General features: G+C 43.6%; 1 protein-coding gene across 2 annotated transcripts; it reads left to right on the top strand.

Annotated features, from left to right (window-relative positions):
* The first annotated feature begins 39,654 nt into the window (after positions 1 to 39,654).
* FAM124A (family with sequence similarity 124 member A) lies at positions 39,655 to 114,307 on the top strand. 2 transcript variants are annotated; one of them, XM_065423834.1, is made up of 5 exons: positions 39,655 to 39,713; positions 51,661 to 51,692; positions 101,649 to 102,388; positions 108,560 to 108,628; positions 113,471 to 114,307. In XM_065423834.1, exons 1-5 carry the CDS (start codon positions 39,655 to 39,657, stop codon positions 114,305 to 114,307), a joined length of 1,737 nt encoding a protein of 578 aa, XP_065279906.1. The 2 variants fall into 2 exon arrangements, with proteins under 2 accessions (XP_065279906.1, XP_065279907.1); XM_065423835.1 differs by lacking the exon at positions 108,560 to 108,628.
* Positions 114,308 to 144,179: the final 29,872 nt, after the last annotated feature.

The following is a 144,179-nucleotide window of genomic DNA, read 5'->3' on the forward strand; positions in this document are numbered from 1 at the left end:
GTACGCGGGTTTGGCTTCTAACACTTTCATAACATGTGGGAATGTTTTCAAACTGCAGTGCCCTCCTTTCCCAAAGCAAGCAATGCGTTGGGTTTCACATTTAAAAGGAGGGGCTGCGGTTTTCGGGGGGATGTGCAGCACACACCTACCCCCAACCCACCGCATGGCTATTCTCCGGGCTGATCCCTTCACCCCTCCCCCCCGCTGCATGGCTATTCTCTGGGATGATCCCTTTTAGCCAAGCGCAAACAGCCCAGCATTAACGGGGTCCTTTTACTGTTCCCTTACAAAAATTCCCCTATTTCAACCAGGTGACCATGAACAATATCACTCTACTGAGGTTAACACAGAAAGATATAGACCGAATGTTGCTTGAATGCGACCAAAACCCCGGACCATTCACTGCCATGCTTTGTGCTGCAATGATTCCAGAATACTTGCTACTGGCTTGGCATGGTAAAGTGTCCTACCGTGGAGGAGGAAATAAGGCAGCCCTCCCCAGAAACCTTCTGCAAAGGCTTTCAGAGTACCTCCAGGAGAGCTTCATGGAGATGTCCCTGGAGGAGTCCCGCTCCATCCCCAGACATGTGAACAGGCCTTTCCAGTAGCTGTACTGGCCATGAATGCATCCCAGTTCTTTAGGGCAAATCAAACATTAAACACTATTACTTTTAAACCCTGTACTGTAGTTACAAATGTGCACTCACCAGAGGTGCCTTCTCCAGCTTCAGGGTCGGGGATCCCACCTTGGGAGGGTATTGGCTCCAGGGTGATGAAAAGGTCCTGGCTGCCGGGGAAAACGGATTCACCACTTGCCTGCTGCACATTCTCCTCCTCCTCCTCTTCCTCATCCACAAAATCCTCCTCCCTGTTGCAAGAGACTTCCCCCTTGCAGGTGTCCACGGACAGTGGTGGGATAGTGGTAGGGTCCCCACCTAGAATACCATGCAGCTGATCATAGAAGCAGCATGTATGGGGCTCTGACACAGAGCGACCATTTGCCTCCTTTGTCTTTTGGTAGGCTTGCCTGAGCTCCTTAACTTTCACGCGGCACTGCTGTGTGTCCTTGTTGTAGCCTCTGTCCAACATGCCCTGTGAGATTTTGGCAAATATATTTGCATTTCTTCTTTTTGATCAGAGTTTGGCCTGCACAGATGCTTCTCCCCATACAGCAATCAGATCCAGTGTCTCCCTTTCGGTCCATGCTGGAGCTCGTTTGCGATTCTGGGGGGACTGCATGGTCACCAGTACTGCCGCCACGCTGACCAAACAGGAAATGAAATTCAAAAGTTCCCGGGGCTTTTCCTGTGTACCTGGCTAGTGCATCGGAGTTGAAAGTGCGGTCACAATGGAGCACTCTGGGATAGCTCCCGGAGGCCAATACCGTCGATTTGCGTCCGCACTACCCCAAATTTGACCCAGCAAGGTTGATTTTAGTGCTACTCCCCTCACCGGGAAGGAGTACAGAAATTGATTTTAAGAGCCCTTTAGGTCGACGGAACTGGGTTGGTTGTGTGGACGCAGTCATTTTTAAATCGACCTAATGCAGCTAAATTCAACCTAACTCCTTAGTGTAGACCAGGCCTGAGAGACTATCCTGTAGGTTCCCTTCTCAGACAGATTCTATGGGTTCAATACACACACACACATACACACACAACCAGTCACCCACCCCCTGGAATTAAACAAAACAGAACAATCTCTACAATGCATCACTTTATTAATAAAAATTGGTAAAACAACTCCCAAACGTTTGCGATTTAGGCAAGATAGTTGTCATGACTTTTTTGTTGTTTCATTCAGCTGGGGTGCCATTTGAGTAGAGTGTGTGTGTATATGCGGGGGGGAGGGGGGGATTTGCCTCCCCCCATGCTTCAGACCATGTGTTAATTTTAAGAACAATACATATATCTAAAAATGTATAGTTTGTGTTCCTGCTCTTGTATTTTACAATTAGGGTGACCAGACAGCAAGTGTGAAAAATTGGGACAGGCAGTGGGGGGTAATAGGTGCCTATATAAGACAAAGGCACAAATATAGGGACTCTCCCTATAAAATCGGGACATCTGGTCACCCTATTTACGATTTTCCCAGCCTGTGCCTACTAATTTCACAATGTACCAGCTCAAGCTTCCGCCTATTAGTGGCAGGAAACAGGCTTGAATGCTCTACAAAGCATTCCCTCAGGACAGTATTAATGACAAACAACTCACAGTTGCTGGCAATTGTTTTTCCATCACCCTCATCCTGGTAAGTCAAAAATGTAACTTTTTAAAACTGTATCATTGGCAAATAATTTTATTCTGGTGAAGAAGCTTTGGTGATGAAATCGGTCACAGACGTTTAGCCAATATATTAATAAATGGTTCACAGATAGTTTATCAGTCTTTGTGGCTGGTTATGATTCCTAATGTATCACATTCAGTAAAGAAGTTCGTCTTCGGTTTTCAGTCAGTTGCAGATGGAAATTAAGTTGACTTAGCTGCTTGGCAAAAAATAAAAGAACACTTTTTACTGATTATATTAGTGGCAGCTCAGCATGTGAAGTAAGTGAGGGTCTCTTCATTCACTTAGAATTTTCATGTCACAGACTTCCCTAATTAAAACGCTTTGACCAACTATTTTGCATTGTGTTTTATTCGTAATGTGCTCTGAGTGTAGTAAAGCACTAATTTAATTGTTTCTAACGTTTAAGTCACCAATTAATATTTCTGCATAAGGAAACATTTAGTGCATTCAAATAAAAGCACCACTTGTGCCAGAAGGACACATCACTATGGTAAAGATATCTTCGAGTTTCATACAGGAGGTGTGCAAGCGCCCAGGTAAAGCTCTTAACTACAGCACAGCATTAGTGTGAAATGTAAGTTCTGCAGAGGAGAGGTGCCCCTGGGGCAGGGAATCAGTATTTTGTTTACAAACAGAGGCAGGGTGATTAAGATAAGAAAGGGCTGGTGATTAAATTAAGGATATGGAAGAGGAGTCCCTCTGTGGAGGGGGGAAGGAGGGGTTGTTTTAGAGAGAACAGGGGACTCAGAAAAAATACAGCAAAGCACTGAGCTTAGGTTACATTCAGAAAAGGGGGAGATTTGGGGGCAGAGGTGAAAAGAAGCGGTCAAACCCAGGGAAGGGCTAGCAGGGTATAGAGAAATTCCCACTCTACCTGTGCTACTTATGTGGCCCCATCACCATAGTATCTGAGGCTGTGCCACACAATGTCTAACCTATTTCTCCTCCCAGCCCCTCGGTGAGGTAGAGCAATGCTGTTATCCCTATTGTACAGATGGGGCACTGAGGCAAACACAGACTAAAGGCCAGATTTTCAAAAGTATTTAGACACCTACTGAGATTTTCAAATGCACTTAGAAGGTTTGGTGCTTTGTAAACCACACTAGATATCTAGCTGCATTTTGGGGTGCCTAAAAACCTTTGAAATTCTGTCCTTACAGCACTGGCTTGGGGTCAGACAGGAAGTCCTGGGGGAGAGTAGAACCCCAGTCTTTCAGGACTAGCTCCCTATCCAGCAGACCAGCCTCTCATTTGTTACTGCATGCTGCAAAAAAAGAGAACTTTGATAGATGGGAGCAAAACCAAGTTCTCTGAGACTCCAGCAAATGGTCCCAGGGTGGATGTCCTGGTTGACAGCATGAAAAGCAGTACAGAGGTTCGGCAAGCTGGAGAATGAGAATCAGATGAGAGGAGATCACTTAACTCCCAAAGGGTGGCAGGTTCTGTGCCATGCTGGGTTGTACAGCAATGCTGTGTGTGATTTTACATTTTAACTGAAAACCATTTTGTTCAGTCATTTTTTGTTCTGAGTTTGAGAAAAGGAAGGAATGAGAAAGTGTCATGTAAGTATCAGATGTGATTATACATCAAAATCTTAGGGTTTCAGCTGTATTCAGGCCAATTCCAGAACAAAGAACAGAAACTGCATCCACGGAATCCATAAAGTTGGCGATTATTGTCATGATTTGCATAATTCACTGGGCACCATCTGTGTGCTCAGCACTGTTCAGAATATGCCAGAAAATCCAATCCCTGCGCCAATGCATATAAGATATGTAACTCTGGATAAGATGGCTCAGATATTTAAGTATGAAGTGTATAGTTATTGACCACACATGTTATCACATGTTCACTGTGATGTTTATGTCTGAGTGAGGCACTGATGGCAATAGAAGTTTTAGTTGATTAAGGACTAGAAGATTTGACCCTCCAACTTTCTTTCTAAAAGAAGAGCTGCCCAGAGCTTCTGTTCCTGTCTATTTTACTTTCCTGCCTGCAGTGGCCCTGATATACCTCGGAAGTCTGTTTTTTTCTCAACTTTAAAATATAGAATTTTTTTGGTGTTTGGTTTTAAATATACTCTTGTGAGAACTGCAACTCAATTGCTGTAGTGTTGTGTTTAAGAGCCTTCTGGAAAATAACTAGCCTTTAAACAGAAGTAAAAGCAGTGTTGCCAACTCTCATGATTTTGTCATGAGTCTCATGATAACTGTTTTCCTCAAAGCCTCAGCTCCTGGAGTCAAGTGGATACGTGATGATTTCAGCCTTCATTCTTAAAGCAAAATGAGTTTCTAGTCTTTGTGGCTGTGGAGAAAGCTTCAAAATGTGACCCCAGTGCACCGTAAAGGCTCAAAAAGCAGAAGGCAAATAAAAAGAACCCCAAATCTGTTATTTTTACATAATCTCGTGATATTAAAGCCAATCTCATGATTTTTGGTGAGCCTGATTCATGTTTTTTGAACATTTGGCATTGGCAATACTGTGAAAGTGACTTGAAAGTGTCAGTTTCACTCCTGTTTAAGGTTAGTTCTTGTCTATTATTTGTAGTAAGGTGACACCTTTAGAGCCCCAGGCAGGTGCAGTATAAACTCATAGGGCCTTGCCCTAGTAGGATGTTTCCAAAGTTAAATGATCTATTCCAAGCTTAGTGAACTGCAAAAAAGTGATAGAAAGTAATCTAGATTTTTCTACAATTGTTTCAATTGTTGTATTCAAGAGTTAGTAACAAAGAATATACATTAAAATGTAACCAGTGTTAATTAAGTGACTTGACACAAGATGTGAGACTATGTTAGTATTAGAGCTGAGTGGGTCTAATATTTATTAAATCCTCTTTTTTATATATATAGGAATTAGATACAGTGCTCCTATCAGCTAATTTCTAAGTTATCTGCAAAAGCCCTGGGATTTTCAGGTTCCTAAGTAGCTCTTGGAATCACAGTTAAAATCTGAAATAGTGCCCCTTTTGCTTAATCTTAGGCAAGCGGCAGATTGCCTACAGGCTCTGGTGTGATGAGGATTTGTGGATCGTGAGGCTGATTGAAAGTTGGACATTGGGTGGAGAATGGTATTGGTCAGTTGAGAGTGATATTATTTGGTTTAGAAATAAGTGGTGCAAAACTTCCACTTGAGGAAATTCTTTGTACGTCTAATTTGAATGGTATTTGCAATCTAATGAAAAACAAAAATAAATACTGTATCAGGTCCTGTCTTAGGACAAAATTTTAAACCAGGCAACAAACATGCTCTATAATAATAACGTATGTTGTATGATTTGTAGGGTCTTGGGTACATATTATGCTCATATTAATTTTATTCTTTGCAGCATACAGTGAAGCTTGTACCACCATTGAAAAATAATATTTTATCGTTTTTTAAACAAAAGGGCCCTGCAAATGAAAACTGTGAAAGCTGAAGAGCCATCCTTGAAAAGGAATTGTGGAAAAGCTTCTGCAAGTAACAGTGTCCTGCCATCAACACTGAAAACATAGTGGATGATGATCTTAGTGGCAATACAACATCAATGGCCACCATGTGCATACCTCAAGAAGCCCTGTGTGCCCTGCTATCACCAGAAGGCTGTTGTAGGCACGTTTGTTACCTGCTCATGATGGGAATAATGACAGCTGTAGATATTTCATTGTGCAAAGGTGATCAACCGATACAGACTAAATAGAATTTATATCCTCTTACAAATGGTCTATGTTTCAGCTAATGTTGGTTTTCATTGTACCTGTTCATTGACTACTCAGCCGTAATGGATTTTGTTGGGGTTTTGTTTGTTTGTTTTCCATATTGTCACTTTGCTACTCAAAGCACAGTTAGACCAGGAGAACAGATTGGCAACATTCATTGAGCGTGGTTTTAAGAAATGGGAAGACTGTCAAAGTTTGTTAAAACAACATGTACTTAGTTCCAGGCATAAAACAGCATCCCTTTCATGGCAAGAGTACAAGAAAACTTGAAACCAATTGTTTGGCATGTGTTGTACACATGCTCGTTTCCAGTCATTGTACTGCCATGGCTGAAAATCAACAGCATGTTGAAATACTTTTAATGGTATCCATACTCTGTACAAGACATAGAACTCCAGCAATAAAGGAAATTACATTGAAATTCTGGAGCTGGTTGTTTCTACTCAACCCAGCCATTTCAATTGAGTGAGAAGTGAGTAGCTTTGGACGTTATACATCTCATGAATACCAGATTGATGTAATACATTCTGCTGCAGAAGTCCTGAGGGAAAGCATTGCTGAAGAGGTCAAACAAGTCAAGTATTTCTCTGTCCTTGTTGACTAAACTAAAGATGCATTAAAAAAAAAAAAAAAAAAAAAAAAAAAAAGAACAGCTGTATCCCCTAGTGTGCTACCATCGAAAATGAATCATTTAGGAAAGAGCTCCGGGGTGCTTCCACATGGAAAACTTAACTGCTGAATCTGTTTCTAGCCTGATTATTCAAGAACTACAGTGTTTGAAGCTTGATATCAGTTACATGGTTGCCCCATGCTATGAGGCAGCTTTTGTGCTGAGTGGGCATTTACAAGGAGTCCAAGACTGAATTTGAGAAAAATTACACATTTCATTTATGTACACATCATGCTTACAGGCTTAATCTCGTTACTGCAGACACAAGTTCTAGCATTACCCAGTGTCAGGAAGACTTTACCTTTGATCAGGAGCTCTACATCTTCCTCAGAAGTAGTTACAAGTGCCATGAGCTGTTAAAGCTTAGCAAGAGCTTGACCAGAAGGTACTTGAGCTTGGTGAATTATGTGAAACTCATTGGTCTTGCCAGTATGATTCCCTAGGAAAATTGCATGCAAGATATGGCACTGTAGTGCAAACACTGGAAGCTAATTCAATTCAGACAGCTGATAGAGCATCAGCTAGCACTGCAAATGGCCTCTTTGGGAGACTGCAGAGCTATTCCTGTTTGCTGAGGCTCTTCATCTTGGAAAAAGTATGCGAGATTTTGAATTGTGCTTCAGAAGCCCCGTAAAAATGAAAATCTGACTTTATCTTGTGCCCTAGAACTAGTAGCAAGCAGTATTGCTGCTCTCCAAGAAATGAGATCATCTGGAAGCAAATGGAAGCAGCTATGTAATGAAGCTGAAAATATGACCAAGGAACTTGAAATTGCCATTCCCAGTCAGACAGTAGCAAAGGTTGACCTAAGCAATGCAAACACAGCAAGATCACAAAGAACAAACAAAATATCCTCTAAGCTAGCACAGTTCTTTGTTTCTGGCTCACTGAGTCAGTCATAGGCATATCCTGTTCCCAAAAGCAGCCAAGAATATATAAAAACTGATTTTTTACTATCCTTGCTGCATAGAATTCTTGCTGAGCTTGACAGACAATTCACCTCCAAGTCTAGTTTGCTTTCTGCACTAAGTGCTGTAATCCAAACAGTGACAGTTTTCTTGATTATAACAAATTAAAGATAATTGCAGATCACTATGCATCAACAGACACCCATTTTCACAATCTTGATGTAGAAATTGAAGCTTCCAAAATGCACTTTGCACCACAAAACTTGACATCAAATTCTAGAATGTCCTGAACAAATTATCAAGGGGTTATCAGTCTGTGTTGCCAATTGTCAACATTTGTCTTGAGTCTCCCAGTTACTCCAGCATCAAATGAGAGGTACTTTTCTGTGCTACAGAGAGTTAAAGACTGCTTAAGATCCACAATGGCAGAAGGGCACTTAAGCAATTTGGTGCTCTTAGCCTCTGAGTGTGAAGCTGCATAACTGGATGTCAACAAGGCCATTGATTACTTGGCCAAGATGTTGTCCCCTACTATAGCTGATATCAGAAGTTTCTTGCTTCTATGTACTTTTATATTTTTCCCCTTCAAGCAGTGTCACACTTAGTTGTTTCCTGTAGAAAAATATTCCAGCTCCAACATAGTTAATATTTTAAATTAGAATGAGGAAAGTCATGAAACCACCTGGAATTATTTTTGGACTTGAAGCATCCAGGGATCACACCGCAGCCTGCAGTAAATGTTTATGCCTCATAATGGGGGATTATGGGTAGTGGGTGGGATGGGGTCCCCGAGATGCGACCTGGACTATGGGACCACTAAGCCCTCCCTCCCAGCAACCTGTGTTGTCTCTCACACTGTGGTGCTGATGTCAAGCTACAAACAAGTACTGCACTTACACAGACATCCACAGCTGTGTTCCATGAATGATCTCAGAGCCACTCATGAACCATCAATAGGGAGGCTCCAGCCAATTCCCACCCAGCTCCCCAGCCTTACACCCCAGGACTGTACTGCTCAAGTCCCCCTTGGGCAGTGCAAATTCATTAAGTAGTTTGCAACTCCCTCAGTGTGGAATGGGCACACACTAGCCTTTGTAAACTGAGCTGAGATTTCCCGAGCACTTCAACCAAAACACACTGTTTTAGGTAAAATATCAAACAAGTTTATTAACTACAGAAAGATAGATTTTAAGTGATTATAAGTGGTAGGCATAAAGGTCAGAGATAGTTACCTTAAGAAAATAAAAACTAAACATGCTTTCTAAATCCTAAACGTTTAGTCTAAGCAAGAGTTGAACCAAACAGCTTTTCTCACCCTGACAGATGGTACAAGCAGGATCAAAACACAGGCTGGGACTGCCCTCCAGCCTGGGACCACCCTCCCCAGTTCAAAATCTTTGTCCTCCAGATATTCTTCCAGGTGTTGAGTTGGGGGAGGAGAGCGTGGGACCAAGTGATGATGTCACTTCCCCTCTTTTATATTTTCTTCCAGTTTGCTGGAAAGGTCTTTGCTGTGATGTGGGGCTCAGGCAGCCCCCATTGGTCAAGCAGTCTCCATTGCATATGTGCTCTCTCTGAGAAGTCTCTGGGATGGCCATTGGGAGAGTGGATACCCTTTAATGGGCCATCAGCACATGTCTGGCTGGTCCTTTCTTGCAATTGAAAGGTTGGCTGTGGGCATCTAACAACATATTTCAGTAACACATATAGCAATACTTCATAACTGCACATATAATGACAGCACATACAATCCAACAGATATTAATGTTTAACAGATCAAGACTTTTAAAATGATACCTCACAAGTACAAAACATATCATACTTATACAACAGTGGTGAATATGGGGTTCCAGGGTGCTACTTTGAGTTACAGAGTGTCACGGGGGAAGGTGGAAGGTAGATTTTGTAAAAATAGTAGCAATGTATCATGCGGTGTGACTGCACTGCTACTTGTGTAAAGGCTAAAAAATTGATACATCAAGGCTGTAGGGTCAATAATATTTTATTGGATTTGTCTCCTGTGTGTTCTGAACTCTGTTTTTATAAGCTTAAAAATTTAGTAAGCCTGTAAATTAATCGCAGTTAACTCATGCGATTAACTCAAAAAAATTAATCGCGATTAATCGCACTGTTAAACAGTAGAATACCAACTGAAATGTATTAAATATTTTTGGACGTTTTTCTACATTTTCAAATATATTGATTTCTATTGCAACACCGAATACAAAATGTACAGTGCTCACTTTATATTATTATTGTTATTACAAGTATTTGCACTGTAAAAATGATAAACAAAAGACATTGGATTTTTCAATTAACCTCATACAAGTACTGTTGTGCAATCTCTTTATCCTGAAAGTGTAACTTACAAATGCAGATTTTTTTTGGTACATAACTGCTCTCAAAAACAAAACAATGTAAAACTTTAGAGTCCACTCAGTTAGACTACAAGTCCATTCAGTCCTACTTCTTGTTCAGCCAATTGCTAAGACAAACAAGTTTGTTTACATTTACAGGAGATGCTGCTGCCTGCTTCTTATTTACAATGTCACCTGAAAGTGCAAACAGGCGTTTGCATGGGACTTTTGTAGCCGGCGTTGCAGGGTATTTACGTGCTAGATATGCTAAACATTCGTATGCCCCTTCGTGCTTCGGCCACCATTCCAGAGGATGAGCATCACCAGCATGGAAGCATGTTAAAAAATAATGCGTTAATTAAATTTGTTACTGAACTCCTTAGGGGAGAACTGTATGTCTTTGGCTCTGTTTTACCCGCATTCTGCCATATATTTCGTGTTATAGCAGTCTCGGATGATGACCCAACACATGTTCATTTTAAGAACACTTTCACTGCAGATTTGACAAAATGCAAAGAAGATACCAGTGTGAGATTTCTAAAAATAGCTACAGCACTCGACCCAAGGTATAAGAATCTGAAGTGCCGTCCAAAATCTGAGTGGGATGAGGTGTGGCGCATGCTTTCAGAAGTCTTAAAAGAGCAACACTCAGATGCGGAAACTATAGAACCTGAACCACCAAAAGAGAAAATCAACCTTCTGCTGGTGGCATCTGACTCAGATGATGAAAATGAACATGCATCGATCTGCTCTGCTTTGGATCATTATCAAGCAGAACCCATCATCAGCATAGACGCATGTCCTATGGAACGGTGGTTGAAATATGAAGGGACATATGAATCTTTGCGCATTTGGCACGTAAATACCTTGCAACGCTGGCTACACCAGTGCCATGCAAATTCCTGTTCTCGCTTTCAGGTGAAATTGTAAACAAGAAGCGGGTAGCATTATCTCCTGTAAATTGTAATCAAATTTGATAGTCTGAGCAATTGGCTGAAGTAGGACTGAGTGGACTTGTGGGCTCTAAAGTTTTACATTGTTTTATTTTTTCAGTTCAGTTATTTTTTGTACATAATTCTACATTTGTAAGTTCAAATTTCATGATAAAGAGATTACACTACAGTACTTGTATTAGGTGAATTGAAAAATACTATTTCTTTTGTTTTTTACAGTGCAAATATTTGTAATCAAAAATAAATATTAAGTGAGCACTATACCCTTTGTATTCTGTGTTGTAATTGAAATCAATATATTTGAAAATGTAGAAAACATCCAAAAATATTTAAATAAATGGTATTCCGTTGTTTAACAACACAATTAATCTTGATTAATTTTTTTAATCGCTTGACAGCCCTAAAAGTTAGGTTTCATTTTGTAGTGGGTCTGCATGCCACAGGTGTCGAGTGCTTGCCAGTCTGTCTTGTGTTGATAATTTTGTTGTAGTAAACCAATACAAATTGTTCAAAATATAGGAAATAACCAAAACAAAGGCTCCCAAAATGGATTTTTTTGAAGGATAAAATGTAAAAATCAGTCTAAGAGCTTCCAGGGGCCTGAGCTGCCCCTGCACTCCCACTGAAAGTTGCCTGCCCCATTGAAATCTGAAATGTCTCCCCTGTATTCAGCTCCAGGAAGCTGGTATGTGGATGAAAAGATCAGCCAGTGGTTTTCTCAGCTCAGTTCTTTAACAGTGTCAGATTTGCAGACGGGCAAAGGATGTCAAATATTAGATGCTGGGCCTTGCTGGATTCTAACCCCTCAGTGACCATCTGGGATAATGGAGGAAGCATAGGCCTTCTTGTCAAACATGGTGTTATCACATGGTCAGAGGAAAGAAGGCAGACCAATCAGATTTCTTCTTTTCCTTAAGTATGAAGGTGATAGCCTGGCTGGTTCCTCCCCCTCAGAACTGCTTGCAGGAGTTTCTTAGCGAGTCAGAATGGGGCATTCCCCATTGGTGTCAGAGTGGCATTTGATAAGGTTGTTTTAGGCAAAGATCCCTGCCTTTCCAGCCTGCAAAATCCTCAAAGTTGTTTGAGATGCAGTCATCCTGAGACCACGCATTTGGAATAGTTGCCATCAGTTTCTCCTGGCCTTGAAGACTGCCAACTTGCAGGAAACAATTTAAAAATTCCAAAAATAATTAACAAAAAATAAGAAGCTAGTACAAGCCTGGAAGTGAGATCATAGTGTAAGCAGGGGAATGGTCCCGCTATTGTGGGGAACTTTCCTGGCTTAAACACTATCCCAGTGAAATGGGCTAGCGAAAGGATCTGAGTCCTCGCTCCCACTTCCTTTACCCAGAGGCCTGCCTGACCTCAAGGGCTCCGCCTTCCACTCTCCCATGTTGTAGAGTCCTCGTAACCCCAACAAGGCTGGGCCCAGGATACCTGGGGGGCTCGACCCCCAATCTTGTTGTGGTCACTTAGGGCAGGGGCTAGGGTGTCCCCACTCCGGGGTGCTCTCTCTGCACTAGATACTTCCCTGCCCCACTGATCATTACATACAGTTCAAAGCAAATACAATTTATTAAACAGCAATCAGTTTAAAAAAATAAGGAAAAAATGGGAAAGGTTAAAAGAAAACACGTCACCCCACTCTGTGGCATGGGGACATCACAACCAGCATCTCTGGAATGTAAGGGAAGTTCAGTTTGTTCCTCACAAGTCCCAGGCCTCCTGCCCAGGCCCTGGCTGTGCTGCAGGGATGCTGTGGGTCGGACACTTGCTCTGGCGGTGGCCACATGCTCTCAGGCTCTAGGTGGCAGGACCCTTCTTCCCAGCATCGCCCCCACCCCATCAGGGTTACAATCCCCCTCCAAGTCTGGCCTGCCAGGCATCTTAGCTGGGGGTGTCTCCCTGTGCTGGGCCCACTGGCCAGGGTCCCCCTCACTCTCCCCAGCTGCTCACCATACCCGGCTCTGGATTGCTCCATTCTGCCTCAGCTCCTGCTCCACTCTGCCTCAGCACTGCTGCTGCTCTGTCTCTAGGTCCCTGGGCTGCTTCTCTGGTCCCTCTGGAGCTGCTTGCTACAGCTCTCCTCCCAGCGCAGGTCTGCTCTGTGGGCTGCTTCTGTGACTCAGTTCCCAGCTTGGGCCCCAGTTCTCTCCTTTGTCCAGCCCAACTCTGTCTGACCCAGGCAATTCCAGCTCACGTGGAGGACAGGACCCCCAGCCTCCTGACTCCCTGATTAGCCTGCCCACCCTGTCAGTCAGGCTGACCTGGTGCATTGGCCTCTCCCCATTGTTCCTGGGGACTGTCAGTCTCAGGGTCCTGATTTCCCCTCGACCCTTCCCCTTACTTTTGGTACTGGGAGCTAGCCAACCCCCCAAAAACCCCACTGAGTTTTAGTAAGGGGCCAACAGTCCCCTTACAATAGGAAAGCCATCCCTTCCACTTGCCCAGCTATAGACACAAAAGAAAGTCCCTCGCTTTCCCAGGTTAAGCAGCTGTCCTATTTTTTAGGCAGATGTTTAACTTCCTTATTTTTATTTTGGTGCTAAGAGACTATCAGCAGTTCAACTTGAACAAGATTTTTAACATAATAATAATAGTAATTAATAATTCTGAGTGAAAAGTTACCTTTTTAACTCTATCAGAGTAATCAGTTTTTTACTGTTCAAAATCATGACGTGAGATAAATTGGCCTGCATATAAAATTAAATCTTACATGTCAAATGTGGGAATAATCTGCTGCTGTGCAGGCTAAAAAATATTATGGAATTCCATGTTTTCTAAAACGCTTCTTTACTTTAAGGCTCTGATCCTACAAGGTGCTCACAGACTATTGTAAGATTCTGCATGCTCTGTACTTATTGCATTTCAAGTGGGCAGCACTCATCAGGATCAAGTCCTTATTGGAAAATATGATTGCAAATGTGGAGGCTTCTTGTGTGTAAAGATGGTAGGATTGGACCTGTGATTCCCAAATAAAAATAAAACCCCATTTCTTAGTCTCCAGGTATAATAATGCTGATATTCCAAAGCCAATAAGGGGATTTTGACATGCAACTCCCCTTAAAAGCTATGTGTCTAAATCCTCTTGTTGGCTTTGAAATAGCAACCTAAAAGCAGACAAAATTAAGATGGCAGTGAATTCATGGGAGCTGTGGCAGCTCAGAACTTAAAACATGTAATTTGGCTCTCCAAACCACAAAGTTCAGATCCAGGTACAAATATCTGCAACATTTGGGGATGTTAGGTCCATACCAAAATACCAGATCCAATCTTCCTTGCAACATAGTGACACTCCTACATATTATGGTGTGTATTATATTTGGTGGCTGCTTTTTTTTCCCTCTGAGGACACACCACGTGCTCAGTCCAGCTCCTATCCTCACTGAGAACCCATTGGCTTCAACATTGGCCCCATTAAAATAAGGAAAGGAATAGTAAAAGCTTTAAAAGCACTGCAGCTCTTATACTTTACATCCCTTCCTTCCTCCTTCTCCTCAACTGATACTGTTAGCTAGATGGCTGTTTGAACCAGTATAATCTAGCTTAAACTTCGGGAGAGCTGCCTTGTTGAATTATAAGGCCTATTCACTCACCTGCACTTTTGGTGGTGATCTTGTCAGACCTTGCAAACTAAATATGACCAGAACTGGTCTAGTCTAGGATGGGAAACTTTCAATGAAAGCTCAGTGTTGCCGGGAGTAGTACTGATGTCTGAATTCTTCCATCTGAGTCTATACACTATACCATATAGTTCTGCTATAGGGCACTGTGATTGTTGGAAGTGCCCTTCTACTTTTTATTCCATTCAGGTTCACACTTTACATTACATGATTAACAACTGTCACTTGTGATTAGTTCTCTCTCTCAGCCTCTCCCAGGGGAGAATTGTGTTTGTGTGGTGGGGTGTTTTGCTTTGAAAGGAATTTTGAAAGGAAAGGCCCTGACCACTTCTGCCCATTAAAGAGCCAATAGAACTTTTCATTAAAATGGGTGTGTTAGCCCTTCTGTCTTGGCCAGATTCCAATAGGAGTAGATACATTTGGCTTAAGTCCTGCACATTTCCCCTACAGTTTGACTGGAGATGACATTTTCATCTTTATTTGTGGTATAGTGTTGGTGCTCATTGTGAAACTACATCTGTGTCCCATCTCAGAGATGATTTCATTTCAGTGGAGGATGGGATAAATACAAACCATGAGGTTTATCTGCAGGAAAATGCTTTGGAAGGAGCTATATACATTTTATTATTCAACATCATTTATTTAAATGCTCCTAGTCTCTGGGTTTAACAGGCGTTACACTACATATCAATAACAATAGCTATAGTGATGCTCAAAATACATGTCTTTGTGACTATTGCTGGCAGCATGTCTCAGAGGGTAGCATGGAGCAAAGGGTTATCACATTTATCCATGCAGTACCTAGCCTTTCCTCCCCATTGTTTCCTAAAATAACTCTACTGCCCTTGTCAGCTTCATCTGTGTGACAAGTCTGACAAGCAAACTTTGTCTTGCCCTCAGTAAATCACAAAGGGTTAAGGGACAAACCTTACTTTCTTCATTGGAGGAATTTGTGTCCTCTTGGTAGAAACATTCATAAAACCTTTTAAGGCTTTATTGGTCTCTCTGGGGTTAGTCTTTTCCCTCTTGGGTCTTTTGTTCCAAAGATGGCTGTGGAATTATTGTGAGGTCTGGCTAGCAGCCTGCCTCATCCATCAACCCATTGATAAAGTCTCCGGTGGCAGAGGCAATAAATATTTGAGATTCCTTCGTGATAGCTAAATAAAGAATGGATTTTGCTAGCAGCAGTTCTTCAAATTAATGCATAAGAGGCAAATATGTCACTGACCTATCTGTCCTGATCTTTACTCAGAATATCTACTTCTAGTTCCAACTAAACTGATACACTATTTTTCCCTCCTGCGAAGGATGCCTGCTGTAGCAACTGCCAGAGCAGCCCCTGTCCTCCATGGAGAGAGAGTTTGGCAGGAGCCACATCAACACTTGGGGCAGGGATCAGCCATGAGGGCTTCTTGGAACCTGGGCCAGACTGGCCTTCTCCTACCCCCACAGAGGAGAAGAATAGCAGGAGCTGTACCAGTCCCACCCTGGACAGGGACCTGTGTACATGAGCCGTGTAAACACTTTTCACTAACACAGGTACCCTCTGATTGGCTATCCCTCTGTTCCCTCCCGCCAAAAAATCTATGTTGTGGAATGGCCAGGGAGGAAGCAGGGCACACTGGGAAGCAAAGGAAGAGCAGGTTAGCTTAGGCATGTGAACAATAAGGATTGAGCAGAACTGAAATGTTTTGTGGGTGCTGGGGAGGGTCGGGTGGAAACCAAACATATACCTTAAATAGGGTGACCATACGTCCCATTTTGGCCAGGAGAGTCCCTTCTTTGAGCCCTGTACTGACCATCCTGACTTTTTTGGCAAAAGTGGGCATTTGTGCCACTTGCTCTTGCCAACTGATGCGGTTTTTGCCAAAAAAAGGGGGGTGCGCAGCCCTAGCAGGGCACAGAGGAATGTGCGGGGGGCAAGCGGCGATGCCAGCCCTGCAAGGGCAGACAGGGTTTGGGCCAGCAGCGATGCCAGTCCCACTTGGGAAGAGGAGCAGCAGAGCTCGGGCTTGGTGCAGTGCCAGCCCCGTGCAGGTAGCAGGCTGGGCTCGGACGAGAGCCCTGTGCATGAGGGAGGCAGATCTCGGGCCATGACTTGGGTCATCTCTGTGCAGGGGCAGGAGGGGGGCAGGGCACGGGCCATGTGCAGGGGAGGGGAGGGGAAGGAAGGAGGGGCATGGAATGGGCCAGCCCCATGCACAGGAGGGCAGTGGGGGCGGGAGGGATAGGGCTCAGGCTAACAGCTCGGCCAGATCCGTGCTGTGTCCCATTTTCCTTTGGGAAATATGGTCACCCTAACCTTGAGCACTTTGATGTTTGTTTATCTTATCTATTTAGATAATAAGAACTTTGGGGAAGGGACTCCATCTTCCTGTGAGTATGTATAATGCCTTCACAATGGGTCTTGGTCCTAATTGGGGAATGTGGATGCTACCACAATATAACTAACAAATAAAAATAATTCTCCTTCATATAAATTCCTTGAGCATGCCATCTAGTGTGTCCCATTAAGCATCTACAGAAGTGGTTACCAGCTGGGGCTATTTACTGTATCAAAGTAAGAACTTGATTGTGCCAGGCACTACCCAATGCTTCCCATTCACTTTTGCATAGGGTGACCAGATGTCCCATTTTTAAAGGGCCAGTCCCGTTTTTTGGGACTTTTTCTTACCTAGGCGCCTATTACTCCCGACCCCCTGTCCCGTTTTTTCACAGTTGCTATTTGGTAACCCTACCTTTGCATGCTCTTCTCCATAACAGAACTTTAGCTATTCCAAACCCAGGTTCACAATCTTGACTGGGATTGAGTTTTTCAATAGCATTGTAGCCCGGAGTGCACACAACTGAAAGGAATCAATATGGTGAAAATCTTCAATGTGTCTAACTGAATGAATGTTGCCAGCACTCAGTACATTGTTTGCATGGAAAGCATTTCTATGAGGAAAGAGAGTGACTATTTAACAGAGTCAGCCAAAATATTTGGGAGTTTTTAAGTTTGCCCAACTGCAGTCCTAACAATACAAAGTAAATCCCCTCTGCATTTTTTTAAAAAAGGGCAAGGAAAGACAGAAAGGAATAAAAAAAATCTACACCACTGCTACTTGAAAAATTCTCCTCTTCTATGAGTGACTATACAGCAACAGCACCCTTTACAACCAGGAATTGAGCAATTTTCACTTACAGGAGGATGCTGGACACGTTGTAACATCTCACACAACTGACGACAGCGTCCAGGAGGCCCACCATGTAGGATCTCATTATCGAGCAACTTCGGCAAAAAATATTTCATTCTAAAGTCTGCCGCAGTAGCTACATAGAACTGCAGTCAGGTTTTTTTCCCTCACCCGCAAATAGCCTCATGGATACAAGGTTGGACTGTGCTAGCCTACCAGAGGAAGTGGGGGAGCATCTAGACTCAAAGAAACTGTTCAAGATTCTGCATCTACATATCTGAAGACACTGAATCAGGCCTCACTGAGGTGGTGGAGGGGAAGCACTGAATGGAAATTTCAGGGATTGATTTTTTTATATATATATATATATATATATATATATATATATATATATATATATATATATATATATATATATATATATATATATACACACACACACACACACACACACACACACACACACACACACACATTTTAATTCTACGGTGGCTGAGCCTTCAAGAGCCGCTATGTCTGTCAGAGACAGCCAAGTCAGCCAGATTCAAGCCTTCATGATTGTCAAGCACCTACGTAAGTCACAGAGTTACATGGATGAGATTCTGGGCAGGTGAAAAAGCAGGAAACAGATTTAGGTGCGAGCAGACAGACTGGGCAAAATGTTTGCAATGAATCACAAAGCCACATGACACTTGCCTGTTTTAGTTACCATGTTACTAAAATCTGCAAATCTTTCGAGTGAACCTGGGTTGGGTTTAAGGGCACACAAAGCTTTATACGTTCACATTGAAACCACACAGAACTTGTCATTTCAACCCGAAATTGGGTGAAACAGAGGTTCAAATATGTTTTGTTTTGAAAGTTTTCAGCAAAACACAGGGAGTGTGAAACTAGCTTAACTGAAACTGAAGAAAATGTTTTCATGACTCCAGTGAACCGAAACAGCTGACTCTCACAGAACTGATACTCTGGGCACCAGCACAAACCCACAGAGCCCAGAAAAAATGGAAACGCTTGAGGGAATCAGTGCTCCCTTTGTGACCTTTTCTAGAACTGTTACTAACAAAACCATCTCCAGGAGAGCATGATGATATCTGAAAGTGAGTAGGCAAAGGCAGCAGACAAAATTACAGTCAGAACCAGCAGCATGTAAAGATCGCAAAAGATCTGATTCAAAATGGAGTAGGCAAAGCCTACATCAAGGAGCCTCTACCACTTACCACTATAGCTAAGTGGGTACTGCAAAAATGTCCACAAATATTTATTCTAGTAAGCCAATGGAGCTGCCTCACTGTACCTGAAAGTTGAATATGGCCTATCATCCATAATCTTTCTTGTATGCAAAGAATTCCAATTACCTGAAAGTACCAGGTTTACTAGGTGTTGACTAATTTTATACTTTCTCTTTAAACCAGTTCAGTCCACTTTATTGATTTTGATATTTCGCATGACAGCTCTGGCAACTATCATTTAAAGCAAGCATTGCTGTTCTCCATTTTTTTGCATAGTGAACATGGTCTCTCAGTAAAGCAAATATTAAGACTTCCAGTACAATGTGCCTTTACAACATTCTTTTCGATAAAGATCATGAAATTGCCTGGCTCTGAATCCACGTGCTTAAAGTACTTTTTTCATACTAAGAAGTAAAAACTGTTTCTGCAAGGTAATAAACCCTCTTTGTTTACAGAGTTCACTGCATGTAACACAGCCTATAATTAGCATGTAACAGGCATTACTGTTTCCAGGAAAGTCTCCATTTGGTGCATCGCTTCTGCACTTCCTTCAAGAAGAGATTAACCAGATTACATTTCTAAACCACGTGAGAGATAAGAGATGCTCAAGGGCTTTTGACAGAATGATCTTGACCAGGAAAATCATTGTACTCATCACCATCAGTGACGAGGGCAGCTTTCAGTGATTAAGTTTAAAAACATAGATCAATTCATCTAGATCCTTTTCTTTTTTTATACCCACCCATGTCTTACACGGTGTGTCACATTTTATAGCTTATTTAGTACAGTTGATTACCACCACCTGATTAAAATTTCATGCCTGATCTTAATAAATAGAAAAAATAATGCCCTACCATACACAGTATTCCGTTTTCTCTTGACCTCTGTGGTCTCGTCTCCTTCCCTTTCCCAACCTTGGAATTCTTTTTAGGCTGGTTTGTTTTTGTAGTCTCTCCTTCTCCTACTCTCCCCCTCTCCTCCCCAACCCACTGAATTATGTAACAGCAACCTAACTCGTAGGAAGCCTTCCAGATCAACCTCCCTCCCTACTCTCTGAGGTCAGCAAGCCACTCTTTCTGATATTATGAGGGGGGGAGGCATACCAGCAGGGTCGATGAGAGGGGGGAAGCCGGTACAAATTACTGGAGTTGGCAGTCCGGAAGGGGGCCCGGAGCCCGGCTTCCCCTCCTCTCGTCGGCCCTGTTTAGCCGGTCCGCCCTTGCTGGGGGGCCCGAAAAATTTTTTTCGCCGGGCCTGAACCCGCTCTCGGCGGCCCTGCATACCAGTACCTGGTTAGATAGCTATGCTAGTAACAGAAACCTGTCACTCTGTTTCTTCTACACCAAACCTTCACTGGCATCCTGAGTCAGAAAAGCAAAGCATCCCTATTCAGGATAGCCCTTAAGCACATGTTTAATTTGAAAGCATGTGGTGAAGGTCCACTGACCTTAACCCATGCTTACGTTCTTTCCCAATTGGGTGCCTACCAGCAGCAGCACTAACAGCACAGCCCTGAAGGGCTCGAAGTGTATGTCTACACAGTGAGCTGGGGTATAATTCCCAGCTCAGGGAGACATACCCCAGCTAGGTCTGATCAAACAAGTGTATTAAAAATAGAGTGTAGCTACAGCGGCAGTGCAAGGGGTTAGCTATCCTGAGAACATACTCATCTAAGACTCTCTCTTCCTTGCCCTTGGAAGATGATGCACTATATATGACTATTTACAAGAGTTTCAGCCATTCGAATTCCAGCTAGTAGCTACCTTTGCACCTTTACATTTCACCACTAGATGGGAGCCTTGACCTCCAGAGTTACTGCATGAGACTTCTAATAATTTAAGATTACGTAGATGTTTCTTGGAGAACGGGTGGACTCTATCTAATCGGACATTAATATAGGCATTGGCTGTACTAGGACATTCATTGTTGCCCCCCAATTCTTACAAAGCATTGCACTTTCCAACCTTCAAGATACATTCCCAAATTAATTATAGTAAAGTTACAAATATGTACTATAAATTAGGGCTGTCAAGTGGTTAAAAAAATTAATCGTGATTAATCATGCGATTAATCGCACTGTTAAACAATAATAGGATACAATTTATTTAAAAAATTTTGGATGTTTTCTACATTTTCAAATATATTGATTTCAATTACAACACAGAATACAAAGTATACAGTGCTCACTTTATATTTACTTTTGATTACAAGTATTTGCACTGTAAAAAAACAAAAGAAATAGTATTTTTCAATTCACCTAACACAAATCCTGTAGTGCAATCTCTTTATCATGAAAGTTGAACTTACAAATGTAGAATTATGTACAAAAAAACCTGCATTCAAAAATAAAACAATGTAAAATTTTAGCACCTACAAGTTCACTCAGTCCTACTTCTTGTTCAGTCAATCGCTCAGACAACCAAGTTTGTTTACATTTGCAGGAGATAATGTCACCCGCTTCTTGTTTATGTCACCCAAAAGTGAGAACAGGCATTCTCATGGCACTGTTGTAGCCGGCGTCGCAAGATATTTACGTGCCAGATGCACTAAAAATTCGTATATTCCTTCATGCTTCAACCATCATTCCAGGGGACATGTGTCCATGCTGATGACGGGTTCTGCTTGATAAAAATCCAAAGCAGTGCAGAACGACGCATGTTCATTTTCATTATCTGAGTCAGATGCCACCAGCAGAAGCTTGATTTTCTTTTTTTGGTGGTTTGGGTTCTGTAGTTTCCGCATTGGAGTGTTGCTCTTTTAAGACTTCTGAAAGCATGCTCCACATCTCATCTCTCTCAGATTTTGGAAAAAGAACAGGAGTACTTGTGGCACCTTAGAGACTAACAAATTTATTTGAGCATAAGCTTTCGTGGGCTACAGCCTACTTCATCGGAAGGCACTTCTGATTCTTAAACCTTGGATTGAGTGCTGTAGCTATCTTTAGAAATCTCACATTGGTACCTTCTTTGCATTTTGTCAAATCTTCAGTGAAAGTGTTCTTAAAATGAACAACATGTGCTGGGTTATCATCCAAGACTGCTGTAACATGAAATATATGGCAGAATGCGGTAAAACAGAGCAGGGAACATACAATTCTCCCCCAAGGAGTTCAGTCACGAATTTAATTAACGCATTTTTTTTTTAACAAACATCATCAGCATGGAAGCATGTCCTCTGGAATGGTGGCCAAAGCATGAAGGGGCATACGAATGTTTAGCATATCTGGCACGTAAATACCTTGCAATGCTGGCTACAAATGTGCCACACAAACGTCTGTTCTTTCAGGTGATATTGTAAGAAGCAGGCAGCAGCATCTCCTGTAAATGTAAACAAACTTGTTTGTCTTAGCAATTGGCTGAACAAGAAGTAGGACTGAGTGGACTTGTAGACTCTGAAGTTTTACTTTGTTTTGGTTTTGAGTGCAGTTATTAACAAAAAAAATCTACATTTGTATGTTGCACTTTCACGATAAAGAGATTGCACTACAGTACTTGTATGAGGTGAACTGAAAAATATTCTCTCTTTTGTTTATCATTTTTACAGTGCAAATATTTATAATCAAAAATAATATACATTTTTATTTCAATTACAACACAAAATACAATATATATGAAAATGTAGAAAAACATCCACAATATTTAATAATTTCAATTGGTATTCTATTGTTTAACACTGCGATTAAAATTGTGATTAATTTTTTTAATTGCAATTAATTTTTTTGAGTTAATCGCGTGAGTTAACTGCGATTAATCGACAGCCCTACTACAAATATAGAGCTAGACTGGGTGTGGTCCTGCATAGATGGAGGGGAGAGGATGCAAGGAACAGGAACGTCCCCATTCCTGTGTCCCAGCACAGGGATCAGGCACGGTGATCATACTTTACACTCAGGGATCACAAAGACTATGCCAGACTGCTGCCCTTAGCAGCATTAAACTCTCCAAAGGAAGCAGCAGGGAGCTCACCCCATGACCTATCCAATGTGGCACAATAGCTGTGCTGTCTGGATCGCCTGACATTTTTCTGATCATGAACTGATAGTGTTTTTCTACTATGTATTCATTATTAGAAATTATTCACCCATCACTTCCTGTCAATAATTCTCCATAGCTTGTTCGTGAGCAATTAACTGCATGTGTTAAATATTCAAAATGCAAGCTGTTTTGATTGAACATATAGGTCACATAGTACAAACCCAAGTCTAAGAGTTACTCAGCCAGTCAGGAGGTACACTGATAGGGTGTGTACCCCCTGACTGGGTGAGTAACTCTTAGACTTGGGTTTCTGCTATGAACACTTGTGATTATGAACTTGGAATTTTCTTTCTGTGAATACCAGCTTTGGTTCTGATCCTGTTTTATTCAAGTCAGTGGCAGCTTTGTCTTTCCATGGGTGCTGGACGAGACCCTTCAAATCTCATGGTTTTGGCAAGCTGTATATTCATTTGTTAGAATTTTCACAAAATCGAAACCAGAACTGCAGAGAACACAGTCAAAACAAATTAGTTTCAAAATTCAAAGAACTATTCACTGAAAATATTTTGCAATGTTCATCTGTCCCTAGTCCTTACACATATAAGGCTAAAAGAAAGAATGTTTGTTGCCTGTTTGAGAGCTAATGTATGGATTAGAAACTCAGTTGTTTAATATAATCTCACTCTTTATTGCTGTTATTTTTCTCACATCCAACACTACAGCTATTATCTATGTAGTGCCACTAATCTGCAGAGTGTTGTACAATAGACAATCTGTGTGTGCCAAACAAAGGATGGAATCTCAGAGTGCACGAAGTACAGAACAATGGGACAGGTCCTCAGCTGGTGTGAATCCATTAAATCAATAGAGCTCTGCCATTTTACGCTGAGGATGAGGATTTGGTCCAATATAGTACAGAACGATACAAGTTAGTGAAAGAAGAATTTGTTCCATGTATCTGTTCTTACCTTATCTTTATCTTAGGGGTTTATACTGCCACCCATCACTGTAGTATTTGAGTGCCTTGCATGTAAAATGGAGAACAATAATGAAGTTTTATGGACTTCATGAAGTCTGTGGCATTTCTCCCTTTTTGGGACAAAAACTCTGCTTGGGATAGGTTTTTTAATTTATATATTGCTATTTTAGATTTTATTTTATTTTACTTTTGTGTGTTTCAGTTGTTTGTTTCAGGTGGGTTTTTTGTTGTCATTCAGCGGGGGGGGGGGAAGTACTAGGTTAAAGCACAGTAGGGAACATTACAAAGATTACTCATTAGAGTAAATACTACTGGAATCAGTAATTTATACATATACATTATTCGTTACAGTATATACAGAGAGAAAGACCGACATAAAACTCAAAAATGGCTAAAAATAACCCCCCCAAATGAAAATAAATCCTGAGAAACAGAAGCCCTAATTATGAGCCAAATTGTAAAGCCTTCACTCCTGCTGAGGAGCAAGTAGTTGCACAAAGAGTCCCATGGACTTCAGTGCGAACAGCTCACCAATGTGGGAGTAAGAGATTCACAATCTGCCCGCAAACATATTACAGATAGGGGGGGAGGGATAGCTCAGTGGTTTGAGCATTGGCCTGCTAAACCCAGGGTTGTGAGTTCAATCCTTGAGGGGGCCACTTAGGGATCTGGGGCAAAATCAGTACTTGGTCCTGCTAGTGAAGGCAGGGGGCTGGACTTGATGACCTTTCAAGGTCCCTTCCAGTTCTAGGAGATGGGATATCTCCATTAATTATTATTATTATTATTATACAAAGTGCCTACAGCAGACATGCAGTGTTGTACCCGTACAAGGTGAGTGAGGTAGTATCTTTTCCTGGCCAACTTCTGTTGGTGTGTAAGATCAAAAACTTGTCTCTTTCACCAACAGAAATTGGTCCAATAAAAGATATGACCTCACTCATCTGGTTTCTACAGCAGACATGCAAGTCCCATTTTTAATGTAGTCTGACCAGCCTGTGTTGTTCATGGTGGCTCTGATAGTTTTGTACTGGTTACAGTGTCCTACACAATTAGGTTAACAGAATGAAGCCAATGGGGTGTGCAGAGGCAGGCAGACTTCCTTTCGCCAGGAGTCACAACTGTAATGACGTTCGCCCTTGTCAAAGAAAACAAAATTGCCAATGACAACGATGGCTACAAGGGTCTTTCCAGAAATAAAAACTGTCAGTCTTGCATTGCAGTCTCATGCCCTCGGGCAATTGTCCTTCAAATTCCTCCTAGTTTCTCAGTATTTCCATGGACTTTTCTGAGTGCTGACAGAGACGTTTTCACAGCAAGTGAACTAATAGTCCTAATGCAAAAGGTGAAATGCTGTGCTCCACAGGCCTGATTCTCTTCTCACTCATGCTGGTGACTTACCAGGAGGAATTTCAAAGAAGTCAACAGAGTTATGTGAAAATATGGGAGATCAGAATCAGACCTCATTTCTGTCGGTTGCAATAGCTCAGATTGCCCGTACTTCTTTGGAAAGGTCCTTTCTACATTAAAGAGCTCATGGCACTTTTCCTAAGTGCGGGCGTTTTCTCCACTGTCCTTGGCCAGAAGTTTCCCCTGCCTCCACTTTTGTGCAGATTATCATCCACTGGCTGGGTACCAGCCTCTGACCCCAGAGGTGGCTGCATTTCAGTTGAACTGTGCTTTGGGATCCTTTGGAATGAAAGGCACTATATCTTTGACTCTTGTTCTGGCCATATCACAGCCTCCCTCTTTGACTCAATGAGTTTCTTGCTCTCAACTTCAGAGTCCTATATACCTCTGTTCTTCTCTACTTATCCGATCTTGTCTCTAATCAAGTTCTCTCTTTCTGCTCCCCATTACTAGAGCCCTGCAATTCTGCAGATATCTGCTTTATATCTGCAGATATCCACAGACCATGTTTGCTGATCGGATTCGGATACAAATTATGTATCCATGCAGGACTCTACCAATTACCTCCATTCTGCCAATGATGCCAGCCGTGAGAACCCATTTGTCTACTCCCACAAATGTCTTCTTTTGGCAATCTATGGGGTGAGCCATGTGACACTCCCAAGCAGTGATGAGCTCCCAAAACCCTAATAACCGGTTCCCTACCGGGTCCTTGGCGGCACTTTGGCGGCGGGGGGGGGGGGTGTCTTCACTTGCTCTGGGTTTTTGGCGGCGGGTCCTTCAGACCCAGAGCGAGTGAAGGACCCGCCGCCGAAGTGCCACTGAAGACCCGGTAGGGAACCGCCCGGTGAGTACAAGCCCCACGTGCCTATCCCCCCCCATCCGACCCCCACCCACATCCTGCCCCCGACTGCCCCCCCTCAGAACCCGCAAACCATCAACCCCCCCCCACGCCTTGTCCTCTGACCACCCCCTCCTGAGACCCCACACCCCTAACTGCCCCCCAGGATCCCATCCCCTACCCAACTCGCTCTGCTCCCTGTCCGCTGACTGCCCCGACCCCATCCACCACCACCCCGATAGACCCCTGGAACTCCCACGCCTACCCAACCCCCCCATTCCCCATCCCCTGACCACCACCCCAGAACCTCCACCCCTTCCAACCGCTCCCTGCCCCTTATCCAACCCCTCCTCCCAGCCCAGCCCCCTTACCATGCTGCTCAGGGCAGCGTGTATGGATGCCGCGCGGACCGCTGGAGCTCGCAGCCCCACCTCCACCCCCTTACCATGCCGCTCAAAGCGGCAGGAGGCACGCTGAGGCACTGCGAGAGGAGGGAAGGCGGGGGAGAGGCTGGGGGAGCCTCCCCAGCCTGGAGCTCAGGCCGGACAGGACGGTCCCGCAGGCTGGAGTTTGCCCACCCCTTTAACCACCGGTTCTAAACCAGCTTCTAAATTTAATAACCAGTTCGCATGACCCGGTGCGAACCAGATCCAGCTCACCACTGCTCCCAGGAGTGCCAGGTGTGAGGTGGGTTTGCTTGTGGATTTGGGGAGTGCTGCTAATTAGGAAGCAAGAGGCTTCATTTTATTTGGGTAGTTGAATTGCAGCTACTGATAGACTGTTCCTGGCTTTTTTTTTTTTTTTTAACCACACACACACACACAGATCTGACCTAGTTCCTCCTTAGCAAGGAAAGGTGTGAGATTGGGAGGGCTTGGAAGACACAACGTAGATAAGGCAGGACACTCCTATTAATAAGTTGGCTCTTCTCTGTGCTGAAAGTGGCAGATTCTGCTCTTTCCCTACCTCCCATTTTGGGCTAAATTCTCCAGTGAGCTAAAGCTACATTGTGCTGCATTAGCCCATTAACATGTCAGCAGCACAAAGTGGCCTGAAAACAGCCAGACATGCTGGTGGAGAATTCGCCTGGTGATAGGAACTTGTCACCTCCTACACCAGTCCCAGCACAAAGGGTCACGGCTGAGGGGGAGTGGAGCTGAGCTCCTGATCCTCATTTGTCACAAAGACTGAATTTACATCAGTGACAGAACTTAACGTAGGCCTGCTCCTGCTCTTCATGCAGCCGCCTCCCTCCTCTATGTCTGAGCAGCTTGAGAGTCATGCAGAATTGGAACTGTCATTTTTAGCATTTGAAGAGACGCCTTCTTACAAAAGAAATCTTAAATTACCAGGAATTTTTAATCCAAGCTACCAGGGACTGGACTAGTATCAGAGGGGTAGCCGTGTTAGTCTGGATCTGTAAAAAGCGACAAAGAGTCCTGTGGCACCTTACAGACGTATTGGAGCATAAGCTTTCGTGGGTGAATACCCACTTCGTCAGACGCATGTGGTGGAAATTTCCAGAGGCAGGTATAAATATACAGGCAAGAATCAGTCTAGAGATAACGAGGTTAGTTCAATCAGGGAGGATGAGGCCCTCTTCTAGCAGTTGAGATGTGAACACCAGGGACTGGACTGTGTCTTGAGTCCTAGCAATGTTTTTTGTGGTTAAATGGGAGTTCAGACAATAAGACAAAGATAAACAGCAACGGCATCTCTTCATGTAGGTGATTTTCTATAGCTTTACCTCTCAATCTGCTTTTTCATACATCTCAGTATTTGTTTCCACTGATAATCATTGAAAAAACAGATGTTACAAGGAGGCTAAGTGGGAGGTGGTACAAAGCCTGTGAAATAAGAGTTATGTGAGTGTGAGCTCAAATTCTGCGTTGGCTTGCAGCTCCTGTATCTACGATGACAGATCTGGTTGATGATCTCAGTAGAATAATGCATAGTAATATTGCAGACATTCCCAAATCAGCTTTCCACTGAACACTTGATGCTCTCATCATTGTTGATTATTTTATCTATCCTTGTGAGAAAACGAGGGGCATAACCTGCCTCACCCTCTGCAAGCAGCACATGTGCCCTACGCATGAGTGGCTGTAGGATGAGCATGTTCCTGTTACACAGGAGACCACAGAGAGCCCTTGCAGAGGGGTAGACACTGCAGAGCTCAGCTCCATAGGATCCCATCTGCAGCAGTGCAGAGAAGTACTTTGGGGGCAGATTGAGCGAGGGGGAGGGCATATGCCTGCTATGGGAGCCCCTGCACAAAGGCTATTTACTAGAACTTTGTGCAGAGGAGAGGATTGGGGCCCCTAGTAAATTTCTCAGATGCAACAAAACAGAAACTACCGAACTGTTCTGTCTAAAAATTAGTTCAGAAATAATGCAGAACATAAAACCAGAACTGCGTGAGAATGAAAAGGCTAAATATCAGTATCTCTGACTAAATAAATACACTGTTACTGACAATTGAGAGTAGAGAGAATTCCTGATCTCTTTATTTACTAGATTAATAGCAGGATTAATAGTTCTTCAAATGTACTAAGAATATATAACTATAATAATAAACTTAGCAGTTAAACAGCACTTGGTATCTTCAAAACATTGTGTAAATTTTAGGTAGTTAATATCAGAGTCCTTGCTGTACAGAACAGCAAAACTCTTTGTGTATGACTCATCTTTATCCTAAAGAGACAAATTCTCAGAGTAGCTTACTTTATATACCTTTGCCTCTCAAGTCAGGCTACTAAATGTGGTGGTATTTTGGGGATGTGGTCATCTGTTCACCACAATGAAAACTCCAATTCATGGCACATGAACCACTGTCCAGATTCTGGACTTTAAATCATAGCTGACCTTTGGAGGCTGGATTGAACCAGCCACATAGAGGTGGAAGGATCCCCAGCCCTTTTCCAGTCCTCTGAGCCATCTAATACCCTTCTTGAAGCTATTACCGTTGCAAAACTATCCTGTAAACCTCCAACATTACCGTGCTTCAGCATTCTTGTATACATAGCAAATGTTTAAACATATGGTGTTATATTATGGCTGCACTTTTTTTAAGCTACATTGTGGGTGGGGAAAGTGAGTGAGGGTTCCTTGTTCCTCAGTGCCCAAAGCTTTGCCAAAAAGGAAGAGTGGAAGCAATCACTCCAACAATAAACATTTTCTTAGCAGTCTTCATGGGGGTGATCTCACAATACAGCAACCGCAGTAACTAAAACAGTTACTTAAAAGAACTATTTCACCATGGAGAAATGTTTTATCCCACAAGAAATATTAATCTAGGATTGATAAATTAAAGTAGTCATATTAACTACAATAAGTTATCAGGTATTCAGAAGATTCTTCCAGGGCTAGGAATTTGAGGGAGCATGCGGGGAGCAGTTCAGTTTAGGAGCTGTAGCTGTTTGGGGTAGCTGTTGCTCCTTCAGAGTGTAAAATAAAGTTGTGTGTACCCCTTTTTCCATTGAACTCACCCCATTTTCATGCATCATACAACCTTCCTTTTATCCTTCAAATTACCCTTTGTGACAACGTTCCTCCTCTATCTTGGTGGGTCCTGCGCTTATTGGCAGATTTTCTGTCTCAGAGATTCACCATGTGGGTTGGGGAACAGCCCAGAGACCTTCCCCTCTGGAAAAACCCACAGTCCAGGTCAATTGGGAGGTTTGGGGGGAACCCGGGCCCACCCTCTACTCCGGGTTCCAGCCCAGGGCCCTGTGGACTGCAGCTGTCTATAGTGCCTCCTGTAACAGCTGCAACTCCCTGGGCTACTTCCCCATGGCCTCCTCCAAACACCTTCCTTATTCTCACCACAGGACCTTCCTCCTGGTGTCTGATAACGCTTGTGCTCCTCAGTCCTCCAGCAGCACACCCTCTCAGCTCCTTGCGCCTCTTGCTCCCAGCTCCTCACACACACACCACAAACTAAAGTGAGCTCCTTTTAAAACCCAGGTGCCCTGATTAGCCTGCCTTATTTGATTCTAGCAGCTTCTTCTTAATTGGCTCCAGGTGTCCTAATTAGCCTGCCTGCCTTAACTGGTTCTAGCAGGTTCCTGATTACTCTAGTGCAGCCCCTTCTCTGGTCACTCAGGAAACAGAAAACTACTCATCCAGTGACCAGTATATTTGCCCTCTACCAGACTCCTGTACCCCACTGGTCTGGGTCTGTCACACCTTTAAAACCCTTCTCTTCCTTGAAACTTTTCAGTAAGCACTTCAAGAGTTCTCCACTACCGCAGGCTTGTACTGCAACCTGGCATATGACCTGGCTGAATTGTTCTGCCTGTATCTACACTTAAACTGTAAGCTCCCTGGGGCAGGAACTGTGGCTTTACAGCATCAACCACAGTCACTCAAACAGTACATAGGAGCAGCTCTGTTATAAATAGATTATAGAGTCTTGAGTTAGATGCAGAAGATTATTATTATTATTTATAAGCTGCAGTGCCCATGATGTGCTGAGTGCTCTCCAAATATTAGCTCATTTCTGAATGTCAGGCAGGTAGAAAGAAGTCAAGGAGAAAGAACAACAACAGGCAATTTATACACAGGTCACTTTGATTCACTGCAAGCAGCATGGCCAGGGCCAGCTCCAGGCACCAGCCTAGCAAGCAGGTGCCTGGGGCGGCCAATGAAGAGGGGGGCGGCACGTCCCGCCGGTTTGGTGGCAATTCGGCGGCGGGGCCGTCACTCCCTCTCGGAGCGTAGGACCTGCCGCCGATCGCGATTGCAGCGTGTGTGTGCGCGCGCACGCGCGCGCTTGGGGCAGCAAAAATGCTAGAGCTGGCACTGAGCATGGCAGAGTCTTTAAGTGAAACCTGTGCTTAATTTGTGCCAGGGCTTGCTAGTACTGAGCCGCAGCATCTCTAGGCTTGGCAGTTCATAGCCCCCCGGCACCTCTGGACTTGCTGCATCAGTTATGAATGTAAAAAAATTGCTTGAGCCCCGACACCTAATTGCTTGAGTCCCGTCACCTCATTCATTACAAATTAAGCACTGAGTGCAACATAAATGTATACAGGGTAGGGCTCTGGCAGAAGAGCTGAGGGAGGTCAGACCATGATAGTCTTAAAACTGTCAGCTCTAAAAAGTCATCCGTGGGAGTCGAGGGAGAAAGAAGAGGAAAACTGACTCTGTGAAAGTGAAAGCAAAACAGATGCTGAAACCAGAGATGCAGTTTGACACTAGCTTGTGGAGCTGATAAATTGCAGTGAGTATCCTACATATCTATATATCAAAATCACTCCACTTTTCTTGGTTTTATTTTTGAAGATTTTATTATTCTTACAGCCAATATTTTCAAAACTGGATGCTGACAGTTAAGCTTCTAAATTCATAGTTAGGCAGTAAAAGGCAATGCCCGTTCCCAGCAGTGGGATTTGCTCAGCACCTCTGAAAATCAAGCAACTTTTATTTGGGAGTATAAATTTTGAAAATTTTGGTCTAATCATACAGCAAGATTTATTGGATAAATCTTAGCTGAATAACTTTGAACCTCATATACAGAACAAGTTGAAAGAATGGGGGCCAAATTCTGATTATGTTTGAGTCTCTTTAGTTGACAATAAGTACTTTATCCTGAAGGCTGGTAATACTTTGCGTCTTCTTTTGGTAACTTTGTGTTATAAGTTTGGTGAGTTTTTACACAGTTTGTATTTTGTTTTTCTTTTCAGTTTTGCTCTTCTTTCTGTGTAGCTTTTATAGCTGTACTAGTAACAGGAAAAAATGTTGAAATGTAACAACTTATTGGAAAGTCCTCCAAACCCTTATTAGTGTGAGCAGCCCATACATACCAATGCAAGCAGTCTCAGTAATGTAAATGGGACCACATAACTTACTAAGGATCTGGTCCTCCATTACAATAAATAAATACATTTGAAACAAAATGTACATTTTAAAAGCCTCGGTACACAATAATAAATATTACATCTTCAGATTAGCCATAAATTGTTAATGAGCCCTATTATTTAATTGTCTGCATGCTCGTATTTCTGTTCTGCTCTGGAAACATGTGTGTAACTCCCATTTCATGAAAGTCACACACTTGCATTGAACATAAATAGCATCTTTCAGTTCCTGAAGAGAAAAACAAGGACATGAAGATCCCATTCTTGAATTTCTAGGTACAGAATGGCTGCTGAATTCATTTCTCATGCTCCCTCATGATATGTGTTGTTTTTGTACGTGCTGTCATGCTAGGATGATCACTTCATGGTGTGTAGCAGCCCTATTCTAATACTGCTTGATCCCTTTATAAATTAAGAGACAAGAAGCTGTAGCCTATCATGTAATTCGATTACTGGGATTTGGATTAAGAGCATCCTGTACATGTTGTTGTCTTTCTTTTTAGCTGCTACATATTAGATGCTTTAAGTGTAGCTTTTGCAATCCTTTTTCTCAAGACATCCTTTCACTGCCTGTCTCTGTGTTCTTGAAGGTCTGTCAGGGACATACTACTTGTGGGCTAGATGGGCCAAGGCCTGGGGAAGGATCCAACAGTCAACAAAGTGCAGACAGTTGATTTTTCATAAATTAGTTCCATTTTCGTTTCAATTTATCTCATGAAAATTGTGAATGACGGATAACATAGACTTGAATTAATTCTTCTATTTGAATTGTAATTGCTAGAACATCCTTTACCCATTAATTTGTGGCAGTGACTATCTTCCCAATGGATCTGTGATAGTCGCTGTCATGGTTACAGGGCTAACTGTAGTCCTGCAAGCTGGATTCTTGCACCTGCATAGGGGGTCTGTGTGGATGTAAAGCCCAGTCCAGCTGGCTCATTTTACAGGATTGGGGCCTAAATGCACACTGGATTTTTTAAAAGTACACAGTGCTGAGTTATCTCAGATTTCCAAGCATGAATAGCATATTTCATTGCCTAACCTAGTAAAACTCTAACTTTACACATTGAAAGATAGGGGTTCAATCCTCTTCCCCTTTAAATCCATGACAAAACTCCCATTGACTTCAGTGGTACAGGATCAGAATCTAAATACTCAAGATTTTATAACAGCTGTTATTGACTGCTAGATTTTCTCAATAACATTTTAATATACTATAATTTAAGTACTACAAGTCATTTGCTTATAAAGATATATATCTAATGCAGTACACCATTCACTGTGTGTGGATGTGGGTATGCTGGGATTTTCAAAGAAGCCTAAGGACAATGGGAGTTGGGAACCAAACTCCCTTAAACTCCATAGTAAATCCCAGCCTTAGTACACTGAATGAACAACTTTTTATTGCATACATATTTGTTAACAAATATTATAAGAGGTTGGGTGTATGGCTTGAGACTCACCACCAATGAAATGTGACCTCATCTTAACCCTTTAAAAAAGCCCTCTCTTTGTGAGAAACTGCCACAACTATTTTGGCAATATTCACCTGTATGAAATCCATCATTTTAGGGCTGATCTAGCATGAAGATTGAACGGTATGCCAAACTGTAACCCACCTCTGCCTTCCAAAAATGCAACTGTCCTGGATTTTGTATCCAAAATCCAACATGCATGTCCTGAGTTTGGTACTGCACTTTAACAGGGCCTTATCCTGCTGACTTCATCAACACCCATTGAGAAAACCAGCATCTTGAGAACAAAGCAACTAGCAAAAGGGATTTGCATGAAGAGCTGATGTTAATTTCCTGTATTAAGTGCTAGCTGGACTTATTTTGTACAAAACCACTCAAAAAGAATAGTTTATTTTTCAGGGTTCTTGCAAGATTGCCTCTCATATTGGTGCTTTGTCTCTGATGGTTTTTATAAGCATTGTTGTTACACAACGGAAGGGTTAGAAAGTGGGGAAATTTACGCAGGAATAGTTGCACTAACATTAGTCTAATCTTTATAAGTACCAACATGATCTTCCAAATATAGGGGGAAATTTTTTATTAACTTTCCTTTTCAACATATCACAAAAGAGTTCATGTGAGGTACCAGTAACAGTAAATAAGAAACAGCTAAGTGAAAGAGATGGCTTAGCACCTCATTCACTAGAATCTCTGACATGCTTGGAATTTATTACAGGGTAGAGTTCTTTTCATCCTAATTACCTGAAAGACCAGAATTAAACAGGGTTAAATGAGGCAAATATATAAATAAAGAGAGCTTCTAGTTTGTGGTAGCTTTACTTACTACCTTAATTATATATTTCCTTTAAGCTTGTGGGGGTTTTCCCCTGGGATAGATGGAGCAAACTAATCTTAAATGCAGCATAAAATCTATTCCAGATCCTCTCAAATGCCAATGCTTATACATTACTAATTAGAATAGTAAAAGTCAGAGATGGAAACAATCTATTAGTTGCTCATCTAAAAGTCTACTTAAAGAAATTACACCAATTTAACGACATCTGTTTTTAAATTGGTTTAGTAAAAGCAGTACAATTCCTTTGTGCAGACCCCCTTAAATGAGTTTTAGCCACTCTTAAACTGATTTAGTTCAAATTTGGTTTGAAATCAAACTTATAACCAATTTAAAGTGAACTGATTTAAATGCAGTTGCACTGATGTAATTAAATTAATTTATAAATCGATTTAGTTAACTAGGTATGATTTCTGTGTGTAGACTGGATCAAAGAGAGGCAGCGAGGACTAGTGACTTGAACACCAGAATCCTTGTCCTACAAAGTGCTGAATATTTACTGAGAGAGGCTCAATGCCCTCAACTGATATTGACATCACTGGGAGTTATACATTCAATGCCTCACAGTATTGGGGCCCAAGTTAGGAGCCAAGAAATGAATTCTAATCCTGGTTTTGCCACTAACTCATTCTGTAGCCTTGGGCAAATCACTTAATCACATCAACTGTAACATGGGATAATACTGTGACGCTCTGTACCTCGGGGGTACACCCAGCACTCCCATGTTCATCCTTGTAAAATGATTGTGTGGTATCCAATGCAAAGTTTGTCATGTCGGGTGTCTTCAGAAGGCTCATGATGCACTGAGCATTGTTGTTCTAGTGATGTTACAGTAATTGTTGTTATAGTAATGTTATAGGTTATAATTTCATGTATATAGTTATGAGGCTGAAAATGTATCCTCATGGCTTAAAGCAAGCCCAGGCAAAAACTCTCCAAAAGCAGAGGGGTAGTTCATACCTCATCAGGGCATATATGGGACAAACCCAGCCCAGCCTCACAGGAACAAAGGACACTGACCTAGGCAACAACAAAGGATCTGTTGGATTATCGAGTGAGTCACCCCCCTTCCTTTGGTTAGTTTGGGACTGTGATGAGGTAATGCTCACCTGACTCTGAAGGAAGGGGGGGGCAAAGCCAAGGGGGAAGAAAGAACATGATAAAAGGGAGAGACGTTTGCCATGCTCTTCCTCTCTCTTCCACCTACATCTACAGACACCACACCAAGCGAATGAAGTGCTGATCAAAGGGGAGAGCCTGGCTGAAGAGCAACCAGCCAGCCTGTGGTTAGAAGCATCTAAGTTTGGAAGGGCATTGAAAGTATTAAGATCAGCTTAGAATGCGTTTTGCTTTTATTTCATTTGACCAAATCTGACTTGTTATGCTTTGACCTATAATCACTTAAAATCTATCGTTGTAGTTAATAAATCTGTTTGTTTATTCTACCTGAAGCAATGCGTTTGGTTTGAAGCATGTCAGAGACTCCCCTTGGGATAACCAGCCTGGTACATATCAATTTCTTTGTTAAATTGATGAACTCCTATAAGCTTGCAGCGTCCAGCGGGCATAACTGGACACTGCAAGACGGAGGTTCCTAGGGTTGTGTCTGGAACCAGAGATATTGGCTAGTGTTGTTCAGTTGTACAATCCAAGGAGCAGCTTACATGCCAGAGGCTGTGCGTGAACAGCCCAGGAGTGGGGGTTCTCACAGCACAGCAGGGTAGGGCTGGCTCCCAGAGTCAAGGACTGGAGTGACCTAGCAGATCACCGATCCAGATAACACCAGAGGAGAAGGTCACAAATACCTCTTATCTCACAGGGTGTTTTGAAGATTAACTGGTTTAGGACCAGATTCTGCCACCATTGTTCACGCTGCCTAGTAGAGTTCTCTGTCTGCAGTCCTTTAAACGTAACTTTGTACATGTAACTAACCTTATTGATTTCAGTTGTGTTATTCTACAGGAGTAAGGGGGAGGGGGGGCAGAATCTGTCCCTTAATATTTTAATGTATAAAGGGCTATATATGTGACATCCCCCTGATAGTGCAGGATTGTTCCTTATAGGACTAGTTTTTACTAACTCAATGGGAGAGAGGGGGAGGGATGAGACTTCAGTGAACAGAGCTTATACAGTATATAAGCCATACTTTTTTATTTGAATAATAGGAAAGCTCTTGTATACCAGGGAAAAAAGGCTATTTTAAACCAATATTAACATACATTAAAATTCATGAAAATATTCAAAACTGCTACAGCCTACAATCCTTATATACCAATGGTATTTGGGGGTAATGGATCTGTATGATTCATAGACTCATTGGCCACATGCCTAGACCATCTCTGTACTACCATACAGAACCACAGGGGAATAGTGCCCCGGGGCTGAGGAGTCTCCGCCCCTCCCATGGCCCCTCTGCACACTGATGTACCTCATACAGTGAAACTGGAGTAGTCTCATTGCTTTTAGGGCAGCGATCCCCAAACTTTTGAGGATTGTGTTCCCCCTCACCCCTGTCAATGCCCCCCTGTCCTCCTGGAGCTGGGGATGGGAGTGGGGATGCGGCTCGGGAGGGGGGAACACAGACAGGGGTAAGGGAGCCAAGGCTGGGGCCACAGTTAGGGTGGGTCTGGGGCCGGGAGCGGAGCCACCCCAAGGCTGGGGATGGGACCAGAGCAGAGCTGGGGACATGGAGGGGCTGGGGGGCACTCCCTTCCCACCTCCCATGAGGGCAGGCCTGGGCCCCACCGTGCCCCCACGGACATTCCTCCATGTCCCCCTTGTTTTCTGCACACTCTCTAGGGCATTTTTTAAAACAAAACCCTAGGGGGCCATGCCCCAGAGTTTGGGGACCTTTGGTTTAGGGTCTTTAGGCTGTTTTAGGAATCATCCACTGTTGCACTACTTCTAAACAAGTTCCACTTCCAGGAACAGATATGGTGCAAACAGACCACAAGGCATTTTTTTTTAATATGGTGTCACCTACCTGTGTCTACAACAGACTTGTTTAGAACAGGTCTAGACAGCAGGATGTTAACCTATGCCTTGCCTGTACTTACTCTACAGTAGTGCTGCCAACACTGCTGCCACCAGTGAAGGTGAACTGGTTATGGTACAATAATGGGAAATTTCCCAAAATCTATGGCAAAGTAGACACAGCTATGGAAATCAGAGATGGAAAATACATATGGTATTAAAGCATCTAGTCCACCTTTTGCCAATATAGGCTTGTTTCCCACAGTATATTAGTTAATGTCTTGTCCAATCTAGTTTTAAATGTCACAAATGCTGAGACTTTCACCACTTTCTTTGGTCATAGTTGGGTAATAATACGGATTGTAGGAAATGAGAATTATTTGTATGGTTCTTTTGAGTCAGTAGGAATTGTGTGCTGATTGCAGAATGGGATGATATAATTTAAAAAGTAATGGTATTTAACTTTGCTGGAATATCAAGCACAAGTTGAAACTGGGTGAGAAGGAAGAAAGCTCCATAGTTCTTCATAGAGAGCCAGAGAGAGGAAGGAAGGGGGGTAGCTCAGTGGTTTGAGCATTGGCCTACTAAATCCAGGGTTGTGAGTTCAATCCTTGAGGGGGCCATTTAGGGAAGTGGGGTACAAATCTGTCTGGGGATTGGTCCTGCTTTGAACAGCAGGTTAGATTAGATGACCTCCTGAAGTCCTTTCCAACCCCAATATTGAGTGAGGTAATATGTGGAAGCTACACACAGGGCAGGCTCTGGCTTTTTTGCCACCCCAGGCAAAAAAGCCTCCTGCCACCCCCCCGCCCCCCGGCGGGGAGCGCAGCAGGGGAGGGCGGCGAGCCCAGCCGCGGCCCCGCTCTCCCCGACCGGCCGGAGCGCCGGGAAGAGGGCGGAGAGCCCGGCCAGGGCCCCCTCTCCCCGACCGGCCGGAGCGCCGGGAGGAGGGCGGAGAGCCCGGCCGCGGCTCCGCTCTCCCCGGCCGGCCGGAGCGCCGGGGGAGGGTGGCGAGCCCGCTGCGGCTCCGCTCTCCCCGGCAGCCGGAGCGCCGCTCTCGGGCTGGAGCGGTGCCGGGCGCCCCAACAGCCCCAGTATGTTTAAAAAAAAACCCAACCCTGAGCGCCGCCCCCCTCCAGGTGCCGCCCCAAGCACATGCTTGGTAGGCTGGTGCCTGGAGCCAGCCCTGGCTACACATCTCTTCAGGTCTGGGGAAGGAAATCAGAGTGTGACTTTCAATGGGTGTTGGGCATGCAACTCTCTTCAGCCTGGTCTACTAGAAAAGGTATATGTTGGTTAATAGTTGATTTTTTTTTTAACCAAAATCATTATACTGCTATACACCGGAAACTGTATGCAGTTATAAAGGGGCATAAGGGGCCTTATTCCCACATAATTTATTTCATTCCCTGAACCAGAATCAGCTCTACCAGCCAATGTAAGCACCTTTATAGCTACCTAACTGCGCCCACGACAGGGGAGTGGGTTGCCCCTTTAACTACGAGTATGGTTAAATTGGCAAAACTTCCAAGTGTAGACAAGCCCTTAGGCCCCTTTGGAAAGCCCAAGCAATAATCCTTTCCATTTCATCCCAGCAGATCTCAAAGTAGGTCTCAGACTATATATTACCATGGCCCCTGAAAGGTAGCCCCTTGTAACCAGCAAAGGGAGGGGAGAAGGCAGATTTCAGCCAGAGCCAGGGCTGGCTCCAGGGTTTTGGCCGCCCCAAGCAGCCAAAAAAAAAAAAAAAAAGCCACAATTGTGATCTGTGGTGGGAGGTCCTTCGCTCCGAGCCGGAGTGAGGGACCGTCTGCCGAATTGCCACCGAATAGCTGGACCTGCTGCCCCTCTCCAGAGTGGCCACCCCAAGCACCTGCTTGCCAAACTGGTGCCTGGAGCCGGCCCTGGCCAGAGCCACTGGAACCAAGCAGGGTTAGTTCCTTGGAGTTTGTGTCATGTGCTCACAAGCACGTGTGACTCCCACATGTGTTTGTAATAACTACTAGGGCCCGACTGGGGAGCTTTTCTCGATGAAGATGTCACCTATGGGACAGACCCACTTCCAAAGCGTGGGGGGAGGGCTGCGCCCCCTTCTCAGCGAGAGAGTCGCTGCTGCGGCGCGGGCAGGCCACTGGTGGGGGCGGGGGAGATGCAGGAGCCGCGCACACAGGCGGGGAGGAGGCCGGGCCAGAGGAGCGGCGCTGACACCCAGAGTCCCGCGGCGGAGCTGGCTGGGGGCGGGGAGGCTCCGCACACGCTCTCGCTGCCAAGGGAGAGGGGAGCCCGGCGGCCTGCGCTGGCTCCTCACCCCCAGCGCTGGGGGAGCGCGCGGCGGGAGGTGGCCGCAGCCAGCCGGGGGAGGAGGCAGGGGCCGCCGGCCGCGGAGCTGGAGCCCTGACGCCTGCTATGGAGAGGAAGCCGGGCGGCGAGGATGACTGCGTGGACTCGGGAGCCGAGACAGGAGGGTGAGTCCCGGGCAGGGGAACAGGCAGCGCAGGGGCTGGGGGCGGGAGAGGAGGCAAAAGGGGGGCGCTGGGGCCCGGATCCGGGTGGAGGGGCCGGGGGGCCCCCTGCTCTGCAGCGAGGAGCGCGGGCGTGGGGTCCAGGGGAGCGGGGCAGGTTCGCTGAAGCGCGGAGCCGGGATAGCCTGGCCGGGAGCGGTCCCCAGAAATGAGCCCGCTTGGCTCGCATGGGGGGGCGGTACTTTCCCCCTTCCCTCCCCTGGGGAGCCAGGCGCTACCCCCAGCTCTAGGGACACCTGCCTGCGGCGCTAGAAAGTGTCTGGGCATCTCGTCTCGGTCTCTCCCGGGAGAGCGCGGTGACTGTCTGTAGCAGCTACACAGAAGTGAAGGCAGCTTGTCCAGCCCGGGATGGCTTCCCCCTTCTACCCCCAGTTCGCTTGCCCGGTTGGCGGCAGCACGAGTGGGGAGATTGGCTGGCTCAACTCCTGCCTCTTGCTGGTTTGATCTCGCAGCGAGACGGACAGAGATGCTGCTGCACGTGTTGCTTTTCTCTGCTTCCTCTTCTCTTTTGCTCCTGCTCCAAGAGGCAGCAGCGGGTTCGCAGCTCCCCCCCCCCCCCCCACAAAAAAAATCTGTTCTGTGTCTTGCCTGATGAGTTAAGTTAAAGCTTTGTACTATCAGTGTTACGTTGCTGAATGGGAAAACGCTGAGCTGAATCTGGACTGGGTCATAAATACTCAGGGTATTTGCTCCCTAGGTTTGGCTTTAGGTCAGAGCACACGAAAGATGTACCTATAATAACAGCCACAAATAATCATTGCATGTTGGTGCAGCTGGCCTGCCCCAGAGTGCCCCTTTGATTTCAACTCGGTTTTCTTGGCTGTTTCAGAAAGACCCATACAAACAAGGGAGTGTGCAAGCCCACAGCAAGGGCTCTCAGGGGACATGCACCGGAGCTGAAATTTACTGCTGTGCACAAGACTGGGACAGCTGCAGCCAAGAGACTGTCTCCTCTCCTTCCAGCTGCTGCCTCCTCCTGCCCAGCTCCACAAAGGCCTGGGGGGAAGGGGGTGTCTCTTAGCCTGCTCCCGCCTGTTGATCCTCCTGTTTAGTGCCATGGAGAAGCAAGAAATATTTCTATCTCAGTATCAGAGTACCTCACAATCTTAATGAATTGACTCTCTTAACATCCAACTAAGGCAGGAAAGTCTTATTGTCATCCTCATTTTACAGATGGGGGACCAATACATAGCAAATGACTTGGCCAAGGTCACACAGGAAGACTGTGGCAGAGCCAGGAACAGAACCCAAATCTCCTGAGGATCAGTCCAGTGTTTTGACCACAAGACACTACTTTTTTCCAAGTCCCCTTCTGTTCTCACTCCCATCTACAGTTGTTGCAACCTTCTGCCCTTCCCTATGGCAGAGACAGGGTATTTCCCCTGCAGCCCTATATCAGATGCTGCTGCCTTCTCCTGTCACCTGGCTTCCTGTGGGGAGGGAGGCTGAGTCCTCAAGTAGGACTTCTATGGAGGGGGCCATGGACAAGAGACTTGCAGCGCTCTTACCTCTTGGTCTCCTCTCTCTCCTTTTTCCTGTCTTTAGGGGGAGGGAGGGAGAGCGTGGAGGGGTGCCTTTAGCCCTTGCTGCCTCTTGGCTCTGCTCATCCTCTGGCTCCAGCAGGATCAGAGGAGGCTGCCACCTCTCCATCTCATCCCAGCTGCTCTAGATCTTTTCTGGATCCTACAAAGGGGCTTGAAGATCTTCTCCTGCCATCCTTCCCTCCCAGGTCAGTACTTCCTCACTTCTTGCCTGGACTTTTTCTCTCTAGCTTGGGTCCACAGAGAGGCATAGGGTTGGGCATGTGTACAACAGGTTCTTCCTTTCCAGCTATGAAGGAGTCAAGAGCATTCCTGTTTCTCACCTTGGTCCCTGGCTGCATGCAGAAGTCTGGGGAGTAAAGGGGGCTTTCTCTCTTCCCTCTCCCACAGTAGTCATGGGTTCAAATTGCTTCTGAATCCCATGGTGAGATTCAGGGAAAGAGGAGGCACCCTGACCTAAACTAAATAATAATAAGTAATTAAACAGTAATAAGTCTCCAGGACCTAATGGTAATCACCCAAGAGTTCCGAAGGAACTCAAATGTGAAATTGCAGGACTCCTAACTGTCATCTGTAACCTATCACTTAAATCAGCTACTGTACCAAATGACTGAAGGATAGCTAATATGATGCCAATTTTTAAAAAGGGCTCCAGAGAAGTGACCCTAGCAACTACAGGCCAGTAAGTCTCACTTCAGAACCGGGCAAATTGATTGAAACCGTCGTAAAGAACAAAATTGTCAGACACATAGACGAACATAATTTGTTGGGAAATAGTCAAAATGGTTTTTGTAAAGGGAAATCATGCCTCACCAATCTACTAGAATTCTTTGAGGGAGTCAACACGCATGCGGACAAAGGAGATCCAGTGGGTATAGTGTATTTAGATTTTCAGAAAGCCTTTGACAAGGTCCCTCACCAAAGACTCTTAAGCAAAATAAGCAGTCATGGGATAAGAGGGAAGGTTCTCTCATGGATTGGTAACTGGTTAAAAGATAGGAAACAAAGGGTAGGAATAAATGGTCAGTTTTCAGAATGGAGAGAGGTAAATAGTGGTGTCCCCTGAGGATCTGTACTGGGCCCAGTCCTATTTAACATATTCATAAATGATCTGGAAAAAGGGGTAAACCGTGAGATGGCAAATGTTGCCAATGATACAAAACTACTCAAGATAATTAAGTCCCAGGCAGACTGCAAAGAGCTACAAAAGGATCTCTCAAAACTGCGTGACTGGGCAACAAAATGGCAGATGAAATTTAGTGTTGATAAATGCAAAGTAATGCACATTGGAAAACATAATCCTAACTATACATATACAATGATGGGGTCTAAATTAGCTGTTACCACTCAAGAAAGAGATCTTGGAGTCATTGTGGATAGTTCTCTGAAACATCCACTCAATGTGCACGGCAGTCAAAAAAGCGAACAGAATGTTGGGAATCATCAAGAAAGGGATAGCTAACAAGACAGAAAATATCATCTTGCCTCTATATAAATCCATGGTATGCCCACACCTTGAATACTGCGTGCAGATGTGGTCGCCCCATCTCAAAAAAGATATATTGGAATTGGAAAAGGTTCAGAAAAGGGCAACAAAAATGATTAGGGGTATAGAACGGCTTCCGTATGAGGAGAGATTAGTAAGACTGGGACTTTTCAGCTTGGAAAAGAGGCGACTAAGGAGGGGATATGATGGAGGTCTATAAAATCATGAGTGGTATAGAGAAAGTAAATAAGGAAGTGTTATTTACTCCTCATAATACAAGAACAAGGGGCCACCAAATGCAATTAATAGGTAGCAAGTTTTAAAACAAACACAAGAAAGTATCTTTTCACACAACACACTGTCAACCTCTGGAACTCCTTGCCAGAGGGTGTTGTGAAGGCCAATACTATAACGGGGTTCAAAAGTGAGCTAGATAGATTGATAGAAGATAGGTCCATCAATGGCTATTAGCCAGGATGGGCTGGGATGGTGTCCCTAGCCTCTTTTTGCCAGAAGCTGGGATTGGGTGACAGGGCATGGATCACTTGATGATGATCTGTCTGTTCATTCCCTCTGGGGCACCTGCTATTGGCCACTGTCAGAGGACAGGATACTAGGCTTGATGGACCTTTGGTCTGACCCAGTATGGCCATTCTTATGTTTTTATGACCTCAAACTGGTGCTCGTGGATTATACCCTCTGCAACGTATAAGAGCCATGTCATTATGCTAGTGTATGAGACAGGAAGTGTGACAAAACAGTGAAACTGATTCTGCCACCAGTGCTGTCAGCTGCTGAGTAAACAATTTCAAAATAATATTACAGGTTTTAAAAAAAAGATTCAGCTGAAAATGGGATTAGGTTTATCATTTCCTTTTAGATTCATCGTAATCAAATGAGCAAAATGAAATACCTTTGTTATAAATTGCACATTTCTGTAATCATGAGAGATTGTGGGCTATTTTTCCTTTTACCTTAAATAGCTACAATATTGTGGACATGACTAATCCCTGAAGGTTAATGTTTTTTATTTGTCTTCAGCATAAAGGGAAAAAAACACACTCCCCCCCCTCCCCCTCTATTTGTGGGGCAACAGGCTTTTCATTTCACCATATGGGAATCTGGAATGTGAATAAAGGGAAAACAACATAATCAGCTAATTCATAGCTGGGTCAAAGTTCAGAAAATCCTTGACATGTCAAGTCACTTTTAATTTACCATGCTCTTCCAAAACAGAAAAACCTGTCTTTTGTTGGAAGGGGCACTTGGAAGGATTTGCCCCAGATGGTGACATTAGCCTTTAGACCTTAGTGATCAGCGTGGCAGCTGCTTATGTCTGGTGTTGATGAGCTGTTAATATTGATGATTTTGTGTTGTGTCCCTGTCACACTTCTGACACTGGAACATGTAGCTTGAGCAGAATGCGCTGTTTTGCGGAATTTTAACCATGACGTATGGTAATTATCAACTAGAATGCTTTACACTGAAATGTCTTCAAAGAAATAGGTCATTGCATTTTCATTATTTTACTGTGTTTAGCAGATGTTAGTCTATGATAAACATGTGAAAGAGGCATATGCAACTATATTTGTATTTTTGTTTACTCACCAAATCAACTGCTCATATTTAGGCTTGGATGGATGATTTTTTTATCGGTAAATGTTGATTTTTTTCCCCCCCATACACACACAAACCGATGGAAAAAATATTTCCACTGATAATAGAAATTTACACAAGTTCTCAAGCAGTTCCTACTTTGCCAATTAGTTTGATTGAAAGCTATTTACTTTGTATATTTTGACATGTGATTTGACAATTTGTGTTTTAATGGTTATAAAGTTTTAACTTTTTTAATCTCAACGGCTGTCATTAAATAATTATTGGCTGACTCCACCCATGATTTCCCTCAACTGTGAAAATTTAAATTGATAAATTGAAAAATATTTAAAAATAACATCAATATTATGTGTCAAAATTATATTAAGTTGAATTCTATCAAGGCTACTCATATTGTTTGCTTATTACTCTTAAAGCAGAAATAGGGTTTTCTGTATCTTCATAATAGTATTGCAAAAACTCAGCTGGTTTCCTTGTTATGTAGCTATTTCAGTGATGAAAAAGAATCAATTGACACCTATTTTTAAGTTCAGCAATCATACTATGAAAGTATTCTTAGAACAGCTGTCAAAATAATTCAGTAGCAGTTTTATTATTATATATTGAGTGGTCTCTTTCTATCATTCAGTGAACAATAGTGTGTTGACACATTAGCAAATCCAGGCTTTGTGAACCATTTTCATCTCTATTCAAGCATGAGCTTTATATATATGTATTGCTAAAAGTGTTATATAGCAACTAACTACCACTATAATTCATGAAATATCTCCATAAAATGTATTTTCTTGAGCTGATGTTGCTGTTAGCCACAATAGTAGGCAAACCCCTATTCTACAGCAGAGTTTGAGTCCAGTTTTAAATTATCATATTACAAATCCACTTGAATATTTGTGGATATTCAAGATATCTTTGTGCTATTGTATGTTCTTCAGTTGATCAAGTTGGAAAGCAGATCAAAAATAGTGTATTTTAAGTTACTGAATCCAATAAGGCTGGATTGGGCTGAGTTGCCAAGTACCTAAATAAAGAGAATAGGACATATAAACCAATTAGTTTGTATTGGCTGTTTATTAATGAGATTTGAAAGAGTTCCAGCATCACCTTTGGCTAAACTAATGTATCTTTCTCAGAACAATGTAATTCTGGATTTTCAAAATCACTGCCTTTTTTCAGTTACCGAACATTTCTCTGCCCCCAAAACTAAGGGCCGCCGCTTACAGCTGCAATCTGTGGCAGAACACCCATTGATATTGAGGAAACCTGCATGTTTAGAGAGAGAGAGAGAGAGAGATACATGGCCTTATTTTTTCTTATATATAGCCTCTCCTTTAATTAGAAAGAAGGAAGGGAGGGAAAGCAACAACTAAGGGGGATGACATATGTGTATGCAAATGAAAAATTAATACTAAACAGTCTGAAAGAGTGACTTGCAATAATATGTTTTCTTTGTCTTAGTTTTACTAAAATTAATCCATATGGATTTTATGATTCATGACCTTTTATATGAACCATAAGGCATAGTTTTCTGTGCAACACAATTTTGTTTTGGTATTTTGATCCAAAAATATAATCTTTTAAAATAATTTTAGAATTTGTTGTGCATCTACTTTTTAATGCCCAGAACCTAATTCTTGCTGTCTTTGAAATCAATGATAAAACTTCAATTGAATTCAGTGAGTGCAGGATTGAGGTCTGTAGTAAGGTTTTTAATGCATGTGAAAAGCTTTAAAGAGTTAACAACTTGGGATACTAATTTCCTAATGTATTCAAAGCTCTAATTTTCCCCTTCTTTAATTAGAAGCTATTTGAAACTGTGACTTTAAGGAGCTTTTTCACTTACATTTCAAAATATTATTAATCCTTTTAGTGAAAGTTAGGAAAAAACACCCATATAGAACATAAGAAGAAAGGCAGTTATAACTTATTGTATGGACAAAATATAAATGTTCCATTTATATATGTCTTCATGGTTACATTTCAAATTTGAATCCATTGCTTGTTAAATTGTAAAGCACTTGCCTAATTTTGGGAGGTGGGAAAACAGTGATGTTTCTTTAGTAACAAGCAATTGCTGGATCATACTTGTGCAATGCTTGTGTCAACATGGAGAAACACAAGCTATGTGGTGTCTTTTTTTTTTTTTTTTTATCTTATATGCATCATATATCAGATATTTTTAAAAGTATATCTGACAAATTATGAACACTTTTCACCTGGCTGCATTGTTACTTGTTAGTTTTTTGTGTATTAAATGTTTCCTTAAACATCCCTCATCATCATTGTGTTCTCAAAGTTGATGACTACGTGGTATATGTGAACTTAACCATGCTACCGTTCTGTAGTGGTGCTGCTCGTGGCTCTGTCACTGGCTCACTACATAACTATGGATAAATCATTTAATCCCTCTGTGCCTTGGTTTACCCCACTGTAAAATGGGTGTAAAATACTTACCTGTCTTGTTGTGGTGGGTGGGGAGCTATAAAGTAGTATGAGATTCTAAAATAAAAGATGCCGTGTAAGTGCGAACTATTTTTGTTAGTAGGATGTAAAGCAGCAAACAGAAAAAAGACTAGACATCTAAAATATTAAACTATTTTGAAACAGAATTAAAATCTATTTTATGTTAATCTTCAGACAGACAGGCCTTGATGCTTAAAATAAAATAAATAGTTTCATGAGTTTTTATTTATTTTTGGTGCCACACAGCTCAGCTTACAGATACTCACTTATGAATTTGTACATTTGTGTGTTAAGATACATCTACACAGGAAAAAAAACAACAACAACCCACAGCAGAGAGTCTCAGCCTGGGTCAACTGAGTTGAGCTCTCAGGTTCTGTTACAGGGCTAAAAATAGCATTGTAAACATTTGGGCTGAAACCCAGTTCACCCATTCAATGATGATTCTCCCTTTACAATTACATTTTGAGACCTGCAAGTTTTTAATCCATTTAATTAGTGCCCTATTAATTGTATATTCTAGTTTTTTAATCACAATGTCCTGTGATCCTAAGTATTTTGTATCAACAGTAATGGTCCAGCAAGCTCATTAGGCAGCTCTTTTAAAACTCTTGAATGCAAGTGTTCTGGAGTTGCTGATTTAAAAATATCTAACTTTAGTAGCTCCTATTTAACATCCTCCATAAATACTAGTGGAATGGAAAGAGTATTCTTATCACCATATGATAAGACTATATCATCTGTTTTCCCCAAATACAGAACAGAAATATTTATTGCACACTTCTGCCTTTTCTGCATTATTATTAAGTCTACCATTTTCATCTAGTCATGGACCAATACCATTGTCAGGATTCTTTTTGTTCCTAATATATTTTAAAAAACTCTTTCTTATTGTCCTTAACTGTGCTGGCCATAGATTTCTCTTTGTGTCCCTTTGCTTCATCTATCAATTTTCTACAATTCCAACTTGATTTATATTCATTACTATCAACTTTCACCTTCTTCCATTTGTTATATATTTATAGCTGCCTTCACTTCCCCTCTTAACCAGGTCATTTTTTAAAACCAGTATGGCCTTCTTCCCTGATTGTGGCATTTTTTGGCATCTCTAGGATGTTCATAAATGATTCCCAATTATCATTCATATTTTTCTGATTAAATTCTTCCTTCTAGCTCAGGAGTAGGCAACATATGGCATGTGTGCCGAAGGCGGCACGCAAGCTGATTTTCAGTGGCACTCACACTGCCCGGGTCCTGGCCATCCAGCTCTGCATTTTAATTTAATTTTAAATGAAGCTTCTTGAACATTTTAAAAACCTTATTTACTTTACATACAACAATTGTTTAGTTATATATTATAGACTTATAGAAAGAGACCTTCTAAAAACGTTAAAATGTATTACTGGCACGCAAAACCTTAAATTAGAGTGAATAAATGAAGACTCGGCACACCACTTCTGAAAGGTTGCGAACCCCTGTTCTAGCTGATTTGGTTCATTCTTCGGATGTCAGTCTCCCTTCATATATTGCGTCCATTTATGTGTAACTCTCAGGAGAAGAAACCATTGCTGCTGTAACCTATTTTTAAGGACTATTTTTACCTTTAGGTTTTTTTGTAACTTTCACATCATATATATCACTCTTGTCATGGCACTGTACAGAATGCATCTGTGATTTGAGTATTCAAATATATAAAATGGACCTTTTGCACTACATTGGTTTTGAAATGATTTCTGCCACCAGACATCACCAATGTAGTGCAAAAGTTCCAATGTGCTCTTTCATATCTCAGTAGAGAAACCTGCTAGTATATTATTATAGATATGGTCCTTGACTTTAAAGCAACTTTTACCTAGACTTTAATGACTAAATTTTGCTAGCAGGGAGATCTGTACTGACATCTACTATAACTGAGCCAGAACAGTGTATGCATTATTGGTTAGTGGTTCATTCCTTTGGTGTACTACCCTTTAAAGAACAAGGTACAAAATCCTAGGCAGGTAAGCATCGTGCCTTCAGCCACCTGAGAAATACAGCAGAAGCGGTGTGGCACATACTGGTGTGGTTATTGCTATTCCACTGTATTTAAAAGATTATAAATGGCAGCTTAAAGCACAGGAATAATATTGCTACCAGAGGCTCTCCAAAACCATTAAAATGTTAGTAAACATCCCTTTGTAGTAGTTAAATTGAGACACAGATGGTCATACTCTGAACTCGCTCTGTCTGGTAGAAATCCAAACTAACTCCATTAAAATGCAGTATTATCACTTACACTAATGCAGTGATCTTGGTTACTCTGGCGGAAATCCAGTGGAGTTAGTTCGGATTTATACCAATGTAACTGAAATCATAATCTGATCCACAGGAATTGAGCGACTTGCTCAAGGTCACACAGCAAGCTGGTGTCAGAGTCAGCAATAGAACCTATTTCTCCTGACTCATAAGCCTGTAGTTAAATCACTATACCATGCTCGTCCCCTATGTGCCTATTTAAGGAAGAAAAGAAGTCTTTTAGGCATAACTGTGATGTGAAAGAATAGTTCCTAGGTAAAAGGGGGTAGGGAAAAATCTCAGTAGAATAGGTGTTATCATGCCAGTGCTGGGCAAGCAAAGAAAGCAGGCAGCAGGTGGGCTGTCAGCTCTTCTATAACTTTTTTCCTGGTATAAAGAAGCCCTGGAGAAGGAGACTTTTTAGACATGGGAGGGAGGAGGGGCAGTTAAACCTAGAAATAGAAACAATGACTGGACAGCGAGTGGAACAACCCTTCACACTCACACCACACCTTGCTTCAGAGCCTTTGTTACTCCACTACCTCCCCCTAAGATACCTGGAGGGTCTGAAAATGATTCTGTATAAGAGATGCATCCTCCTTACCCATTCTTGACTGAATTTCCCCTTCCATTTCACCTTTAAAAGGTAACATCCTTCATTTAAAAAATGCAGAAGTAATGCTGCTACAAAGCCCTGCCTCTGTCCCTGGTACTGCCCAAGACTGTGGCCCTGATACTTCACCATTAAAGTCAATGATAGCATTGCCACTGACTTCAATGAGCATAGGATAAAGCCCTATAACAGCTGCTACTGCTCCACTAGTCCCTTCTTGAATCCCTCCCCCAATCTATGTTCAGAACACAGACCACGGAACACTTTCCTGAGGGAATTGGTAGAAGCCCCGTTACTTGGAACATTTAAAATGGGGATGAGAACATGAACTAGCAGGAACAAAACGACATTCTAGGAAGCTGGGGCTAAATGACTTAGGATATTTTTACTTCTATATTTAACTTGTTTAAATTTAAGACCTGTCAAAGTGATTGTTCATTTTGTATAGTACCTAGAATGCTTAAAATATTTGCAAGAGCACCAGAACTCAAGTACTCCAGCTAGCTATCATTATTGGAAAAAGACAGCAACATACTGTTTTGAGGGTTTTTTGTTTATTCCATGAGCAAGTTATCAGTGCTTGTCATATGTCTTTTGATTAACTTTTTTAAAGCTTTTTCTCTGCAAACATGAGGGCTAGGAATTTACTTATTTTGAAAAATAAAGCTGAGAGTCTCGTATACTCACTTGCCTCCAAAATCTGGAGTTTTAAGAAAAGCATAAAATATCACAAAATTGAGAGTTGTCAACACATTGTGAATAACCTGTGATTTCTATTAAAAATCTCTTTTGACAAACTTTCAGCCCCCGCTCACAATAAAAAGGGCTTATATTTTGATTTGTAAAATGAAATCTCAGATTAATTGATAACCATAAAAGTTTATTAGCTCCTTCAGGAATGAATAAAATTTTCAAAGATTCAGAGTTATATAGTGAACAGCTGCAAAATTAACTACCTAGCCTTCTTCAAAATACTGAACAGCACTAGTTCTTGTTGTGGACAATAAATTGAATAAAACTAATGAGGAACTTCTAGACTGAGTCTTTGAGATATGACATAAAGAAGGGAAAAAAGAGACAGAAAAGACTTCTCCAAAAGGTAAAAACCTCATTCTTCGATGAATCATATCTCTAAGATCAATTTTACGGTTTCCTTCAAACTTTGTGCAAAGGACAATTCAATTTCTCCTCTGTCTACAGAATGCACATTAGAAATTTCAGGTGCAAAGCATTTTTGGAGATGTTAGACATTGGATGGGGAGGAGGGTCAAATTCCAGCAGTATTGGAAAACTAGTTACAGCCTCAAAAAGAGTTTCTTCCGTAGTTGTGTAGTCTCTATGGATATTTTTAACATTCCTGCAGAATGTCCGCTATCCTGAGGGCACATTCAGAATAATTTCCATAGTGAGCTATTTTACTATAAAAATAACTGTGTGTAGGTTTTAAGCAGTTTGACAGTTTAAAGCAGTGGTTCTTAACCTGGGGTGCACGCACCCCTTGGGGGTGCCAGATGCCCTTTCTCGAGGGGCGAGACATGTCAGATTTTTGTAAAGGTAAATCATCGAAAACACAAATTAAGCACAGGCACGTAAGTACAACTACTTTGTTTCATCAAACCTATGTATTTATTAACATTATACATTTTTTTAACAATTATTGTAATATACAAACAAAGAAAATACCTAGGTTTAAAGAACTGACCTACTTCAATGATTTTTGAGAAGGGGTGCGAGAACATATTTTGAGAACCAAAGGGGTGCAGGCTGCAGTAAAGATTAAGAACCACTGGTTTAAAGCAAATTAAATTAAGTCAGTAGTTTCCTTTGCCAAATTTGTGTATGATCTTTAAAGATTTAAACATTGTACAGCCCTGCTGAACTAAGATTTTTGTCTTGCAGATCTGAGTACAGCCGCATGTCCTCTACAAGCAGTGAGTATAATTTTAAGACCTTTTTAAAAATAAAATCTCACCCTTTTCTTTTTCATTTGCTATCTGTTAATGTCTGCTTAATGCAATAAAGAAATCTCCAGGTTTTCAAATTACATTACAGTGATATGTCTTGGATCCATCTACATTATTCTCCATCACGAGCAGCAATGAGTTTAAAAATCAAAGGAATAATATAAAAGGAGAAATAAAAAGACAAATAAAAGTTTTGATTAACAGACCTTTTATACAAACCCTGTATACAATTTAAAAAGCCTCTTGGCTATTATGTTTACTGAAAGCAGTTCTTCAGTGTATGGGCGGGATTTGCAAAAACACTTGACACTAGATTAACTCTGCTCCCGTTAAGATCAATATTAAAACTCCCTAAATCTTGGTCCTGCTTTACACAGCAGCACGAAACACACTTTTATATGCCCAGTTTGCACTGACTCAACTGATCCTTGTGTGATCTGGACGGGTGTAGAGAGGGCTCATGCAAATGATCATTTAAATATTTCCTCTCACCATCTCTTTCCACCACCAAGCAGATCTTCATCCCTAGCCTCTCACTGGGCCTGTGAAGTTCACTGCAGTAGGCTCTGGGGCTTCAGTAACCCATGCAGAGCTGTTGTAAGTGAAAAAGAGGGACTGAGATGAGTCCCCAAAATACAATTGGAAGAGGAAAAAGTAGTCCTCAAAGATCACAGGAGGGAGTGGCCCTGATCACTATGTGGGTGGTGTCCTAGATTGGTCCTGTATTCCACTGCAAAGTGACAGCTCTATTTCAAAGCTGTTAGCAGGGAGATAGAAGAGTTCCCAGGGAATTACGTATGCTATCTGCATGGTAAGGACCCCATCCATGCTGTGCTTGGAACTCCGTTTGGAAACAGTAGCTCAATGAACGGATTGGTTGGCCAGTGTGGATAGGGCCAGACTGAGTTACAACCATGCTTGAAGAGATAAACGTTACCCTATCTTCTTATGATTTTAGAGTGAGAACACAATTCTGAAACATGGTTTGGCTATTCAATGTGAATAGGGCCTCAGAGTTTGTAATGATTAATGTCATTTCAGCAAAGGCCACAGGAATTAGAAATGAGTGAGTGCCTATTATAAAGTGGTGCCAAGAAAACATAAGGGGAGAAAATTCTGTAAGGCATTTCTTCGTTTGAGTTTTAAAGAAGTGAGAAAGTGAACTGAATGTTTTCCAGCCTTTCCAAATATTTCTTATGAACAGATTAGATTTCAGGTTAACTAAGTGATAAAAGATGAAACACAGTATCTGGTTTCTTTTTTCCTGTGATGTGATGTGGCAAATTTTTCTGCTTTCGCTAAAAGGAACTTCACATGGTTGCTTTTCAGTCTTCTACAATAATGACTTTATCTTCCCCAAAATATTCGGTCATTTATTGGAAGAACTGTATCTACTACTCTCTGAATCCCAGAAATGGTTGTTCAAGCAAAACTGCAAATAAAGCCCTCTATCAATGTAAGATGGCATCTCTCCAGCTAATTCCCTCCTGATTTCTCCTCATAGATGCAAGCTGTTACTCAAAGTGAACACTACAGAAATTCACAAAGATGACTTTCCCACCCTGCAGCCCTAATTCTCTTATAATCAGAAGAAAGCTGTCAAATGTCCTCCATACACATGATTCTGGGTGAAACGGGGTTTCTCTGGACAGTTCCACACATGTGTCCAGCTCTCAGACTAATTCCACAGGGTATCACCTAGCCAGAAGGAATAATTTGAGGTTTTATCTATCTCCTATTGAAGTCAGTGGGAGTATTTTCATTGAATTCCAATTCACTGAGAGTTGTATCAGGCCCTTAAAGAATAAATGTATCTACATGTCTGAATCCTGAGCTGATGTGACTGACAAAGGGCTAGCTGTCTCGTCTGTCTGTCTGCTGGATGTATGTCTCCCGCTAGCAGTTCAGGCCTTTAGCCTAAGAATGTTCTTATTATTTGAATATATTCCTGGTTTCCTACTGGCAGGGCTCATTCTCTATATGATTGGCGGGGTGGGGGGGCAACATTCAATAAATCAGCTCTTCGCATTTTTATTAAAAGAATTTTTATCTGATGTGTTGTTCCTGTTCATTTCCCTCCAGTAACCCAGTTTTTGGCCGTGTATTAGAGTGTATACTACCAGGCCCAGTCAGTATCCTGGGCAGTGACCCAGATTATGGGCCCAATAATAATAATTTGACAAATGAACTCACTGATGAGGTTTAAAGCAAAGTATTTCTCGTCTAGACATTGACTTGTAATCAATTATTTGTTTGTATTACTGCTGTGTTGAGTAAAAACAATAGGAGCAAACTCATCTTGGTAATTCTTACTCGTAATAGATTTGTACATACAAGTGATTTTAGTTATATGCCAGCTGCAGTTTGTCACGTTAAATGTGGTGACCTAGATGTTTTGCTGACCAAGGCAGTCCAGGATGTGGTGGGGATTACAATAGTATTTTAACACCAGTCCTTTGTCAGTACTGGGAAGTATTATCATTCCAGCAGAGACAGAAAAGTTCAAGAGACAGGACAGCCTTTTTACATACAAACTTAAAAATGTGTTGTCTCTTTTCTGCTTCCAAGACAAATGAGGCTGGTGTAGCACCACAAATCATGGGATTTAGTTTTGTATTTCATAGGCGTTGTGTGGTCAGGCTGTTCAGAAAGCACAAGAGGAATAATAATATTTGAGTAGATCAGACTGTGAACTCTTCAGGGCAGGAGCTACTTTTCTATTCTCTATAGAGCACCTACTATGAGCAGGCACCAAATCTGATTGGGATCTCTAGTTGCCACTGAATTACAAATAATAAATTGTAATAGCTTGGTTTAAAACTCTTTAGAAAAAAGAGTAGAGGTTAGCTCTTGGCTTTACAAGTCCACATGAAAACTCATTGCTCCACATCCTGATATTAAATCACTTGACAGCAATGATTTCCATGACCCCAGTAAAGCGTAAAAACAATGGAGTAATGTTTACTTTTATATTGCTGCTTTCATCCCAAAGGACTTCACAAATTATGTGCATACTATAGAGATCCCCTAAATTGAACTGCCAAGGTTGAGGCTAGCAACTAGCCAACACATAGCAGACTGCAAAACAGTTTGGAGAAGGGAAGAGAAGAAATTTGGGGCAGAGATACTAGGGCAAACCCCTACTCTTACTAAAGATTCTCTGTCAATTTTAATTTTTGTCTAATCTGTAAATGTGTCTTCTGAAAGACCCCTTTCCTGTGAATGGTAGTTTTCTAACCCAGAAGGATAAAAAGCTTTGTTGGTCCTGCCAGGATTGTAATCTGTGGTTCTGTGGAGTGTTGGATTTCAAATTTGAATCTTAAACTCGTAAGCCATTCTTTCTGGCAAATTTCTGAATCAAGTCAGCTGGGCAAGAGTTTAAGGCAGAGATACCAAAGAAGAAACTAGGAAAGAATGTGTCAGGTGACTTCATTGCATTCAGTTTAGTTGCTCATTGTGAAGACTGTTAAACTCTGCTGCAGAGAAGACTGCAAAAGTTTTGTAGGCTACTCTGCCAATACAAAAGCATAAGAAAGCCATAGGCCTGAGAGGAAGTGTAAAAATATGATTAGGAAGACCATAAAAGAACAGCTAGCCACAGACTCAAAAAGTTATTGCAAAAAAAATAAGTACAGCAGAAGCAGGAATCCTGCTAAACAACCAGTGGGGCCACTGGACATTCGAGATGCTAAAGGAGCACCCAAGGACAATAAGGCCATTGTGGAGAAACTAAATGAATTCTTTGCATCAGTCTTCATGGCTGAGGATGGGAGGGAGATTCCCAAAATTGAGCCATTCTTTTTAGGTGACAACTCTGAGGAACTCTCCCAGATTGAGGTGTCATTAGAGTAGGTTTTGGAGCAAATTGATAAACTAAACAGTGATAAGTGACCAGGACTAGATGATATTCACCCAAGAATTCTGAAGGAACTCAAATGTGAAATTGCAGAACTACTAACTGTAGTCTGTAACCTATCATTTAAATCAGCTTCTGTACCAAATGACTGGAGGATAGCTAATGTGACGCCAATTTTTAAAAAGGGCTCCAGAGGTGATCCCAGCATTACAGGCCAGTAAGCCAGACTTCAGTACTGGGCAGACTGGTTGAAACTACAGTAAAGAACCAAATTGTCAGACACAGATATGAACATACTTTGTTGGGGTAGAGTCAACATGGTTTTTCTAAAGGGAAATCATGCCTCACCAATCTATTAGAATTCTTTGGGGGTGTCAACAAGCATGTGGAAAAGGGGGATCCAGTGGATATAGTGTACTTAGGTTTTCAGAAGGCCTTTGACGAGGTCCCTCACCAAAGGCTCTTAAGCAAAGTAAGTTGTCATGGGATAAGCGGGAAAGTCCTCTCATGGATTAGTAACTGGTTAAAAGATAGGAAACAAAGGGTAGGAATAAATGGTCAGTTTTCAGAATGGAGAGAGGTATAAATAGTGGTGTCCCCCTGGGGTCTGTATGGGGTCCAGTCCTATTCAATATATTCATAAATGATCTGGAGAAAGGGGCAAACAGTGAGGTGGCAAAACTTGCAGATGAATCCAAACTACTCAAGATAGTTAAGTCTCATGCAGACAACGAAGAACTACAAAAGGATCTCACAAAACTGGGTGACTGGGCAACAAAGTGGCGGATGACATTTAATGTTGATAAATGCAAAGTAATGCACATTGGAAAACATAATCCCAACTATACATCTAAAATGATGGGGTCTAAATTAGCTGTTACCACTCAAGAAAGAGATCTTGGAGTCATTGTGGATAGTTCTCTGAAAACATCCACTCAGTGTGCAGCAGCAGTCAAAAAAGCGAACAGAATGTTGGGAATCATTAAAAAAGGTCTAGATAATAAGACAGAAAATATCATATTGCCTCTATATAAATCCCTAATACGCCCACATCTTGAATACTGCATGCAGATATGGCCACCCCATCTCAAAAAAGATATATTGGAATTGGAAAAGGTTCAGAAAAGGGCAACAAAAATGATTAGGGGTATGGAACGGCTTCCATATGAGGACAGATTAATAAGACTGGGATTTTTCAGCTTGGAAAAGAGACGACTAAGGGTAGGGTGACCAGATGTCCCGGTTTTATAGGGACAGTCCTGATTTTTGGGTCTTTTTCTTATATAGGCTCCTATTACCCCCCCACCCCCTGTCCTGATTTTTCACATTTGCTGTCTGGTCACCCTAACTAAGGGGGAAAAGGATAGAGGTCTATAAAATCATGACTGGTGTGGAGAAAGTAAATAAGGAAGTGTTATTTACTCCTCATAACACAAGAACTAGGGGTCACCAAATGAAATTAATAGGCAGCAGGTTTAAAACAAAAGGAAGTAATTTTTTTCACACGACGCACAAAGACAAAAGATAGCTACAGACAGGGGGAGTACTAGAAAACAGTGAGACAGTGTTGGTTACTATGGTAGGCAGTGGTCTCAGCCTACCAACCATTGTGAAGGTTTTGTCAAGTTATGCTTTTGAGACGCTGCCAGCAGCCTCTATGTCTGCCTTTTGATTCAGTAGAGTTTTGGAGGATCTTCTCCATATCTCCAGCTCTGCATGTTCTTCGCATTTGTGATAACAGAGCTGGGTGACATTTTTCAGCTGAAAATTTTTTTTTGCTGAGAAAATGCAGATTTGGGTCAACCAAAACATTTTGTGACTTTGTGTCAATTTAAGTAAATTTTGTTGATCAAAACAAAAAGAGGAGAAAAAAAAGTCAAAACAGATCATTTTGATTTTTCAGGCTAGATTCACAAGGGGATTTCAGCACCATTCACAGCATTGAGGTAGAGCTGCTGCTCCCCCTCATTGCCCTAACCACTGGGCTATTGGGTCTCATCTGGGTTATAGGAGACCCAGGTTTGAATCTTCCTCAGGCATGTGGACTTGAACCCAGGTCTTTCTCCACTCAGAGGACTGCCCTAATCACCAGGCTATTGGCTAATGTGGGGTGGGGCTTTCTAAGGGTATGTCTACACCATGAAATTAGGTCGATTTTATAGAAGTCGATTTTTAGAAATTGATTTTATACAGTCTATTGTGTATGTTCCCACTAAGCGCATTAAGTTGGCGGAGTGTGTCCTCGCTACCGTGGCTAGCATTGACTTACGGAAGGGTGCACTGTGGGTAGCTATCCCACAGTTCCCGCAGTCTCTGCTGCCCATTGGAATTCTGGGTTAAGCTCACAATGCCTGATGGGGCAAAAACATTGTTGCCGGTGGTTTTGGGTACATGTCGTCAGTCGCCCCTCCCTCCCTCACTCCCTCCATGAAAGCAACGGCAGACAATCGTTTTGCGCCTTTTTTCCTGGGTTACCCGTGCAGATGCCATACCATGACAAGCATGGAGCCCGGTCAGCTCACCGCTGCTGTTGTCAGCATTTGTAAACACCTCGCGCATTATCCTGGAGTATGTGCAGAACCGGGCTAAGAGACGCCAGCACGAGGATGATTGTGATGAGGACATGGACACAGACATTCCTGAAAGCACGGGCTGTGGCAAGTGGGACATCATGGAGGCAGTGGGGCTGGTTGATACAGTGGAATGCCGATTCTGGGCCCGGCAAACCAGCACAGACTGGTGGGAACACATAGTGTTGCAGGTATGGGATGATTCACAGTGGCTGTGAAACTTTTTGCATGCGTAAGGCCACTTTTATTGAACTTTGTGAGTTGCTTTCTCCTGCCCTGAAGCGCAGGAATACCAAGATGAGAGCTGCCCTGACAGTTGAGAAATGAGTGGCGATAGCCCTGTGGAAGCTTGCAACGCCTGACTGCTACCGGTCAGTCGGGAATCAATTTGAAGTGGGCAAGTCTACTGTGGGGACTGCTGTGATCCAAGTAGCCAATGCAATCACTGATGTTCTGTTATCAAGGGTAGTGACTCTGGGAAATGTGCAGGTCATAGTGGATGGCTTTGCTGCAATGGGGTTCCCTAACTGTGGTGGGGCGATATACAGAATGCATATCCCTATTTTGGCACCGGACCACCTTGCCAACCAGTACGTAAACCGCAAGGGATATTTCTCAATGGTGCTGCAAGCACTGGTGGATCACAAGGGACATTTCACTAACATCAACGTGGGATGGCCGGGAAAGGTGCATGACGCTTGCATCTTTAGGAACTCCGGGCTGTTCAAGCAGTTGCAAGAAGGGACTTATTTCCTAGACCAGAAAATTACCGTTGGGGATGTTGAAATGCCAATAGTTATCCTTGGGGACCCAGCCTACCCCTTGCTCCCATGGCTCATGAAGCCATACACAGACAGCCTGGACAGTAGTAAGGAGCAGTTCAACCATAGGCTGAGCAAGTGCAGAATGGTGGTAGAATGTGCCTTTGGACGTTTAAAAGCTCCCTGGCGCTGTTTGCTGACTAGATTAGACCTCAGCGCAACCAATATTCCCATTGTTATTTCTGCTTGCTGTGTGCTCCATAATATCTGAGAGAGTAAGGGGGAGACGTTTATGGTGGGGTGGGAGGTTGAGGCAAATCGCCTGGCGTCCGATTTTGAGCAGCCAGACACCAGGGCGATTAGAAGAGTACAGCTAGGCGAGCTGCGCATCAGAGAGGCTTTGAAAACCAGTTTCACGACTGGCCAGGCTACCGTGTGACAGTTGTGTGTGTTTCTCCTTGATGCAAACCTGCCCCCTTTGTTGGTTTTTAATTCCCTGTAAGCCTTCCCCTTTGAAATAAAGTCACTATTGTTTTGAAACCATGCATTCTTTATTAATTTAAAAAAAAAAAAGTGAGAACTGACAAGGTATCCCAGGTGGGGTGGGGTGCAGGAGGAGGGAAGGACAAGGCCACATAGCTTATTATAGCCCCATTACAAATCAAAACTGTTTGAATGACAGCCGTCTGTTGCTTGGGCCATCCTCTGGAGTGGAGTGGCTGGGTGCCCGTAGCCTCCCCCACCGCGTACTTGGGTGTCTGGGTGAGGAGGATATGGAACTTGGGGAGGAGGGCAGGCGGTTATACAATGGATACAGCGGGGATCTGTGCTCTTGTTGGCTTTCCTGCAGCTCCAACAGACGCTTCATCATGTCCGTTTGCTCCCCCATTAGCCTCAGCATCGCCTCCTGCCTCTGCTCTTTGCACTCACTTAATGCTTTCCTGGCCTCTGCCACTGAATTCCTCCATGCATTCAGCTGTGCCCTATCAGTGCAGGAAGACTGCATGAGCTCGGAAAACATTTCATCGCAAGTGCTTTATCTCCTCTTCCCCCTCCCCCCGCCTTCTAACCTGCGATAACCTCAGGGACGTAGATAATAGGGGGAACATAGAAAAAAATTGCACCTGGGAGGGATAAAAAGGGAGAGTAAAATTTAACATGATACATTTCTGAGAACAAAAGGGAGACTCTTTCACAGTGAATCAAGCAAATTCACAGCAGAGAGCACATGTGCTTTAGGTACAAGGTCATATTTTGCCTTTTATATTGAGCGCCTGCCGGTATGGTGACACATCACAAACGGCTGGGCAACAGAATTCGGTTTCCAGGCAGCCATGGTAAGTCTTTTGGTAAGCGGGGTTGGCTTCTTACGCCTTCATAACATGTGAGAATGGTTTCAAACTACAGCACCATCCTTTCCCATAGCAAGCACTGCTGGTTGGGTTTCACATTTAAAAGGAGGGGCTGCCATTTTCAGGTGGTTGTGCAGCACACACCTCCCACCACCCCACTGTGTGGCTATTCTCTGGAATGATCCCTTCACCCCTCCCCCCCCGCCATGTGGCTATTCTCCGGGATGATCCCTTTTAGCCAAGCGCAAACAGCCCAGCATGAGCAGGGTCCTTTTACTGTTCCTTTACAAAAATTCCCCTATTTCAACCAGGTGACCATGAATGATATCACTCTCCTGAGGCTAACCCAGAAAGATATAGAACGAATGTTGCTTGAATGCGACCAAAACCCAGGACCATTCACTACCATGCTTTGTGCTGCAATGATTCCAGACTGCTTGCTACTGGCTTGGCATGGTAAAGTGTCCTACCGTGGAGGACGAAATAAGGCAGTCCTCCCCAGAAACCTTCTGCAAAGGCTTTCAGAGTACCTCCAGGAGAGCTTCATGGAGATGTCCCTGAAGGATTCCCGCTCCATCCCCAGACACATTAACAGACTTTTCCAGTAGCTGTACTGGCCGCGAATGCATCCCAATTCTTCAGGGTAAATCAAACATTAAACACTATTGTTTTTAAACCCTGTACTATAGTTACAAATGTGCACTCACCAGAGGTGCCTTCTCCAGCTTCAGGGTCGGGGATCCTGCCTTGGGAGGGTATTGACTCCAGGGTGATGAAAAGGTCCTGGCTGCCGGGAAGAATGGATTCACCGCTTGCCTACCTCTGCTCCTCCTCCTCTTCCTCATCCACAGAATCCTCTGCCCTGTTGCGTGAGACTTCCCCCCCCCCCTTGCAGGTGTCCACGGACAGTGGTGGGTAGTGGTAAGGTCCCCCCCTAGAATGCCATGCAGCTGGTCATAGAAGCAGCTGGTCATAGAAGCAGCTTGTATGGGGCTCTGACCCAGAGCGACCGTTTGCCTCCTTTGTCTTTTGGAAGGCTTGCCTGAGCTCCTTAACTTTCATGCGGCACTGCTGTGTGTCCCTGTTGTAGCCTCTCTCCATCATGCTCTGTGTGATTTTGGCATCTATTAGCATTTCTTCTTTTTGATCGGAGTTCTGCCTGCACAGATTCTTCTCCCCATACAGCAATCAGATCCAGTTTCTCCCTTTCGGTCCATGCTGGATCTCGTTTGCTATTCTGAGGGGACTGCATGGTCACCTGTGCTGCTGAGCTCGCCACACTGACCAAACAGGAAATGAAATTCAAAATTTCCTGGGTCTTTTCCTGTGTACCTAGCTAGTTCATCGGAGTTCAAAGCCCTGTCCAGAGCGGTCACATTGGAGCACTCTGGGATAGTTCCCAGAGGCCAATACCGTCGAATTGCGTCTGCACTATCCCAAATTTGACCCAGCAAGGTCGATTTTTAGCGCTACTTCCCTCACCAGAGAGGAGTACAGCAGTCAATTTTAAGAACCCTTTAGGTCGACGGAATGGGGTTGGCTGTGTAGACGCATTCATTTTAAAATCAACCTAATGCGGCTAAATTCGACCTAACCCCATAGTGTAAACCAGGGCTCAGTCTCTCCTGTGAAATTTTTCGCTTTGTATAAAATACTCGATTAGTTATTGGCTCAAAGAGAGCATGAGACTGACTCTATAGCCTGGTGATTAGAAATTCATCTTGGTCGGGGGGAGATGCGGATTCATAGTCTCTGCTGCAGAGCCGATAGTTAAACTGATTCTCCCATATCCTGGGTGAGTGCCCTGGTGATTGGGCATAAGAGAGGGCATTCCCATCATTTTGTGAATCTAGCCCTTTATTTCCTTTGCTTTTATTTAAAGGGTTCAAAATGCCAAAGAAAAAAATGTTTTATTCAACCAGAAAGAGAATTTTTCTGACTTTTTTTTTTTTTGATTCGCCAAAATTTCCCCCAAAAATTGGTTTTGGTTTGACCTAAACTGAACTTTCTTTAAATTTTTCAGAACTGCCAGCAAACTGAAAAATGGGTCATTTGCACAGTTCTGGATATCCATTATCCCAATGGCTTTCTCCAAAACTGGGCATTTTTAAGCAAAGCCTTGATTTGCCTCGTAGCATTTGAAATATATAGTACTTAGATCTGGAGCCAGTTACCAATGGCTTTTTAAGGAATAACTTTTGCTCTTGGCATTTTTCAGGTATGCAACCAATAGGAACTCTCTGGACGCACACATTTTACTTGACTTTCAGCTAAATCAATGAGCAAAATGCTTATCTACCCCTATGGGATAGGATGTGCATTTGTGACAGCATGTGGGGAACTTGCGCTACAGAAAGCAACAATCTGTTTTAACCAGAAACCAATATAACACTAATACTCTTCAATTCAAAACTCCGTGGGTGAGAGGTCATTCTTGGATAGAAATAGCTTAAATAAAGACTGTGAGAGGAGGTATAGCATACTGTGATTTGTGCTCTGGTTCTCAATTAAGTGAAAGGCATGTCACCTGCCTGCTTTGCAGTTAATAGGTCAGTCATCAGCTATCTTTCATTTACTGACTCTAACTGGAAAATGTAATACTTTTGGGGTATTTTTAGGCTGTATGTATTCCTTGACTGTGACCTTCATGGTTAGGATTAGAATTATACTCCTGTTGTATATGTCACTGAAGCCTGGAAGTTTCTTCCATGCTCAGATTTTTTTTTATTTTTTTTATTTTTTAAAGTGCAATGTAATTTCTCCAAGGCAAATTTATACTGGTGTAAGTTGCTAAGAGCAGAATCTGGTCCCATATTTCTTCTGTAACTAGCTAGTATTATTGTAAAGTGTGCATATTGCTTTCTGTTTATAATCTGTTCCTTTGTTAGTGTAAATACATTCATTTTGTTTACTTAACTAGTTGACATATTGATTGTAAATTAAGACGATAAATGGTCTATATTTAGTGCTGCATTTCAGAGACACAGCTTCTTAAACAGAGGCACAGAAGGGATGTCTGGGGAACTACACACTGAAAAAGTTACAAGAAAATGGAGTGGTTGTGACATGAATATAAACCTATTTAAAGCACCACCTCTTATGGTCAGATCCCAAGTTGTTGGAGTCATTAGTGACAAGGAGCCTAAATGCTAAGTAGTGTTCTAGCCAACTGCTTGGAATTCACGGTTATAATCAGTGCTCAGAGTTAATTATTTCACTTTTCTTTAAAGCATACACATAATTTTGGTGTAGAATTTTCAAAACTGCCCAAGTGACATAAGCACCTAACGTCTCATTAAAAGTCAATTGGACTTAGGCACTTTTAAAACTTTTAACCAGTAAAAATGTTGCTTTAGAAGAACCACTCTAAATATATACCCTGGTGATCTCTTCTCCCAGAGACATACACACAACCCCTCTGTGCTCTGAAGTTGCAGTGCCCTACAGAAAGGGGAGAAGAAGATTATCTAAATAAACAAGTCTGCTAACATTCAGTGCTACTGGTCAGATTGCAGACTGACTGAGTTGTTTTTCCTAGTCACTTTCTGTAAATTGTGCTGACAGATACACTGAGCTCCAGGGAATGTAAAAACTTCTCTCTCCCTATTTCCCCCACAAGAGGATGGGGAGGAAGCTGGGCTGTTCCTCCCCCCTCCTTACACCAATCTGGCACGCAGAGTGGAATAGTCTGCGCCCCATAAGGGATGTAGGAGTGAGTGTACTTCCCCTGTGCGTAAGAGAATTCAGGGAGGCAGTCTACCTCTGTAACCTAGACTAGCTCCCTGTGGCTCTGCCCGCTTCTAACTCTGTGCCCAAATGGCATGAATCTAGTGCAAAGGCGCTAATTTTTCACCCTCAGAACACCCTTTGAAAAACATGCATAATTTTTATTGAGAAAATGTAGGCCTAATAAAAGGTACAAAAGGACACATGTCCACTGTCAAGATCAGTATGCTGAGAAACCAACCTACTCTTTTTATATTCATTTGCAAAGTTCCAGTAATTCTCCAGGTGTACTTACTAGATAATGCCTCAATGTTCTTTTTATTTAAAAAAATACTACTAGTACAATGCTCATCATAGTCATCAGTAATCTTTGATTGACTGAATATTTCTTTTAAAATATCCTAAAGGATATGGTTCCATTTCAGGCCAAGTCACTGCAATTTTTTGTAGAAATTTACTGTAGTAGGAGTAATAATTTTACATTTATATATAGATCCTTTTATCTGGGAGTATCCAAGAGAGCTTCACAAATAATGTACATACAACACCATTGAAATACAGCCACATCTGGGATAGAGAGGGGCAGTTAACCAATTAACAACTTGGCAGCAGGGGCGGCTCCAGACACCAGCGCACCAAGCGTGTGCCTGGGGCGGCAAGCCGCGGGGCGTGGCCTGCCAGTCGCCATGAGGACGGCAGTCAGGCTGCCTTCGGCGGCATGCCTGCGGGAGGTCCACCGGTGCTGCAGTTTCTGCGGCAATTCGTCGACGGGTAGGCCGAAGGTGCGGGACCGGCGGACCACCCGCAGGCATGCCGCCGAAGGCTGCCTGACTGCCGTGCTTGGGGCAGCAAAATACATAGAGCCGCCCCTGCTTGGCAGACGTCAGTGAGCAAGAGGAAAGAGGATATTTTGGTGACGACACCAAGGCAAACACCAAATCTTGTGAAAAGTGTAATGGGAACTTTAAGGTCTGCACAGAGCAGATAGGAGAACCTCACAAAATAAGGTTCTCCTACGAAGACCACAGTAAAGTTTCATAGTGCTCAGTTTATCCAATTTTCCATTTTGTCATTGCATTGTTGCACAAAAATCAGGCAAGGCATTGTTGGAAGCTTTATTTCTATTGAGGGTCAAGGATGAAGGGACTGAGGTTTTTTAATATAGTGTTTGAACGTATTAAACTGTTTTATACTTTGTTTTAAAAAATTTACATTCACGTATTTTGCTTGGAAAGTCCTTCACTGTCCAACTCACCTCGTCGCTGAGCACCAGCCGGTCGCTGGGTTTGGACCCAAACACTGGTTCTTGCAGTGCTAAACCAACTGAGTCTGAGCAGCATCCAGGTACTGGCTCTGGCCTCTCAGGCTCACTCCTGGGTGCAGACTCCATCTGATACTCCCCTTCAGCTGTATGGACCCCACAGTCCAGCTGCCCTGGGCTCCCCAAGGACCAGTGCTGGGCCCCCTCCAAGTCTTTTCAGTAGCTTAAGCACACCCTTTGCCAGAGCACCACCCTTGTGGGTACTCCAGTTTAACCCATTAGGGACATGTGATAGTTACAGCAAGTAACCCAGAGGCTTTGCAAAGTAGCTTCATAAACACTCTCACACACTTTATTCCTAGACCAAGCATAGAGACTTACAGATTCATGCGGAAAGAACAAAACCTGCACCCACAACCTTCCCTCCAGTGTCCCCACCACTCCAAGAACCCCTTGGGATTTGGTCAGTGCCCTTTCAGGGTCCCCAAACCCTCCTGCTCCTTCTAGCCTGCTTCTGATCACCCCTCTTTCCCCCCCTGCAAATGGCTGGTGAGAAAGTCTTCCTTTTATAAACTTTCAGTCCCCTCTGTAAGGTGACTCTCCTGGTCAGCATCGCGGCCTTCCTCAGGTGACTGGAGTCCCCATTAGATAATCAGTTGCTTGGTTACTGGTTCACCTGGAAGGATGGGTTTCTCTGAGTGGTAGCTGACTCATTGTTCAAGAGAGCTTGTGTTTGAATAGGAGACCCTCTGGGTTTATGACCCTTGATTGCTTTGCATTGTTGGTCCTCACAACTTCTCTTGGAATTTCAGTCCAAGATGGAGGCAAAAAGGCAACAGGAAAGGGACAGTACAGTCTTACAACCAAAATGCTGCTCAGAAAACAAAGTAGTTTGAGATAGATACATATATTAAATCACCAAGGGTTGTGGTCAATATTTTAAAATCAAGATTAGATGTTTTTCTTAAAGATATGCTCTAAATTAAAGAGGAACTAATTCAGGGAAGTCCTATGGCCTGTGTTATACAAGCGATCAGACTAGATGATCACAATGGTCCCTTCTGGTCTTACAGTCTATAAAATAATGACACTTTATATGAGCTTCATTGGAAGAACAGGATCCAAACTCAAGTCACTATGACTTTAGCCTCAATAAAATTGAAAGGTGCACTTTGTGTGTTTATTCCCAGGGAAAGAATGGCTATTCAAGAATTCCTTTGTGCACCAAAAAATCCCATATTTTCTATGTCTGACTTGAAAAGCCTAAAGTGTAACTACAGTAGAGTACATTTTAAAATTTTTCATATTCTAAAGCTTGTATTTTATAAAGCATAAACCTTCCTTTTTTACCTTTTATCTTGGGAGAGTTGGCAATCCAAATGCAGTGATCTGTGGCTGCATTCATATACAGATAGCTGCCATTGTACATAGCACAGGGGATAGATCTTTTGTAGCAGCAAGAGTATGTGTTGCTTTGGTCGGGATGCCACCCAAAACGGAATGTTCTTTTTTGTATGTTCATTAGGAGAGTAACATTCCAATACTGCTCTGCAGCCATTGTTGGGCTTGTGTCTATGCAGGTGTAATGTTTGTTTGCAGAACTGTAAGTGTAGAAGTTGTATTGGTTTTTGGTTCCAGGTAGTATAGTGGGACTGTTAAAGCTGGAACCACCTAGTAAGATGGGTTGAATTCTGCTATTTTACTGTTAGGGTGGTAGTGAATTTTATTTCTCCAGTGGTTTCTTTGTCAGGGAGGATCCACAAGACTTATTTTTTTCTAATTATTTTATATAATCAGTCTGAAATGTCACTGATAAACAAGGCTGCAGGGATTGAGCAAAATTCCCACTCCAATTCCTCCTTCCAGCTACCTTCTCTTCTAATGGCTTCCCTCTGCTGGCTCTCTTCCCCATGGCCTGCTCCACTGCAAAGAACAGTATGGCCCAGAGATGACAGCCAGCACTACAAGTACCAGGTGTATATAAAAGAAAAATGGTTTGAATATAGTGTGTGTGTGTGTGTGTGTGTGTGTGTGTGTGTGTGTGTGTGTAAATCAGTGTTCTTTCTCTTTAAGATCTTTAAGGCTTAATCTTATTTTGACAGCTGGCAGTTCTCATTAAGTGCAGTCAGAATAAATTAACGGTGTTTATGCAAAGTAACACTATTCAAATAGGAAATAATTCTTTCAAAAATGTAATGATATTCTCTAATTCTACTGCAGAACATGTGCATGGATTGAATTTGAGGTAAAACGTTTGTGGTTTCTTGGAGCAGAGTTGCATTTCTTTGCTGATTAGTTCCTAAACTGGTTAGCTTTTCTACTGAATCACTGTTTTCACTTTCAAGCCCAGCTGTTGGTTTGAGGCTCTGTGGCTTCCAGTTTCAAAATTTGAAACAGAAATTCAGTATTTTTACAAGCATACTTGCATTCTAAAGAACAACCACAAGCTAGATGTTGATAGTCAGTCACATAGATTATTATGAGTCAGCTTAAGGCCACCTGTCCCATCAGTGCACAGAGTTGTTTGTGGTGCAATTATCTTTTAATTTTCAAATATTTCAGTCATGGCAAATGGCTCCCCTGCCTATTTACTTGTCAGTGACCCTCTCCCTTCCTCCTTCAGTCTTGTTTGTGTTCACCACCAGAAAGCAAAGTTTCTTGTCCCCTTCTGTAAGCAGGGTTGTTTTAATTATTATTTTTTGTATTACAATAGCACCTCAAGGACTTAATAGAGATCAGGACCCTATTGTGCTAGGCACTGTACAAACACATAGTAAGGGACAGCTCCTGCCCCAAAGAGCTTACAATCTAAATAGAGAAAACGAACGGTGCGAGGGGGGGAACAGAGGCACAGATAGGTGATCTGCTTTGCCCAAGGTCACACAGCAGGTGTGTGTCAGGAACAGAAAACAAGCATCCCAAATCACATATAGCGCACTGTCCTCTAAGGAACAGATTTACAAAGGTATTTAGGTGCTTAAAGATGAGGATAGGTGCCTAGTAGGATTTATAAAAGTGCCTAAGCAGGTTAGATACTTAACTCCCATTGAAGTCAATGGAAATTAGGTGCCTAACCTGCTTAGGCGCTTTTGAAAATACTACCAGGTGCCCTAGCAGCATATTTAGTTGCTCAAATACCTTTGAAAATCTGCCCCTAGATCTCACTGGTAAGTCTGAGGTCCCTCCCTCCCCCCATATCTTCTTAGCTGGAGCTGTACTACAGGAGATAGAGAGTGGAATTTACTCTTACCTGACACAATGTGACAGCATTGGAGCTGGAATATTGCCTGCATGCAGCCTGCTCTGTTGTGGCCCAGATAGCAGCAGCAGGTGACCCCAAACCCTGCTTTTAATCAGGAATAAGAGTCAAGGTTTGGGAAAATAAAAACATGGGTATAGACAATGTTTTTGGGACGGGGGAGGCAGTGCGCATTCATGCACTAGAGTGAAAAAATACTAGCTGTTGAATCTCTTTTTAATGAGTGGTTTTGTACCATGACTAAATTTGTCCCCTTTTAATCAAGTGAGATAAACTAGCTTCTGTTCCAAACTCAGTGTTTCCCTTATTAATGCAATCCCTAATTTTTTAGGGGGGATGGGTGGGAAACAAGCTGTATAAAACCTGCACCAATATGGAAGGGGGTAAGGAGCTGCTGTAGGCTTGAGTAGCTATGCCCTGATGCACCTACAAGTCATGCCAGGCATAAAGGGGGAGTTTAGAAGAAGGGAACACCACTCATCAGTGGGCAGCCCTGGAAGGGAGCTGGTTAAGTTTCCCAGCTCCCTGGAAGAGGTCTGATAGCCAACAGAACCTCTGCCCTCACAAAAAGGAAAACAGATCCCCTCTGCTAAGAGGGGGAAGAGACTGTATCCTATAACTTGTGCTGGAGTCCAGGGGACTCTGAGGAAGGAGAGACCCATATTCTGGCTAGTGGTTTTCTTTGCCCCTTTGTTTAACTTCTTTTGCTGACTTTGGATTGTTTGTTTCACCCGAGAGCCCAAAAGGAGGGCCAGAAGGCCTTGGCCAGAGGGCTCAGAGCTCCTTCTAGACGGACTGGATTGTGCAATTGCACTTTCCAAGTAACATCCAAAGAGAGTGCTCTGATGGGGACAGATCCTTGAAAGGGGGGTAAGACCTGCTTCCACCCCCAAACCTCCAGTTGTCTAGTGTCAAGCTGGCAGGCAGTGGCTCAAGAACGTGAGTACCAACCTCAGAGCAGACTGTTAAGAAGCAGGACACAAACCCCAAATTGGTTGTGAATTCTATTCTTAGATTTCACCAACCAAGTATCAAGTGTAAACTCCTCAGGCTCTATAGCAGCCTTAACATGGAATCACAGACAGTTCCCTTAGGTACGCCAATCTATCTTGCCAGCCAGGTAAGATTGCCTTTGTGATAAATGGTTTCTTACACCAAAAGTCACAACACTATTCAAGTTACTTCCAGTTGCAAAGGACTAGTCACTGACCCCAGGTCAGTTGCACCTCAGATCTCACACCAAAGACAATGTTTATAGCTAAGGCTACATTTATGTCACAGAGGTCACAGAAGCCATGACTTCCAGAGACCTCCGTGACATTTTCTGCTTCAGCCCCTGGGTCTGCGGGCCTGGAGCTGGCAGCCAGTGGGGCCCCGGCAGGGATTCAGGGACAGGCGACAGCCTCTTCAGGGTCTCCCTGCAGGGTTACAGCAACAGGCGCCAGCCTCCTCCAGGGGCCCTCCTTAGTGTTCCAGCAACCACGGACAGCCTTGTGGGGAGTGGGTGGGAGAGAACCCTGCAACTCCCTATCCCAGCCACCAGGGTGGCGGCGGGGGGGCGTAACCATGGCGCCGCAGCAGCAAAAATCACAGACAGGTCACGGCTTCCATGAATTTTTGTTTATTGCCCATGACCTGTCCATGGCTTTTACTAAAAATAACCATGACAAAAATCTTAGCCTTATTTATAGCCAATTCTATAATAAACTATCTAAAGATTTACTAACTAGAAAAAGGAAATATGTTATTTACAACATTAAAGCAGGTAAACATACGTTCACAATTGAGTTACAATTTTAAGTTTCAGAAGGTAATAGAAACTTCTATAATAAGTAAGCTCTATATGTCCCTTGTAGCTAATTGAGGCTAAACACTGGGGATCTCTTGCTTATGCCTAGAAAATGTTGCCCTCTCCCTCCCCCCCCGAGTCCAAGCAGCATAGAGATAAAGTTCCTCCTCATTAGGGCTTTTTATTCCTTTGTCCCTTCTGCTTCTAATTGCAAACTTAGCTGATGGAAGGAATTCACTTGCATGTCTCCTCTTCATGGGGAGTTGGGATGGGGGGTAGCAATCAAGAAAGTCTTTTGTCCTGTGATGTTCCACATTAGTTCATCTGGTGCCGAAGGTCCTGCCCAACAGAAAAGGCCCAAACACCTTCTGTTGGAAGCCAACATTGCACATTAATTCATGTCTCTCTCCTGTCTGGTGATTTACAGTTGCAGAGGATTACAATGCAAACACTTAAATATTACCTTATAACATGGGTTACAGATATTATAAGTGAGATTAATGCATACAACATCTTACAAGCATTTCATAAAGTCTAAACATAAAGCACATTTTTATAACTCAACATATTTTAACAATACCTATATATATTTGTTAGTGCTCAGTTGAAACATGAAGGCCTTGACATGAGCTGGCACCTGGTTTGCCAGCATCACAGTTGACACATGAAACATGATCTAAATTGTCAGTGTCAGGAACCAGGGTGAGAGTGGTCAGGTCCTGTGGTTGGAGCAGGAGTCAGGCCTAGCAGTCAGGGCAGGAGTCAGGAACTGGGAAACGGAAACAAGTGTCAGAACCAGAGTCAGAAGCTGGATGTCAGAGCCGAGGGTCAAACCAGAGTCAGAGCCATGAATCCGAACTGAGACTCAGAACTGGGCCTGGGCCAATCGGAGGTCATTGGAGGAGCTGCCAGTCAGCGCTACTGTGAGTGGCACTTCCTGCAGTGACTGGTCTACCAGCATGTATGGTGTGTTGACAGTGGCTCTGCCAAAGCTGTCCGGGGGTAGCGGGGAAGTGTGACCTGTGGCCCATGGTTCAAGCCCCATAAATTCTTGCAGTCAGTTAACTAATTAAAATAAATGGTTTTTCGGTTACCCAACGTGTGGGAGAGGGACCTTTTGTGTTTGTTTAAAGGTTCCTCATTAGTCATAGTTGATACCACCAGATCAGCACTTCACTGCAGTAGTTTACAACATCCATTCTCAAAGGAACAGTAAAAGTCTCAATACATTGAGATTACTCCTAATCGTGTGATGTTTGTATCTCTGGCCATGTCTACACTACAAGCCTCCAATTTAAGCAAGTCAATCTTGCATGTCCACACTACGCTCATTGTGTCGGCGGAGTGCATCCTCGCTATCAGGGCTTGCATCAACGCACAGAGCACTGCACTGTGGGTAGCTATCCCACAGTGCACATAGCCGAGTGGAATTTTTGGTTGGGCTTGCAATGCCTTATGGGATCAAAACATTGCCACGGGTGGTTATGGGAATATGGTGTTAGCCTCCCATGATGCACTTACCTCCCTCCCTCTTTTCCTGAAATTAATGGCAAACAAGCTAAGCCTTTTTTGTGTCTTTTTTCTTAAGCCTGAGTTATCCAGGGGGAGGGATAGCTCAGTAGTTTGAGCATTGGCCTGCTAAACCCAGGGTTGTGAGTTCAATTCTTGAGGGGGCCACTTAGGGATCTGGGGCAAAATCAGTATTTGGTCCTGCTAGTGAAGGCAGGGGGCTGGACTCAATGACCTTTCAAGGTCCCTTCCAGTTCTATGAGATAGGTATCTCTCTCTCTCTCTCTCTCTATATATATATATATATTATTTATATTTTATCCACGCGGATGCCATAGTATGATAAGCATGGACCCCACTCAGCTGTACACTGTTGTTGTGAGCATTACAAACACTTTGCGTCTTATCCTGCAGTATTTACACAGCTGATACAAGAGCCGCCGCGCAGAATAATGTGATGTCACGCAAGCAGCCCTGCTGGAAGACATAGAGCAGAGCAATTCGTAGTTGCCGGCAACAGTCATGCATCACCTTGACACAGTTGAGCGCCGTTTCTGGGCCCGGGAAACAAGCACTGACTGGTGGGACTGCATCATTATAGAGCTATGGGATGACAATCAGTGTCTGCAGAACTTTTGAATGTGTAAGGCCACTTTCCAGGAACTGTGTGAAGAGCTTTCCCCTGCCCTGAAGTGCAGCAATACTCAAATGAGAGCTGCTCTGACAGTGGAGAAGCGAGTGGCGATAGCTCTGTGGAAGCTTGCAACACTGCACTACTACCAGTCAGTGGGGCATCAATTTGGAGTGGGTAAATCTATCATGGGATCTGTTGTGATCCAAGTTTGCAGGGCTATTAACAGACTTCTGCTAAGATGGGTAGTGACTATGGGAAATGTGCATAATATAGTGGATGGTTTTGCCGTGATGGGGCTCCCTAACTGCGGTGGGGCACTTCTCAATGGTTTTGCAAGTGCTGGTGGATCACAGGGGCCATTTCACTGACGTCAACATGGGATGGTCGGGAAAGGACGCACTCGTCTTTTTGAACACAGGTCTGTTCAGAAAGCTGCAAGCAGGGACTTTCTTTGCAGAGTACAAAATAACCATTGGTGATGTTGAAATGCCAATCGTGATCTGTGAGACCCAGCCTACCCCTTGCTCCCATGGTTCATGAAGCCATATACTGGCAGCCTGCACAGCAGTAAGGACCGGTTCAGTCAGAGACTGAGCAAGTGCAGAATGGTGGTGGAGTTTTCCTTTGGATGTTTAAAAGGTCGCTGGCGTTGTTTGTTTACTAGGTTAGACCTCAGTGAAAGCAGTGTCCCCATTGTTACTGCTGCCTCCTATGTGCTCCATAATATCTGTGGAACAAAGGGAGGAAAGTTTCCACTGGGGTGGGGTGTTGAGGCAGATTGACTGGCAGACAGTTTTGAGCAGCCAGACACCAGGGCAATAAGAGCACATCAAGGGGCTCTGTGTCTCTGTGAGGCTTTGAAAAACAATTTCAGCAATGAGCGAGAGTAATGTGACACTTATCTCTGTTGTTCCTTATCAAACTGTCCCCTCCATTGCATTTTATCCCCTGTAAACTCCAACCCCACCAACCTCCGTGTGTTGAATGAATAAAGAGCCTTTTCTCCTCAATACGTTAAGTTTTATTATGTACACAAACACACAGGGACAGCAAAGAAAAGTAAGATAACCTGGGGCAAAAGGCTGATAACATTGGGGAGGAGGAGGAAACAAGGAAAGCTTGCTTACAGATGCACTGCAATAACAGTCAAAGGTCTGGGAATGGGCGCCTTCTGGTCTTTGTACCCTCCCCTGGTGTTGTGTGCAAGGGATACTGACCTCTTCCCCCCTGGCTCATAGGGTGTTTGGGGGAGAAGGATGTAGAACTGGGTGATGATGACAGCAGGTTCAGTATAGGCTGCAGAGGGACTCTAGCATCTAGCTGCCTTTCTTGAACCTCAGCCAGACACCTCAACATGTCTGATTGCCCCTTCATAATCCGCAGCATCTCTTCCTGCGTGGCATGCTCTTGTTCCCTGCATGCTCTCCTTTCTTCCCTGTCCCTGTCCAGATTCTCGGACAGTGTAATCCTCCATGCTCTGAGCTCTGTCTTGTCACTCTCGGAGGTGCGCATTAACTCATTGAACATGTCCTCCCGAGTTTTCTTTTTCTGCCTTCTAATCTGGGAAAGTCTCTGTCCTGGTGTGGAGGATGCGCCTACAGACAAGGTTTGCAAAGCACAAGGGTAGCACTGACAATGCATACATTGTTTCTGGTGCAAGGTTAATTTTTTTTATAAAAAAACACCCCTCAATACACTTCACTTCAAGCCACAATGTAATCACAAGCGCTGGCTATTGCAAGAGTCGGTTTGCTGCTCCAGCCATGGTGAGTAAGGCCATGAGGCATGGGCAAGCAGTCTTGTGCTGCTGCTTTTGTGAAGACATCCTTGGGATCACAGGTTGGAACTTGAGAAAAGCCGCCTTTCCCCTAGCAACCTGGATGGTGCTTGAGGATTGGGAACCAGTGTAAAGCCCCCCAAATAGTTTGTTTTTTACAAAAGTGGCACTGGGTTGTGGGGGAAGGGAGACAAACAGGCAACCAACACCTCCCCCATTTTTTCAATGCTGCTTTCAATACATGGTGATCCCTTCCAATCAAAACCATGGCACGTTTAGGAAAGCATGGTTGTTTGACCCAGATTTCACCAAAGGGTGAATTATTTGTGGTTTAAGGGCTAGCATTGAAAACTTCCCCCGTTTCCCCTAAGTGACCCTATGCGATATCACTCTCCTGCGGGTAACAGAGGTGGCAAGGGAGTAGATGCTGCAAGCATCTGGGTACAGACCTGGTCTTATGCTGCAATTATCTGTGCTGCAATGATGCCAGCAGAGTTAATACTGGAGAAGCGTGGGAAAGTGTCCTACTGCAGCCCTTCCCAAAAACCATCTGCAAAGGATTGCAGAGTACTTCCATGAAAGCTTCCTAGAGATCACCATGGAGGATTCACGGGCCATCCCCGTGCACATAAACAGTCTTTTTCAGAGATAGGTACTTGCTGTACTCACCAGAGGTACCTTCGCCGGCATCACGCTCCGCCACCAACAGTTCCTGTGAAGGGATGGGCTCCAGGGTTAAAAACAGTTCTTGGCTGTTGGGGAGAATGGATCTCCGCTTGCCTGCCTCACATTCTCCTCCTCCTCTTCCTCATCAACAGTGTCCTCCTTATTGTTGCTCGAGGTCGTGCGGGGTTCCTGGGACGTATCCACGGAGCGTTTTGGGACGGTGGGGTTGCTGCCGAGAATCGCATGCAGGTCCTCATAAAAACGGCATATCTGTGGGGCAGAACCAGAACGACTGTTTACCGCCCTTGTCTTCTGGTACGCTTGCCGAAGCGCCTTTATTTTCATGCGGCACTGCTGTGTGTCCCTGATGTAGCCTTTCTCCCCCATGCCCTGCACAATCTTGGCATAGATGTCAGCATTTCTTCTGCTGGATAGGAGCTCTGCCTGCACAGACTCTTCTCCCCACACAGCAATAAGATCCACCACCTCCTGTGTACTCCATGCTGAAGCGCGTGTGCAGCCTTGAGTCACCATGATCAGCTGGGCTGGTGAGCTCTCCATGCTGGTCAAACAGGAAATGAAAATTCAAAAGTTCTCGGGGCTTTAACAGGGGAGCGGCTGTTTCCTGTGTACCTGGCTGACGTGCAGTGGAGTTGGAAGTGCTCTCCAGAGCGGTCACTGTGCAGCACTGTGGGACACTTCCTGGAGGCCAATTCATTTGAATTACGCAACACAGTATCTTCACTATCCCCATGTCAACCCCGGATGTCGAATCAAGCGCTATGCCTCTCGCAGAGGTGGAGTACAGAAGTGGACTTTACAGGCCACTTAGGTCAGCAGAAGGGACTTGGTAGTGTAGACACATACATTATTAGATCAACTTAACGTGGCTTATGTTGACCTAAGTTTGTAGTGTAGACCAGGCCTCCTTGTGGCTCCATTCGTCCGGGAGGACACGCCCACACCACTAGTTAGAAAAGAGAGGTTGTCATTTTTTTTTTTATGATTCACTTGCAAACATAGTTTCTCTCTTTTCTGCCCTCTGATTTTGTCTCTTTCTCTGCCTCCCTTTTCTCCCCTTCACTTTGAAAGGCCAGACCAGATGGTTTCTGTATTGCCAGCTGAGAGAAATTCTATTCTGTTCAGCGTCCATTGCCAAGAGAAAAAGTAGAGAGAAAAGGAGGCCTTTTGGAAAAGAAAGTGTAGGATCAGTTTGGTATCTGAGAACTATACCCTTTACTTACTGGAGGATGGAGTCACTGTCCTCACAAGTTCTTTCAGGAGTTTGCATTACATTGAGACAATAAATATACATACAGCACAGCAAAATCTCCACAGATTTCTGTGTATTCTCCAGAATTAGATCTTTTCACTAAAAGACAAAGCATTAGCCCTTCTGGTTGCAGAGATAACCTACAGTGTGGTGACAGGCTCGAGGAGCTGCAGTAGCGCATGTATTTATAGGCAGACAGAAACGATAGCATACAGAGAAAGATGGCCTTCCTCCTCTCGTGTCACTTCAAAGCCTGGCTGCCTTCACGTACCTGCTAACAGTGATGAAAACCAAGCTGAGACAGTGGGGCATGGTTTTGACTTGGCCTTTAAGGACCCATGTCAAAAAAATAACCTCCCTAAGATAGCTGCCCACTGCAAGCTCAGTTGGTTCAAACCAGCTGTCAAATGCATTAAATTCTGTATTAAATATGTATTTACCTTCATCTGATGTCTCAGCAGACATGTAAAGGAATAACTTTATGGATTTTTTTTTCCTGCTGCAAATGAAGAGATCTCTGCAGATTTCACCCTCCCTTTTCTACAATAAGCAGAAATCTCTTTCCATATTATTTCTCATTTTTCCACAGTGTTTTAAGAATGGCTAGTGAGCAGCTGTGCTAAATACTATTGTAAAAATAATTTCACAGTGGGCTTTACAGTAGCATGATGCATTTCCCAAAGTTACAAAGAGTCCTGTGGCACCTTATAGAATAACAGACATATTGGAGCATAAGCTTTCATGGGTGAATACCCACTTCGTCAGGGGCATCTGACGAAGTGGGTATTCACCCATGAAAGCTTATGCTCCAATACGTCTGTTAGTCTATAAGGTGCCACAGGACTCTTAGTCTGGATCTGTAAAAACAACAAACACGGCTACCCCTCTGATACTTCCCAAAGTTGTTACTATAAAAAGAAGACTGATTAAAAAATGTGGGGAGAGGAAATTAGAACCAAGTAATCTGAAAGTCTGTCTGCAGCCTCTGTCAACATTAAGAACTCAGAGAATATGTTTATAAAGTTGCAGCAAAAGGCTGAGAGTGAAGGTTTCAGCTCTGTGGATAATGTGAGGAGGGTATCTTCTTCACCTGTATCCTGGCCTGTGACCTACTGCTAGGGGTAAAGGGCACCATAACCTCTCATGGGCTGTGTGACAAACAGAAGTGTCATTGCTACTCACCCACTAGCAGTATGCAGCTATGCTAAAACCATGTTTCTGCTCATCAAATTCCACCAGGCTGGAAGTGGAAGAACTGATGGTTGCATACAGGAAGAAAGTGTCTAGTTTTGGCTCCACTGCCCCAAGCAACATCAGTATCACTCATTTCAACTCAGCCCTCGATTTGCCGTCCCAGCTGTACATCTTTTCCCAACTCCTTCCAGGTTTGGCTGTGGTTTCTGACCATTTGCAGCCTGCAAGCTCTCCACCTCTTTTACTCCCAGCAGCAGCACATCTCACCCACTGGCTCCAGCATCCTTCCTATTGACCCTTCCCAATCATCAGAGGATGTAAGTGGAGCCCTGTCTGTCATATACAGCATGGAAATCTGCATATGTCACCATTGCTCAGCATAGAATGCCTGGAAACATCTCCTAAGGTATCGTGTTGTTGTTATTGATTATTTGTATTACAAGCCTCTAGAGTCCCAAACCAAGATGAGGTCCACATTGTGCTAGGGGCCCTGAGATATGTCATTGTGTGTGGTAATATAGACTCCTGGGAATTAGAGATGAAATATCTGCACGTTCAAAAATAATTAAAGACAGTCATGTCCCAAAGAACTTAGGATCTAACTAGACAAGATAGACAATGGGTGAGAGGAAAGAATTGAGGCATGGCCACATGAAATGACTGACCCCAGGTCAATGATGGCCTTGTAGTTAAGGCTGTAATGTGGGGTGTAGGCAGTCTAGGTTCAATTCCAAGCTCTATCACTGACTTATTCTAAGATGAGTACGAAGTCCCTGCTTGAGCAAAGAGTTTAAGTATGTGCTGTATTCACTTGCTTAAAGTTAAGCACGTGGCTATGAAAAACACCAATGGTTTGTTTAAATGTCTCATACCTTGATAATTGTGTGACCGTAACAACCCTTCAGTGCCAACAGGCAAAGGGATCACTGTTCTGTAACAGTAACTCTTGACAGTGCTGACAAACTCACTACACCGAATACATTTCTTTAATAATAATTTATCCAGAGAGGGTCAAGTGAGGCATCTAATAAAAGCTTATGTCATACTGAAGCTCTTAATTGTGAGATGTATGTCTGAATGATACTTAAGAAGTCATGTGTATGTATTGAAAAAAAGTTTTAGAAAAGTGTGTCCCAGGCAGGGTTGTCAAACAGGTTTTACAAGACAAAGAAAACGATTCACCTGTCTTGCTGTTGGCTGTGTAAATTAAACATAGTGAGTAGGGCTGTCAAGCGACTAAAAAAAGTTAATCGCGATTAATCGCGCAATAAAAAAAATTAATTGTGATTAATCATGCTGTTAAACAATAATAGAATACAATTTATTTAAATATTTTTGGCTGTTTTCTACATTTTCAAATATATTGATTTCAATTACAGAATACAAAGTGTACAGTGCTCACTTTATATTTATTTTTTATTACAAATTTTGCACTGTAAAAAACAAAAGAAATAGTATGTTTCAATTCACAAGTACTTTAGTGCAGTCTCTTTATCTTGACAGTTGAACTTACAAATGTAGAATTATGTACAAAAAAGAACTGCATTTAAAAATAAAACAATGTAAAACTTTAGAGCCTACAAGTCCACTCGGTCCTACTTCAACCAATCGCTCAGACAAACAAGTTTGGTTAAAATTTGCAGGAGATAATGCTGCCCGCTTCTTATTTACAATCTCACCTGAAAGTGAGAACAGGTGTTCGCATGGCACTGTTGTAGCCAGCGCTGCAAGATATTTACGTGCCAGATGCGCTAAAGATTCATATGTCTCTTCATGCTTCAACCACTATTCCAGAGGACATATGTCCATGCTGATGATGGGTTCTGCTTGATAACGCTCCAAATCAAAGAGGACCTACACATGTTCATTTTCATCATCTGTGTCAGATGCCATCAGCAGAAGGTTGATTTTCTTTTTTGGTGGTTTGGGTTCTGTAGTTTCCGCATCTCAGTGTTGCTCTTTTAAGACTTCTGAAAACATGTTCCACATCTCATCTCTCTCAGATTTTGGATGACACTTCAGATTCTTAAACCATAGGTTGAGTGGGATAGCTATCTTTAGAACTATCACATTGGTACCTTCTTTGCGTTTTTGTCAGATCTGCTGTGAAAGTGTTCTTAAAATGAACAACATGTGCTGGTCATCATCCGAGACTGCTATAACATGAAATATATGGCAGAATGTGGATAGAGCAGAATAGGAGACATACAATTATCCCCCAAGGAGTTCAGTAACAAATTTAATTAACGCATTATTTTATAACGAGCATCATCAGCATGGAAGCATGTCCTCTGGAATGGGGCCGAAGCATGAAGGGGCATACGAATGTTTAGCATATCTGGCACATAAATACCTTGCAATACGGCTACAAAAGTGTCATGCAAATGCCTGTTCTCACTTTCAGGTGACATTGTAAAAAAGAAGCAGGAAGCAGTATCTCCTGTAAATGTAAAACAAACTTGTTTGTCTTAGCGATTGGCTGAACAAGAAGTAAGACTGAGTGGACTTGTAGGCTCTAAAGTTTTACATTGTTTTGTTTTTGAGTGCAGTTATGTAACAAAAAAAATTCTACATTTTACCTTGTGCTTTCACAATAAAAGAGATTGCACTACAGTACTTGTATGAAGTGAATTGAAAAATACTATTTCTTTTGTTTATCATTTTTATAGTGCAAATATTTGTAATAAAAATAATAATATAAAGTCAGCACTGTATACTTTGTATTCTGTGTTGTAATAGAAATCAATATATTTGAAAATGTAGAAAAAATCCAAAAATATTTAATACATTTCAATTGGTATTCTATTGTTTAACAGTGTGATTAATCACCATTAATTTGTTTTAATTATTAATTTGTTTTAGTTATTCGCATGAGTTAACTACGATTAATCAACAGCCCTAGTTGTGAGCCAAAACAATGGAAGCCAAATCTGTATACAGAGTAAACAGGGGGTTGGGAAGACACTGGAGACTATACCATGGTTGTGGGGCAGGTGTGAACTTTGAAGAATATAAATAGAATGCAAGGAGGCATGAACAGCAGGGGTGTTCATGAATGATTGGATCCTGGTTTGCCAGAAAACCAGTGAGTGCTGCAAAAGACTGAATCCTTGAGGGGAAAACTCCTTTATTATATAGAAAAGGTAACCATTGATTAGTGTAGATCCAGCTTTGTGTTTTATGATTTTGATCTATATGTTTCCATTATCCTTATTCACTGTCTCTTAAATCTTAGCTCTTGATAATACACTTATCATTGTTTTCACTATAAATGTACCTCAGTGTTGTGATGTTATATTTGAGATGAGCCTCAGTTGAACCAAACAAGTTGGTGTGTGCACTGTTCCTGTGGAGACAGCTTGTCTGGGAATTTCTGTGACTGTCCAGTGGGTAAGGGCTGGAAATGGTAGGGGATGCTTTCAGAGGGGATTGGGAGTTGTGGCACACCTGTTGTTATCCTGCAGGGCAAAGTAAAGGTTGGCAGAGCCCTGAGGAGATTGTTTGGGTGGTTAACAGACTAGTGGTGTCAGGGAGCTGACACCCAGTTAAGTATCAGCAAGTCTTTCTCTCACTGGAGATAGGGGAATAACGAGCCCTGGGCACCCGGAGAGAGTGTGACATAATTGTATATCTGATCTCTTAATGAGTGGTTCTCAACCTTTTCCATACCCTAATGCGATGTTACAACAGACAAAATGCTGGTGAGGCTCCCCTCCTATCTAACCATAAAGAATGGAAGACTGACTGTGACCCATCCCCTGTACTTTTTTTGCTCCACGTCCCGAAGGTCGCCCTCTCGGTACGATGGGTACCGATCCAGCTCCCAGCACCGATCATCGCGCAGCCGGTCACGGCACCGCCTGCACCGTCGATCTTCATCGAGATCCAGATCGACCTCTCGGCGCCGCTATGACCGTCGGTCCCGCTCCAGGTCACGGTACCACTCGGGACACCGGCACCGGTCCCTGACCCACAGACGCGCACCAGTGGACGGTGCAGCGCCACCTCAGCAAGTGCGCTCAGCACCGCCATGGCCTTCCCATCAGAACTCGGCGTCGTCCCAAGAAGGGAGCGCCTATAATGTCCAAGACCAGGACGCTGACGGTGCAAGCCAGGGACAGGACGAGACACATGATCCCGACCAGGGTCCTCCTCAATGGTCCTTCTGGACCCCTTGGGCATACCACCAAGCCCAAGGTGGTCCCTCAGGTGCCTCTCGCTCGGCTCATTCAGAGCCTAGGGTGCCTGAGGCAACGATTAGCTGTCCTCCCCCGATAAAGTCAGAGGCAACGGCTTTACCATCTGACCAGGCCAATGTCCCTCCAGTCGTGGACCTTGGACAACCGGACCCGCCCCAGCCTGACCTTCCCCAGGACCCACTGGTCCAGGGACTGTCGTCCTCATCTTCGCCTGATGAGGCTGTGGCAGGCACGTCCTCCTCTGGCCCTCCACCCATAGACCTGCGTGCTCACCAGGACCTCCTTCGTAGGGTGGCACAGAACATGAATCTGCAGGTGGAGGAGGTGGCAGAGATTGAGGACCCAGTTGTGGACATCTTATCAGCTGATGCCCCCACCCGGGTAGCTTTGCCCTTTATTAAAACTATCCAGGCCAATGACAACACTATCTGGCAGTCCCCGGCGTCCATCCCTCCCACAGCGCGGGGGGTGGAAAGAAAATACATGGTGCCAGCCAAAGACTACGAGTACTTGAATGTGCACCCCCAACCTTGCTCCCTCATGGTACAATCTGTAAACGAGAGGGAAAGACATGGCCAGCAAGCGCCCGCCCCTAAATCCAAGGACGCCAGGCGCATGGATTTATTCGGGCGTAATATTTACTCCTGTGGTAGACTACAGCTCAGGGTAGCTAACCAGCAAGCCCTCCTGAGCTGGTATAATTATAACACCTGGAACTCGATGGGGAAATTCAAAGAGCTGGTTCCCCAAGAGTCCAAGGAAGAGTTTGGAGCCTTGCTCGAAGAGGGCAAGAAGGTGGCAAGGACATCTCTGCAGGTGTCTTTAGACGCAGCGGACTCGGCTGCTAGAACTCTAGCCTCAGGGGTGGCCATGCGACGTATTTCCTGGCTGCAAGTGTCCGGCCTCCCACCGGCACTGCAGCAGACTATACAGGACCTTCCCTTTGAAGGACAAGGTCTCTTCTCAGAAAAGACTGATCCCAGACTGCAAAGTTTGAAGGATAGCCGGGCCACCATGCGCTCATTGGGTATGCATACCCAATGATACAACGTAGGCCCTTCCGGCCCCAACCGCAGCGCACTTACCCCAACCCTTGACCGCGACAAGACCCTCCTAGAAGGCGTGGTCACGGCACTAGGAGGCGTCAACCTGGTCCGCAGTCAGGCCAGAATCAGGCCCCCCCGAGACCACCAGCAGAGCCCAGACAAAACTTTTGAAGCCGCGCTCGAGGACGGAGCACCAGTCTCCTCCCAGGATCCTTCCCTACCTTTCTCCAACTGCCTCTCCTTTTTCCTCCCTGCGTGGTCCCACATAACATCAGATTGCTGGGTCCTTCGCACGGTGGAAACAGGATACCATCTTCAATTGGTTTCGCCCCCCCCCACCCTCCCTCCCCGTCCCTCTTCAGGGACCCTTCTCACGAGCAACTCCTCTTGCAGGAGGTACAAACGCTCCTGTCGGTTGGAGCGGTGGAAGAGGTTCCAAAGGACTTGAGGGGCAGGGGGTTTTACTCCCACTACTTCCTAATCCCCAAGGCAAAGGGGGGGCTTCGGCCCATCCTAGACCTACGCGGACTCAACAAATTCATGGTAAAGTTGAAGTTCCGCATGGTCACCCTGGGAACCATTATCCCATCCCTGGATCCTGGAGACTAGTACGCCGCCCTCGACATGAAGGACGCGTACTTCCACGTAGCGATCTACCCGCCGCACAGGCGGTTCCTTCGCTTTGTGGTTGGACACCAACATTTCCAATTTACTGTCCTCCCCTTCGGCCTGTCCACAGCGCCAAGGGTCTTCACAAAATGTATGGCCGTCATAGCGGCCGGGCTCCGCAGACATCAGGTTCAAGTGTTTCCGTACCTCGACGACTGGCTCATTCAGGGTCGGTCTGAGCTACAGGTGCGGTCTCACGTTCGCTTCGTCATCACCTGCTTCAGGCAGCTGGGCCTGCTGCTCAACACCGAAAAGTCCACTTTGGAGCCGACCCAAAGAATAGACTTCATTGGGGCAGTCCTGGACTCGAATCTCGCCAAGGCTTGCCTTCCACAGACCCGCTTTCAGTCCATGATGACCATTATCCACGGCCTCCAAAGCTTCCCAACCTCGACAGCACGCATGTGCCTTGGTCTTCTGGGCCACATGGCCTCGTGCACTTTCGTGACCAAACATGCCAGACTACGCCTCCGCCCGCTTCAGATCTGGCTCTCGTCGGTGTACTGTCCAGGCCGGGACAGCTTGGACACAGTACTCACGGTGCCTACGAAGGTATTGTCCTCTCTGAGTTGGTGGCTAAATCCCAACCATGTTTGCGGGGGGATACCATTCCATGCCCCGCTGCCCTCTCTAGTCCTCACCACGGACGCGTCCTCCCTGGGTTGGGGTGCTCACCTCGCGGACCTTCGCACTCAAGGCCTCTGGTCCGCACAGGAAATATCCCTCCACATCAAGTCCGGGAACTGAGGGCAGTGCGCCTGGCGTGTCTGGTATTCCGCGAACACCTGCAAGGCTGTTGTGTCGCTGTCTTCACAGACAACACAACGGCCATGTTTTATATCAACAAGCAAGGTGGAGCACGGTCGTCCCTGCTATGCCAGGAAGCCATTCGCCTCTGGGAGTTCTGCATAGCCCAATCAATCGACCTGGTGGCATCATTTCTCCCGGGAGTCCAGAACACCTTGGCAGATCGCCTCAGCAGGTCCTTTATGACTCACGAGTGGTCAATACGTCCAGACGTCATTCATTCCATTTTCCGGAGGTGGGGGTTTCCCCACATAGACCTCTTCGCCTCCCGCGAGAATCGGAAGTGCCAAGTGTTCTGCTCTCTCCAGGGATGCTCCCCGGGCTCCCTGTCAGATGCCTTCCTGATACCGTGGAAAGACCAGCTGCTCTACGCCTTCCCTCCATTTCCGTTGGTCCACAAGGTCCTTCTGAAGTTACGCAGGGACAAGGCCCGCCTAATCTTGGTCGCACCAGCGTGGCCCAGACAACATTGGTACACCACACTCCTCGATCTGTCGGTGACCAAGCCAATTTCTCTCCCATTGTGGCCAGACCTGATCACGCAGGATCACGGCAGGTTATGCCATCCGGACCTGCAGTCCCTTTATCTCACAGCATGGATGCTGCATGGCTGACACAATCTGAGCTGCGCTGCTCCAGTTTGGTGCAGCAAGTCCTATTAGGAAGCAGAAAGCCCTCCACTAGGTCCACATACCTAGCCAAGTGGAAACGCTTCTCCTGCTGGTGTGCCCTGAAGGATGCTGTCCCCCTACAGGTTCCAATACCTACCATCCTAGATTACCTCTTGTCACTCAAACAACAAGGTCTAGCGGTATCATCCATCAAGGTACACCTGGCAGCGATTTCAGCTTTTCACCCAGGCGAAAATGTCCGCTCGATTTTTCTCCAATCCCATGGTCAACAGGTTCCTCAAGGGTTTGGAACGGCTGTATCCGCAAATCCGTCATCCGACCCCTACGTGGGACCTTAACCTCGTCCTCTCTAGACTCATGGGTCCCCCCTTCGAGCCGATGGCCACCTGCTCCCTTCTGTACCTTTCCTGGAAAACAGCTTTCCTCATCGCTATCACATCAGCGAGACGAGTATCGGAGCTTCGAGCTCTTACATCGGATCCACCATACACGGTGTTCCATAAGGACAAGGTACAGCTGCGACCACACCCCGCATTCCTCCCTAAGGTGGTGTCTGCCTTCCACGTCAACCAAGACATCTTCCTTCCGGTCTTCTTTCCGAAGCCCCACGCTTCGCGACGGGAACAGCAGCTACATTCCCTAGACGTTCGCAGGGCTCTCGCCTTTTATATCGAACGAACTAAGCCCTTTAGAAAGACATCCCAGCTGTTTGTTGCAGTAGCAGACCGGATGAAAGGTCTCCCGGTCTCCTCACAGCGAATTTCGTCTTGGATTACATCTTGCATCCGTGCATGTTATGAGTTGGCGGGTGTCCCGACTACCCGGCTTACTGCCCATTCTACTCGGGCTCAAGCGTCGTCCTCCGACTTTCTAGCTCATGTGCCCATACAGGAAATCTGCAGGGCAGCGACTTGGTCATCCGTACATACCTTCGCTTCCCATTATGCTATAGTGCAACAGTCCAGGGACGACGCAGCGTTTGGTTCAGCGGTTCTTCGATCCGCAACATCTAACTCGGACCCCACCGCCTAGGTAAGGCTTGGGAATCACCTAATTGGAATCGATATGAGCAAGCACTCGAAAAAGAAAAGACGGTTACTCACCTTTGTAACTGTTCTTCGAGATGTGTTGCTCATATCCATTCCAAACCCGCCCTCCTTCCCCACTGTCGGAGTAGCCGGCAAGAAGGAACTGAGGGGGCGCCGGGTCGGCAGGGGCATATATCGGACGCCATAACGGCGCCACTCCAGGGGGCGCCTCAGCCGACCCACTGAGAGTTGCTAGGGTAAAAATCTTCCGACGATCGTGCATGCGGCGCGCGCACACCTAATTGGAATGGATATGAGCAACACATCTCAAAGAACAACAGTTACAAAGATGAGTAACCCTCTTTTCAGCACCACCACCATTAAAAACAGAGTTTATGTTAAGCAATGTGGGATTTCATTTTATTTAAATATTCTGTGTATTCAATCTGTATTAGCCAGCTTCCCTCATTTTGTCATTCTGTTTCTGAGAACAAGATTTTTTTTTTAGAGTCTCAGAACCAGTTCGCATTTTAAACATTTTAAAATAAATTATCCATTCTTGAATGGAAACAGGAAAAAAGTTTTAAATTAATAGCTGAATTAATGATTATTTTAGAAATGTAATATTCAATTTTTAAAAAGTGTATTACTAGCTTTTAAAGAATAATGCTTGCAAATTGCATAGAGTGTATATTTATATTGATCAACTGTTTCCAGTACACCAACTAGAGTCTTTTAGGAACTAAGCCATAAAATAACTTTATTTTGTAAACAAGGAGAGCCTTTCTGTTTTGAATTGTCACCCAGGATATTAGCTGAAATGGAATTAGTAAACGTGGTAAACACGTACGGTTTTTTAGATTTCCCCTGTGAGAGAGGGTATATTAGGCCCAAAGGCCCCTGGCTGGAGGCCTCAGGATCCTACCACACCCTGCCCCAGAAAGAAGCAGTAGAGAAGTTCTCCACGCTGCCTAGACTAGCTGTGGGGGAAGCAGCCAATGAGAGAGGCTGCAGAGAGCAGGGCCCAACAGGCTCACATAAAAGGAGCTGCAGGGCCAGAGGAGTCAGTCAGTTGGTGACTGGAGCTGGAGGAATGAGCACTGTTTTTCTGGCTGGCTGAAGGACTGGCAGGACCATGGACAGATCAGTTGCTGGCAGGGACTGGGGGAGCAAGAGAGAACTTCTGGCTGGCTGCTGGGCCAGAGTAAAAGACTTCAGCCCTATGGTAAGGGTGAAACATTTGTGAAGGTGCTGGGGCCGCGGGGAAGTGGCCCAGGCTACTGTAGCGGCATGGTGACTAGTTAAGGGGAATGCAGCAGCACGTAGCTGCCATTCATAGGGTCCCTGTGCTGGGGCCTGGAGTAGTGGGCAGCTCTGGGTCCCCCCTATCAGCCACTAGGGAAGTGGCTTAAGTCCTGAGGAAGGGAGTTGAGAAGGCCCAGAGAAGGAGCTGATTATTGAACTGTGAAAAAACACCCAGAAGGGGATCAGATGGTTTAGTGGCCCAGCTAGAGAGCTGGGACCAGAAAGGCCCAGAGCAGGTGAAGAGTGTGTCTCCCAGGAGGAAGCCCCCGGGGGTACATCTCAATTCCAGAGTCAGGATTACTTAAAGACTGAGCCCGGGGAGGGCTACAGAGATACCAATGGCAGGGTACTTGGATAGGTCCAGTTGGACTGTATACCCTGGAAAGGGTCTGTTTTGTTTCACATACAGACCATGTGTGAGACTCTTGAGGGCTGAGAATTAGGCCCTCAGTCACAAAGCATGCTTTCTGTTACTGCTTTCCTTTCCCATCAGCTAAGGTGCGTATGTGTCTATTTCATGACACAGTCCTATTAGCTGAGAGGTTTATGTGCCCCAGAATAGTTTTCCATTATTACTCCTTCTGAGAAGTTTGTTGGTTTTTGTACACAAACTATTGATTACACTGCTCTATAGCCAAAATGCTTCTGAAATAAATGTAGTAAAACTTTACTAATTCTGGGTCACTGAGAACGAAAATGATGCTTAAAATTGTTGATTGGCTCTAGTTTTCAAGATATGCGATTGGGTCAGTATATACGACCCTTGACTTGGGAATGGCGGAGGATAAGTGAGTTATAAAGGGAAGGGATCTCAATTTAAACCAGAAATGACTAAAATACATCTTTGACTGGATCTATGAATAAATCTATGACTGGGTTTGGACAGTACTTGCTTTTTAGGCAAAACAATGAATGATGCAATCTGAAGCTGGTATTGCGTCATACATGATATGAATTGCATCATGTTATTCCTAGAAGTCATGGATGATGCAATCATAACGAAGCTTACATCACTCTGCTGAACAAATTGCCCTATATCAGCTCTAGAAATCATACAGTGTCGTGCTCTCTTATTTGTCAGTGTTTGATTTTGCAAAGGGACACATTTCTGTTTAGCCAAAGTGAGCAGAGATGCCTCGTACTTGTGTGAATAGTGCAGATAACTTCTGCTATGTTTGTGGTGAAGTGACTTTTGCATCACAAAAGCGCAGTATAAGCACTATGGTTAAGAAAGCCTATCACCTTTATTTTGGCTGCAAAATTGGAGATCAGGACAAGAGGTGGGCCCCACACATATGCTGCAACACTTGGGCAACAAATCTTCGCCAGTGGTTGAACAGGAAAAGGAAATCTATGCCTTTTGCAGTGCCAATGATTTGGAGAGAGCCAACAGATCATACCAGCAATTGTTACTTCTGAATGGTGCCTCCAGTTGGGAAAGGTGTGTCAAAGCAGAAAAAGTGGACTGTGCATTATCCAAACATTCCATCAGCTATATGCCCAGTACCCCACAGAGAAGGACTGCTGGTTCCTGATGCACCAGAATCATTCTCACTTGAGTCAGACGAGGAAGAGGAAGAGGATGAAACTTCTGGTCCTGAACCATCAATGTCACAGGACCCACATTTTCTCCCATCCTCCTCCTCTGAACCACACCTCATAACACAAGGTGAACTGAATGACCTTGTCAGGGATTTGGAACTACCCCAGAGTAAGGCAGAGCTGTTGGGCTCCAGACTACAGCAGTGGAATCTCCTGGCAGGTGATGTTAGGGTTTCCATGTTCCATGACCGTCAAAAGGATCTTGTCCCATTCTTCTTCATGGATGGTGATCTTGTAGCCTGCAACAACATCGATGGTGTGATGGCAGCCCTCAACATCGTTCATGATCCAGATGAGTGGAGACTGTTCATTGATTCATCGAAGACGAGTCTTAAAGCTGTTTTACTGCATAATGGCAATGTTTTGCCATCAATTCCAGTTGGTCATGCAGTCCATCTGAAGGAAACCTATGACAACATGAAACAACTTTTGAGGTGCATAAACTATGACCAACATCAGTGGCAGCTTTGTGGCGATTTGAAGATTGTTGCTCTCTTGCTTGGTCTGCAGACTGGATACACAAAGTACTGCTGTTTTCTCCGCGAATGGGATAGTCGTGCAAGAGATTCCCACTACATCAAGAAAGATTGGCCACTCCGACAGTCATTGGAGCCTGGGAGGAAAAGTGTTCAGCATCCACTACTTGTTGAATCAAGGAAGATTTTGTTACCACCCTTACACATCAAGCTGGGTCTGATGAAGAACTTTGTCAAGGCCATTGACAAAACACAAGCAGCTTTCAAGTACCTCCGTGGAAAATTTCCAAGGTTAAGTGAAGCTAAGATAAAGGAAGGTGTCTTTGTTGGTCCTCAGATTCGTGAACTTCTTCGAGATGATGCATTTGACCATGCACTGCGTGGCAAGGAAAAGACGGCCTGGAAAGCCTTCCAGTTAGTGGCAATAAATTTTCTCGGAAACAACAAGGCAGACAACTACAGGTTGTTGGTGGAAAACCTCCTCAAGGCATACAAAAGCCTTGGTTGCAACATGTCACTAAAGATACATTTTTTGCACTCTCATCTAGATTTTTTTCCACCGAACTGCGGAGCAGTGAGCGACGAGCACGGCGAGCGATTTCACCAGGACATTGCAACAATGGAGAAACACTATCAGGGCAAATGGAGCCCATCAATGCTTGCAGACTATTGCTGGACAGTGACAAGAGATGCTCCATTTAATGAATACAAGAGACAAGCCAAGAAGCGCCGAGTAGACACTGAATAGGACTAAACTATGTACAGAATAGTTTTTTGCCTTTTGTTTCATAATAAATTTTATTTATATAACCCTTTTGCTGATTTTTAAAGTGTTACATAACCAGGACAGGTGAAATAGTCTCATGTAAAGCAACCATAAACACATGAAAAGACCTAGGTTTACAATTTATGATTAAAACTCTATCTACACAATATACATAGACATAAAATGTAAAAACTTAAATATCTTAGAAACAGTAGCCAATCAGTTGTTTTAATTGTCATATTTGAATTCAGCACATCAAAATACATAATAAATAGCACATTTTATCTCTGAAGCAGACGACTTCTCAAAAATTGTAGACCAGTGTTACCTATGCAGGCACTACCACAAACATGTTTTATGGCATGGGACCATGTCTTCGCCAATTCGATGACATTATGCAATGTACAGAGTTAACTCTTGGGCCAAATTGAGCAATAGTGTAAGTGTGCACAGCTCCAAAGTATTTTTTAAAAGGCAATGTACTTTCTATCCTTTTTTTAATCATACTTTTGAAAAACTCTGTTTCAATTGTGAACTAGATTTTAGTAAAGTACACACATATATTAAATCAAACAACTGAAGGAAAGCGTGAAAGGACTCTGATTAACTCTTTGGATGCATTTTGAAAGCTCATATAAATTGTACAGTTTTTAATTTATTGAGAGATTATTAATGGATTTTTTTTTGCTGAATTAGTTCGCCTTGCGAACTTGGAATAGAGAACTGAAATATAACAAAGATCAGTATCCTGGGTTTCTGCCAAGTATAGCAATTCATATTTTTATTTGGAAAATTTTATGACTGGAAGGGACTTACATTTTTGCAAACCTTAAATCTTCTAAAGTGGAAGTCTGGAGTTGGTCAGAATCCAGACTTCATTGTCTTTCAGCTTTTTTTATTCCCCACTAAAAATGATGCAACTCTAGTCAATTCTAAACTAAATATGTTACCTAATAATCAAAACAAATATACTAATTATAAATTACTACTTAATTAACAGACTTCTCTACATTTTTGCAAAACCCTTAACTTTAGAAACAAGACAAGCTGCTATTTTAAGGCCTAATTGTTCTACTGTTACTCATGTTGATGTGGAATTACTCATACAAGTAGTCCCGTTGAACACACTGTTCACCAGTGTGAAAAAGGTTGCAGAAACAGGATCTGTTTGAGTACTCCATCTCTCTTTTCATTTGTGTGACTTCAGTGTTTATGAAAGATGCTGAATTGACAGCTCCCCTATTTCTCCACAGAACAGGTATAGTATGAGCAGTGGCGAGGCAAGTTTCTCAAGCTTCTCCAGTTTACCCCAGCTGTCACACTCAGCTCTCACATGGGAACTGCCCACAGGTAATGAGGTCATTTTAGTATCCAGATGGAGAGCAAGAGAATCAATTCTTGGCTTTTGTGGGCAGACTGCTAACAAAGTCGCCAATTAGAGCAGGTTGTGACAGTGGCAATTACTTGTCTTCTAAACAATTATTTTGCCAATCAACCCATCTTGATCCATGACCAAGGGTGGCCTCTGCCATTCCATCCAGTTGTCACCTACTTGGGAGTAAAACTCCACCATAGCCTGTCAAACGGCCTCACCTGGAACACCTGAAAATGAAGATCTCTTTCCATAGCACCTTGATATGAAAACTGTTGGGAACCTCCTGGGGAGCAGACCCTGTGGTCTTTCATACTTCTGTATTGGCACTGGTGTTTGCTCCAGCTGAATACTGTTTTGCAGTCTGGGGCTGCAGCTGCCACATTCAGCTTGTCGACACAGAGCTGAGTTTGGCCACTCATGTCATTAGTGGCTGTTCGAACTACACACAAACCTGCGGTCTGTATGTGCTAGCACACATAGCTCTGCCAGACTGTCAGTGAGATGTTGTTCCTGTTAAGCCTGCTTGGAGAGCTGCGACAGATGAAACCAACCTATTACATCTCCAGTTGGCTAGTGCCCCAATCTCAGATATATTCAGAGGATGAATCCCATTCCTGTGGTCTGGGATATGACGCCATGGATGAGCTCTCAGCTCCCCTTTGTTACGGCAGCTCATGCACTCTTGGACAAAAGAACTGCTGATCCTTTACCATGCACGGATGATCAGTATCACCAGGTAGCCAAAAATTGCACCCTTAGAAGCATCAGTAGGAAAGAGAGTCTAACACACTAAGTAAATTCAGGAGTCCATTGCTGCACCTGCCTCCACTTGATTGTAGATCCTGGACTAGACTCAACAGGTTACTTGCTGACTGAACCAGAGTTACCACAAGCATGCAGTAGCTTGGGCTGGTTTCCTCCCCATTCTGTGACTGTGGAGAAGCATAGCGGACAGTAAATCATGTGGTGGAAGAGTGTCCAGCCCAACAGCTGGAGGACAGTCTAAAACATCTAGCCTGTCTTGATAAAAAACACTGTGGTTATGGAACCCGGACATCAAGCTCTGACATCTGTTACGAAAGAGAGATTCTGTGTTTTTTGATTTCTCAGTTTTGTGAAATGGGCACCTATACAATGGGAATTGGACAGAGACTCCTAAACTATTCCTCACATTTTAGTAAACTTCAGTCATTATTGACTTTGGGGAGATTCAAACCAGCAGCCTAGGGGTGAAAGGCTCTAAATCCCATTACTAATCCCCTGTGCTAACTGTCATGATTCCAGTTTACATAGTTTCCATTAACTTTTGCACCAGACTGATTTGCAAGCTTTGAATTGTAAACATGTAACACCCACAGAAACTCAGAATTCCATCAACCTCCCATTGATGGGGGTTCTTTGTGAAATTGTAGACACTATCTGGGAGTTCTATAATTTTGCAGTTCACTGTTGGTGTGTCTAGCGCAGACAGAAATGAGCTGTGGAGGGAGGGATGGGGATGTATAGGAGGTTGGAAAATTGGTGTCGCCAGTCAGAATGAAACATGTCCCAAGTTTGGGTTTGTTATGTAGTGCAAAAGGGTATGCACACACATGTGTAACATGCTGCACCTCTGAGCAACAGGTGAGCAGAAGATGAGTACCACAAGTTTATCAAAACACCTTGAGAACCATTACCCTGAAGTTCAGCCCAAAACCAATATGTAGCAGAAGCATAATGGTGTCTGGGGAAGCAAACAGTGTTACCTCAGAGCTAGTGTTGCTATTGTGAATTTTGAAATAATTATTTTTCTTAAAGCCCCAGCAGCTGGAGCCTTGTGAGGATCCTCTGGTTTATTTTTTTTAAATTAAGGGTACGTCTATACTTACTTCCTGGTCCGGATGTAAGCGATCGATCTTCTGGGATCGATCCCGGAAGTGCTTGCCGTCGATGCCGGTACTCCAGCTCAGCGAGAGGAGTACGCGGCATCGACGGGGGAGCCTGCCTGCAGCGTCTGGACCCGCGGTAAGTTCGGACTAAGGTACTTCGAATTCAGCTACGTTATTAACGTAGCTGAATTTACGTACCTTAGTCCGAAGTGGGGGGTTAGTGTGGACCAGGCCTAAGTTTCTAGTCCTCATTCTTGTGCCTCCTTTGCGCTCTAAAGGATCAAAAACAAGGAGACAAATAAAAAAGAACCGATATTTATGTATTTATTTAAATCTCATGATTTTTATGCCAATCTCATAATTTTAGGGACTTTATTCATTTATTCTTTTTTAACACTTATGGTTGGCAGTACAGAGTGCTGCAGCAGCATATTGTTGTGGAGGATAACCAAGGAGGTGTGGCTGAGGATGGTGATTTGTTGCACTAGGGAGTGAGCGAGCTCATTGTCTCAGGAGTAAGAACTGAAGGAGGAGGTCACAGTGCAGACGAAGAATCTTTGACTCTGCATCAGGAGAGGGAGCTGGAAGCGCTCCACAAGGAGGTGTGTACGGGGGGCTACAAAATATTTTGACTGCTCACCTTCTGCCACAGTGCAAGAGCACAAGCCCCCACTCCTTATTTTTATTCTTACTACAGTAGGCCCCAGTGAGGGTCAGAACCTCATTGTGCTATCCAGACACCAAGTAAAATGTAGTTCTTTCCCCATGGAGTTAACTTAGATTGTAAAGACAAGATGTAACAAGAGGGTGTAACAGGGAGTGGGGGATAAAAGATAAGGATAAGAACAGCCGTACTGGGTCAGACCAATGGTCCCTCTAGCCCAGTATCCTGTCTTCCGACAGTGGCCAATGCCAGGTGCCCCAGAGGGAATGAACAGAACAGGTAATCATCAAGTGATCCATTTCCTGTTGCCCATTCCCAGCTTCTGGCAAACAGAGGCTAGGGACACCATCCCAGCCCATCCTGGCTAATAGCCATTGATGGACCTATGCTCCATGAATTTATGTAGTTCTTTTTTGAACCCTGGATAATAATAGGAGACCTATGCACACAATTTGAAGGTTGAGTTTGGGTTGGTTTTTCTTTAAGATATAATGATCTGGACAATCCCTACTGGCTTCTTGCCTTGCAATTGTGAGTTAGCAATTTAGCAAAGGAATGACAGAAGTGGAACTGAAGGGATTTGCAGGAAGGTGGGGTAGCCCTTAGCTTATGAAGGGTGTTCCTCACAGAATGCATGGCATGAAAGGAAGTGTGATGTTGTTAGCTGGTGAAGCAGTCGATTGGGCAGTCAAGGCTGGCATTGTTGGCAAAGTGGAAGAGGAAGGGAGAGAGCATGACAAGATGAGATACAAAAATGGATATGTAGGGAGGAGTTACGTTGTGAATGGCCTTAAAGGTAAGGCCATAAAGCTTGTATTTGACGTGATGGAGAAGGGGCAGGGACTTGGAAAAGGGGGTGATGTGGTTAGGATGACAAGCCAAGAAGATGATCTTGGCAGTAGCCTATTGAAGGGATTTGAGTGGGCTGAGGTTAGTGCCAGAAAAACCAGAGCAGGATGTTGCAGTCAAGGCAGAAATGATAAAGGCCTTTGTGAAGGAGTTCACTCACCACAGGTGCCCTTGGTGGCTGAACTTAGGTGTGGCAGGCTCACTTCTTCTTTCCTGGCATGCCTGCTAACAAGCATTCCTGCAACGGTCTGCCCCTTTCTTGTGACTCAGCCTTGTGGCCAGGTCAGGTCACATATTTATATATACCCCTTTCAGGGTATATAAAGAATCAGACACAGGATAGCCTGTTGAGGAACAGATTACTGCTCACTGCTCACACTTCATTTGTCAGAAGCCACTAACCTGGAGAGGGAGAAGGAGGAGCTGGTGAATCTGTTGCTGTGATTCCCCTCTTGCTTGCTTTATTAGTAGTGTGTGATTTAGCAAAGGACAATGTAGTGCCACTGCCAGAGATGACCATTAACCACTTCTCTCACAGTGATCCATGACATGATGCAATTTGTTGATTAAAATAACTTTTCTACCTGTGCCTCACTGTACATCTATCAAGAAACACTCCAACAAAGTGTCAATATGGTAATGAGAGTTGAGCAAAACTTGGAATTTTCATCCCAGGGGAAATTTCAACATGTCAGGATTTGTTTGTGACCCAAAATAGGATGAAAAGACAAAATTTCCTGTGGAACGGAAATTCCAAAATGTTTTGTTTTGGAAATATTTTTGATCCAAGTGAAACATGTCAACATTCCCAAAACGCAGTTTCAAGTCATTTCAACGTTAAACTGCATTTCCTTATGGTGGCACATTGCCTTATGGCATTTGTTATTCTGGAGCATGATGCGCCCATTTCCCTGCTATATACCAGGCTCCACAGGTTGGCCTGCGTCTCCCATAATGCACTCAGAATCATCTGACTCACATGACTGAAATGAACACTTCACCTTATGGGACCCATACTTCTCCAGGGGGCCCAGCCCATAGGAGAGAATGGGGCCTAGAACTAAACTAATAGGAAAATGCAATTCAATGTTTTATTGACCTGTATCTCAATGAAAAAATTGGGGACAGTTTAAACAACACAATATTCATATTCATGTTGAACTGACCCCAAATGAAATATTTAATTTCAATTTTCCTGATGGAAAAATCAAGAATTTTCAGCAAAATCAAAAATTTTCTATAGAAAGTTTTGATTTTTGTGGAAACTGCATTTTCTGTCAGAAAATCATTCCAGTTGAAAATTCCTCACCAGATATACTTGTAATATCTGATGAAGTAATATAGGGAAGATTGGACTGCTGCCTTGCCATTATGAGACATCCCGTTTCTCTGCCCAGGAAATAAACAAACATCTATAGTTTAAACACAGCAAACAGCAACAGAATATCAAGCTGTACCCGTGGAAAAAGAAAAATCCTGGATCCAGTTCTGCAGTATGCTGAGCACCCTGAACTCCCATTGGAGCTAATGGGCATTGAGGGCGCTCAGCCCCTGTGGGATCAGGCTCTCGGTTTGCTAACTTATCTCAGTTCAAAGTCTTCCAGCTGGTGGTAGTAACACAAGTTAACAGATAAGTTAAAACATATATAAATATTATCTAAATCTTGATAATGTTTCCCTTTTAGCAATTTTAATGTTTCTGCCACCCCAAAAGGAAACAATTCCCATCTGCCATGGGGAAAAAAATAGAACAGTTGTGAGAACTGTACGGTTTAGGTTCAAATAAATGTTTCAGCATTTTGTTGGTGGGTTTAATCAGTTGCACAGAAAGCCTAATATATATGCAGAACTTTAATTTGCTTCTATGACAATTTGCCAGAGGGCAAATTGAATTGCACTAACTTGAGAAGCGGTGGCTCTTTCCCCGCCCCTTTCTTGATAAGTGCAAGCTGAAGTAGAAAGCCTTGCTAATAGCACAGAAGTAGTTCACACCATGTAATCAGCTTAGGAGAGGTTTCATCAAACTCCTCTCCTCATATTCCTGTTTACATTTTTCTTACCTTAATGAAAAGACTGTCTTTTGCAGGTATAAAGGTAGGACCAGTACTGCAGTAGAAGTGTCCCTGCTAATGTAAAGTTGATATGGAAGCTCTTTCAGCTTTTATTAGTTACTCATTTCCCCCTTTGGCTTAGTTCATGGTTTCTTCTAGTTCAACAAAAGATGATTTTCTCTGGTGTATATGTAGCTTTAGCTCCTAATGATGGCTTTCTGCTGTACATTGGTGGTCCTCTGAGGCTGTTTGTTTTAGCATCTTGTGCTGACGGGTACATTTGGTGATAGCTTTGGAATACTAATGCTAATGCTGGTTCTCACAAAGCTTGGCTTTTGAAAAATGCTTTAGACCATTCAGTACCCCTCTACCATGCTGAGTGACAAGAGGGCAGAAAGGCCATGCTCAGTAATTTTTTTTATGCAAAGTAAGCAGCCCACAGGAATGGCGGCTCTTTGCTTCACATCCTTCTGCCCAGGCTTCTTACAAAGCTGTAGCCATCTATTTGCATAAATATCAGGCCTGTCCCTTGTTGCAGTCTTTGTTACATAAATGCTATCAAAGGAAATGGAGGGAGAACAGATTTGAACATCTTGCATTCCGCTCTTAGAAAAAAGTGTGATTGTATAACTAATCCACATTATTTTCTTTTTGGTTTTATTAGTGTAACCCTTCTGCCAGGCCGAGTTGATAGCAAGGGCCGGGTTCAGTACATAGGGGTCCCCTCCCAACAGCGTGACACAAAACCAGCTCGAGCCCACACCAGTGACCTGGGAAAATCTTACACACCCGTGGGTGCCTCGAAGAGGCAATACTTCCCCTCTCGCAAGCACAGAGCCTCGGTGTAGCAGAAAATGTTTAATAACATGAGGTAAACGACATAGCATTAAATTGGGAAAACACCACAACTAGAGTTCATAGACCAAACCATGAGCGAAAACCCACCCCAGCAAATTGGGCCGTGTCCTTTCCCGTTGGTTCTTGGGTCCAGCAACCCAAGAATCACCAAAGTCCCAAAAGTCCAACAACCCCCAAAGTCTCTGTCCCTGGTCAGTGCAGCCCCAGAGTTCAAAGAGGGGGGGCGCGCAGGGTGTTAAGGGGCCCCTTACGTGATCCGAGGCCGACCGGCCGCCTCTCCGTGGGGTTCTGCCGCAGCCTTCACCACGAGCCGCTCCACTCCACCAGCCGTCCCGTGAGCCGCTCCTGCCGTCCCACGAACTGCTCTGCTCTACCAGCTGCTCGGCTCCGCTCACCGACCTGTGAGCCGCTCCGCTCGCCGTTCCTTGGGCCGCTCCAACCGTCCCCGCAAGGCTCCGCTCTGCTAGCTGCTCCTCCAGCCGTCCCCGCAAACTGCTCCGCCAGCCGCTTAGCAATATAGCTTTAGGCTCCCCCACTAGTTAACACAGCACTCAGTGATCTCAGCTCTTAGTAACGTTAGCTCTTTTGTGATTTCAGCTCTTAGTGATTTCAGCTAGTAGTAGGGGAGCCCCAGTGCTGGTGCACTATTGGCCCGAAGTGAATTCAGCTCAGCAGCCTGTAACTAGACTTCTAATGGAATCAAAGTTAGCTCTGACATTCAACAGTGGAGAGAGGAGGAGGTGCAATTGGTGTTTCAGGCTCACAAAAGGAGCCCACACCACCAGGTACAAATACTTGCCCCCAACCTCTCTCAATTCTCTAGGTTTTGTAACCCATGCCCCTTGTCAAGCAAGTGCTACTTAGTTAATGGTGAGTCCTTCTGTCATACAACAGTTCCACTGGCCTTGATTCACAGAATCAGGGTAACAAAACTTTATTCTTCCTGCCCCAATAACAGAGAAACGGGGGATCCCACACCAGCCAAAGTAACCACTTTCAGTTGCTGTTGTCTCATGCCAGGTGGGTGGGTGTGCCTATGCAAACAAGATCAGCCCCTGGAGTTCTTTTCCACACTTGCCATAATTCACCACCAGATGTCAGGGTAGAGCTCATCTTGACTCTGCTTACATTAGATTTCCTTTCCCCTCAGTCCCCATTCCCATTTCTTGTTTCAGAGTCGCTGTTCCCCCTAACCTGTAGAGGGACATCAGCAATAGATACCTTGGAGCAATAGCACCTGCAGAATTCTCTGCAGGAGAGCTCTTCTACATTATTATGACCAGTGATTGATTTGCTTCGGGTTATTGTTCTCTTCCATTAACCACTCGGCACAGTCACTCCTCATCACCCATTTAATGACAGAGACACGAGAACTTCGCTGCCACTATATTTCTGATAATCAGCTTGACTTGCCCAAATCTCCTGTAGGTTAATGCATGATTGGTATATGCTGTACATACCAGTTACCAGTCTGCAGGGAAGGAGTTCACACAGTCGCCAATAGAAGGGGAGACAGTCCATAAACTAATCTTGCTATTAAAATGTGGTCCACACAGTTAAAAGCTTAGGAACTATTCGTCAATCTACCATATGTAGGTGTTATGCCTCCACTTCAGTCTCATGCATATAGGTAATATCAGAGTAACAAATAAAGAGAACCATTTCAACTAGGGCTGTCGATTAATCGCAGTTAACTCATACGATTAACTAAAAAAAAATCGCAAAATTAACAAAATTAACCATGATGAATCGCAGTTTTAATTGCACTGTTAAACAATAGAATACCAATTGAAATTTATTAAATATTTTGGATGTTTTTTTACATTTTCAAATATATCTATTTCAATTACAACACAGAATACAAAGTGGACAGTACTCACATTATATAATTTTTATTTCAAATATTTGCACTGTAAAAATTATAAACAAAAAAAATAGTATTTTTCAATTCACCTCATACAAGTACTGTAGTGTGATCTCCTTATCATGAAAGTGCAACTTACAAATATAGATTATTTTTGTTACATAATTGCACTCAAAAATATAACAATGTAAAACTTTAGAGCCTACAAGTCCACTCAGTCCTACTTCTTGTTCAGCCAATCACTAAGACAGACAAGTTTGTTTACATTTGCGGGAGATAATGCTGCCAGCTTCTTATTTACAATGTATCTGAAAGTGAGAACAGGCGTTAGCATGGCATTGTTGTAGCCGGCATAACAGTATATTTACATGCCAGATGCACTAAAGATTCATATGCCTCTTCATGCTTCGGCCACCGTTCCAGAGGACATACGTCCATGCTGATGACGCTTATTAAAAAATAAATGCGTTAATTAAATTTGTGACTGAACTCCTTGGGGGAGAATTGTATGTCTCCTGCTCTGTGTTTTACCGCATTCTGCCATATATTTCATGTTATACAGTCTAGGATGATGATCCAGCACATGCTGTTCATTTGAAGAACACGTTCACTGAAATTTGACAAAGGTACCAGTGTGAAATTTCTAAAGATAGCTACAACCTAAGAAGCTGAAGTGCCTTCCAAAATCTGAGAGGGATGAGGTGTGGAGCATGTTTTCAGAAGGCTTAAAGGAGCAACACTCTGATGCAGAAACTACAGAACCCAAACCACCTTCTGCTGGTGGCATCTGACTCAGATAATGAAAATGAACATGTGTCAGTCAGCACTGCTTTGGATCGTTATCGAGCAGAACTCGTCATCAACATGGAGGCATGTCCTCTGGAAAGGTGGTTGAATCATGAAGGGACATATGAACCTTTAGCACATCTGGCATGTAAATATCTTGCGACGCTGGCTACAACAGTGCCATGCGAACGCCTGTTCTCACTTTCAGGTGACATTGTAAACAAGAAGCAGGCAGCATTATCTTCTGAAAATGTTTTCTGAGCGATTAGCTGAACAAGAAGTAGGACAGATTGGACTTGTAGGCTCTAAAGTTTTACATTGTTTCATATTTGAATGCAGTTTTTTTTGTACATAATTCTACATTTGTAAGTTCAACTTTCATGATAAAGAGATTGCACTACAGTACTTGTATTAGGTGACTTGAAAAATACTATTTCTTTTGTTTTCTACAGTGCAAATATTTGTAATAAAAAATAAATATAAAATGAGCACTGTACACTTTGTATTCTGTGTTGCAATTGAAATCAATATATTTGAAAATGTAGAAAATATCCAAAAATATTTAAATAAATGGTATTCTATTAACAGTGCGATTAATTACACGATTAATCGCGTTCAGTTTTTTAAATTGTGATTAATTTTTTTAATCGCTTGACAGCCCTAATTTCAACTAAATAGCTAAATTAGCCAAGTGATTTATTGAGCTGTCTGGGGTCTCTGCTTATATACACCTCTCTTCACACACAACTTCAACAGAGCGAAATTGGCAATGTCTCCACTGACCTCCAACCAGCTGTCACTTGGTATTAGCCCAACCTGCTTCTATGTAGTCAGGGAGATTTCAGGGACTACATCATAGAGATTCCCTCATGCGTTTGAGTGGTAACAAGTAATTTTTGCCTGAATGACATTCAGCTTTTGAATACCATGATGTTTGTACTACTTCCTATTACTAAGCAGATACATCTTCACTAAGTATATAAAATCTTCTGATACTTGCCTTCAGGCCCCTTGAATACTCTAACTCGGTGGGAAACGCTAATGGCAAGGTGATAGAATAGAATTCCATTGTGTAAATTCCATGCACAAAGCCGGGTGGCACAAATTAAAACAAAAACATGGAACGAACAAGCCAGATATCCATTTTGATCCTGACCATTTTGTTTGTTGGTTGTATCACTTTCTCCCAATTCTTTGCTTTTTGCCCTTCAGACTATAAACTCTTTGGGGCAGGGACTGTCTCTTTCTACACAGGAATGTATAGTGCCTAGCCCATTTTGAGTAGTCTAAATATTAGTTTGTTTTCTGTTAGGTTCTTTTATTTATGGCTATATTGAGCAATGACTGAATAATGTATTTCTCCTTCATAACCTACATAAATCACGACACAATACGAGGAATTGCTAAATAATTTTTAAAACCTAATACAGATTTTGTTTTTATACTGTTAGGTGAACTTTCTGTGGAAGACAATCAGGACCCTTTCCTTGTTAGTATACATATCATCGCAGACCCTGGTGAATCCAAAGTTCTACAGCAAGCCATTGATAAACTGTTAGCATGGATCCATCCAGACCTCCAGTTGTTCCGAGTCTCAGAAAGACGGGTCTCAAGGAAGCACAGGAAGTCTGGTAAGGCTGCTGTTTCTCAGCCAGCCCTTGCAGTCATTCTGTTTCTGCAGGAGGAATATGGAGAAGAACCAATCTTACAGCTCCATGAAACCTTTCAGAGACCACCTTGGCATTACCACCATACAGAACGAGTGCAAGGCAAGTTCCTCCCTTACATGCCATGCAGTCAGGACTTCTTCACTTTGGCCCATGGGACCCCTTTGTGGGCCATCCGCCCAGTGCATTATGGGAGAGAAATTATCCGCTTTGCCATATACTGCAGGAATGAAAACTTTATTGACATTATGAAACTGTACCAGTTAATCCTGAAAAGACCGGTGTGTCAGAAAAAGGCGGACTTTTGTGTCTTTCCTGTCTATTCTAACATGGATATAGACATTCAGTTCTCTTTAAAAAGACTCCCTAAGGGCCAGATTCCAACCCCTACAGAGTCAGCAGTGCTGGAATTCCGAGTAGAAGATGTTGGACAGCTTGTTCCTCTCTTGCCCAATCCTTGTAGCCCAATCAGTGAAGGCAGGTGGCAAACAGAAGACCATGATGGGAATAAGATCCTCTTGCAGGTATTCTCTAACATCTCTAATTTTGTATGTGATGAAACAGAAACATATTTGCTGATTTGTACAAGAATGCTAATTTGTCCCAGAACAGCAAATAAAGGGCGGGGCTTCCATAACAATATCCTGGTAGGCAGACTCAAGAAAATACTGCTAAAAAGAGAGCTTATAAAATCTTTGTGCATGTAAAAATATATAAATCAATACAGCTGTAGGTGATACCATGATGTTCATATATCCCTTAGCCCCATGTTAGGCAAAGAAGAGACTGAGATAAGCCAAGTGTGGAAAAGGGAAAGATTGTGAACTGATAGCTAAAGGTGCACGTTTTTGCAGTTTTTATAAGAAACATGAATACCCAGACCACACATTTTTATAAAATAGCTATTAGTGACTAGCTCTTTATTAGAGGTAAACAGAATTTTTGATGGTACAAATTATTTTCTTACATATGTATTAAAACACTGGGTGACCAACTGCACCTCAATAGATGGCCCAGGAATCTTCTTGTTCTGCAAAATAGCTATCAGACCCAGAAAAAAGGAGAGAGAAGCAGAGAAGCAACCTGAGCTGTTTAGGAGACATGCTCCCTGCAATCTGCCTTCTCAGTCTTATCTCAAGCTGCATGTACTCATAGACAGATTCTGTGGAGAGTCTGGTCAATAGGAGGGGAAAGGTCGTGAAAGGCACAGTACCCATACTGTATCTAAGGCTGCTTAGAGTCACTTCAACATATGCAAGTGAGTTAAATAGAATAACAAATAACAAGCTTTCCAAAACTGCACTCTTCATCAAGATACAGTAACTCCTCACTTAAAGTCGCCCTGGTTAACATGGTTATGTCGCTGATCAGTTAGGGAACATGCTCGTTTAAAGTTGTGCAATGCTCTCTTCTAACGTCGTTTGGCAGCTGCCTGCTTTGTCCACTGCTTGCAGGAAGAGCAGCCCATTGCAGCTAGCTGGGGGGGGCTTGGAACCAGGGTGGACCGGCAGCCCCCTATCAGCTCCCGCTCCCCTAAGTTCCCCGTGCGGCAGCCGCCCAGCAGGCTAGCAATCAGCAGTTCAGCTGTCCCTCCCCCGACTGCCATGTGCTGCTCCTGCCGTCTGCCTTGGAGCTGCTCCCGGTAGCCTCCTGCTTGCTGTGCAGGGGAGGGGGAAAAGGGGGGGCTAATGGCAGGGTGTCCCCCTCCCCCCTGCACCCCACTTACCCCTTCTCCATATAGAGCAGGGAGGGGACACGGATGGAGAGAGACAGAGAGAGCTTGGGGAGAGATATGTGTATATCTATATAATATATAGTTTTTTGTCTGGTGAAAAAAATTTCCCTGGAACCTAAACACCCCCCCCCCCCCCCCATTTACATTAATTCTTATGGGGAAATTGGATTCGCTTAACATCGTTTTGCTTAAAGTCGCATTTTTCAGGAACATAACTACAATCTTAAGTGAGGAGTTACTGTACATACAACCGGTATGTTACTCCACAGTTACATTAATGTACATTGTGGCTTTTTGCTTAACCATGTGCCTCAAAGCCACTGTTTTACTAAGGAGGTTTTCTGAGGCTTAACCTTTTATTCTTAAATATTTTCTGATTTATATTTCTGCTCAATAAAAATAGCCCCCACCCACTATTAATTTGCACTTTATTTTTAAAAATCCATGGGACAGATCATCCCCTAAATCCACATGCTATTAATGCTAATAGGGCTAAGTATGTGTGTCAAGGAAAGTTAGACCCTCACATTTAGAAGAATGTCATCATTCTGATTTTAAAGTGGGGAGGTTGACAGTGAATTTTCTTTGTGAAAGGTGCCCCTGCTACTGAAGTCCTCTATCTACAGAACAGGCACCATAGGTTTGATCCTTTTGCTTGGTGGAACTCAGGATGCTGACAGTTGTGGGAAGTTCTGCTTGAACTTGCTGAGCACCCATATCTCCTTCTGTCCTCTGCATACTTCTGCAGAGTTGGGTGTGCGCAGACCATCTCCGCAATGTAGCGGCTGTGTGCCCATAGCTCTTCTCACTGGCAAGATCACCACACCGTGCACCTTGCTATTGCAGATCCCACCTAGGCGGTAGCTCTACCCCTTGCTCCACTGGCAGCAACGGCACTGCCCCATATAGGTGCCTCAAGTCTGACTGCAGCTGAGAAGGCAATTTGCTCTTCCTGACCATCCAGTCCTTGGCCTTTCTGCTGAGACTGCCACTAATTTTAGTTGTTGGACTGGTTTTTGTGACGTGGACTGGATAGGCACTAGGTTGGGATAACCAGTTCATTTCAAAATGGCCACAAACCACCTTGATGTGGTAACCACTTGTGATCACCTTCACTTACTGCTTTTCTTCTATAGACTAAAGGGTCCATATCCCATTAGTAATCTCTTGAACAGTGAAATTCTCTCTGATTCCAGTTTTTAATAGTGAATCTTCCAACTACAATAATTTACAGCATAATGACACTGAATGAAAAATGTTTTAATGTCTTTGCTTTGGGTACTGTACAGGGGTTTAAACATTCCATGGCTATTGCCACAGTATCCGTATTAATTTTCACCTCCCATCAGAATGACATTCTAATATTTTTCAGCTTGCATATAGGTTTGTGTTATTAATAACAAGAATATTTTTGATTGCTACATACTCAGATTGATTATCTCCACATGCCAAAAGTATCACTTATACCCACCAATAATAAATCTATACTTCAGAGCAATAAGAAAGCATTTAATGTGACTGGGATTTTAATATACTTCAGCAATGTGACCTATGTGTATCTTGTGGTATACTTACAGGGGTTGGGACTCCTGCCAACCAGTAAGATTGCTCCATCCTCTTAACCCGTTCTGCAAATGCAATTATCAGGGAGCTTAGATTAAGTAAGAGCAAGAAAAAAAACGTATGAATGGATGAGTCTGGCATTTGATATCCTTTGTTTGCAAAGATAACACCCTCCAAAAATGTTGTTGTGGCATCTTTGCTTTGTCTGCTTCCTCAAATTAACTCAAACAGCCTGATCTTATTCCAGCTGAAGTCAAGGGTAGATATGTTGTTGGATTTAGTGTGAGCAAGATTGTCTATGATCAGTACTGGTTCTGTCATTATTTTCAAATGTTGAATTTTTACAATGTATGTAGTAGTTCAGTAAATAACTGTCAAGCATTTCAGTGTAACTCCCAAAAGTAAATCTGTGAGTGCAGAGGTAGTCCACCTATGTAAATGAAAGCATTCTGTGTGGCCCTGATAAATATGTACAGTACAAAATATTTAAAGACAAGAAGAATTAAGGTTACTGAGCTAAATGAATATCAAATAAGTTGTACTATATAACAAGGGATCAAAAGCTTGTATATGACAATTTATTTGTTAATCCAGTAAAAGGTTTGCCTTTATCTATCTTGCCTGTGTTCTTCAAAACCAGCATAGCTACAAACACTTTGAGATAAATAGCAGAGTGCATTTCCATTTTCAAAGTCTGAGCAATTACAGTTAAAAGGACAAAAGGGAAGAGAAGGGAACAAACTAACTAGAAATCAAAGGAGGTGTAAAGGAAATAGAAAGTCAAGGACAGCCCCCCAAAAAGGTGGGGAAGTGCGACTTCTGCCGAACAAAACTAAAGGATGGTGATTAAAGAAAAATATGAGACATCTTAAATTAATGGTGCAAGTGGATAGAACAAATTTGATGAACAGTAAAAGGAAAGGAAGGCAAGGAGGGATTTTGACTGGACAGAAGGACAAAAAGAATAGCCTTTACAAAAGTTTCCTTTAATTTCTTAGTGTGCTGAAAATTAGAGAAACAAGGTGGGTGAGGTCATATCTTTTATTGGACCAACTTCTGCTGGTTAAAAAGACAAGCTTTCAAGCTATGCAGGGCTCTTCTTCAGGTCTAAGAAAGGTACTCAGAGCATCATAGCTAAGTACAAGGTGGAACAGATTGTTTAGCATAAATAGTTAACACATATTTCAAGGGACCATTCAAGGTGAAGTGTCCTCTTAACACTCCTGCACTCATAAAACAAAAAAGGGGATTAGTGGCTTATAGATTGTTGTACTAAGCCATAAATCCAGTGTCTTTAGATTTGTAGTATCTAGTAAAGTTATGAATTTAAGCTTCCAGACTCATCTTTTGTGTAGGTTTCCTTTGAGGACAAGGACTGAGAGGTCATATATGGAGCGATCATTTTGTGAAAAGTGTTCCCCCATAGGTGATGTGGTATTTTTATCTTTTACCGTTTTTCTGAGTGAGTTCATTCGAGAGCATAGTGATTGTCTGGTTTCACCCTCGTCATTTTTATTGGGGAATTTAGTGCACTGGATGAGGTACACCACATCTTATGATAGGCATGTGTTGGACATGTTGCTGAAAACGACAGACCGTGTGTATAACAGTGGACTCAATAAGACATGTCTAATTACAGATATAAGAACCTAACTTTTGCCTCCTGTTTTTAAAAAATTTGTCCTCTGTGTTTCTCCTGCAAGATGTGCTCTGCCTTTTCTGCCTTAGATGTTTGTGGGTTCTCTAGTATCAGTGATGGTTTTAATAGAAACACACAATCCTAAATGGAGGTCTTGGAAGCTAAGTAAAACAGGAAATGATCTTTCAGCCATTCTGTCCTTCACCATGAGTGAGAGACAACCTCTTTTATATCTTTTTATTTAAAAAATTATCTTAAATAGAATATCAATATATCGAATGCCATTTTAAACATAACATACAGTCAAAAAAAGCCAGTGTACATATATAATGTTATAAGATTCCTATTGTGATGACTGGGACTACAAATTTACTGTAATTGTGAGCTCAGCTGTAAAAAGTGAGTGAAAGTTTATAAAATGTCACAATAATCTATAACAACAAATGTTGATGGGGAAAGGTGCAAAAGGGAGACAGACTTTGAATTAGTCCAAACGAAGAGGCCTACTAATATAACTCAAGGATCATGCCTGGTAAACAAGAAAAGTGTGGGATCAAAAATCAATGGACCAATATTGGTGTGTTGGGAATTAAGCCTAATTAGTAAACAAAATAATGAGGGGATGGGCTATTCCATCACACACACACACCACTGCTTTTTGGGGTTCTTGAAAAGAAAAGACTTTGGGGGGATTGCGGATGGATGTGGATGCTGGCTGATTGAAAGACGAGGAAGGAGTGAGCTTCACCATCATGGCTGTCACCCCTGCCATCTCCTGGAACCCCAGGATCTACCATGACACTGTTCAGCCTTAGTTGCCCTGATCTTGAGAGATGTCCTGACCAGACTGGGTCAGAGAGAGAGAGTGGGATCCTGATGATGTCACCTCCTCCACTGGCTCTGGCTAAATCCCAACCATCAACTAGGATGTGAGATTTTGTCATCCCTGCCCATGTGTGTCCTTTTCCTTCACTTTGTTCTCTTTCATATCCCTCTCTTTTCTTCTTGTCTAATAAGAGTCTGCCTTAGCCAGCCAAGACTGGACATTTTGCAACATTGCTGAAACTCTGTGACCAGAGAGGAAACTAAAAGCAATGCTCTAAGTAGCTTCGTGCTGATACGAGTTTGCCAGATCTCAGAGAGGCTAATAAGAAGACTAAATGCCATGCCTGTGTTTTGCCAGTGAGGTTGCAAGTGAAAGTCAACCAGAGACAGAAGCTGCATTTTCTATATTTGCTAGTCTTTCCTCTCCCCTTTTGTGTGTATTTGTCTTGTTTTGTCTTCTAGGAAACTGGATCAAACTTCCAACAACAATAGCAATAACATCTCCAGTTCATCTCAGCTAACCTCTTCTCCCTCTCCCCCTCCCTCTCAAAAAGGGACAGTTATTACTATCTTTAATACTTTACATGTCAAATGCTGAACTGTTTCCTTCTTTTCTGTATCTTTAATAAAGGATTTAACAGATTTGTAATAATGTGTTTGCCATGGTACTAAGCAGGCAGAGATCTCTGACAAGGTCATTTTAACACCTTTGACTCTTTGGGTCCATATATTCCATCGAAGTTAATACAACAGCCCATCTAACAGAGTAAGATACTAATTGGTGTGAGGACGGGTGTCAAAATCTGGCCCTTAGATCTTTGTAGTCGGGACTGTCCCTTATCTGGTTTGTACAGGGCCCTGGTCTCAGTTGAGGCCTCTAGGAACTACTGAAATAAAAATAATGAGTAATAAGAGAAATCTTTTTTTTTAAAGGTGGAAATTTCCTTTCTTCTGTCAACATGCAAAAAGTTAACTAGCAGCCCTGGATTCTTCTCATCAGATGTAGGAGGCCCTAATAACATAGACTCTGTAGATCTCTGTAACTTTCACCAAAACTTGTTTCCTTGATTTCTGAATGTTTGACTGAATATCCTCCAAAAATTCTGTTTTGATGTGGAGAGATTGTAATTTCCCATAGACTGCATGAAGATTTGTGAAGACTACAGTGAGCATGGGTAACAGACCAAGCATTAGGTTTTAAAAATATATTATGATTTTATTATAAAGCTAATCTGTTCAATCAACAATTGTTCTCTCATGGGTATTCATGTGGACAGATATATCATCCTCTCTATTTGGAATTTCAATCAAAATCAACCTTTTTGGTGTTCTAGGGGCTGCACAAGTGGCGTGTCAGTTTGTACACAGAGTTTTTGTTCTGTCAGATGGCTGATCCTTTTCCAGTGTAGCTGGAGCTTTTGTTTCTAACACAAGCAGCACAGATATACCAGACAGTGCTTTGTCAGTCTGCAGTGAGGTAATGGGCATTGCAAAAAGCAAACTGTAAGGAGGCTGAAGGGGGAAAAAAGTATGAGATTTTGCTTCTGAAGTCAGACAAAAGATTTGCCCCACGTGGGGAATATAAAGGCATTATGCTAAAAAGAACAGCTGAGATGTACATGTCATTTACTTTAACAGATAAAAACAAGTGTTTTTCTATTTTCCTCTGTCCAAGATCAGAGTAGCAGAGGAAGATCAGTCTCTCTCGCTCATGTTTCATGTCTCATTTTGGTCCATCACATTCTGAAAATGGGTTCCAATTCTTTTATTATTTTTTAAATTTTTATATACATTTAATTGGTAAAAGCAAAGAGGAACAGCAGACTGCCTAGCTCTCTGTATACAGTAGTTGACTAGTAAGTAGAGGCATGGTGTAGTGGCCTCAACACAGGACTGAGAGCCAATTTCCCCTGAGTTTTAATCCAGGCTAAAATATGGTTTCCCTCTGTGATCTCCAGCAAATCAGAGAATTTAGAGATGGAAAAGTCCTATTCATTTATCTAATCCAGCTCTCTACCAATAGAGGAGTATCCACTAATCTACATTTGCTAGTGTTTTCTCCGGTCTGGTATAAAATGTGCCAAGAGATGGAATTTCCACTACTTCACTTGGGAGATTATTATACAGTCTAATAATACATCTCACTGCTAGGATGGTTTTCCATGATGTGGGATAAAGGGCTTCTGAAAGTGTTCTAGCAAATATTGCACTTGCCCATATAATTTAAGATGGTATTTGAAAATGTGACCCATAAATTATAGGTCATCTCATTACAAATATTTTTACATAAAGAAACTGTGGTGCAGGGATATAATAACTTGCCAAAGACATCACAGTGCAAGAGTAGAATCCATATCTCCTTTGGATTTCCAGTCCTTTGCATTATCCATAAGACCATCCTCTTTGCCAATGTTAGATCTGTCCCCCAAAGCATTTTTTAGCTCTTCTAGTACAAGTCATTTGACTTGATAACTGTATTTGTGATCTAATGTTACAAAGGCCCCAGTCCAGGAATCCACAAATAAGGACTCTTAACACCTGCAGGGGGTCCCATTGAGTCTAGCTTCAGTTTCTACTGGTGCATGTTTTGTCTAAATATTTATCAACTATTTATTTTTTTAATTACTTAATCCATCTGTTTGCCATGCAGTTTATCTCACAGTAGAACAAATCTGCAGAGAAAATCAGAACCATTAGTGAGTGTAAACTGTATTCATATAGTGGACAACGATATAACAAAATAATTTCCTGCACAAACACAGGAAGTGATGAGATAATTTGTTTGTGTCCTTGAAAATGAAATACTGCATTCTGTAGGCTATCCAGAAATGTCTTCAAATACAAATTGATGCTTTTTTCATCAATACACACCTATTAACAGCCTCTGCATAATTTCTAAAATAACTTATCTTGCCTTCTGCATAAATAAAAATAATATAGCTCCAAAGTCATCTCTGGTAAAACTTCATTGACTACCATTCAATTTGAGCCATTCTGTTTGACTCTTTTGAAATCTTGATCCCTTATCTATTAATGAAGCTGGTACAGTACTGTAGCTAATTTTATTCAAAGATTCAGTTAGTTCTGTGTGGCATTAAGAAGAATAGCCTATTACATTATGGATGGATGGATTATGATGGATGAAAAAATGGATTATGAATTACCATAGCTTCATGTGTTAGTGTATTCATCTACAATACATAAGGGAACTCAACAGGGTTTATGTCCCATAACGCACCCTTGGCATGGACAGTTACAAATGAGCAAACAATTTTTTGCAGATGTTAAAGTACCTTGTTACCTCTACAATCAATGTAATAGATAATGAAAGATTGAAACAGCACATCTTTGCCACTAAGACCATTGGGGTGTGCAGTAGTGAGAAATGAGCAACAACAATGCTTGGAGGTTGTCTAGGCATTAAAGTAACAGTAGGTTGCTATCTGCACTAAATTCCAGTTGTTACCATTTTAAAATTCTTAAAACTTATCTAGTAATATCATTTAAAATATAAACAATGAAGCTATTTGCTGAATAAGTCTGCAAGCTGTCAAGTAATGGATGTGGAAGCTTGAGAGGTGAGATACTTTCTCAGTTCTGGTACAGTATTTGAACCATGCTGTGTTAAGTCATGAGGTGGAGGACAATAAATAAGGTATTGGCTTATTTGGGCCTAATTTCTCACTTTGGATGTGTGTGAAGCTCCTGCTGCAGTCTGTGGGAATTGCATGTAAGCGTATCTGGGGGCAAAATTTGGTATTTTGCATCATGTGAGAAATTCCAGTAAAGCTTTCAAAAGAAGTGATTTAAATACAAACTGTTGAAGCCATATTGAAATAACTAATATGAGGAGAAGGATCCAGGAAGTTATTAACCATTCAAAAATGGTTTGCTAGGAGTAGGGGGGATGGGCGGGAGTGGGGGGAGAAGGGTCCCTTGCTCAGACAATAGATCTTGGAGATAGGGCAATGTTAAAAGAGAAGGGTGATGTGTTTTTCAAAGAGTGGGAGATACTGGTTTTGACTGACACTAAGAATTGGAGTGTTTCAGGGTAATATTAGGGCAAGGCTATAGGTGACAGTGGTGGCATTGGTGCCCTTCTATCATTAGAATTGAGGTTGGAAGGCTGGGGAGAAAGGGCTGTTGATGACCATGAAGTTCTTCTTCAAGTGATGGTCCCTATTGTATTCCACCGAGGGGATTCAAAATCTGGGCTTCCTGCCCTCGCTTGTTTTCCATCAGTGACGAGCACCGGTGCTGTTTGTACTGTTTGGGGAAATCCCACATCACATCAAGGTGCAGTATCTTCCTCTCCTTCCCTGTCCGTACATGGGAAAGCTGAGCTCTTTGCCTCAAAAATCACCTCATGGAGGCTGCAATGGGGCCAAAATCGGATTCTGGCCAGGGAATCCCCCCTGTCCATCAGCCTGAGCAACCTAAGAGCGCTCCCCCTACCACGGAAACTCCATCTGGCTCTGCCAGTACCAGTGCTACAGACCCAATGCAGGGACCTAGCCATGAGTCATGGAAGCATGCGCATAAGCATGGCCATAAGTCTTCCTCCAAGTCCAAGAAGGACTTTGCCCTGTCAACAAATTCCAGCCATGGAGGAACGAGTTGTTCCAAGGCTCACAAGAGTGAAAAAAGGTAGGCAGGAAGCACAGATTTTGAATCCCCTCAGTGGAATACAGATAAGGATCACGCATCTCAAAGAACCTCCAGTTACAGGTAAGTAACCTGCCCTTTTCATTCCTAGAAAATATAAGGTAGGGGATGAGTTGGATGGAGAGAGAAGTAGAAGCGTTGGTGAGTTCCAGAGAAAAAGAGGGAGAATGAGATTTCTGGGTTTACATCAGCGGTCAAAATCAAAAGGAAGAATGTAGCAAACTTCTCACCACCCTTAGTGAAGAAATGAATGGAGAAAGAACAGTAACAGTGGTTGGCATTTACACTATTCATCTTCAACTTCCTTTACTAAAAGAAGAAATGCTGGAAGTAGAGTATGAATGAAGTCATATAATAATCTATATTAGTTAAAAAGTCCATGCTGGTTGAACTTGTAGAATACCAATAAACAGTTTCTCTTTGATTTATTTAACCTTTTAAGTAAAACCCAATCAGTATATTAAAATTCAGAATGAGAAAAACTCTGGGATTTTGAGATAAAAAGGAAAACTTGGTGAACTGGAGTAACTTGCTCCTCTCACCCATCCAATTTTGCCCTGAGCTTCAACACACAAGCTTCAGAGATTTTTTTTATGTCAATTTCCTATAGTTTTGTTTTTTCACATACTATGTAAGTATGTAATCAATCAATCCAGGCTTTTACTGAATGTCCGATGAGACATTACTTGTTTTTTAAGAGCCAGGTTTTTTTAAATTGGAATAAAATTAGATGCCTTTCCAAAGGGTCTTTCTGAGCTCAGCCTTTTGAAATCTCATATAGAATACTATAGTTCTTAAAAATATTACATAGAGAATTCTCAGAGCACATCTGAAAATTTTGCTACAGTCCTAGAGTCTTAAAATTTCACCTGTCTTCCAAGAGATGAGTGTCTTTCTCAGGATTTCACTGTTGTTTCATGGAATTCACCCTCTGAGGCAGGACAGTTTTAAGGCTCCAGGCCTATTCACTTTTGTTTTCCTCCAAGGACCCTTATATAAATATTTGGATTTTGGCACAGTGCTTTCTCTTTATTATTAAAGTGAAATATTTACTGTACTGAGTGACAGTCTGCTTTATAGTTACATGCAGTAACAGTTCAACAATGGAGACTTACAGTTGTAAAATTGCCAAGTCTGAGTTAATGTGGTCTTTCCTCTTTTCTTTCCCCCCTCCCGCAGCAGGCACGTATTTGGTATAGGAAGTCTGCTAAGCAGAACAAGCTTCATTTCCCATCTTCAAGGGATTCCCGTTTCACTCCTTCACCAAGCTACATTCTTCACAGTCACAGACCTGCCCCTGATCAAACTAGTGAGCATCTGAACTCAGCTGGTCAAATCAAGCTGCATCGGGCAAATGGCCTTGGTCAGTACCTTGGCATCTCCCAGCAGGACTTGAGAAATGGTGACCGAGGAGACTTCACCCGAAGATCCAGTAGTGCCTCCAGCATTTCATGGTCATTTCAGCGAAGCAAGTCTCTGTTCTGCTTGCCCACAACAAGCTCCTCTCCGGCCTCTGACTCCTTTAACTTTAGTGAACCGTTTCAGAATTTAAATACTGGGTCACCTGTGAACAGGTTAAAAACATGGAGATGCAGCCCCAAGCTTAACATTGAGGACTTAGAGGGTTCACAGGAGACTGATGTCGACACAGGGATGAAGCTGTCCTTCTCAGATCTGTCTGTGGTCTCAGCCTACTCTACCTTTAATGGATTTTGCAGTGATTTGGAAGCTACTCTTCCCTCACAAAGGCAAAGTGTCAGTATATCTAAACAGGCTGTCTCCAGGGGAAGGCCGTTGTCAGCCATTTGCAGTACCCTTGAGCTCCCTAGTGGTTCACTTCCATCTCTCTCCGAGTGGTCTTCCAGCTCTTTCTTGTCATCTTCCGCATCCCCCTTAGCATCTCACTGCCAACTCAGACAGTCACCAAGAGCAACCCCTTGTTCTCTGAATGATAGGAAAACAACTGGCAGCATTCATCCAGGCTCTCCAACCAACGAGGAGGAATTCTACATCTGAGCTTTCTCCATGCTGAACCTTTTAATGTAAATTTGTGCGTATGTGAATTATAGCAGTGCATTTCCACCATCTGAGCCATCTGGGCTGGCAAGTTCCTTGCTCCTTTCTGAGGGGAGGGTGTTACATCACTAAATGTTGTAAATGTTGTAAAAGGTTCCCACACACCACTGTAATGGGTGCCTCATAAATGTGTATTATAATATCAGGTGAGATTGTGTCCACTGGATTCATGTGGAGGGGAACCTCGATGTGTAGCTGTGCAGGTAGGAGGTTTGTGCTCAGTGTCCTTCAGCTCTGGCGAAGGGGGTTTGGGAGACTGACCCTTAGCATGTAGAGCAGGAAGTGCCCAGGGATGCACATGGTAACCCACCTTCCCCTGACAAGTATCGTAAAGATGCTGAAAAGAAAATACAACCTTAAGCTGCATTAACTTTTCTGAGAAGCTCTCTCCACGCTGGCGAACCCTTCCCCACCTCCTTTATGAGGTGCCAGAGGCAGCTATGAAAAGGGCAGACCCTAGCAACATGACTCCAGTAGAGCCAGACAAAGAGGCTGAGGGCCCCAGAACCATTGTAGAGGCACAAGCCTCCAGCTGATCTTTGAGAATCTGCAGATTCGGGGAGAGAACATCCTGTTTGCTCCATGGGGAAGAAGGAACCCGCACCACATCCCCAATTTGATGGACGGGTTTTGGGAAAATGCCATGAGGGGAACCTTGAGGAGCTTTTCTCCCCATCTCTCCCCCCTCCCCCCCCCCCCCAAGTCAAAAGTGTTTTTCATCATATGGGAAGGGAGCAGGGTGACCCACTGTTAAAAATGCACTGCAGCTCCCTATTTTTAGGGGTTTGTTATTTTGGTTGTAAAAAATTCACCTCATACATAAACATAGTATTGGTGGTCCCAGCCCAATTTCTGTGTAAAACAAATTTCTTGCCAAACTTGTCTGAATTTTTAATTTATCTAAAGGGAAAAACATGTAGAATTGTACTGGCCTTTTTATCAAGTTACATTTTTGGCAAGTTGTTACAGTATAATGTGGCAAGCTGTTATGGTGTAATTACTTTTGATATTTTGGAAAAACGTTTACATGGAGAAGCCATTAGTCTGAGAAATGGCTAAGTACCTTTATAAGGATTTTTACCATCTATTTCAAACTTTTCTGACAATATATCTCTGTGTTAAACACTACTGACACTGAATGCTGTTCTGGTCTAGGCACTAAGAACATTACCTGGTTTAAAGTACTGTTTACAAATCTGTATTTAATCAATAGACAGGTACAGCTGTAGAAGATCCACTCTGATCAGTCAGTAAATAAAACTAGGGAGGAAGAATGATCTTGTGTGTATTACTCCGCAGCGTTACTCAGAACAATACTATTCATTTTAAAACAGCCTAAATAAATAGTTACATAAGAGAGTGGAACAGCTCCAAAAACCTCCATTCTAACCCCCAACTAAATATACAGTTTATACTATTCCACAAACCATCCTTAAAAAAAAAAATGCAGTCTGGAAGAAATAAATATAAAATCATTCTGTTTAAACACCATTAAAGTTGTAACCCAAATCCACAAAAGGCAGGAAATTGACAGTAAAGGCTTGAAGGAATTGGCAGTCAATTCACTGACCCTCCTTTATGCTGTTTGGCATTTTTTGCTTTTTTTCCCCCCACAGTGATAGAGAATGGTGCATCTGCCTCATCTAGAGTTTCCTGCCTGTAGTCAGCTACTGAGACAACATGAACTGCCTGGAAACCTTGTCTTCTGTATTAACTATAAAAATAGGATTTTATTCCAGATCTGGACACCCAGCTGAATATTAGCACTTTCCCCACCACTACCACCCAGAGCTGTTTGGGTTCACTCCAACTTTTGATAAACGACCCTGTTCAGAGATGCTTGGAAGCAGAAACAGCATGAATGAGGGATTTAACATGGTGTTTGAATGTTTACCAACTATCGGCCTGCTCCAAAGCCCATCAAAGTCAGTGGGAGTCTTGGGGTTTAGGTCAGACTTTAGGGTATGTCTAAAAAACCTGCAGCATCGAGTCTCAGAGGCTGGGTCAGCTGACTCGGGCTTGTGGGGCTCGGGCTGTGGGGCTAAAAATTGCAGTGTAAACATTCAGACTTCAGCTGGAGCCCAGGCTCTGAGATTCAATACTGCAGGGTCTCAGAACTGTTAGAGCACAGTAGGCCTGATTCGCCACTGTCATGGGCTATATGTAATTATTTATAGCTGGGCAAAATATGTGTAGAACACTACCCGATCAGAATGGTAGCATTTTGCACTCACTTGGCAAATGACTATGCAAGGTGCAAGGCAGTGAAGAATCAGGCCCAATAGGTTTAGACCAGGGGTGGGCAAACTACGGGCCGGAGCCGTTTTAAGCCGGCCCGCGAACTCCCGCTGGGGAGCGGGGTCTGGGGTTTGCCCCGCTCCGGTGCTCGAGCCACGCAGCTCGGCCCCGCTACGGCTGGGGTGCTGGATCGGGGCCGCTCCACACAGCTCCTGGAAGCTGCAGCATGGCCCCACTCCGGCTTCTAAGTGCTCCAGTGGGAGCTGCAGGGGCAGTGCCTGCAGATGGGGCAGCGTGCAGAGCTGCCTGGCCGCGCCTGGCTCCACGTAGGAGCCGGAGAAGGGACATGCCACTGCTTCCAGCAGCCGCTTGAGGTAAGCGCCACTCGGAGCCTGCACCCCTGAGCCTCTCCCCACACCCCTGCCCCCGCCCTGATCCTCCTCCCACTCTCCAAACCCCTCAACCCCAGCCCAGAGCACCCCCATGCACCCCAAACCTCTCATCCGCAGCCCCACCCCAGAGCCCGCACCCCCAGCGAGAACCTGCAACTCTTCCCGCACCCCTGCCCCAGCCCTGAGTCCCACTCCCGCCTTCCAAACCCCTTGGTCCCAGCCCAGAGCACCCTCCTACACCCCAAACTCCTCATCCGCAGCCCCACCCCAGAGCCCGCACTCCCAACCAGAGCCCTTCCCGCACCCCAACCCCAATTTTGTGAGCATTCATGGCCCGCCATACAATTTCTATTCCCTGATGTGGCCCTCAGGCCCACCCCTGGTTTAGACTAATGGCACAATATTCTTCTCTAAAATTTGTGGTGGCACAAAGATAAATGATGAAATAACATTGTGAAGCCATTTTGCCAACACTAGCCATTTTCAGATATGACAATAAACAGGAAAGAATTGGTTCACCCTTGTCAAAAAAAGTGTTTTATCATTCATTATTTGGGAAAAGGCATATTCAAAATATTTATAATACTTATAAAAAGTCGTCAAAACATGGAATCAGAAGATCTTCAGAGAACTGACTTCAGCTGACATGTCTATTCGTTCCTGGAACCATGTCAGTGTTCAGACTCCTGACGGAAGCTGGCTTGTTCTACTACTGGAGAGAAGACTTGGAAATATCTGTCAATCTACAGCGTGCCTTATGACTGGAGTTCAGCATAGCTGAATGCAATAGCCTGGCTTTATCAGAAGTATTGATGATGTTGAAAGGCTGCAAATTAGCACAAGATAGCAAATTACCAAGTAGCAACTAATGTTAATATACGGGAATGGGACCATCTAAACTCCAGACTGTATCACGTAAACCAATATAGGAAGGAAGCCAAATTAATTTCAACAGACTCAGAAGGGAGAATTTTTATTGTCTAAGATGGTTCTGTTCTTCCAAGTACTTCTACTCTGTTTACTGATATTTAACTAGAAAATAATGTTCTAATTTTTTAAGTTCTGTATGAATAATTCATGGGGTGTGTAACAAAATTGTGGAATCACAAAATGCTCCACTGAGAGGAAACGGAATAATATTATTGTACTGAAACCTTTTATGTTATAAAAATAAAAGCCAGCTTTTCAAGAGTGTTTCAATTAAAATAAGTGTCATTAGTTCCCTTTTCTATAATTTAAAAGGGAGTTGAACTTATCCAGATGACTGGAGATGCACAAGGTTCGTGCTATGGCATTTTGCTTATGTATCATATAACTGTTGTTATATTATGAACAGGATCAGTAGAAAATTGCAGATTTCCCCTTAACTTCCTCTCTTCTCCCAGGCCAGCATATGTTGCTTTTATCAAATAAAATATAGACAGAAAGTTAATTGTATTTAAACTTCTGTGTGTTCATTTATCAAACACAGTGGAGTCATATTGGTTACCTTAGTGAGGCCTTCCTCAGATTTCAAAAGATCACTGTATCAGACATAAGCACATCACTTCTGGGCAATGTTGATCAATAGAGCAAATATAAAATAAACACAGCCCTAAATACAAGAGATGTCTCTTATTTTAGACTCAGATTTACCTCTACAAACAGGTCTTATTTCTCTTTTCTTATTGCAAATTATTTATCCCAGTAAAGCTAAATGATTAACAGAGGATATGAAAAATTCTACATACATGAATCCAACTTAATTTTGTCTCCTGTATTAGAATCATAGAAACGTAGGGCTGGAAGGGGCCTTGAGAGGTCATCAGGTCCAGCCCCCTGTGTTGAGACAGGCCCAAGTAAACCTAGACCATCCCTGACAGGTGTTTGTCTAACCTGTTCTGAAAAACCTCCAATGATGGGGATTCCACAAACTCCCTTACAAGCCTATTCCAGTGCTTACCTATCCTTACAGTTAGAATTTGTTCCTATTATCTAAACTAAATCACACTTTCTGTAAATTAACCCCATTATTTCTTGTCCTGCTTTCAGTGGATTTGGAGAATAATTGATCACTGTCCCCTTTATAACAGCCATTAACATATCTGCAGTGGTTCCCTCCCCCATTTCTTTTCTCAAGACTGAGCATGCCCAGGTTTCTTAACCTTTCCTCATAGGTCAGGTTTTCTAAATCTTTTATCGTTTTTGTTGCTCTCTTCTGAAGGCTCACCAATTTGTCTCAAACTGTGGTGTCCAGAACTGGACACAATACTTTAGCTGGGGCCTCACCATTGCTGAGTAGAGCGGGACAATTACCTGCCATGTCTTACAGATGACACTCCTGTTAATGCACACCAGAGTGATATTAGCCTTTTTTTGCAGGTGCATCACATTGTCCACTCATATTCAGTTTGTGTGCCACCATAACCCCCAGATCCTTTCCAGCAGTACTACCACCTAGGCAGTTATTCCACATTTTGTAGCTATGTGTTTGATGTTTTCCTTCCTAAGAGTAGTATTTATCCCAGTAAAGCTAAATGACTAACAGAGGATATGAAAAATTCTACATACATGAATCCAACTTAATTTTGTCTCCTGTATTAGAATCATAGAAATGTAGGGCTGGAAGGGACCTTAAGAGGTCTATATTGTTTATATTGAATTTCATCTTGTTGCTTTCAGACCAATTTTCAAATTTGTCAAGCTCATTTTAAAATCTAATCCTGTCTGCCAGAGTGCTTGCAGCCCCTCTGAGCTTGGTGTTATCTGCAGATTTTATACGCCTTTTATAAGCATAATCTCTACTCCATTTTCTAGATCATTAATGAAAATATTGAATAGTACTGGACCTAGAATAGACCCCATGCAGGCCTCCCACTAGATGCATACCTCCAGTCTGACAATGAACCATTCATAACTACTCTTTCAGTACAGTCTTTCAACTGGTTTTGCACCCACTTTACAGTAATTTCAGCTAATCTTTTTTTAAGTCCGTTGTCCTTATTCTGCTGCGCTCACTCCTTCCTTGCCTTAGAATCATGAACTTTTATCATTTCATGATCATTTTCACCTAAATTGACTTCAACCTTCCGATTCACAACCAATTCCTCCCTGTTGGTCAGAGTGATGACACTTTATTTTATATGGCCTTCATTTTTTGGTCTTTGTCCCACAATTACACTATGACAATCTCTTTCTATCTGTCTATAGCCACTCATCATCATGGGATCTGAGTGCATCCCAGAATTCCACAGTATACACAAAGATATGTAGGGAGTTTTACTGTATTTTATAGTTTAACATTGTACCACTGTAGATGTTTTGCATTCTGCTCCGAAGGTGCTGAGGTTCACGGTCATCCTGATCTCTTGGGGTTGATTTTCAGATCCAGTGTCCTGCACTCTTGAACCTGACATTGGTCCAGAGGAATGTAGCTGTTGTGGTCATAGAATCATAGGCCTGGAAGGAACCTCGAGAGGTCATCTAGTCCAGTCCCCTGCACGCATGGTTTCGAATAGTTCAGTGGGGCATAATTAGTGGCTGCTGCTATGGTGGAGGAAAGATAGGATTTCTTTGTTTCTTTCATCACCAGGGCATAGGCTCTCAAGAATTCCTTGTGCCTGATTCTTTCCTCCTGCCGGCTCAATTTTTTTTTCCTTCCTGTTTTTACACAGTTCATCAGAGACATGGAGTTCTGTGGTGGCAGTCTGGAGGGAGTGGACACTTTGGTGTCAAAACAGGGATTGGCACCACCATGTTGTGTGACGGACATTTGACAAAATTACTGTACTTAGTGACGGACATTGGGGGTGAGAGGGGTTATGCCATTCAGTCATTCAATTTTCTGAAAAATTACCATGGACCTCAACATTTTTACCACGGAAATGTTACTGACCCTGTGTCAGAGTGCTGATGGCTTTGGTTAGTGAGAGGTTATGGTGACCAAAGGCTTGATCCAGCTCCATTGTAGCCAGTGGGAGTTTTGTCATTGACCTCAATGGGAGCAAGATCAGACTCTAACTGGGTTTTCTATTCCATGACCTTTGGTAGGGCGGATTTACCTGCACGGATGTTTTATAATCTGACTAGGTCCAGAAGTTTCTGGGGGATAGGCCATAATTATGGGGGTTTCACAGGATGTGTGCAGCACTTTAAATGACTGCAATAGCTCTGATTTACAATGATATAAAAACATTCCCTGCAATTGTAGCTAAGTATAATATTGTATGTTATTATCACTTTTTACAATACTATTTACACTATGTTAGTAACTTTGTTAGATTAGAATTAGGGCTGTCAATTAATTACAGTTAACTCATGTGATTAACTCAAAAAAATTAATAACAATTAAAAAAATTAATTGTGATTAATTGCTCCGTTAAACAATAGAATACCAATCAAAATTTATTAAATATTTTGGATGTTTTTCTACATTTATTGATTTCAGTTACCACACAGAATACAAAGTGTATAGTATTCAGTTTATATTATTTTTATTACAAGTATTTGCACTGTAAAAATGATAAACAAAAGAAATAGTATTTTTCAATTCACCTCATACAAGTACTGTAGTGCAATCTCTTTATCGTGAAAGCACAACTTAAAAATGTAGATTTTTTTTTTGTTACATAACTGCACTCAAAACCAAAACAATGTAAAACTTTAGAGCCTACACGTCCACTCAGTCCTACTTCTTGTTCAGACAATCACTCAGAGAAATAGGTTTGTTTACATTTACGGGAGATAATGCTGCCCGCTTCTTATTTACAATGTCACCTGAAAGAACAGACGTTTGTGTGGCACGTTTGTAGCCAGCATTGCAAGATATTTATATGCCAGATATGCTAAACATTCGTATGCCCCTTCATGCTTTGGCCACCATTCCAGAGGGCATGCTTCCATGCTGATGTCGCTCGTTAAAAAACTAATGCGTTAATTAAATTTATGACTCAACTCCTTGGGGGAGAATTGTATGTCTCCTGCTCTGTGTTTTACCCGCATTCTGCCATATATTTCATGTTATACCAGTCTCGGATGATAACCCAGCATGTTGTTCGTTTTAAGAACACTTTCACTGCAGATTTGACAAAACGCAAAGAAGTACCGACGTAAGAGTTCTAAAGATAGCTACAGCACATGACCCAATGTTTAAGAATCTGAAGTGCCTTCCAAAATCTGATCCGGACAGGGTGTGGAGCATGCTTTCAGAAGTCTTAAAAGAGCAAAACTCCGATTCGGAAACTACAGAACCCAAACCATCAAAAAAGAAAATCAACCTTCTGCTGGTGGCATCTGACTCAGATAATGGAAATGAACATGTGTCGGTCCACACTGCTTTGGATTGTTATCGAGCAGAACCCATCATCAGCATGGACGCATGTCCCCTGGAATAGTGGTTGAAGCATGAAGGGACAATTAATCTGGCATATGAATAGCGCATCTGGCAGGTAAATATCTTGCAACACCGGCTACAACAGTGCCATGCGAACACTTGTTCTCACTTTCAGGTGACATTGTGAACAAGAAGCAGGCAGCATTATCTCTTGCAAATGTAAACAAACTTGTTTGTCTGAGCAACTGGCTGAGCTGGGGCAGGGGGGAAAGCGGAGAGCTCAGTTGGGGCCACAATGAGGGAGGGGGGTTGAGAGCTAGGCCCGGGCTAGGGTTGAGCTCTCAGCCTTGGCTGGGACAGCATCAGAGCTGTCTGCCCTGGCTGGAGCGCCGAGCACGGCGCTCCGAGCTCCTCCCCCCATTCCACCTCCTTCCATTCACAGCCCTGCCCATAGCCCCACCCCTTTCCTCCCCTTCCCCCATTCCTCCTCCACTCTGCCTCTTCCCCTGAGGCCCGGCCCCCACACTCACTTCTATCCCCCCACTCACTCCTATCCCCCCACCCCCACGACGGCCCCGAGACCGGAAAAGCTCTGTGCCCTCACTGTGGCCATAGGCGCCGACTTCTTCTGGCTCGACCCCCTCTGTCCCCAGCCCCATCCCCTCCCGCCCCCATTCCAACCCCTTCCCCAAAGTCCCCGCCCCAACTCTGCTCCCTCCCTGCCCCTATTCGACTCCTTCCCCAAATCCCTGTCCCGGCCCCACCTCCTCCCCTGAGCGTGCCACATTCCCGCTCCTCCCCCCTCCCTCCCAGTGCTTGCTACAGCTGTTTGGTGGCGGCAAGCGCGGGGAGGGAGGGAGGAGCAGAGACGTGGTGCGCTGGGAGGAGGCGGAGCAAGAGGTGAGTCGGAGGGGCAGGGCAGGGAGCTTGGCTACCTGTGGGTGCAGAGCACCCACTAATTTTTCCAGCCCCGGAGCACCCATGGAGTCGGCGCCTATGACTGTGGCAGCAAGGCCACAGCAGGGAGCAATAGCTCCTCCAGCCCTGGGGCCGTGGCGCAGGGAGATTTTTCTGGGAGACCCAAATCCCCTTTCTCCCTCTCCCCTCAGCTCCATTACGTGCCACCCATGCACTTGTCATTTGCAAATCAGGCCACAGAGAGGACAACTGGAGCCCTAGACAATTCCAAAATTATACTGGCTCCTTCCTTCTCTTCTTTTGAGTCTCTCGAATTATATGTGACTCAAACTAAAGTTAATTGTCCATTTTAATTAAATTTCTCCTGAATATATGATGCATGAAATACAAAATATCTTGCTCAATGGAGGCATTTAAAATCTAATGTGGTTGTCATAAATGAAAATTTCTGACCATTAATACTGAGTGCAATTAGAATTGGAATAGGTTTGCCAAAGCAAAACAATCTATTAGAACTGACTGATCACACAGTAGAGTCATGGTGACAACTAGGAAAATTCCCTGTCTTATTGTAGGTTAGGAACTAGCTCTGGGAGTTCAGGTATCTCAAAGTCTGCAGAATGTTTCAGTACTGTTCTGTGATGATATAAGGGTTTCTGCAGACTGTGCTACTCTGCCTTATGGAACCCGAGCTGGAAGCAACTGAATATGGGCTGTGAAAGCTGCCAGTGCCATCTCGTGGTTGTTTTGAAAAATATAACAAGTGGCACTGCAATGTGAAGCTGTAATAGAAAAAAAATACAATGATGTATCAGATCATTGTATCCCTCAGATAGAGACAAGCACCTACAAGATCTCTATCAAGCATTCTTAAAACTACAATACCCACCTGCTGAAGTGAAAAAACAGATTGACAGAGCCAGACGAGTACCCAGAAGTCACCTCCTACAAGACAGGGCCAACAAAGAAAATAACAGAACACCACTAGCTGTCACCTTCAGCCCCCAACTAAAACCTCTCCAGCGCATCATCAGAGATCTACAACCTATCCTGAAAGATGATCCTTTACTCTCACAGATCTTGGGAGACAGACCTGTCCTCGCTTACAGACAACCCCCCCAACCTGAAGCAAATACTCACCAGCAACCACACATCACTGAACAAAAACACTGCCCCAGGAACCTATCCTTGCAACAAAGCCCGATGCCAACTCTGTCCACATATCTATTCAAGTGACATCATCATAGGACCTAATCACATCAGCCATACCATCAGGGGCTCGTTCACCTGCACATCTACCAATGTGATATATGCCATCATGTGCCAGCAATGCCCCTCTGCCATGTACATTGGCCAAACCGGACAGTCTCTACGCAAAAGAATTAATGGACACAAATCTGACATCAGGAATCATAATACTCAAAAACCAGTGGGAGAACACTTTAACCTGTCTGGCCATTCTTTGACAGACCTGCGGGTGGCTATCTTAAAACAGAAAAACTTCAAAAACAGACTCCAACGAGAGACTGCTGAGCTGGAATTGATATGCAAACTAGACACAATCAACTCAGGGCTAAATAGGGATTGGGAATGGCTGAGCCATTACAAACATTGAATCTATCTCCCCTTGTAAGTATTTTCACACTTGCTTCTTATCAAACTGTCTGTACTGAGCCATCTTGATTATCACTTCAAAAGTTTTTTTTCTCTTACTTAATTGGCCTCTCAGAGTTGGTAAGACAACTCCCACCTGTTCATGCTCTCTGTATGTGTGTGTATATATATCTCCTCAATACATGGTTCACTCTATATGCATCCGAAGAAGTGGGCTGTAGCCCACGAAAGCTTATGCTCTAATAAATTTGTTAGTCTCTAAGGTGCCACAAGTACTCCTGTTCTTTTTGAGAAAAAAAATAGTGACATCCCTCCTAACTATCCACTAGTAGGTTCTTTTGATATACCTGATCCTGAATGAAGACAAGGTCCTACCTTTCCTTAGTAGTTTCATTTGATGATCATCGTTTTTCTCCTTTGAAATTCCAGCACGCTCCCTATTAAGTGTCACAAAAAATTGCTGACCTATTCAAAATAAGTGCTGCGAGGTGATATTCTCTCAAAAGAGCAATGGAGAGCATTGCACTGATTTACAAAACAGATCTGTCTGCCCTGATGTTGTATTAGTTCTGCACTTCATTTTTCTTTGCTGGCAGATTTGGAGACAAGCGCACATACTGTTGTTATGTTTTATTGGTCATCCTTTAACTACCAAAACATTGACAGGGCAACCAGGTTGGTTTTCAAACCAAACTGGTCTGCGTCATAGATTTTACAACAGAACTTAAAAAATTATTTATCTTGCTAACATACCACATTATTGTAATATGTGTACAATATTATGTTAAGTGCGGTCAATTTTCAAAGCTGTGTCTTGGGATTTAACTGCACATCTGCTATTAACAGAGCCTTGCGTATAATGCATAATGCTGGCAGGTTGTCACAAATTCCACAATTTTTGCAATTAAAAAATAAAAGTCCCAGCAGCTCAATAATCCTCTGCTGAACACCTTTAACTGTCATTTTTAATGGAAATTTTAGTCCTCCTTGTACAAAGATAATCTCCCAAATAGGACCCAAGTGTAACCGATATAGTGCTGTCTTCCTATGTCCTACCAACAAACAGTACTTGTACAAGGTGTTCCTTCGCTTTATATAAAGATATGATTTGAGATGAGAGGAAATCTAAAAACAAGTAATTTAGGAAAGAAAACAAGTTCTAGTACCCGTTTTATAAGAACTTATTTGTTATTTTGTGTCTTACAGGTGAATTGGATGAATTTCATTTGGTTTCAACTTGTCTTAAAAATAAAATCAGAACCACACAATATATTTGCAACTAATATGTGCTCTGACTCTCTGACTTGGGCGTGTTTTCTGCTAAAATTCTGGGGGAGGGTTTGGTGGGTTTTCCCTCTCCCCCCATTGTTCTCCATAACATATTTGTGACTTTTCTAGGGCTGGTTTTGTTTTGTTTAGACAGGACAAAGCCCAGCTTAAATTAGTGATTTTGTGGCTGAGCAAATGGTTGCATACTTTTATGTTTTTGTCCAGTTGCCACAATTCCCTGCTGATGCCCCATAAATCCACCAAAATGCTACATCTGCTCTTGACCTTCTCTATCTGCCATTTTGCCTCTCTGCCTCCTTCCCATCTTTTTATTGTTGTTGTTCTGTGGTTTCTCCAAAAGGGGGATGGGGATTAATTTCATGTGCTAGCTCCCAGGCTGCTCTACTTATAAAGTGGAAGTCAACAAGAGGAAGATCCTTCCACAGTAAAGGCAGCAACAAGGACAGATATGCTCAGGAGCTTGGCCAGTTTTTCTTTCCAAGGGCACATAGGTGGCAGGGTGGGATTGTCATCACTGAGGCCAGGGAAGGTGTGAAGCACACAGCAAGCTACTCTTCTCCTGCAGCTTTGCAGGAACAGCGTAACGGGTAGGCAACAGCAGAAGGTGCTACAGCTCTTACGGGTATGGGGGAGTCTTGCAGAAAGAGGTGGCTCCTAAACTCTCCCCTTCTTCCCAAATGAAACATAATTCAGTGCAGCTTTGACACTGAAATCATCTGAAGCCAGCAGGAGCAGGCACAAGCACAGCTTTGGCAGATTTTGTACCATGGGGGCCAGAGACGGGGCCAAGCCTGGACCACCCCTCAACCTGAACACTCCTGGACCCAGAATTGTGCAGGGGCGATACCTCTCCTTCCCCTTCTGGACACACTAGGACCCAGGCTGGACCCTCCACCCCCAAGCCATGTGGGCCGGGGAAGAAGATATTAGTAGGGAGGAGCTAGCCCAGGGGCCAAAGAAACTGAAGTCAGCAGGAACAAAGGCTGGATTTATAACAAGGGTTGCTGGACATGGATGATGTCCATAAAACATCTTCTGCAGTTTTGACTGGACATTTTCTGCCCTGTACTGATTGACTGTTCGCTACTTCCGCCTCCTCCCTCAGAGTCTCTTCACCTCAGAGTCTCTACCTGCCCTTCATACCCTCTTCCTTCCCCTCCTCTCTTCCCCCACTTTCCTGTCCCATCTCCCTTCCCATGTCTTCCCAGTTAGCTGATCCTCTTTCAACAAAACTAACCCCCCCAAAATTAGCTCCCTCTAGCCCTCAAAAGGCACTAAAATACAATTTGCCATCATCGCACTGATCACTCTGTTTGCATGTTCTGCCCCTTTTCCCGTCTGGTGGCTGTCTTGTCTATTTAGATTGCAAGCCCTTTGGGGCAGGGACTGTCTCTTACTATGTGTTTGTACAGCACCTAGCTCAATGAGGCCCCATCCTTAGTTAGTCCCTAGGCACCACTGAAATAAACATGAAGGAGCTTGCCACATAACTTAGGTCTTACATGCTGTACAATACACAAGACTTTGCATTTTAACAATAACGAGCATCACGCAGTGACATCCTAGCTCACCACTTTGGAAAATTCCCCCTGTTGCATGTGCTACTCTATTGACTTTCTTTACTGCCTGTTGGCCGTTAAACAGAAAACGATACTTAAACCTTCTCTTTTGCTGCACACCTGTGTTATTTCTAGGACAATTGCCTGACTCTGCTTGCTGCCTGAACACTACAGACTCATTGCCGGATAGCAAGCAGGAAGCATAGATATACTCTGCAATGCCTGCTAGCCTTCAGCTTGACAAAACTGAATAGTGTAGCAGAATTGAGACAGATTGTTTCCCAAGGCCATCTCCGCTGGTATGTTTATCAGGAAGTCCAGCAGCATCGTTTGGTGAAAAAAACGGAATTGATCTTATTATATAAGGCGGCCCACAGAAATGGGTGTGTGAATCCATATTTATTATTTGAAGTGAAAAGCAAATGGCATCAGAAATGGACATCATAACCATGAGATGTACCTTTGTGTAAGTGGGGGAATGGTCCCACTATTGTGGGGAACTTTCCTGGCTTATACACTACCCCCGGTGAAATGGGCTAGCGAAAGGATCTGAGTTCTCGCTCCCACTTCCTTTACCCAGAGGCCTGCCTGTCCTCAAGGGCTCCGCCTTCCACTCTCCCGTGTGGCAGAGTCCTTGTAACCCCAACAAGGGTGGGCCCAGGATTCCTGGGGGGCTCGATCCCCAACCTTGTTGTGGTCACTTAGGGCAGGGACTAGGGAGTCCCCACTCCGGGGTGCTCTCTCTGCACTGGACGCTTCCCTGACCCGCTGATCATTACATACAGTTCAAAGCAAATACAATTTATTAAACAGCAATCAATTAAAAAAAATAAGGAAAAAAACGGGAAAGGTTAAAGGAAAACATGTCACCCTGCGCTGTGGCACGGGGATGTAAGGGAGCGTCTCTGGGATGTAAGGGAAGTTCAGTCTGTTCCTCACAAGTCCCAGGCCTCCTTCTCAGGCCCTGGCTGTGCTGCGGTGGCCACATGCTCTCAGGCTCTAGGTGGCAGGATCCTTCTTACCAGCGTCGCCCCCGCCCCGTTGGGGTTACGATCTCCCTCCAAGTCTGGCCTGCAAAGCCTCTTGGCTGGGGGCGTCTCCCTGCGCTGAGCCCGCTGGCCAGGTCCCCCTCACTCTCCCCAGCTGCTCACCGTACCCGGCTCTGGACTGCTCCAGCCCCAGCTCCACTCTGCCTCAGCACTGCTGCTGCTGCTCTGCCTCCAGCTCCCTGGGCTGCTTCTCTGATCCCTCTGGCTCTGGTTGCTACAGCTCTCCTCTTCCTGGGCTGCTTTTCTGGTCCCTCTGGCTCTGCTTGCTACAGCTCTTCCCCCTGCACAGGTCTGCTCTGTGGGCTGCTTCTGTGACTTTGCTCCCAGCACTGACCTGCTTCCTGGGCTGCATTTCTGGCCCCTCTGGCTGGTACGGCTCTGCTCCCCAGCTCAGCTTGGGCCCCTGCTTTCTCCTTAGCTCGGCCCCACTCAGTCTGACCCAGGCAATTCCAACTCACATGGAGGACGGGACCCACCCTGGCCTCCTGTCATGCTGATTAGCCTGCCCGCCCTGTCAATCAGACTGACCTGGAGCATTGGCCTCTCCCCATTGTTCCTGGGGACTGTCAGTCTCAGAGTCCTGATTTCCCATCGACCCTTCCCCTTACTTTTTGTACTGGGAGCTAGCCAACCAAAACACCCCGCTGAGTTTTAGTAAGGGGACAATAGTCCCCTTACATTTGGGAGTGTAAATAATTTTAAAAATCCAATGGAATGTGCTAAAGTTGAGAATGAGAGAAGGAAGCTCTGAGATGCATAAGGGAGAGATGTAAAGGGGAGCACAAGAACTGGTGCAGGAGTGAAGATTTTTAACCGAGTGACATGTTAATGTATCAATACAAATCTGAATACATTAAATGTAACCCTTCGTGGCATTTTGGTGATAAGCACGAACAATTGAAGCCCTCTTTCTTGTTTGTTATGGCACTAGAACATCTGGATGGAATTACAGTTTCAGGATCTAATCCTGCATGTCCTTACTCACAAGAGCAATCCTTACTCTCACAGGTAGTCTGATTACAGACCGTATTCGAGGGTTTGCAGAACTGAGACCTTGCAGTGTAAGAACTATTAGTACAAAATTGTACAAATAAGGAGGAAAAGATCTGCTCTAAAGTCCGTTGAAGTTAATGGGAATCGTTTCATTAATTCTGGTGGGTTTGGATCAGGCCACTATAGAGATGCAGTTGTGATGACAGTAAGCCATGGTTTTCACAACGGACATACTTCACATCCCAAAGCCGATTACCCTCTGGTCTTTACACTACACTGAGAGTAGAATGAAAAGTGATAAGATTTGCAAGGCCAACTTGACTATGCAACAAATGGAAATATACATAACTATAATCTATGACAGTAACAGTTTAATGTTATTATTATTGTCATGTTTATTACAGTAATACTGAGGGACCAACCAATATTGTGCCCCATTGTGTGAGACACTGTAACAAACTGTGAAAAAGTCCCTACCCCAGAGAGATTACACTCTGAATAGACGAGACAATCGCAGCAGGGTAGGGAAAAGGAGTATAACATACATGCAGAGTGATCTATGTGATGGCAGCAAATGGCATATTTGCCCCACCTTGTTTTTTGCTTGAATTTTGTTAGGAGGGGATAAGCTAAACAGGAAGACAAAGGAAGGGGGGAGGAGAGAGAACATGAGGGGAAGAAAGAGGAGGGTGAGAGGGAAAGTGAGGAGTGAGGTGGAGATGAAGGAAGGGGCAGAAGGGAGTTGGAGCAGAAAACATTTTTTATGGCTCACTCAGTTATTATATCCATGTGTGACTCTATGGGACCTTGATTTTTAAATACTAGCATTATTCGTCTCTTTAACAAATGAGAAGAGGTACTGAAAGATAGGACTGTCCATTGAGTTTCTTTCCTGCAATTTATCATAGCACACAATTCAGTAAGATGTAGATTGCATCAGAATCTGCACACTTTGATGTTTAAATGGCTTATTGTTGACTGGCTGTCTTACTCCCTTTCAGCAGCAACCCAGATATAAACATTAGTTTCCAGAACTCATTGCAGAGGAAAAATGAAATATTAACAGTGGAAATCAAACTGAGTGGAAGTTCTAAAGAAATGGGTACAAAAGACAGCATTCTGAAAACACAATGAGAGGAAATACTCTATCAGTGGACAACACAGAGGGCCAGATCAACCATCGTTTTTTAAGCAGTGGAATATAACAAGTATGTATGCCCAGCTCTGTCCATCACCATGATACCTGATACCTCAGCAATATCAGTGATGAATGCTACTTTAAAATATCAGAGGCGTGTTATGGCCTCAAGTGTGGCATACAAGAGGCAAAGTAAATAAGAAAGAAAACAGGAAACTTCAGAGACTGAGACCACTCAGGGCAACAAATAATAGATTTGTGTAAGCTGGAAAAATAAGCATATGCACAACAGGAATTGTGATGTGTCACAAAGAGCAGGAAATGTTCATTTTAGAGAACTACATGAGGAGTTTGGAAAGAAGAAAGGGAATTGTATCCTGTACACTGTATATAGTACATTACCAGACTATTGTATCTCAATCCCGGGGGGAATCCTCTGAGGCAACAAGATAAACATTTTCCTTGAATGGGAAACAAAAACATGGTGAAGATCTCTTCTTTTCTGTTGTGAGCGGCTTATGGCATGTAAAATCCCATTCGGAACTGGCCGTGTACGTGTGTGTGCATCAGGAAGAAAAGATGACGGACACCAGGACAGAGTCACATTGGTGCTAAAGCGAAAGGCCAGCCAGGCTCTTACGGCATTTAACCTGATATGCCGAAGGTAGGATTCAGAGTCAAATCCAATGCACTCACAATGCACCAACCTCAGTAGGGGCACAAGGAAGAAATTGGTTAATTTTATAACAATCTATAGAAAACAATACAAGAAGCTATTGTGGGGGGAGGGATAGCTCAGTGGTTTGAGCATTGGCCTGCTAAACCCAGGGTTATGAGTTCAATCCTTGAGGGGGCACTTAGGGATCTGGGGCAAAATCAGTACTTGGTCCTGCTAGAAAAGGCAGGGGGCTGGACTCGATGACCTTTCAAGGTCCCTTCTAGCTCTAGGAGATGGGACATCTCCATTAATTTATAAGCTTCTAGACAAGACATGGTATTGGTAATAGGAGATTTTAACGCGAAAGAAGGATCGACGTGGAATTCCTGAGCTGGAGCAATAGGCAGATTTGGGCTCGGAGAAGAAAATGAAAGAAGAGAAAGGCACAAATGTAGTAGCCTAACAACCTGGTGATAACAAATAGGCTATTTCAACAAAGAAAATTGCGGAAGAAATGGACTTGGGTATCACCTGATGCAGATGCGGATTAAGATTTATTGGGGCCTTGGGCACAACGAACATTTGGGCCCCCGCACACACACAAACAATCCCAGCCTGGGGGCCCCATCCCCTGCTTCTCCCCTTCCCCCCCAAGGTTCCGCCTCTTGGCCTGGCCAGAAGCCAGGGCCGTGGTAAGAGATGCCCAGGGAGCCCAGGCTGCTAGGGGGAGCCCTGGTCCCTCCACCTGCCCTGGGGGGGGGCAGGGACACAGGCCAGGGGCTGCTCTCGGGCCCCTGCCCATTTGCTGATCATCAGTTGGCAAGAACAAACAGGACAAATGCCCAGTCTTGCCAAAAAGGGGCTCGGGGGGGGGGAGGGGTGAGCGATGGGGCAAGCGGGGGAGGGAGAGGCTTGGGCCAGCTCCACACGAAGGGGGGGGAGGAGTTCAGGTCAGTTCGGCACGGGAGGGGGCGGGGGGGAATATGCTCACCCTACTACTGCCAGGCTCCAGCTTCCGGCTAGCCAGGGGGCAGGGCCTCAGAGGGAAGAGGAGGAGCAGGGTGGCAGGGCCCCGGGTGGGGAGAAGAGGAGCGGGGGCAGTGCCAGAGTTCCAGCACTCCTACGGGGACCCCCAAATTGGCCGGGGCCCCTGGGCCTGGGTCCTATGGACCCACGCAGTAATCCGCCACTGATCTGATGGGCAAACAAAGATCATGATAGATTTTGTACTTGTGAATTGCAGATGGAAATCAGGTGTGTTGTCATGCAGATCATTTGAGGCCAATAACAGATCAGATAATAAGTTACTGTTGTCATCAATGAGGTTGAGCCTGAGAACAACTGAAAAAGTACTGAGAACAAGATCTATGATGTGGACAAATTGAAAGAGCCAGATACCAGGAAAGAATACAAGGAATCCATATGGGAAAAGTATCAGATCTCTGGTGAAAGAAGAACCAAACACTGAAGAGACATGGAATAGTGAGTGTAAAAATTGGATTACAAGAACAGCTGAACTAGTGTTGGGCTACAGTCCAAATCAAAGCAATCGAAGAATGAAGTGCTGCAGTTGAGTGACAAGAACAGGAAACAGAAGGAGAATAAAAAGGAAGATGCAAGTCTAAGAACTGAGTAAAACAGTATGACCAGAAAGATAAAACAGAAAGTGAAGACAGCGAATAACAACTGGATAAATGAAAAATGTAAATAAGCAGAAGACTATGCAAAGAGAAATGCAATACTGTATTGCAAGATTGGAGAAGTGAGTGGGACATAGAAGTTGAAAACGTTGGCAGTGAAAGAAGCACTGGCAAATTATTGATGATGAAAAAGCAAAGAATAAATGATGTAAAGAATATTTTGAAGAGCTTCATGACACGCAGAACACAATAAATGGAATGGTCCTAGAGAAGCTTCCCAGTACAAATGAGGGAGAGCAGATGCTAGAATTTTTAGAAGAAGTACAGATCTCAATAGAAAGTTTGAAAAGGAAAAGGCACCAGGAAGTGACAAAACCTCAGAGCTGTTGCAAACAATCGAGAAACACATAGTAAAGGCAGTGCACAAGCTATTCAACAAGATTTACAAGCAAGAGCAAGTTCTAAGTGAATGGGGTAAAATGATAATAGTACCAATTTATAAGAAAGGAGATGAGTGAATATAAGAACTATAAAGGAATCAGCTCATTGAGTGTGCCGGAAAAAGCATTCACCAAGATATTGCAGAGTAGAATGAAAAGGTACATGGAAGTGGCACTTGCAGAAGAACAGGCTGGATTTAGGCTAGGACAAAGTATAATAGATCAGCTATCGGAGAAATACATAGACCACCCCCAAACCTGTTGCAACAACTTTATAGTCTTCAAACAGGCTTTTGATAGCATTTGGCAGAAAGGGTTATGGCAAGTCATGAGAATGTATGCCGTCCCTGGCAAAATGATCAAGCTGACAGAAAACATGTAAACACACAAAATGGATGAGTGCAGTCAGAGCAGACAAGAAGCTGGCGGACTGTTCAGGATGAGCACAGGCGTGAGACAAGGATGCATGATATCGCCAGACTTGTTTAACTTGGCATTGGAAGTAGTGACGGCTGTAGCACTGAGAGATGAAATGAGGAGTCATGTTACGTGGGAGGACAGTAAATAACTTTAGATTTGCAGACAATATTGACCTCTTAGAATTGACCAAAGAGGATGTACAGAGAATAACTGACAAGGTAGACCAGGAAAGCAGAAAATTTGGACTGAAGATCAGTATGGAGAAGACAAAAACTATGTCAAATGGAAGACAAGAAGAAGAGGTAAAGATCAAAAACAGAGACAAAGAACTAGAATAAGTGGAAAAATGTGTGTACAATGGAGGACTGAAGAATGTGAATTGTGAGGATGACATAAAAAGAGAAGACTCAGACAAGGTGCTATTGCATTTGGAAAGCTCTGCAACATCTGGAAGGCTACAGACATTTAGATAAAAATGAAAATCACCATATATGAGACAATTGTGCTGATATTGCTGTATGGGTTGGAATGTTGGAGTATGAGGAAAGCTGACGAACAGAAGATATTGACTGCAGAAATGAACTGGCTGAGGGTGTCAAGACAGCAGAAAATAAAAAAATGAAGTGATAAAAATACGGCTAGGGCAAGAAATAATGCTGTTATACAAGATTCAAAAAAGATGATTGTGATGGCTTGGACACGTGTCAGGAATGGACCCAGAAAGATACTGTGTGAGCAGGCATAGCTTCCCTCCAAGATTGAAAGGGAAGGAACACCACCTATGGGAGGCCACACCCACCTCTCTGGAAGCAGAGGGGTGGTACAGGAAGTACAAAAGGTGGGCCCTGCAGCTTACTTAGGCAGTAGGTGGTAAGGGAGACAGACACTTCCCACCCGCTGCTGGAATGGGAAGTTGAAGAGGACCTCCACTGCCCCGAGGACTCGTCAGATCTTCCAGAGTGGCCAGGCACCCCAAACACTGAGGAGCTGCTGGGACTGCCCCTAGCAGTGTACCCCAGAGAGATGGAGGGTAGGGGAGGAAGTAGCCCAGGGACAGCAACTGTAGTCTGCATACTGTCTCTAAGTTCAGACAGCAGCCTGAGCAGCCAGGCCTGAGGCATGGGGAGAGGGACACCCATGACATCAGCCCCCGCACAGCACAGCAGTCTCTCACACACACATCTGCCCCTGCCTACCTGCCTCTGCATTTGTAGTGCGGGAGACAGCAGCATTCCACGTTAATGATTTGTTCTTTGCCCCCAGAGCAGAACAGCACAGTGAGCTTTGAAAGGGGAAGGGTGTATGCCTGCAGGGCAGCTGAGTTGAAAACAGTGAGCCCAGCAGTCACGGCAGGCATTGTGGGATACTGGGGGAGGCCAGTTCTGGCGATATAATGAAGGGCAGCATCTACACTGACACTTTGTCATTTTAACTTTGCCACAAAAAGCCCTTTGTCTCTCATTGAGGTGGTTTTATTTTGTCACCAAAACGGAAGAGTTTTGTCACCAAAAGTGGCATTACAGTGTGTACTCCAAAAGCTGCCTTTTTTCCGACAAAACTCTGCAGTGTAGACAAGGCCTTAAATTTCAATCCCGCAAAGATTTATGCACATAGTCAGCACGAGTAGCCCCACTGACCTTCGTCTTAGACCCCTAAATCCCCTTTTTAGGCTCCACTGTGATCCTCAAAACTCCAACTTGGCTGCTGCCCAACCCTGCCCAACCTTATGAAATACCACAATCTTTTAATTTATTTCCCAGGAGTTGAGAGATGCACAAGATTAAAGATTTAATATACTGGCTACACAAAATAAAACATACACACAATAGTCCTGAGGGAATTCTGTACCAAAAAAATTAAAATTCTGTGCACAATATTTTAAAATTCTGCATATTTTATTTGTCAAAATAAAATATAAATGTAAAATTTTTAATTTTTTGGCGAAGAATTCCCTCAAAAGTACCAGGGTTCTGTGTGGTGCAATCTGGGTGAGCGCAGCTCAGTGGAAGGTCTGGGGGGGAATCTGGATGCACAGGGGCTCATTGCAGGGTTCTGGGTGCAGGGGGAATGGGACTCTTCAGGGGAATCCAGGTGAAGGTGATTAGGGCTCAGTGGGGAGGGGGGGCAGCTGGAGGAATGGGGCTTGAGGGGGGATCAGGGTCAGCTGGTTGGGGCTCAGTGGGGTGGGGGTCTGGGTGTGGGGGGCTCCTGATGCAGGGGTGAGGCTCTGGGGGGGGGAGTTTGGGGGACTCAGTGGGGGGGGGTTATGGCTGTGGGGGGCTCCTGACACAAGGGGGCTAGGTGGGAGGGTTCCGGGTGGGGGGAGGGGGCAAATACGGGGAGCTGCTTCCCCTGTCCACACAACCCGGACACCCCTGCACCCAACCCTGCTGCTGAGCGTCATCCCCCACCCCACCCCCCAGACCTCTTACCCAGCCTTACTCCCCGCTCCCGCCCCCTGCGGTGTAGAGCTTCCTGCAGCCAGGGGAAGTTTCTGGGGGCTGATGTGACCCAGCCCTGGCTGCTCTGTGCAGGGAAGGGGAGGAGGGACTAACGCCCGGGGGCATCCCCAGACCCCTCTCCCCCAGGTGATTCACCTCTCCCCTGGCTGCCCAAACAGAGCGTCTGAGCTGCCGGAGGGGTGAGTGAGCACTGTTGCAGCTTCTCATTGCTTCCCCACAGAAACCATTTTATGCAAGGAAGCAAAAGGAACCTGGCAGGGGGAGAGAAATTTTTCTGCTGTGCCGCAGTGGCACAGATTTTCCCCAGGAGGAACACAAAAGGATTATTTTGGCCACTTAGGAAACCAAACTCATAGAGACATAGAAAAATTAAAATGGTGGTTAAAAAGCAAAAATAACTACATATACAAATACCTCTAAATATCCCCTTGAGATGTCATAAAACCATATTCTGAGGGATTTGATTGGAATAACAGAGACCTGGTGGGATAACTCACATGACTGGAGTACTATCATGGATGGATATAAACTGTTCAGGAAGGACAGGCAGGGCAGAAAAGGTGGCGGAGTTGCATTGTATGTAAGAGAGCAGTATGACTGCTCAGAGCTCCGGTATGAAACTGCAGAAAAACCTGAGAGTCTCTGGATTCAGTTTAGAAGTGTGAGCAACAAGTGTGATGTCGTGGTGGGAGTCTGCTATAGACCACCAGACCAGGGGGATGAGGTGGACGAGGCTTTCTTCCGGCAACTAGCAGAAGTTACAAGATCACAGGCCCTGGTTCTCATGGGAGACTTCAGTCACCCTGATATCTGCTGGGAGAGCAATACAGTGGTGCACAGACAATCCAGGAAGTTTTTGGAAAGTGTAGGGGACAATTTCCTGGGGCAAGTGCTGGAGGAACCAACTAGGGGCAGAGCTCTTCTAGACCTGCTGCTCACAAGCCGGGAAGAATTAGTAGGGGAAGCAAAAGTGGATGGGAACCTGGGAGGCAGTGACCATGAGATGGTTGAGTTCAGGATCCTGACACAAGGAAGAAAGGAGAGCAGCAAAATACAGACCCTGGACTTCAGAAAAGCAGACTTTGACTCCCTCAGGGAACTGATGGGCAGGATCCCCTGGGAGAATAATATGAGGGGGAAAGGACTCCAGGAGAGCTGGCTGTATTTTAAAGAATCCTTATTGAGGCTGCAGGAACAAACCATCCCGATGTGTAGAAAGAATAGTAAATATGGCAGGCGACCACCTTGCTGATCTTAAATACAAAAAAGAAGCTTACAAGAAGTGGAAGATTGGACAAATGACCAGGGAGGAGTATAAAAATATTGCTCAGGCATGCAAGAGTGAAATCAGGAAGGCCAAATCCAGGGCTGGCTCCAGTCACCAGGCGAGCAAGCTGGTGCTTGGGGCAGCAGCTTGTAGGAGGCGGCATTCCGCCCAATCCTAGGGCGGCACTGCCGCTTTTTTTTTTTTTTTGGTTGTTGTTCCGCTCCGGCCGCCCTGTAGGGGGCAGCGGCGCGGAGGAGGGGAGCGCCCTGCAGCAAGCCCGGCAGGGCAGCCCACGTCCTTCCCTCCCTTGCTTGGGGCAGCCAGAAAGCCAGAGCCAGCCCTGGCCAAATCACACTTGGAGTTGCAGCTAGCAAGAGATGTTAAGAGTAACAAGAAGGGTTTCTTCAGGTATGTTAGCAAGAAGAGGAAAGTAAAGGAAAGTGTGGGCCCCTTACTGAATGAGGGAGGCAACCTAGTGATAGAGGATGTGGAAAAAGCTAATGTACTCAATGCTTTTTTTGCCTCTGTCTTCACGAACAAGGTCAGCTCCCAGACTACTGCACTGGGCAGCACAGCATGGGAAGGAAGTGACCAGCCCTCTGTGGAGAAAGTGGTTCAGGACTATTTAGAAAAGCTGGATAAGCACAAGTCCATGGGGCCGGATGCGCTGCATCAGTGGGTGCTAAAGGAGTTAGCGGATGTGATTGCAGAGCCATTGGCCATTATCTTTGAAAACTCATGGTGATCGGGGGAGGTCCCGGATGACTGTAAAAAGGCTAATGAAGTGCCCATCTTTAAAAAAGGGAAGGAGGATCCAGGGAACTACAGGCCAGTCAGCCTCACCTCAGTCCCTGGAAAAATCATGGAGCAGGTCCTCAAGGCATCAATTCTGAAGCACTTAGAGGAGAGGAAAGTGATCAGGAACAGTCAGCATGGATTCACCAAGGGCAAGTCATGCCTGACTAACCTAATTGCCTTCTATGATGAGATAACTGGCTCTGTGGATGAGGGGAAAGCAGTGGACGTGTTATTCCTTGACTTTAGCAAAGCTTTTGATACGGTCTCCCACAGTATCCTTGCCGACAAGTTAAAGAAGTATGGGCTGGATGAATGGACTATAAGGTAGATAGAAAGCTGGCTAGATCGTTGGGCTCAACAGGTAGTGATCAATGGCTCCATGTCTTGTTGGCAGCCGGTATCAAGCAGAGTGCCCCAAGGGTCGGTCCTGGGGCCAGTTTTGTTCAATATCTTCATTAATGATCTGGAGGATGGCGTGGACTGCACCCTCAGCAAGTTTTCAGATGACACTAAACTGGGAGGAGTGGTAGATACGCTGGAGGGTAGGGATAGGATACAGAAGGACCCAGACAAATTAGAGGATTGGGCCAAAAGAAATCTGATGAGGTTCAACAAAGACAAGTGCAGAGTCCTGCACTTAGGACAGAAGAATCCCATGCACTGCTACAGACTAGGGACCGAATGGCTAGGCAGCAGTTCTGCAGAAAAGGACCTAGGGGTTACAGAGGACGAGAAGCTGGATATGAGTCAACAGTGTGCCCTTGTTTCCAAGAAGGCTAACGGCATTTTGGGCTGTATAAGTAGGGGCATTGCCAGCAGATCGAGGGACGTGATCATTCCCCTCTATTCGGCATTGGTGAGGCCTCATCTGGAGTACTGTGTCCAGTTTTGGCCCCCAAACTACAAGAAGGATGTGGAAAAATTGGAAAGAGTCCAGCGGAGGGCAACAAAAATGATTAGGGGGCTGGAGCACATGACTTATGAAGAGAGGCTGAGGGAACTGGGATTGTTTAGTCTGCAGAAGAGAAGAATGAGGGGGGATTTGATAGCTGCTTTCAACTACCTGAAAGGGGGTTTCAAAGAGGATGGATCTAGACTGTTCTCAGTGGTACCAGATGACAGAACAAGGAGTAATGGTCTCAAGTTGCAGTGGGGGAGGTTTAGGTTGGATATTAGGAAAAACTTTTTCACTAGGAGGGTGGCGAAGCACTGGAATGGGTTACCTAGGGAGGTGGTGGAATCTCCTTCCTTAGAGGTTTTTAAGGTCAGGTTTGACGAAGCCCTGGCTGGGATGATTTAGTTGGGGATTGGTCCTGCTTTGAGCAGGGGGTTGGACTAGACGACCTCCTGAGGTCCCTTCCAACCCTGATATTCTATGATTCTATGAAAACAAGATATGAAAATTTAAATGAGGGAGAGAAACTGTAAAAATAGAGAAATATCACTTGTGTCTATCCCAATAATACCTCTTCTGTTGAGAGGGTCCATGACTTTACAAGCTAACCAACATGGAGCCCTCACTAGAGGGTAAGTGAAGCTCTGAAGGCAAAAAGGCAGATTTACATATTATCATCAAACATAATCTGGGGTTTTAAGCTCAATGTTGTTTTCCTTTGGTGCTTTCAACATTATATTAGAGCAGGGATCGGCAACCTTTGGCACGTGGCTCGCCAGGGTAAGCCCCCTGGCGGGCCGGGCCGGTTTGTTTACCTGCTGCGTCTGCAGGTTCGGCCGATCGCAGTTCGCTGCTCCAGGCCAATGGGGGCTGTTGGAAGTAGCGCGGGCTGAGGGATGTGCTGGCCGCCACTTCCCGCAGCCCCCATTGGCCTGGAGCGGCGAACCATGGCCAGTGGGAGCCACGATCAGCCGAACCTGCGGACGCGGCAGGTAAACAAACCAGCCCGGCTCGCCAGGGTGCTTACCCTGGCAAGCCACGTGCCAAAGGTTGCCAATCCCTGTATTAGAGCCACATGAACCTTTAGTTTTGAAACCTGAAACCAAGCAAAACTCCTCTGCAGCTCCCCACCTCCTTTCTGGAGAGAGAAATAAAGATGCTCAGAAGTGGGGAAGCTCCTATTCTTTGGTGTGCCCAGCAGAATGTAGGCACTGGGGAATGTTCATTCAACCCAAATATCCCCAAACAGGAGGGGGCTTTTGGGGTGGGCACGGGTGGGAGGTGTATGTGAATTTTTGAAAGTGTTGATGGTAGATTTTTGGTGTGCCACAAAACTGAGAAGGGCAAGACTAACAAACAGAGGGAATGGTGCAGGGACAGGAAATGGCGGGAGGGAGGGGAAAAACTGGACATTTTCCTGAGCAGATTTAGTTCTTTCTGGAGATTAACTGCCTGAAGACTGCAGAATCAATGGCGGATGTGTTCAAAAAAGAAATGTGACTAGTTCAAGCCAGTGTAAAGGCCTAAAGAGTTCAGAAAAGAAGGTGCAGGGGGATACATAGCACCCACAGGAGACAGAATTTAGAGAAAACCTCCAAAGATTGTTTTGCCTTCTTTCCTCCATTGTTAATTTCCTATGTCTTCCACTGCTAGCAATGCATGCACAAAACCAATGCATTTTGTGGCTTGGCATAACAGGAGTTGCAGTGATCCGTTCAAATTTTGTGCCAGGAGTGCACAGACCACCTGGGTAATATGAAACCTTACAGTTTCGTGTCTGTATGTCCCTCTCTTCCAGATCTGGATAGCTGCCTTCACCCTTAGGTGGTAAATATATTCATAAATTTTGTAGGCCTTTCCAAATATACAACTTCTAGTGAGTCATCTCCTTCCAAATAAATCTCCTCTCTCCTTTCCCTTCCAGGTATTGTCCCATCAATACAATTCTAAGTAGTGTCCTGTTGCTATGTGACATTTACACAGTCACCAGTAATTGTAATGTGCCTCTCCTATTTTGCCCTATTGTAGCCACTGATACTAAATGTGGTAGTGGAAGATAATTATAATGGGACTGGCGAGAAAGTGAGCACTGATGAGAATGCTGGTAGTGTTATAGGAGAGGATAAAGCTCTTTTGCAATTTAAAAATGAACCGCTTAAGAATAGCCTAAGAAGCAGTCATCTGTGTATTTTTGGGCCCTGAGTGATAGGCTTAAGGGAAAAGATATCAAGACTTTCCTCGTTTCTTTATGTAATGAGGTATTGGATTTACCTACGGAATTTAAACGAATGATTTATAAAGTATTTGGAATGCCCATAAAGATCCACGGCAAATGGATCAATCCAAGATAATTGATTTTGACAATATGCTGACAGTTGTAATTTTTTTCTTGCACAATCCAAGGAGAATGTTTGTTTGTTTCTTGAAACACTGAAACAAAAGAAAAATATTGTTTGCCAAGGTAATAGAATGTCAAGTTCCCTGGATGTTTTGAAATGAGCACTGGCAGCAAGATGTACAGCTTAGAGCAGGGGTAGGCAACCTATGGCACGTGTGCCGAAGGCGGCACGCAAGCTGATTTTCAGTGGCACTCACACTGCCCGGGTCCTGGCCACCGGTCCGGGGGCTCTGCATTTTAATTTAATTTTAAATGAAGCTTCTTAAACATTTTAAAAACCTTATATACAACAATAGTTTAGTTATATATTATAGACTTATAGAAAGAGACCTTCTAAAAATGTTAAAATGTATTACTGGCAGGTGAAACCTTAAATTAGAGTGAATAAATGAAGACTCGGCACACCACTTCTGAAAGGTTGCCAACCTCTGCCTTAGAGCTTTTAAAGAAAGAACATATAGAAAATAGCATTACCCCTGTTTGTTCTTTCATGAACATTTCTGCAAATACTTATAACTCTAAGCCTACCTTTTTGCATCTCTTGGTATAACAAGGTACAGAGGCATGTATCCTGGGTCTCAGTCAGGTTTCCACTTAATTAATGGCAAAACTCCTCTTGACTTCAGGATTGGGCCCTTATCTTGTCTTTTGGTTGGCTCCTTGTCTTAATCAACATTGGGGCTAAGAAATTAAGGTAATAGACACATTAAGCAGAGCAAGATTAGCAGATGACTATATGCTTTATCTGTAGCAAATCAAGTAGTGAACATATGTATTATGCCAACTCTTGAGCAAAGTCCAAGTGTTTCACCCCAGTGTTTCAAGTATAACTGAATATATGGTACCTTTGAGAATAACTATGAACTTACCTATGTTAGCAAATTTTATTGCTGCTACCAGAAGTGTAATGTTTTATACAAAACATGAACATTTCAGCAATTTAACTCTGTGTTCTTCCATGGAGAGGAAAGCTGTCCTTATGCCTGAGTTGCTGGACTGGGACTCAGGATATCTGGCTTCTATTCCCAGCTCTTCCACATGCTTCCTGTGTGATGTCAGTCAATTCACTTAATGCATGTATGCCTCAGTTTCCCTACCTGTTAAATGAGACTAACAACTTTTGCTACCTATCATAGGTGTCTTGTAAGGCTTATTTCATTAATGTTTTTTAATGAAGCTTTCAGCTATTATGGTGATAAGCCCTACAAAAGTCTATAAATAAATAGATCTTTATTTAGTATTATACTTTTCCCAACAAATTCGAGTTTAAAAGGGGGGGAAGGGAATCCTGATGTTTGTAAACATGTTTTTAATTAACGTTGGGCCTGAGCTACAAAATTTGGATCCTTAAAGATTGGTGAAGTTTGGATCTGCTTCAAGCCCATCTCTATTTTTTTGTGCTCCTATGGAAATGTGAAGGAAATGCAGCTATTTTCATATTTCATATCTGGAAATTAGCCCAAATGCATGCAAATAAGAGAGACAGAAAATGGTTGAGTTATTGAAACTTTGGACATTGTTTTACTTCTGCTGTTCTCCTAATACTTAAGTATTTCTCAACAATCCCTATTTTTTTAAGTGATGATCATAAAAAGAGCATGAACATGAGTAAACTTTAGTAGATGGAAATGTAGGTTTTATTTATGAAGGTTTGTGACCACATACTTCTGATGCATGAGTCAATCTTTGACTTGCCTGTTTGGAACAGATTTAACAACAGTGTTAGACCCCAATCCTGCGAAGACATTCACATGCTTAACTTTACACACTGTGAGTAGAGTGACCACATGTCCTGAATTTGGCGGGACAGTCCCGAAATGCAGAGTTCAAGACCCGGTCCCAGGCTGAATGACTCCAGGACAGCATTTGTCCTGGATTTTCTGTGCTGCCACTCCTCAGTCCCTGGAAAAATCATGGAGCAGGTCCTCAAGGAATCAATTCCAATGCACTTAGAGGAGAGGAAAGTGATCAGGAACAGTCAGCATGGATTCACCAAGGGCAAGTCATGCCTGACTAACCTAATTGCCTTCTATGAGATAAGTGACTCTGTGGATGAGGGGAAAGCAGTGGATGTGTTATTCCTTGACTTTAGCAAAGCTTTTGATACGGTCTCCCACAGTATTCTTGCCACCAAGTTAAAGAAGTATGGGCTGGATGAATGGACTATAAGGTGGATAGAAAGCTGGCTAGATCGTCGGGCTCAACGGGTAGTGATTAACGGCTCCATGTCTAGTTGGCAGCCGGTTTCAAGTGGAGTGCCCCAGGGGTTGGTCCTGGGGCCGGTTTTGTTCAATATCTTCATTAATGATCTGGAAGATGGCATGGACTGCAC

Source organism: Emys orbicularis, chromosome 1 (assembly GCF_028017835.1).
Source record: "Emys orbicularis isolate rEmyOrb1 chromosome 1, rEmyOrb1.hap1, whole genome shotgun sequence".
Lineage (NCBI taxonomy): Eukaryota > Metazoa > Chordata > Testudines > Emydidae > Emys > Emys orbicularis.

Excerpts from the sequence above, each read along its gene's own strand:
- FAM124A (XM_065423834.1), top strand. The coding sequence starts at position 39,655 with ATGGAGAGGAAGCCGGGCGGCGAGGATGACTGCGTGGACTCGGGAGCC. Across the intron at positions 102,389-108,559 it reads GGAATAAGATCCTCTTGCAG|GTGGAAATTTCCTTTCTTCT; the intron begins GTATTCTCTAAC and ends TTTTTTTTAAAG. Across the intron at positions 108,629-113,470 it reads CTGGATTCTTCTCATCAGAT|CAGGCACGTATTTGGTATAG; the intron begins GTAGGAGGCCCT and ends CCCCTCCCGCAG.